This window comes from Callospermophilus lateralis, chromosome X, assembly GCF_048772815.1.
Source record: "Callospermophilus lateralis isolate mCalLat2 chromosome X, mCalLat2.hap1, whole genome shotgun sequence".
NCBI lineage: Eukaryota > Metazoa > Chordata > Mammalia > Rodentia > Sciuridae > Callospermophilus > Callospermophilus lateralis.
Window position 1 is genome coordinate 63,985,775 of NC_135325.1, and position 144,179 is coordinate 64,129,953.

The window sequence follows — 144,179 nt, forward strand, 5'->3', positions numbered from 1 at the left end:
TATTCATAAATATCAGTAAATTCCAAGATAAGAATTGGCTCTCATTGAATTTTTTAAAAAAACATCCAAAATGGAAACTTAATAACCACAACAGCCATTTAGCTTTCATTAGTCTTTTAGGTATAGATAGTAATTTAACCATAAAACACAGTTCCACACTGACAATTCACAAATATTTGGCACTATGAGCTTAGGGCAAAACTGGAATTTTCCCTTCTATGGGTCTTGGTAATATCTTCTGGGATCCCAGAAAGGAAGATCTGCAAAGAACAGTCTGCAATGTGTTGGCATCTTGTAGTTACTAATAGAACAACAGGGTACTATGCCCATTTTAGGTGAATATTCACAGAATAGTATCCAGGAAATTCAGAGAACTAGGATTTACAACCAAAGTAATATAACACTTTTTGGATGTTATCCTTGGCTGATGGCTCTGTACATGCCTCACATGGAAATGAGGTAAATTTTGTGGCAAAGCTGAGTGACTAGATAAAAAAAAATTCTCAGTGGCTTACCTTGACCTCCTGTTTCATAAAATGTAAGAACTGAAAAAATATTATGAAGATGGTGACAAACTTGAAATATTTGTGCAATATTTCATTTAACATGGTTACACAAATTTGCAAGACTACAAATCTTATCAATGTTTACCATTGGCAGCAATGAAGAATTCCCATTGAGATTAATCTTTTACATTTTGTTTCTATATAATTAATGATTTATTTGACTTTATGTTAGTGAATTAACTTTCTGTATTTTTCTCCCATCCCTGAAAATATTTGGATCAGATAATAGAAGAATACCAACAATTTACAATTACATACTAGAAATCATTTCAATTTTCTATCATTATCTCAAGTCAAATTCTCATAAGGGTTGAAAAATAAATCCCAGGACTCAGCCAGGTTGAATAATATTTTAAAGTTTTGTTTTTAATTTTCAATCCACTTTCCTGAGTAAAAGTGTATATGGATGATAGGAAAAGGAGAGAGGAAGAAAGATGTAATGGCTACAAAAACAAGACCAATCCAGCTATAACAACTTTATAAGTAATGTTGAAATGGTTTAATTTTTGTGTCTCTGGTTAAAACTATTACTAAGATTCTTTTATAAAGCCAAGCAAAAGTCTTTCAGAAATCAGACATAATAAATTTTATAGCTAAGTTGTTTAAAATTAAATTTTTCCCAGAGTTCCAGTTTGGAAGAAAATCTCAAATGATGCTTTAAAATTTCACATGCAGCTTTTTGCATTGTAGCCATTATATCTTGTTCATCTTTCACAGAATGTTTCAACAATGCATTTTTCCAACAGAAGATTATTGGGGCAACAGAATACAGTTATCTTGAAATGCACACCTGTTAAGCAGCCAAAAGACTGCATCATATATTCCCCTCCCCCTCAAATCACAAACTGTCTGAGGCATTTTTCTCTGATAAAGAAGACACACTGAATGAGGTATCATCAGGCTCCGGTGAAGCATGATTGAAATCCATCTCTTCTAATTCAGGAGGTAAATCTGACAGCAGTGCCTGAGTCAGAAAAATCAATTTTTTGGATTAGTATGTGGATAGATTTTTTTTCAATTTAATGTTAATAGTTGTAGCCCTTTCATTTTGATTTATTCTCATGGTCTTAAAGAAAAAAGCAATTATGTTTCAGGATCTTATATAATTAACTTACCTAAAAGAAAAAAAAATATATTCATACACCAATAAGAGGAAACATAATACTAGATGTTGAGAGTGTGGGTTATGTAGATTAGAATCCTGTCTAAAGGAGAAAATCAGGAGGGAAATGAGCAACTGTTCTGAACAAAGTTCTTTGAAGTGTTTGCGTTAAGTGATTTTCATACTGTTTTTGAGTGTTCACTGATCACTGCTAAAGGGTTTTGAAATTGTATTCTTTATTAAAATACCCATGCCTGGTTTCACTATACTTAGAGAAAACCACATTTTGTTCTTCATTGGGAGAATGAATTTAGTGGTTAGGAAAGAAGTTCAACTAGTCTACTTTAGATTAAACTTTAACAACTTGAGAAGACACTGATTTTTTTCTCTTTCCTTATACTATGCCCATATCTACAGATGGCCAAGCACCCACTAGGGCCAGTTGAACCATTAAATCTAACTGTTGTAATGATGTATCTAGAGGCTGCTCATTTCTCTGCTGGAATAATTAGAATAAACTGAGCTTGATGAACTAAGCTTTGCCATGGTCTCATTATTTCATCTGGAGTTGCAGAACATGCATCTAAACTAGAGAAATAAATAATTTATCCAATTTTATGTGCTGATGGTGCGGATGTCCACTTGACTATAAGAAATTGGTACTAAATGATTGATTTGCTGCTCCCAGTGCTAAAAATAATATAGCATATCTGGAAATTTTTAGACAGCATTACTTGTAGTGTGGGCTGTAGGCACAACAGTAAACAAGGACCAAGGGAATAGGAACAAATGAAAGCTTGCCACTATCCAATTAAGGAACAGAAAGACAGGGCATGTTGGAGAACATATAACATCCACTGTTGAAATGAGACAGTTTTCTTCTATTTTCTTTATTAAAAAAAGTGACAGTTATAGATCTTATACCTGTTGCTGTGTAGCACAAAGGCAAGAGTACATTCTTCATTTTTTCAGAATGTACAAGGAAAGACTACCTCCTATCTGGGATAAAAAGGTGTTTCTTATTTTATATCATTAAGTTGTTCATGAAATTCTTGCTGAAATGGAGAATATTTACACAGCAAAGGTACCTAAATTATTACATGAATTCTAAGATTCTGGGGTCCAGTACCCAGAAACAGAACTATTTTTCTAGAACAGTGGGATACCATTAATCCTGTCCAGGTGCAATGGAACATTTACTTGAACTGGCTAATCAGACTATGAATAATATATCACTGGATTTAACTCACCACCATAGTAAAGAGGGAAAAGTTTTCAAATTAACACTCACTGACCATGTGCATAGAGTCCTGGAAAGTCAAGTAGATGAGAAGACATGATAATATTCTAAATTCTAGTAAGGAGTCCTACACATCAGAGAAACACTGTTTTTCATTTCTTTGCCACTGTATTGCATGAAGTTGACTGACTAAATTGAGTGTAGTAAGAAATAGTAAAACTTTAATATCTGAGGCAGTATACAGTATTATTAATAAGACCACTTCAGCATTCTTCTTTCGATACTTTAATAGACTGCAGCATTGCCACACTGAACAAATGCTCAGAATATGCCAATTGTTGGAACTGCTTTTTTTTCATGGAGCCTAACATAAACACAACTTTCTTTATTAAAGTTTCTTCATCAATGACAGCTGTCTTCAGGATCTGACCAAGTGTCATTCTTCCAAGAGATTATTAAAGCTTTTCCCAAATACACTATCAGTCTCTGTAACAGTTACTGTAGAACTTAAGGTATGAATGCCAAGTTCTATAATGTTATCATTATTATCTTCTTTGTAAAGTGGAGAATTAGAATTCAAGAAAGGCAACTGATCAGGTTAGGATCTCATAGGGAATTATTAGGGGTAAAAAGAACTTATGGCTTAGAACAATGCTGGCAACATTATTTTGATTTAAAAAATGGCCATTGATGTTAAAATACCTATTGATAATCTTACATTTCAATCAGAGTGTAACATATAGGCTTAAACCCTGAAATTCTTTACCATGTCAAATTGTTTTATGGACCACTTACCTCAATCAACTTCCCAAATAAAACTAATGGGAAAACAATGACGATTTTTTTAAAATAAGAAACCAATGACACAATAGTTATCTTTTATTAGGTAGACTAAAATTATTTCTGTAAATGAATCCATAAATATTTCAAAATATAAAAATCAATAATTTAAGAGATCACCTAGACTATTTTTATGCACTACCAGTAGTGTCTTCTATATTTGAGACCATATTTTTAGGTTCATTATACCCCATATCAATTATGAAAGTCATGAAAATCAGTAGTTTATATTTTGGGTGCTGATTATATAGGGTATAACATTTAGCAAAATAGTTATATCACTTTGTCTTTCTTTCAGCCATTTTTTTATCCATATGTTTGTTCATTGGCCTTTTATCAAAGGAAAAGTAAAAGAGAAGGAGAAAAATAGAACACTGATTAGTTTATTTTATTATTTGCTTGTGGTCTTGGGGAAAGAACCTAAATAGGAATGAGATTATAATTAGAATAAAATGTAGTCTATATGTAATTCCCAGATGTCAGGAGACAGAAATAACTATAGCAGGTAAGTACTAGTTAACTGGACATGAAACTGAATTAAAAATATTCTATGAGATTTTGAGATCAATACCATGCTTCACATTATTGCATTGGTTGGACCTAATTTTTTATAGTTATTTAAAATCTAGAGCACTCTTGGGACCATGTTCAAACTACCTTTCTTGTTCACTTATAAACTGTATTTTAGATTCCTAAAAAACAAACACATTTTAATATGTAATGAAATAGGCATATGTCACATGATAAAGCAACATGCTTAAATAAAGTTGGCAAAGGTAACTGAAGGCTACCATGTTGATGTTGGTGTATGTATAGGGCTAAAGGAATAAAATTCATGATACTGAACATATAATGTGCATGCTATTTTGAGCTTCATGAATACTCTTCTAGTTTTAATTTTGTGCTTCAACACATCAGTTAATAATATAAAGATTTTTTTCTTTGAAGAAAAGTGGAATTATGGGATGTTAAAACGCAAATCTTTTCTCATGGAGATGTTGGGATAGGGTATGTATGTGAAGTCTTGCTTGGGTATAGGAGGTGAATGTATTTATATTTCTGACATTACTCACTGAATAAAAATTTCTGGAACTGCTTCCTAAACAATGGTTACCTGACTCTCACAATATTGGTAGGACTTATCAGAAATCTGACATATCAGACAGGAATAGCATGGAACTATATAAATTTGACAAATTTGGTATCCTTTAATATTAAATGGCACATTTAAAATACATCTATAGTTATTTTAAGATGAATTAATGATTATATAGATTTCATATAAAAATATGAGACAGGAAATGTAACTTGGAAGGTATTTATAAACAAAAATCCATAGCAAAAAACAAGGGACATTTCATCTCACAGTAGGGGACGGAAAGAGTTTACTTAATTGAGAAAATTAAGTTACGCAGTCCGTTAAAGAATTTCACAAAATAATTTCATAATTTCTTAGTGTTGAGCAATAGATCACATAACAGAAGATATTAAAACATTTGTGAATTCTGCAGAGGGCTTTCAGGCAACAAAGTTCCAGAAGTGAGGTAAATAAATGTCTCACTTTTTCATTCATAAAATTTCCCTAATATGTGCCTCTCTAATTAGGGTAGCCCTGTTTCTACAAACATTTTGAGGAATTTCCTTAAAATCAATTTAAAAATCAGTTTTCCCTACTTAAAGTGTGATCTGGAATTAATAAAATATGGAATCAATTATTTAAGTTTCCCACTATAGTGGCACAAAAATCTGAACTCCTTTTCTCAAGAAAACTGAAAAATGTCGTAAAGTAACAACCATTCTCCTCCATGTCAAACAGGAATATAAAGTTAAAAAAAAAGATATGAAGAACCCAGTTGTGACATGCTATTTTACAACATGATGCATTTTAGCTTACTAGTCTCTTTGGGACCTACCTGTTGTTGTTCCTTATCTTCAGATTTCATAGCTAATATCAAGCTTCGAACAAAAGTCTGAAGTTTAAAGTATTTTTGCTTTTGAATCTCTAACTCATTTTCAATGAATCTGACTTCTTCATTCTGAGGGAGAAAACATCAAACAATAAAATTACCCTATGTTGGGCTGGGGTTGTGGCTCAGTGGTAGAATACTTGTCTAGCATGTGCAAGGCCCGGGGTTCGATCCTCAGCACCACATGAAAATAAGTAAATAAAATAAAGGCATGGTGTCCAACTACAACTAAAAAATATTTTTAAAATTACCTTATGTTAACATTAGAATGTACATGTTTGAAGCACAATAAAATTCCAAAAGCAACCAGATCAGAGGGACAACAAAGAAAATAAACCAAAACATAAATAAATATAAAGCACAATAGGAATTATCCTGTAACCCAAAGGCTTCCCTTTAAGCAAATCACCAACAAAAAACACCATAAGGTTAAAAACCCATTCAAATAAATTCCAATAAGAGAAGCTGATATAAGACACTTCTTATATCAAACAGTTAGCATTTGAATTAGAATTAAGAATATAAGAGTCCAATTAGCCCTAAGAGCAACACCAGGTACAGCAATGCTGAATATATCATTCAGAAAGCCAAATACTGAAAACTAAAAAGATTGATTTATACTGAAGGGGAACTGTTATTACTAAATCTGTAAGTAGTTTGCTTAGCTCCCCACCATGAGGAGTCTGCTAAACCACGGAGAGTAGGAACATACCTCAACATTGTAAAAGCTATCTATGCTAAGCCCAATGCCAACATCATTCTAAATGGAGAAAAATTGAAAGCATTCCCTCTAAAAACTGGACTGAGACAGGGATGCCATTGTTAACTGCTTGTATTTAATATAGTTCTTGAAACACTATCCAGAGCAATCAGACAGAAGAAAGAAATTAAAGAGATACAAATAGGAAATGAAGAACTCAAACTGTCACTATTTGCCAATCACATCATTCTACATTTAGAAGATGTAAAGAATCACACCAGAAAACTCCTAGAACTAATAAATGAATTCAGCAAAGTAGCAGGATATAAAATCAACACCCATAAATCAAATGCATTTCTATACACCAGTGATGAATTCACTGAAAGAGAAAGTAGGAAGACTACCCCATTCACAATAGCCCCCACAAAAATAAAATACTTCGAAATCAATCTAACAAAAGAGGTGAAAGACCTCTACAAGGAAAACTACAGAACACTAAATTTTAAAAAAATTAAGAAGACTTTAGAAGATGGAAAAATATCCCATGTTCTTGGATAAGAAGAATTAATATTGTCAAAATGGCCATACTACCAAAAGCACTATACAGATTTAATGCATTTCCCATGAAAATCCCAATGACATTCTTCATAGTACTAGAAAAAGCAATCATGAAATTCATCTGGAAAAATAACAGACCCAGAATAGTCAAAGCAATCCTTAGCAAGAAGAGTGAAGCAGAAGGCATCACAATACCAGACCTTAAACTATACTACAAAGTGGCATGTTATTGGCACTAAAATAGACATGTAGACAGAAAATAAGCCACAGAGAAAAACCCACATAAATACAGTTATTTCATATTAGACAAAAGTGCCAAATGCCTACATTGGAGAAAAGATAGCCTCTCTAACAAATGGTGCTGGGAAAACTAGAAATCCATGTGTAGCAAAATGATATTTAACTCCTATCTCTCACCTTGAACAAAACTCAACTCAAAGTGGATCAATGACTTAGGAATTAAACCAGAGACCCTGCACCTAATAGAAGAAAAAGTAGGTCTCAATCTTCATTATGTTGGATTAGGCCCTGACTTTCTTAATACGACTCCTATAGAGCAAGAAATAAAATTACAAATCAATAAATGGGATGGATTCCAACTAAAATTCTCCTTCTCAGCAAAGGAAACAGTCAATAAGGTGAAGAGAGAACCTATAGAATTGGAGAAAATCTTTACCACAGTTACCTCATGTAAGAGCACTAATCCCCAGGATATATAAAGAAGTCAAAAAACATAACACCCCCCAAAATAAATAAATAACCTAATCAATAAATGGGCTAAACAACTGAACAGACACTTCCAAGAAGAAGAAATACAATAATTCAACAAATATATAAAAACTGATCAACATTACTAGCAATTAGAGAAATGAAAATCAAAACTACTCCAAGTTTCCATCTCACTCCAGTCAGAATGGCAATTATCAAGAATATAAGCAAAAATAAGTGTTGGTGAGAATGTGGGGGAAAAGATACATTCATACATTGCTGGTGGGACTAAAAACTGGTTCAACCAATAGAGAAAGCAGTCTGGAGATTTCTTACAAAACTTACAATGGAAACACCATTTGACCTATTCCACTCCCAGTCTATACCCAAAGGACTGAAAATCAGCATACTACAGTGATGCAGCCATATCAATGTTTATAACAACTCAATTCACAATAGTTAAACTATGGAACCAACCTAGGTGCCCTTCAACAGACGAATGGATAAAGAAACTATAGCATATATATACACAACGGAATATTACTCAGTCTTAAAGAATAATTAAATTATAATATATGCCACTAAATCAATGAAGCTGGAGAATATCATGCTAAATGAAATAAGCCAATCCCAAAAAAACCAAAGGAGGAATATACTTTCTCTGATATGCAGGTACTGATTCATAATTGAGGGTGGGGGCTATGGAAGAATGGAGGAAGTATGGATAGGGCAGAGGGGAGTGAGGGAAGGGGTATTGGGGTGGGAAGGATATTGGAATGAATAGGAAATTATTACCCTATGTACATGCGTGATTGAACAGCTGGTGTGATTCTGCATTGTGTATACCCAGAGGAATGAGAAGTTGTGTTCCATTTGTGTACAATATATCAAAACGCATTCTGCATGTATTAGAACACATTCATTTAAAAAATAAAATAAAAAGGAAGAAAAAGAAAATATCTCTTAATCTACCACTGTGAATCATTGATATGGGGATCAGTTTCTCTTCAGTATTTTTTAAAATTTACATCAGAAAAGATACTAGTCTAGGATTTAGGGGTATTCTAGTGCTAGGTCTACTGATAACTGTAAACATGATAGGCCAATTAACCACTCTGTCAGTTTACTCATCAGTAAAATACATATTATATTAATAATCCCAAACTTAACATTATAGTATTGAGGATTTTAAGACTCAAATAAGTTAATGGCCATGAAAGCCTTCTGAATGAATTTACTATCTAATTTACAGTAATTATGAAAATATATTTATAGCATAAGGGTACACACATGCATCAATCAAACAGTACAGAAATAAACCCACACACACATGGTTGATTGATTTTCAATAAAAGTACTGAGGTGATTTAATGGACAAAGAAAACGTAGCCTTTTAACAAATAGTGGTTGAAAATGTAAATCCACATGAAAAAAAGTTATCAACCCTTACCTCATCTCATAAAAAATATTTAATAAGAAATTGATATATACCTAAATGTGAAACCTAAAAATGTAGGACTACAGGAAAATTGGAGAAAAACTGTGACCTTTGGTAAGGCAAAAAATTCTGAAAGGACATAAATAGCATGAAACTTAAAAGACTTCATAATAATTTACTCATCAAAAAACACAGTAAAGGAAATAAAACACAATTCTTATATTGGGAGAAAATATTTGCAATTCACATATCTGAAAAAGTACTCGTATCCAGCATGCATAAAGAACTCTTAAATCCCAATTATAAACTGGGTTTAAATCCCAATTATAGGCCAGGTAGATCCTGTAATTCCAGCAACTCCAGAGGCTGAGGCAGGAGGATCAAAAGTTTGAGGACAGTCTTGGTAACTTAGTGAGATCCTAACTCAATCTAATAAATATAAAGGGCCAGGGATTAGCTCAGTGGTAGAATGCTCCTAAGTTAATTCCCCAGTATTGCAAAACAAAACAAAAACCATTTATAGAACCAGCAACAAACTAAAAAGCAGGCAATGCATTTGGATATATCAGTAAAGAAGATATATGAAAAATTATTCGGCATGAAAATATATTTAATATAATTTTCCATTATGGCAATTCCAATTAAAACCACAATGAAGTACTACTGCTAACATACTACAATGGCTCAAGTTAAGAGAATTAATAATATCAAGTATTGGTGAGAATGTAGAACAATTAAAATTTTCATACATTGCTGGTGAGAGTATAAAGTGGTACATCCATTTGAATTTTTTTCAGTTTGATATAAATTCGATATATTAATTTTCATCCAATAATTGTAATCTTAGTTAATCAGGAGAAATGAAAACACATGTCCCAAAATACTTATACACAAACATTTATAGCATCTTTTTTTCATAATATTCCTTAAGTGAAAACAGTCCAACCTTCATTAGCAAGTGAATAAACAATTTGAGGCAGTATTTATACAACTGTTTGCACTTGTCAAAATTCATTTAATTGTATACTTAAAGAACTGATTTTTTTCTATGTGGAACTTATATCAGTAAACCTGGTTAAAAATACAAGGAGTTTGGTGGCATATACTAGTTAGCATGGAGGCTAAAGCAAGAAAATAGGGAAACTTTGTCTCTTACAAGAAAAAATAAGAGTTCTGGCGTGTAGCTCAGTGGGAGAGAACATTCTTGACCCCCAGGGTTCAATCTCCAGCAAAAGAAAAACAAAATCAAAACAAGACAAAGTAGCAACAACAAAACAAGAAACCCATAATAAATTCTGAACAAAAACACCCTTTCTTCCTCCTGTCTAAAGATTTGTACACTTTGACTATCATTCATCTCCTCATTTCCTCACCTCTCAGTCTCTGAAAACCACCATTCTATTCTCTGCTTCTTTGAATTCAATTGTTTTATATTGCACATATAAGAAAGAACATGAAGTATGTCTTTCTGTACATGGGCTTACTAATTGAAATTAATAATCGTCTCTAATTTCATCCATGTTTTGCAAATGACAAAATTTCTTTGTTTATTTTTAACCTGAATAGTGTATGTGGTGAGGTGAATATAGTAAATGATGATGTATTATACATTTCAAAATCACTAAGAGAACAAATTTCAGATGTACTTACAACAAAAATTGTATTTCAGGTGATGGATAATTTAAGTAGTTTTATATATGCATATATAATTATTCTATATTTGATTCATAAATCATATTAACATTTTTGTACCTCACGAATATGTAATCAAAGAGTATAGCAGGATCTTTGACCTTGTTCAAATAGCTGCATAAAACACATTAAAATTAGCTAATTCTGGGCTGGGGTTGTGGCTCAGTGGTAGAGTGTTTGCCTAGCATGTGCAAGGCCCTGGGTTCGATCCTTGGCACCACATAAAAATAAATAATTAAAATAAAGGTATTGAGTCCAACTATAACAAAAAATTTTTAAAAAATTAGAAAAAGTAGCTAATTCTATGGTTATTTTGTTGTTTCAATTGAGAGGATGCTGTGGTATTAATCACATTCAATCTGTGAACGTGTTTATTGTACTATTTATTTTATCAGCTTAGTTTAGAATTTATTTTATTTGATAAAACTGCTTCCTTTTCAAATTATTTAATATCAAGTAAAACATGTGCACAAGCTAAATTCCTATCCAGAGGCACTCTACAACAATCTAAGCTATAAGTAAGCATTCTAATAAAATTCAACATGCTCCTGCCACAATACATTTTACTAATTCTTAACCTTTGTTTTTATTAGGGCATTGTCAGAGCAGCAGTATTAGTAAAGTGCTGACCAGGAGGACTTTTTGAATACAGGAGATAGCTATCATCATTATAGTAGTGTCTCCATTGAATACACAGTCCTGCTGGGCTGCATCATGGTCCATCAGAAACATTTTGAAAATATTTATTCCAATTTGCCAAAGTCACAAAGAATTTTTTGATATGCAGATCTCTAACTTTTCATGCAAATGTTTCTCCTACTCAGTATTTATCAAATATTTCAAAGCATAAACATTTAATACAGTTTTATATTATAGACATTTTCTTCACGGAGCTGTATTTTGCAAGCCTATTAAACACTTCCTAGATTACAATCTGTGATTTATGTGTACTTCAGAGGTTTTCCTTAGGAAATGGAGTGCTTGTGAGTGGAACTTGTAAGATAACACTGAATTTCACAAAACAAAATGTAGCTTATTTTTCTTGTTAAAGTCCTCCATTCATTCCTAGTAAGTTTTGTTGATACTTCTTCAAAATACTTAGGGAGCACCCAAGATTCCATGAAGATCAAAACTTAAGTGCTAGTTTATGATACAGCTAACTACTCATGCCTCACTTACTGTGCCCATCAGCTTGTCTCATAAACATTTTGGTTTAGTTAGAACTCTTAGCAATATGGATTTTTAGTGATGTATCTCAATCAGAAACTCCACTACACCCCAACTGAGTATTGATGGGTTTATAGTAATGATTATCAAATGCACCATAGGGAATATTCTTTCAACATGGTACAATAAATCCCAGGAATAAAAGATGGTTTCCATATGGGAAGAAGATTTTTAATGATACAGCTCCTGATCATATTTGATTTTATATAAATTAGCACTTGAATAATAGTATTGATATTATTTCACAATATAAATTTACTCATTCCTTCACTCACTCAGTAATTAGTTATTGAACATCTAAGTGCCAGGCTATACAATTAGATAACAAAAAATGAGTAAAATAAGGATTTGTCTTCAAAAAACGATGAATATACTTAAGAAATAAACAAAGTGATTTTCATCCTCAAATAATATTAGTAGGCATATGCAAATGGAAGATGGTACAACAGTTTTCTCTGAAGTGTTTACTTTCCCAAACTGGGAAGTGTGAAATCTGCAATTACAACTGATACATGAGGTTTTATATAATTACTTTAGAATTTAGCTAACAATTCATAGGTGAGGTGAATGGAAATATTTACAAATAATTATTATAAAATGATATTTTTACATAGGTGTGTATCTTTGAGAATTAAAGAAAAAAGTTGGTGTGACATTGTGATGTGTTATAAAGGATACCTTTAATGTTATAGGACTTCTTGTTCCCACAGCATCTACCAAAATGGAAATCACTGGATTACTATATGTCCTTTAGAGTTCAGTAAAAATGTTCATTGATATTTCTGGACTGGACACTCTGCTCTGCCTTCCTGATCTTCAGCTCCAAACCTTCTCAAGTGGGCTGTCATCCCAGAGGGGAGAGGTCTTGGAAAGAATCCTCTGAGTCTTGAGCCCGACCCTATCTGACCTGTTTGAGAGTGCTAAGTGGAGCAAACTTAACAGCTGTGCAATCCAGGCTTCTCGTCTGTAGTTTCCATAGCCTGTGCCAAGTGGTGGCCTGCAGAGTAATTTTAATCCTTAACTTGGAATTTAGAAATATTATATGACCAAGTAGGATAGCATAGCATGATCTCTTATACTTCAGAATCAACAACTTTATGATCCTGTTAGCTGGAATACAGTTTAAATACAGGATTGTATTGTGCTCTTTGACCAAGTGGCAAATAAATTTCAAAAGACAATTTCCTTCTGTGTTTACAATGTTCAATATTTTAAAACCTGACATGTTATGAACATTTGGAAAACAGAATCTGTTAAGTGACATAAATTTCAATTATAGGAAAACTGAAAAGATTTTTGAGAAAATAACAGCTGTTGTCTCTTCTGATTAAATGCTATTTTTTGATAACATCTTAAGATTACTAGTCTCTGATTTGAACACTTGACAATATTAAAAAAAAAAAGAACTTTTGTTTTTGGAAAGAAGTACTATGTAGCCAGATTTTCAGAAGATTCCAAAGTTATCTAGTAAGATAGGATACTGACTAACAAAGGGATACCATTTATATATCTATGCAGAAAACATATTGACATACAGATTGATAGCTTATGTCAAAATTTAATAAAAACATAATTATGTATTGCACGTTGTCAAAGGAAGACTTTCAGTTTAGTAACAAGTGACATTAAGAAAAGGTCATCTCTATTCATATTCATTCTGTATTTGCTTTGGGAATTGTTTTTAAACTTCTCTTAGAACAGGTATATTATCATATTTTTAAAGATGGTCTTCAGAAGAAGTTGCAATTCAAGATATGGTTATCAGGGATCACTAGAAAAAAATCTCTACCTCTGATTTGTTTTTTAAGATGGAGTGTCACCTAGGCTGGTCTCCAACCCATGCACTCAAGTGATCCTCCCACCTAGTCTCTCCCCTGATTAGCTGGTACTACAAGTATATACCACCATACTCCACCACTAGTTAAAAAATGAACATTTGCTTTAAAAAGGCATTTCCATGAATTTCACATTAACTACCTTGTTGTACATCAATATTTACACTTTGTCATCAAACTCTATAATAAAATAATACCCACTTAAACCAGCCACCAGTTATTAATATATCGAGCACTCTGATTGATATTCAAGGTGCCTGAGATAATCAATGCAGAGCCCCAGAATGCTTAATCTTTAAAATGGGAGTAATATAGGTACTGTAAAAGTCTGCCTCATTTAATACCTTCTCCTAATAAACTCAGAATTTGAAAAATTAATTTTACCTTATAATCCAAGAGAGAATTCACTTGTTCTACTTCAGAATTACTTATCATGTCACTTTCTTCATCATCAATAATTTCTATTTTCTGTAATACAAGTAGAGAAGTTTCTATAAATATTTATTAGACGATTTTCACTATATTCAACAATGTATAGAACACACATAATCAAGGTTAGGTTTAGCAAATGAGTTAACTAGTCTAGGTTATCTGGAATAAATTAACTGCCTCCTCAGTGTTATTCAGTGATTTTGTGCCCCTTCTTTTTACCTTTAATTGATGACTGCTTAGAATATAGAAAACTACTTTAATACTATTTAAAATAGAAAATTACTTTTCACAATATCCCTTAAAAAAACAAAACAACAACAAAACAGGCATTCAATTCTGCTTAAATAGCGCCCTCCAGCGACAGGGAACTCACTTCCTGTAAGGATAGTCTATTTTAATGGTAAACATACTATCAATAGGAAGCACTTTCTTTTTTATCTCCTCAGGCCTCTTTGTTACCTCTAATGTAAAATATCAACATATGGTGTATTCCAAAGGCAAATACAATTTTAAAAAATCACAAATTTACTTCACTCTTTAGCTAGACAATTGAAAGCAGATGTTTATGATGTAATGATTAAAATTGCATGGTGATTTTTTTTTTCTTCATTAGACACTATGGAAAAGAGTGAGTAGGTGAAAAAGGCAAACAGAGAGACAAAAATGCCCTTAGCTTTGAAATGAAGAAACAACATAGTTTGTGCAGCATCTTGCACACAGTAGGTCCTAATTAAATAACTGTCCAAAGAATGAACAAAATTGCTCAGTCCTGATGAAAAGAATTGCCAATAATCTATAAACATGAGGGTAATGCAAATTATCTAATCACATATAAGTTTTTTTTTAAAAAGCAAAAACCAAAAGGCAATATCAGCTCTAAATTTTTCTTTTGCATGTAAAAAAACATAGTTAAAAATTAAAAGCAGCCTGAAACATTTAAACTCTTTAAAAAAGGGAAAAGCTCAGCAAGACCTAGTCACTAGACAAGTCTTTTAAGAACAAGCACATTAACAGCAGCATGTTGTAGACAGAATTTGAAATTAGGCTTCCTACCCAGCAATATATATGGTGATTAAAAGTCGCAAACAAACGTGGAATGATCATATTTGAAATATTGCCTACGAGGATATGATACCATTACAGGGTTTCTGACCTGCAGGCTTCTGAATCAGAAGGACAGCTGCAATGAAATTGCTTTCTACCGCTGCCTGGAGATGAATCTAATGTTTTGTTTTCTATTATAATCACTATAAACTTGGGACTTAATCATGTTGGCTCTCCCTAGACCTCAGAAATGATACTTTTTTTGATGTTTTTCATATTCTCTAACTATTTGGATTGGTTCTGGGAAAAAAAAGAGCTAAGCAATCCAGGAAGGAAGGCACCAAAGGCCACTGTATAGATTTGTGCATATAAATAGGTCTTATATGTCTGTGTGATTTCTCATCCATGAATAATTGGGGGCACTCCAAAGTTACAGGCAGAGGAGATCAACCTTTGAAAGTTTGGAGCTTTGTCTCTGAAAATCAATTGTTCTTGAAAAATTAGGTGCCTAAGTGACTGTGAGTCATTCCACGCAATGACTTCATTCATTATCTTCAAATGTCTGCTGCAAGGGAGATTCAAGGCAGGCTAAAAATGAGCATTTTTTTTCAGGAGTAAGAGGTTTCAATTTGTAAATACACATATATAGCTTATATACTATGATTCAAATCTATATCAGAAGGAGATTATTAGTTGGTGCAATTTAGGAATATTAACAAAATCTAAAATTCTAGAAAACTAATATTTTTGTTACCTAATGAAAACATGACTTTGCCTCAAAAATCAAAGCTTTTTTTTTTTTTTAGGAGTGTAACCTGTTGAATTTAGTGTTAGAAGTGTCAAACATAGACTTCAGCCAGGACTTAATAAAATGCAATCCTAAGCTACATTCTACATGTGATTAACAATATTAAATATTGTAGATATTTAACAAACAAGAGCAAAACTGCATGTTGTATGTGCTTAATTTTTATTAAACAGATATGGCAGGATCATAGGGACAAACAAATAATGTTGGTAATGAAAGTCAGGGTTAATTTTGATATCACAGTAATTTTGGAACAAAAAAAAATCCATTATCGGGGCATACTTTTAATGACTGCAATCAAGCACAAAATACTGATTCAAAAGGGAAAAAAATACACAATGACTTTTCCCATTCCCCTCTATGCATGATTTTGCTTAACATTGTCTTAATTTCTATATTATTTGATGGAGTCAAGTATAAACAAATGCTTCTAAAACAGCTGCTGAGGGAACCTTATTATATGTTTACATTTTCACAAAACCCAGATTAATCCACACACAGCCTGACTCTGCCTGCTGTTGAACTGTAATATTTTTGTTCCTCCTTTACTATGATGTTTAAGGTGAGTAACAGAGTTCAATTTAAGTAGAAAAAAGAAACAACTCTAAATATAGTATAGATAGGTATGGTCTACACAGAGTGTCAGAGTCAGAAATCCTGGGTCTGGGACACAAGTACCAGAACTGACAAAGGCTTCCTTCATGATCTCAGGCTAAACTCCATTTTAATTCTGCTTTCTGTCAAATGAGAAGAAATCTGCTACTTGCTAAGTATGTTAGAGAAAAATAACTTTTCATACCTAAAGTATCATATTTATAAGTATTGTTTTTTATTTGAAATCCCCTAAATAAAACACATTGAGGCATTTTAAATTTTATTTAGTAAGCATTCAAAGATATCATTCAAGCATATATAAGTTCATTAAAAAAAGCTGTTTTGCTTTGTGAAGTAGAGAAAGACATTATTCTGACAAAGCTGATTCTGTCACCAACTGGAAATATGTCTTGAAATCCATCACGTAATGAGGAAAGAATTTCAAAGTGTACATACCACATTATCTGCGGATACTGCATGGTGGTCCTCCTCTTTCTGAGCCCTTGACTCATTTGGAACAATATCACTGGGCTCTTCTATAGGGGAAAAAAGGATAATTTCATTTTTCATCCCTCAAAACTTAATATTGAGTGTGTTTTTTCTCAAGACCACTTAAATAATGTCTCTATTGTAAAAAGATACAGATGGCAAATTCACTTCACAAATGCTTAAATGGGCAATTCTACTTCTAACAATGTTTCCTAAGGAAATAAGTGTGGATGGGTACAAATACAAAGATAGTCTCTACAGTGCTAAGAGAAAATACTGGCCAAAATATCTCCTAATCCCCATTTCCAGAGCGGTTATCACTGAGAGGTAGAATTTCTTCTGTTTTTATTGTATTTACCAAATGTTTCTACAGTGAAGATATACTCCTTTTCTTATTAAATTAAATATTTTACAATAGTGAAAGAAAGAATTTAGGAAAGAAAGTAATGTAATTTGGGGGGAAAAACCCAACTTACTAAAACACTCTTCATGCTAAATTATGGAAAGTGGCTAATTCAAGGCACTGGGTGTCTGCATACATTATTGCCCCTGTTTTATCTTTTAACCATTAGAAAAATAGGATAACAATGCCCCCCCCTCCTTCTTGGCCATGTCATTGAGATTATTTGGATATTATATTAACAGATTTTCCCAGTTCTTTGGCAGTTGAGATTTTATTTCACATTATAAAGAATAACAAAAATATCAGCCCTCTCAAATTTTTTCTGAGCCCATTCCTTCCCATGTAAACATATGTAAGAGTGTCTTATATGAGCATAGGGATGATTAATAGGAAATCATGTAGAATCCAGGAACTCAGGAGAATTCTATGAGAGAATTCAAGTTGAAGAAATCCAGAAAAACTTTAGTAAGAGTTTTAATATGAAGTCTACTATATATTTGATTTAATCTTTTTTCTGTCTCTTACTAGGTCTATTTTAAAAATAAATTTTAGGGGCTTGGATGTAGCTCAGTGGTAGAGTGCTTGCCTAGCATATGTGAGGCACTGGGTTTAATTCTCAGCATTGAATTTAAATAAATAAAATAAAGGTCCATTGACAACTAAAAATATTTAAAAAAATCTTATTGTATATACTTCTGGAATACAAAATGATATTATAATGCACATGTATATAGTAAAATGGTTAGTTTACTGAAACAAATTAATATATCTATCATTTAATATAGTGAAACCCTCCCGGGCAATAGCAGCTATAAACATTTAGCAAAACCCCTGAATACAATCCACTATCATTAGTGATAGTCCTCATGTTTTACATTAGATCTTTCCACTCATTCATCATACATACTTGCTGCTTCACATCCTTTAACTGAAGTCGTCCCATTCCCCATCTCTATTCTAATACTAATTTTTATTTTCTACTTCTATATATTTGATCTTCTTTTTTCCCTAAAATTTGCTACAATGTGGTTGGACTTAAAAGATGTTATTCTAAGATAAATTAGACAGGAAAAAATTGCATGATCCCATTTATATGTGGAATCTAAAAATGTCAATTTAAATTTAAAAAATAGAATGGTTCCTAGACAAAGGGACCGTAAACCTATTCATTATTTAGACATTTCAAATCATAGACCTTTAAAGTACTACTAAATTGGCAACTAAATGAAATGAAGGGAGGAAAATTTTTCATCAGCTTTAGCTGCAGAGTTGGTGGTCTCAGAAGAGGGGTTATATTGCTCATCAACAAGATCATTATTGGTACTATTCCTTATAGGTTTGCCATATATTCCTGTTCTCATTTACTTGTAACTTTGTGCACAGTTTTGCTCTACTGGCAACATATTTATGCATGGTTTGATTATTTTAGAAGACTTAAATAAAAATTATTTTGAGGATTTCTAAATAAAAACGTGAAGTGATGCACTGAATAAGAAAGGTTTTCTTTTACATTGTGAAAGTTTGGAAAATAAACATTGTTAGTAAGTCTGATTATTAAGAAAAGCAGCTCTGCTAACTGGAAAATAAATAAGCAGAATTGTTAATGAGTTACAACTCTAGAGGGCACTCTATGATGTGGCTACATACTCACACTAGGGAATTGTATGCCAAATTATTTTTCATGTGCACAACCACATAATAGATACAGCAGAAAAAAGGCTTTGCTGCAAAAATTAATATTATAGATGCTAATTGTTCCCAAACTTTAATCACTTTTCTCCTCAGAATAGTACAAAACATTCAAAATTTCTTAACCATCAATATATGTTTTAGAAAATAGAGAACTTGAAATTAGGGAGCTCATTCATCCAAGCATTCCTTTTGCTGAAGTTCACAGTTTGTGGAGGGATGAACTAGGAGGATTTAAAAAATTTTAGTCCCAACCATATCTCCCTTTTCTTCATCCCTGCACAGGGATAGTGAAAGGAAGTCAAAGAGGGGAAAGTAGGAGATAGAATATGGATATTAGAGGTAAGCCAGAAGCTCTGTGTTAGGAACATATCAGCACCTCAGAGATAAAGGAATGGATTTGAAACTGTGAAAAGATTAGCAACATAGCAGCATTTTTTGACTCCAGCAAAACCTTCCTTTAACTGCAATTAAAAAGTCTTATGTTTGTTATGCAGATGTTTTAGAAATTTTTATAGCATTTTTATTGATTTTAACATGTAATTTGTAAGCACATATTTAAAGATATCTTTCTCTTTTTATAAATACTATTGAATCACTAGATTTGTTATAAGGAATTTGAATTTCAGTTGCTAGATTTTTGAAATGGTATGATCTGTTACTCTAATCATTCTGTACGTATATGTCTAAGAGTAAATTAATGAAATTCTCAAAGTAGACATAACATCTAACTGCATTCTCATAAACTGTAACAGAATATGGTTAGCATATTTAAAGATTTGATATTAGTTTAAACCAGATGATACAATTAACTTAATCATCGCAAAATGATCACAGTCAAACCAATCAGATTAGTATTCTCCATCAGCAAAATGAGGAAGAGAATAGAAGTAGTAGTAAACTGCACAAAAAGGGGCTCTTTTCTGTATTTTAAAATGGTTTTCTGTTGCAATTTCTGATGAGAATGAAAAGGTTATCATGCAGCTGTGAAAAATAAGCCGCCGAGAGAAATTCTAGGCAATCGCACTTCTCGTCAAGTGTTTTTTGATTCATACATTAAATTCTCTCTCTCCTCTTTCTCATTAGGTCTTGATTACTATGCCAGCTGTCTAGAGAACATGCTATTATATGACAAAGAATGCCAGTGTAGGAGCAATGGTTTATTAAAAGTGGACCATTACAGAGGGCTTTAAAATTAACTTTCACTTTTTTTCCATTAACTGCCTTTTTTTCTAAAATTCCCTTATAGGTGGGGGAGTGGCAGTTAAGGAATAAAAATTCACTTAGGGGCTTCTGAACTTTATCAGAATATTTCCTCACAGCCTTTCCCACCCACTCTCAGAAAGACACGAATCCCTGTTTCCCCACTCGCCTTCAACTAGCTGCCAGACATTATGTTCTAAAGAGCCTGTCATGAATCACTGGGAATTTCCAAGTATCTCCAGGACTGAGAGAAGACAAAATTGTGTTTAATGAGCCCACTATATTAGAAATAAAGGGATTAGAAGTGATGGCATGCTTCTTTTTTTTAAAAATTTGGTGCTTTTTAAATCTGCTTCACAATTTCCTTGTATATTAAATTCTGTTACTATCTTCACCAATATCAGTAACAATGGGGAAAAAGAGTGGGAAAGAGAGATAAAGAGGGAAAGAGAGAAACTTGAATATTCACATTCATAAATTGATAACATTTTAAACACCTGGTCTTGAAGTACATAGCCCTCTCAACAGTGACAGCTTTTCTTTCCCTTTTATTACTTAACCTACTGCAATGTTTAACTTCTGCCAATGCATGTATTAATTGCTTTTTCTAAGAATCCCTTAAAAACAGATTCAATGGCCTCTCCATTCTACTCAACGTCTGTGAGATCACTGAGATAATAATGACCACTCTTCTTTCTGAAATCTTCCTTTTTTCCTTTGTCTCCTGTTTCTGAATGATCTTTTAATGGCTTCTTTTATCTTCTCTAGTCCCCAAATCTGAATTTTTCTCAACATACAGTCCTTGTCCATTGTCCTTTATTTTTTTCTTACTCAATAAATCTTCTATTTTTATGTCTAGGAGTTTTTGGCTTTGGTGTGGGTGATTCAAATATTTCACATTATCTTAACCTTGCTTCTGAGTTCCAGACCATAGTATCTAAGAGCTTGCTGGACAGCTCTATAAAACTCAATAAATGCAAACCAGAATTAATATTTTTATAATAGCTTATCCATTTTATGCAATGCCAATAAAGTATTGAATGGGTTTTGAAGATGAAATTAGGAAAAGATAAAAACTAAACAATTCTAAATTTTATTCAGAAGAATCAAAGTACCGCAAGAGCTAAGAATAAGAATCCTACCAGATTTTGAGACATTTTATAAAGCCACGTTGTAAATAGTCAGATTCACATAACATAAGAGGAACTTCAGAATTTCACCTAGTGTGTATATTTGTATGGGTTCATGCATATGTATGTATGTATTTATGTATGTATGCATATAAATGTATGCATCTTTGACACAAAGCTACACTTAAGCACACTGGAAAAAAGATACATATTATTTAACAAATAGTGCAGAGATAACTATTTACATCTTTGAAAATATAAAATTAGGCATTTTCCTAACACACATTAAGGCAAAATAAATTATAAGTGAAATAAATATGAATATTTAAAAAATAATACTATAAAATATCAGAAGCAAATATAGAGGTATATTTGCATAGTTGTATCACAAAAAAATGACATCCACGTCAGGAATCATAAAGAAAATATTGGTAAATCTGACAATATTAAATTACAACAAAAATTCTGACATCAGAAAAACATCATAAACAAAATTAAAAGGCAAATGATGAACTGGAAAATGTCAATGTACGAGTGTCAGTATCCTGAATAGGACTCAATGAAACAAAACAAACAAAATGGGCAAATACATTATTCTCCTTGTTTCTCAATCACAGATGCAAAATTATTATAGATTGTATTATTCCATTTATTTAAAATATGCAGAAAACGCACATTTATGTAGTCATAAACCAGATTAGTAGTTCCCTAAAGCTGAGGATGGAAGGGGATATTGACTGAAAATGAGTTTTTTTTGAGTGATGAAAATGATCTAAGATTAGATTTTAGTTATAGTAATGGTTTTAAATTTAATAAAATAATTGAATTGTACACTTAAAATGGATGAATTTTATGAAATTTAAATTAAACATTAATAAAAGTGTTAATAAAAGTAGCATTAGTATTATTTCCATGGTTGAAGTCAAATGAAATACATTTCTCATGAACAAATGATTCCATGGTATTATTTGCAGTTTCATTTAAGGAAATATTGAGAGGTTTTTAAAGACAATCCAATCTAATTTCCTTCTGCAAGTGAGTAAACTAAAGCCCAGTGGTTTAAATGATTTGCCTGAAGTCACATAATCAGATAATGGAAAAGATAGGACTTGCAAGCACCCAGTTTGCTACACTCCAAGCCTGTTGTTCATTATGTTGTACCATACTCCCTTGCATTACAGTGTATTTTAGTGCTCTAATCTAAATTGACCAGAACTCCAATAAAATAAAGATAATCATTTATTTAATTATAACATATGAATTATTGAAATAAATAGCATTTTAATGTGTAGGAGATCATTTTGTGGTAGATGACTGCTACTTGTGTGAGTTGATGTGGGAGACTATTTAATGGAAACATTAAAAATGAATCTCTTTCTTTACAAATTCTTGGTCAAGTGTTTTGAAAACTCTACATTTGAGGTGCAGTGAGCCAAAAAGCAAGAAAAATGCATCAGATTTATAAAGGCTATTATTAGGAGGTGTAGCAAGCACATAAAGTACCTTGAGAGCTTCCTTCGGACAAACAGATGGATACTTCATCATTTCTGTCATTATCCTCTCCTACTTCATGCCCAGCTTCCTCTCCTTGTGTGAGTGCAGACAAAGAAACAGATTCGGGCTGCTCAGAGAAATCAGCAGGGCCTCCTCTTGGAGGTGGAACTTCAATCCCCATTAAACGGTATTTCCTTCGTCGATTCCCAATCCAAGTCTTTATAAAAAAAATATAAGAGGGAGTTTTATAAATGTAGAAAACTTAGCAGTCTGGCCATTAAAAATGAATGGATACTACATAAAATTTGAATAAAAAGAATAAACAGGTACAGAATAATGAATTTATGTCAATAAGCTAAAATAAAAATAATTTTGTTTTATTTCAAAAGAGATTATTAGCACAAGCAGGATATTTATCTAAATATTCAGATTTTAGAACAATATACAATCTAGTAGAGATCACTTTGTTTCTGTTTTTACCTTATTTCTGAGGAAATCAATTCACCAAATCTCTCAAAAGTGAATTGCCTCTGTTTTTTTCCAAAACAAATAAATAAATAAGGCTATTACTTTAGTTCTATATTCCTATAGTTCAAATGTCATTTCCAGTTTTGTTTCTTCTAGGTAAAAATGTGCTCTTTATTGCTCTCTATTCTCAAAATTTAATTTTATTGTATTCAGAATCAAATTTTCAAACATGTTGAAATAATTTTAGAATCACAAAAAAATTTCAAAAATAGGTCTTGTGTGATTTTTCACTCCATTTCCTCCAAATTATACTTTACAATATTATAGCACAATATCAAAAGCAGAAAATTCATACTGTACACTACATACATATAGTTCTATGTTTTTTTATTATACCATAACTTTATCCCTTCCCACTATCCTTGACTTTTGGCAACCACTAATCTATTGTCTACTTCTGTATCTGTTTCAAGAATATTATATAAGTGGAATCATACAGCAGTAAATCTTTTAAAATCAGCCTTTTTTTCTCATTCAGCATTCCCTGGAGAGTCATTTAAGTTGTATCAGTAGTCCATTTTGTTTTACTGCCAAGTGGTATTCCAGGGTATGTATGTACCAAAGTTTGTTTAATCTTTCAGCTGTTGAAGGACACATGTTGTTTTCAGTTTTTGGCTATTATATATAAAGCTATTATGCACACTCATGAATAGGTTTTTGTGCAGACATAAGTTGCAATTTTTTAAGGGCAAATGAATAAGAATACAATTTTGGGATTATATGTTAGATTATATAAGAAACTGCTAAATTGTTTTCTAGTGGAGCAATGCCATTTTACATTACTATTGGCAATGTATGAGATATCCAACTTTTCAGCTTTCTTGCCCATATATACTGTTGTCAACAATTTTTAAAAAATTGGATGTTCCCAATCATGTGTGTAATGAAGGTTCATCAAGTTTATCCTTCCTTCCTTCCTTCCTTCCTTCCTTCCTTCCTACCTTCCTTCCTTCCTTCCTTTCCTGAGGATTGAACCTAGGGTCTTATGCATGTTAAGCAGGCACTCTACCACTGAGATTCATTGAGTTCTTAATTTGGTTTTTCTAATTGGTAGTGATGTTGAACATCTTTCCATGTGCTTATTTGCCATCTGTATATCCTCTTCAGTGAAATTTCTCTTCATTTTCTAATTGAAGTTTTTGACTGAACACACAAGAGAGTGTAATTTTAGAGTCCTTCATATAGTCTATATATGAGTTCTTGGTCAGATATGTGGTTGACAAATATTTTATCCCAATCTTTAGCTTATTTATTTCCTCCTAGTCTTCCACAACAGAAAATTAAAAACTGCTTTAAAATAAAAACAACAGGAAAAATTGATAAGTATCTAGCAAGACTGGCAAGGAAAGAAAAATAAAATAAAACGTTAATATCAGGAATGAACCAAAGAATGTCACTATAGACTTTGCAGACACGAAAGGAATAACAGAATAATAAAAAGCAACTTTACCCACACAAATATTATGGTTTAGATGAGATGAAATAATCCATTGAAAAGCACAAACAGACGCAACATAAAATAGTTAAAATTATAATGCTATTTTCAAAAAACAAATTCTGAAGTATAAACTTAACAAAACGTGTACAAGATTTATGTACTAAAAATTACAAAACACTGATGAAATAAGAATGGTTCTAAATATATAGAGAAATATTATGTGCTAACAGATTAGAAGACTCAGTGTTCTAAAGATGTAAATTCCTCCTAAAATGATATGCAGGATTAGCAAAATTCCTATAAAAATCCAGGCAAGAATTTTTGTGGATATATTTAACAGATAATTGTAAAATTCTTATGGAAGGGACATGAGTTAGTATAGATAAAACAATATTTAAAAAATACAGTGGAAGGAATCCAGACACTCAATTTTAAGACATTAGGTCAATGGACCAAAATACCCAAGTCAGAAATAGCCCCACACAAGCATGCAGAGCTCAGCTTATTTTTGACAAAGGTACAGAAACCATTTGATGGGGTATGGTAGTCTTTTCAAGAAATGATGCTGGGGATGCTAGGGTTGTGGCTCAGTGGTAGACCATTTGCCTAGCATGTGTGAGGCACTGGGTTTGATCCTCAACACCACGTAAAAATAATAAATAACATAAAGGTATTGCATCCATCTACAACTATAAAAAAATTTTAAAAAAAGAAATGATACTGAAACAATTGGATATCCAGAGGAAAATGAAATGGACCTCAACTTAAACCCCACACCTTATCAAAACATGAACTCATAATGATTATAGATTTAAATTTCAGTCCTAAATTGGATTATGATACTTCTTCCTTGTATTTCAACCAGAATTTCTTCTGTATAACAGGGACTACAGAAATACAAAGCCACCTTAGAAATATAAATACAAAGCATGCAAAAGAAAATAAAAATACTTATGGGTATTAGTTTTTTCTAATTTTACTAACTTCCCCCTTGGAAGAAATATTAGTTAAAAATTTTTGATCCATTTCAATTTCCCATTATATTATCTCACTGAAAATGGAATGCTAGACTTCAGAAAAAGTAAAGGCCTGCAACTTCTTACTAAAATACCTTCAAATTGTCAGGTGGTCTCTCTGTTTTCCATCTGTGAATTCTGATGTATAAAAATTATAATGCAAAAGTTTTTTCTTTTACAATAGTCCTGGACCCTGTTGCTGCGGTGATAGTATAAACAATTGGAGGAAGACACCAGTTTCCTCAAAATACTTCTTGTTTCATTTGGGTCATAAAATATATTGGACAAAATAAAGGAACACAAGGACCAAGTTCTTCTTTATCTTCAACTTTTTTGCAACATTTTTGGGAGAGTTGAGTGATTGTGAAATGTACAAAGATAAAGATAAGATACGTAATATGAATATTGAAAGTATATGGGAACTTATTGCATAAGAAGGCTAAAATATTTCCTATTTGATACTCCTCAAACTAAAAGGCAATGGGAAATGACTCTATATAAATACATTTCCAGTGGGTTTATTACATTTTTATAGAATCATTGAAGATGGAAGTGATCTTAGAAGTTGCTATGGTTGGAATATTCATATCCTCCTCTCAAAATTACAATATTGAACTCCAAATCATCAAGGTAATAGTGTTAGGAGATAGGGCCTTTGAAAGTTTAACAAATCATAAGAGTAAACTCTCACAAAATGGCATTAGTGCATTTTCTAATGAAACCCCAGAGAGCACCCTCACCCCTTCCATCATTTGAAGTTACAGCAAAAACACCACTATCTGTATAGACCTGTACTGGACACAAAATATGCTAGCACATTGACCTTGGATTTCTCTACCTTTATAAGTGTGAGAAAAATAAATTCTGTTGCTTATAAGCCACTCAGTCTCTAGTATTTTGTTGTATCCACTTGTGGTGGTTAATTTTATAGGCTAACTTAATTGAGCTAAGGGATGCCAGATAGCTAGTAAAACAATATTTCATGTGTTTCATGAGGATGAGCTGTAAGACATTAATATTGGAATAGGTAGACTGAGAAGTTAACTCTTTGATAAGAGGGAGGGCATCAGCCCAATCTCTGAGAGCCTTAAGTTTCCATATTACCTTTGCATAAAACCTCCAGGAATATGGAACATAACACTGTGCAAGTTTACTAAGTTCAGTTTTTGCACAGTTTTGTTTAAAGTTTCTCATTCTTAAACTGATTCAATATTTATTTTCTTTTTTCTTGTTGGCAATGTTTCCATTTCTTTCCTCCAGATTTTCTTCAGCTCAAACTCCCTATACATTCCAGCTATTCTAGAGTATATTTTCTTTGTTTCAAATTAAACACTCTTAATTTTGAAATACACAGTTTTAAAATAATTTTGTATGATACATTAACAAGTTATTTTGTCACTATGGGCCTCAAGCTCCTTATGTGCAAAATCAGGGAACTGGTTTCCAAATCTTGTACTTTCCTGATTATAAATGTAGCTCTGAGGTGGTAATACATCTGTAGATTAACACTATATATTTTCTACCAGAATTTCTATGTATTAACATCAAAAATATAATGGTTATTAAAATGAGTACCATCAGATCCTATACATTTCCAAGTACATTTCTGTTAAACAATATGAACCTATATTTCAAACTTTTAGTGTAAATATATGTTACTATATATTTGGTAATCTGTGCATGATATATAGAGTATATCTTTCTGTTAGAAATTCATTCACTAGGGCTGGGGATGTGGCTCAAGTGGTAGCACACTTGCCTGGCATGTGCGGGGTGCTGGGTTTGATCCTCAGCACCCATAAAAATAAAAAATAAAGATGTGTCCACCGAAAACTAAAAAATAAATATTAAAAAATTCTCTCTCTCTTTTTTTTCTCTCTCTCTCTTAAAAAAAGAAATTCATTCACTAATTCCACAAATAGTACAAAACAACTATTATGTACCAAGCACTGTTATGGTGCTGGAGATATGGTGGTGAACATAATCCATATTCTGATGGATATTGAACTTACAAACTACAAGTGAGTATAATGAACAAATACATAAATATAAATATAAATATAAATTACAACTCTTGAACAAGTGTTACAAAGACAAAGAACCAACTAAAATATTAAAAGACAATGACATAGTGTAGCAAAGTCTTTTTCAAAGTTACCTGATCATAAAAATTATGATTGAAGGACGTTTCTCAAAAAACCAAAGATAGAACTTCTGCATGACCCAACCATACAACTCCTAGATGTATGTATAAATAAAGCAAGTAAAATCAGCATACAAAATAGATACCAGCACAACCACGTTTATTGTTAGCACTATTCACAGTAGTCAAGATATGGAATCTAGATAGGTGCTTCTCAAATGATGAGTGGATAAACAAAATATGGTATTTAGACACAATGGAGTATATTCAACTATAAAGAAGAATGAAGCTTCTTTACCGTAAAGGAAACTATCAATAATGTGGAGAGAGAGCCTGCAGAGGGTGAGAAAATCTTTATCACATACACATCAGATAGAGCACTAAACTCCAGGATATATTAAGAACTCAAAAAGCTAAGCACCAAAAAAACCCAAATAACCCAGTCAATAAATGGGCCAAGGACCTGAACAGACACTTCTCAGGAGATGATACACAATCAATCAACAAATATATGAAAAAATGTTCATCATCACTAGCAATTAGAGAAATGCAAATCAAAACCACTCTAAGATTTCATCTCACTCCAGTCAGAATGGCAGCTATTATAAAGACAAACAACAATAAGTGTTGGCAAGGATGTGGGGGAAAAGGTACACTTATACACTGCTGGTGGGGCTGCAAATTTGTGCAGCCAATGTGGAAAGCAGTATGGAGATTCCTTGGAAAATTGGGAGTGGAAACACCATTTGACCCAGCTATCCCTCTCCTTGGTCTATACCCAAAGGACTTAAAAACAGCATACTACAGGAACACAACCACATCAAAGTTTATAGCAGCACAATCCACAATAGCTAAACTGTGGAACCAACCTAGATTCCCTTCAATATATGAATGAATTTTAAAAAATGTAGCATATATACACAATGGAATATTACCCAGCAATAGAAGAGAATAAAATCATGGCATTTGCAGGTAAATGGGTGGCATTGGAGAAGATAATGCTAAGTGAAGTTAGCCAATCCCAAAGAACCAAATGATGAATGTTTACTTTGATATAAGGAGTCTGATTCATAGTGGAGTAGGGAGGGGGAGCATTGGAGGAATAGACAAACTCTAGATAAGGCATAGGGGTGGGAGGGAAAGGGAGGGAGCAGGAATTAAAAATGATAGTGGAATGTGATGAACATTATTATCCAAAATACATGTATGACGACACGAATTGGTGTGAATATACTTTGTATACAACAAGAGATACGAAAAATTGTGCTCTATATGTGTAATAAGAATTGTAATGCATTCTGCTGTCATATATAAATAAAAAATAATAAAAAGAATGGTAATTATCATGAATACAAGCAACAATACATGTTGGTGAGGTTGTGGGGAAAAAGGTACACTCATACATTGCTGGTGGGACTGAAAATTGGTGCAACCAATATGGAAAGCAGTATGGAGCTTCCTCAGAAAATTTGGAATGGAACCACCATTTGACCTAGTTATCCCACTCTTGGTTTATACCCAAAGGGTTTAAAATGGACATACTACAGTGACATAACCACATCAATGTTTATAGCAGCTCAATTCACAATAACTAAACTGTGAAACCAAGCTAGGTGCCCTTCAACAGATGTATAAAGAAACTGAGGTATATATACACAACAAAATATTACTCAGCCTTAAAGAAGAATGAAATTATGGCATTTGCCAGTAAATGAATGGAACTAGAGAATATAATGCTAAGTGAAGGAAGCCAATCCCAAATAACCAAAGGCTGAATGTTTTCTCTGATAGGTGAATGCTAATTCACAATAAGAGCTAGGGAAGAATAGAGGTACTTTGGATTACAAATAAGGGATTGAAGGGAGGAGGTTTGGGAGTAAGATTGGCAGTAGAATGAATCAGACATTATTATATGATTACATGACCTGTGTAACTCTACATCATGTACAACTAGAAGAATGGTAAGTTATACTCCATTTATATATGATGCGTCTAAATATACTCTACTGTCATGTGTAAGCAATTAGAACAAATAAAAAATCATCAAATAAATAAAAGATGTCAGAGTAAAAAAGCAGTAAATCCTATAATTTTCAGGAAAATGGATGAAACTATAGTTCAACTTGTTAAACAAAATAATTCATACACAGAAGAAAAAGTACCATATATTTTCTATGGGATGTGGAAGCTTTAAAAACAGATGATCTGAAACCAGGCATAGTGGCACACACCTGTTAATCCCAGTGACTCTGGAAGAAGAGGCAGGAGAATCATGAGTTCAAAGCCTACTTTGGAAACCTGGCAATCCCCCAAGCAACTTAGTGAGACTATATCTCAAAATTTAAAAAAATAAAAAGAAATGGGCTGGGGATGTTGCTCAGTTTTTAAGTGCCCTTGAGTTCAATTCCTGGTACCAGAAAAAAGAGTGATCTGAATGTACAAGATAGACTGTTTTGTACTGCTAGAAACTGGGAACGGGGGTGGGGAGAGGAGAGAGAGGGAAGAACAAAAGATGGTAGAAAGGAGTGTAGACATGATCAATACATGTTATATGCATGTGCGCAAATTTCACAATGAGACTCATTGATTTGTATAATTAATAAAAAGGATACTATTAGGGAAAGGGAAACACAGATTCTCAGGTCCTTCCTTGCAATTTTTGATTCTACAGGCATAGAATTGAGTAATCAATATTTTAAATAAGTATCCATGATAATTTTTATGAAGAGGCATAAACTACTAAGTTATAAACAGAAATGATGTTAGACTGGGTGTAAAGAGAACTGGCCTCTAGTGACTGGCTGCCTGAGTTATCTTGGGCAAGTTGTTCTCTAATCTGGCCTCATTTCATGCAAATATATTAAAGATATTGAATTCAATCCCAAGGTGCTCACCAACTTTGAACCAGTGTTTATGTAGATAAGAAAGTTTTTACATAATAATTGAAAAGTACTGTTCTACGAAATCAACTTCTAATTTAACCATGCTCCTTTGAATATAAATATAATTTTAAACAAAAAGTACATGTTTTCCATGAAGTTTGTCAATTTAATTGTATTTCAAACATTTAAACATTTACTTCAAACATGTTGTTCATACAAATATCTGACCACACAAAATTACTTTGTCACATACATCTACTATAATCTTAACACAGATGAAAGGGCAATTTCAATAACACAGGAGAGGAAGATAACTTTAATGAGGAAATTACTGTGCTTCATATGTTATCCACATATAATATTTCAAAACAGCCCTATGATATATTTTCTTCATTTCCTGATAACTGAAGTACAGAGATATTTAAAAAAAAATGATGATGGGAAACTACAAGTTCTTTGGGAAAGCTGCATTTTTCACATGACACTTAGAAGAGGTCTGGCATATAATGGGTATTCAGTTTACCTGAATAAATGGATAAGTCAATACATAATGGGCACTAACCTGGGAATGACATTTCAAGTTAAAGAAACACTAATATTCAACAAAGTCAAAGGAAAAGTGTACAAAATCTTCTTAGAAGTACAATAGCCCTCATTTTTCCACAATTTTATTTTCTTAAGCTCCAGTCATCTGTGGTCAATTGCAGTCTGAATATATTAATATATGTCTTTACACTTTCAAGAGAGTACATTCATGTGATTTTTATTATAGTACATTGTTATAATTATTCTATTTTATTATATTACTATTGCTAATCTCTTATTCTGCATAATTTGCTTATTTTTCATTATTATAATTATTAAAACATATTCATTGCACAAATTAATGGATTACACTGTTAACATTTCTACAGATGAATGTATTATGCCTGCTCTATTCTCCTGCCTTTCCCTACCTCTCATTCTCACCCTTACCCATGATCTCTTTCCAGACCCTAATAGTCTCACTTATACTTTCAGGTTAAAAAAAGATTTTTCCCCTTTAGCTTATACATATAAAGGAAAAACTTATTTGTCTTTCCGTGTCAGGTTTATTTTGCTTAATATCATGAACTCCAGTTCCATCGATTTTCCTGCATATGGCAAGATTTTATTTTTGTTTTAGCTGAATAATACTCCTTTGTGTGTATAAACCATATTTTCTCAATTCATTCATCTACTGAAAATCACCTAGGCTAATTCCTATCTTGACTAATTTTGAATACTGGTGATATAAACCTTTGTATGGAAACATATGTTTTGTATGCTAAATTTATTTCTTTTGAATAAATACCCAAGGGTGGTGTAGATGATCCTATGGTAGTTCTTTTTCTTTTTTCTTTCTTTTTTTTTTTGGTGGTGGTGTTTGCTTTTTTCGTGAGGAACCCCTATACAGTGTTCCAAAGTGGCTGTATTAATTAATTTATATTTCTACAAAAAGTGCACTAAGGATTCCTGTTTCTTCACAACATCACCAGCATATATTATTTTTTTATTTTTTATAGTATTTATTATAACTGGGGTAACATACAATCTTAATATATTTTTCATTTGCATTTCCTTGATGGTTAAGGTAGTAAGCATTTCTTTATATATTTATTATTCATTTGTACTTCACTTTGTGAAGTATCTGGTCAGAACATTGGACTATTAACTAATCAGTTCATTTGTTTTTCATTGCTAAGTTTTTTTAGTTCTTAACATATCCAGGATATTGATCCTCTGTCAAAGGATTATCCGGAAAAGATTTTCTCCCATTATTTATGTTGTCTTTCACTCCATTGATTGCTCCCTTCGCTGTACAGGGACTTTTTAATTATATGTAATTCCATTTGTCAATTTTTGATTTGATTCCTGGGCTATTGTAGTTCTATGCAGGAAATCATTACCTGTGCCAAAATTTTAATGTGATTTTTCCATGTTTTCTTGTAACCATTTCAAAGTTTCTCATCCTATATTAACCTCTTTTGTACATTTTGATTTGATTTTTGAATAGGGTGACAGGACTCTAGTTTCAATCTTATACATGAGAGTATCCAGTTTTCCCAGTACTGTTTGTCAAAGAGGCTGTCCTTTCTCCAGCATGTTTTTGGCTTCTTTGTTGAGAATCAATCAATTGGCTGAATATGTGTGAACTTATTTATGGGTCTTCTGTTCCATTGTTCTATGGGTCTGTTTGTATGCCAATACCATTATGGTTTTTTTGTTTTGTTTGTTTTGTTATCACTATGGCTTTGTATTATGTTTTTAAACCAGGAATTGCCATACCTTCAGCATTTCTGTTTTCTCAGGGTTGTTTTTGCTATTCAGGATATTTAGTGTTTCCAAATGAATTTTAGGATGTTTTCTAGTGTTAGGAAGAATGTCAATGCTAATTTTCACATGGATTGCATCAAATCTGTAGTTGTCTTTGTGAGATAGTCATTTTTAACACTAATTCTCCCAGTCCATGAACATGGGGGGGTATTTCTACCTTCTTCTGTTTTCTTACAGTTCTTTCTTCAGAGTTTTGTAATTTTCATTGCAGAAGTTTTTCAATTTCTTACATTTATTCCTAGTTATCATATTGGTAGTTATTATGAATATGACTACTTTCATAATTTCTCCCTTAGCAAGTTTATTATTGATATATAAGAAAAGTTACTGTATTTTGTATCTTGTTAGTTTGCTGAATTTGTCTGTTCTAAAATCTTGTGGTGGGCCGGGGGTGATGGCACATAGCTGTAACTGCAGTAACTTGGGAGGCTAAGGCAGGAAGATTGCAAGTTCAAGGCCAGGTTGGGCAATGTAATGAGAATGTGTTTCAAAGTAATAAAATAAAATAAAATAAAATGTGTGAGGATGTGGCTCAGTGGTAGAGAGCACCTCTGTGTTCAATCCCCAGTACCACCAAAATTAAATAAATAAATATTTGGTGAAATATTTAGGATTTTCTGTGTATAGAACTGTGCAGCAATTTGAGCTCCTCCTTTCCTATTTGTATGTTTTTATTTCTTTCTCTTGCCTGAGTGCTCTGGCTGGAAGTTGAATTGAATAAGAATGATGAGAATGAACACCTCTTCATTTTCCTAATATTAGAGGAAATGCTTTCAGTTTTTTCCCCATTTAGGATGATATGCTATGCATTTGTAGTTGTATGATTTCTGCAGTTTCTCTTGCCAGTGATCTCTATTTTCATTCTAAGATAAGATGCAAGAAATTTATTTATTGAATTTGTGAAAATTTGCTTTGTGTTCTAATATATATTTTATTTTGGAACATTCTATATACTAATAAAAAGAATGTGTATTCTCCAGTTGTGGGAAGGGGTATTCTACACATGTCAGTTAAGTCTTACTTGTCTCTACTATAATTTAACTCCACGTTTCTTTGTTGATTTTTTTTTCCTGCATGATCTGTCTATTGTTTAGAGTGGGGTATTAGAATGACACACTATTACTGAATTGAGGCTTATTTCACACTTTATTTCTACTAGTATTTGTTTTATGAAGTTGTGTTATTTAACATTTACTGCATATATATTTATAATAGTAACAATAACTATAGCTTCCTGGTATATTGTTCCTTTGATCAATATATTGTGATATTTTCTGTCTCTTGGATGTGAGTATAGCTATTGAAGCTAGATTTCATATTCCATTTGCTTAGAATAACTTTTTTTCCATCCTTTCACTTTCAATATGTGTATGGTTTTACAGGTGAGGTAAGTTTCTTGTATAGAAAACACTGCTACAATTTATGTTTTAATACATTCAGCCAATCTGCATTTTTTAGTTGGAGAATGAAGACTACTACTTACAGTCATAGATAGTACTGAAAGATTTGTGCTTTTTCCTATCACTTTATTGATTTTCTTTTGGTTGTTTAGAGTATTCTATGTTATTCCTATTTTATTCAACCTAAAAAATTGACGGTTTAATGTATTGATAGAGTTGATTCTTCTTATCTCATTTGTATGACTCATCCTCTAGTGGGTTTTATTCTTTTACATGCAAACATGATTGTGTTTGTCTCTCTTCCTCTTCTGCACATAGATTTTCCTTAAGCATTTTTTGTAATGATGGTCTAGTGGTCATGAACTCCTTTGGTTTTTGTATATCCTGGATTATCTTTTATTCCTCATTGATTCTGAATATTTATCTTGTTGGAAAACACAATCTTCTTTGCCAGTTATTTTCTTTTAGCACTTGAGATACTATGTTCCATATCCTCCTGGCCTTTAGAGTTACTGCTGAGAAATCTGTCATTACCATACTGGGTTTGCCTTTAAATATAATTTGGCAATGCTCTCTTAGCAGTCTTTAATATTCTTTCTTTGTCCAGTACTTTTGGCAATCTAACTGTAGTATGTCATGAACTTGTTCTTTTCTGGTCATGTCTATTTTTGGTTCCTAATATATCCTACACCTGCACATTAAAGTCTTTCCCAAGATTTGAAAAGTTTTCTGCTCTTATTTTACTATGTTCTCTATGTCCACAGTGTGTAGCCTCTACTCCAGTATACTGATTATTTAGACTTTTAATCTTTTGATGGTGTCCCAGACATCTTGTATCTTCTTTTCATTCTTTCTTAATTTTTATTGCTGTCTGAATGCAATATTTTAGTGGAGATGTCTTCAATATCCAAAATTCTTTCTTCTGATTGATTTAAACTGTTTGAGACTTTTAGTTGTTTTTTTTTTTTAATCTGACTAATTGTCTTTCATTTCCAAGATTTCTGTTTGGTTCTTTTTTCAAAAATACCAATATTAATTGCTCTTTACCGTGCTACATTGTCTTCTTTATTTTCTTCAACTGTTTACTTGTATTCTCTTGGATTTCATTGAGATTTTTGATCACAATTGAGTTCTTCGTCTAACATTTCATCTATTTTTATATCTTTGAAGTATATTACTACAAATTTATGTACTTTAGGAGGTGACATACAGCAGTCTCCAACCATAAGAAGAGCTTCAAGCCCGTAAGCTTAACTAGAGCAACCAGCATCAGAATCACTTTCAAGTAACAGAGTTACTAACAACAGTGCCTGTGGAAATCTGCAACTCCTAATAGGGTCTACTATTTCCAAAGTAGAAGTAACCACAATGGCACATCTCAAATATTCTGCTACCTATACAATAAACTGCCTGAAACAGCAGAATGTACCATTCTTACAAATCTTACAGAGACAATGGGTCTCTTCAACACTGATAGAGTATTCTCTGTGCTCAAACTCACAAATTACAAACAAAGAAGCTACAGAAAAAAAATTACAGTATGGAGTCAAGTTGGAAATAAAATCAACATTAGATAAAAAATTGACACCCCAATTCACAATGGCAGAAGAAAGCTGCATATAAAAAGGGCACAATATTTAAAAAGGAGAGATAGTCATCCCAACAAATCTACAAATCTCAACATAGAAACATAAGAAATATGAAAAATAAGGAAGCATGTCACCTCCTAAAATTCATAATGTTCAGTTTTTTATATTCTTTCTTCTTCTGGATTTAATCTGTTGTTGAGGCTTTCAGCTGAATTGTTTTTTAGTCTGACTAATGCCTTTCATTTTCACAGTGAGGACTGAGGGCTAGACTCTCAACTCCTACTCATGGGACTTCCTTCAGATTTATCATCTCTCCATGATCTGACAAGGTGTGGATGCCACTAATGTAGAGGACAGACATAGATGTGATGCCATTAACTATTGTGTTTTTCCTCTCTGATTCTACTGTGGGGCATCTGCCCAGGAGCTGAATGTCATCCTCCCCCTATCAATGACCATCTGGATATATGTTTAGATCAATGATATTATGTCCACTCTTTTCTATAAACAAAAACTTCTGCCAGGGTTTGTTTGGGACTGGATTGTGATCGGAACTGGGCTGAATTCCTCCTAGTCGAACTCGGAGTACAGCTCATAGGCATAACACTCACACAATATGTGCAAGGCCCCGGTATGATAACTAGTACTGTGAGACACCAAGAAAAAAGAGAAACAAGAAATATAAATTAAATAATAAATGCAGATAAATAAAAAGTTAAGGAACAAAGAAGGAATACATAACATTATTAAAAATAATAATAAAAGATAGAATGGATGGAGAGAAAAAAAAAACAAATAAAAATTCTACCTAGCCAAATTGCATGGAAATGCTTCTCTCCAGGTCTTCTAATACGAGATGGTAGGGATGAGAAGCAGTAATATGTTGTGACTACCGTTTGTTTTAATTCTTCTCAGCTCTTGCCAGAGATATTGGTGTGGTATGCAGTTGCTCCTTTTGTTTCTTGCTGAATAAATTAAAGCGAAATATGTTGACCATTTCTATCTGCAGGTTTTCAGCTTTGCACCTAGGGTTATGGCAAATGTTAGAGCCACAATGAGCCCTTCTCACCTACTAAGTTTTGGAAGAAGGTGAATCATGTGGAGTGTGTATTTGCTCTGGAGGTTTTTTGTCTATGCACTTAGAGGTTGTGGTAAATGTCAAAGCCATGAAAGATCCTCAGAATGCTTCTGAGGCTGGAAGGAGCAACTGAACCATTGGGTTCTGTGATTGGCTACTCTTGATTTTGGTGCCTTCAGTTCTGCCCCACCACATGCAAAACCACACATGGATATATATATATATATATATATATATATATATATATATATATATATATATATATATATATATATACTGTGCCTTCCACTCCTGTCTCTTGTCACAGCCTGCATTCCCTGCAACATAAATCTCTCAGCAGGTCTGTGTCAGAGACTTTCTCTCAAGCATGGCTACTCCTGCTCAGTCAATGCAGTAGAGTGTCCACAGGGGCACTGGGATGTGATTTTGCTGAGTTATCTTATCCCCAAAGCAGTTTGGTCTCTGAAAATACAATTCTTTTCAAGATGGCTGCTGAATATAGTACTTTAAGAGTTTGCTGAAAGATGCAGTGAAATTATTCTCTAAAGTTAGCTTGTTGTGAAGACTCCAGGTCACCTTTGTATTCAAGCTTTGGCATGCAAGATGCAGCATTCTACCTGAAACTGTTTTTCTCCCAACAGAAGTGCCAGGTACCAGGTGCTAGCCTGTTTCTCTTCTCTTGCTTCACTGTTTTCCATAATCTATGGAATTCACCAAGTTTTATTTTATGTGCTGTCAATTTCTAGTGCTCACACAAACAGTTACACACCTGTTAACTTTGTTTCTATTCTGTGGAGAAGCGAACTAGTACTGAGTGTCTTTATTCTGCCATCTTTGAGCCCTTTCTGTGTCTAATTTTGAAATCACCTTAATGATAGACATACATGTATGGAAAAACATAGTGTATAGAAGATCTGGCATTAATTGCAGTTTCAGGAATCCACTGGAGATCTTGGAACATACTGCCCATTAATAAGCACAGGGAACAACTATATAAAAAGGAAAAATAAATCTAAAATTTCCAAATTATATTGTGAGTAATGGTTAACAGCCTGTGGCAAAGATTTTCTTATCAATAACTATCATAATGTCATCAATAACTAGAAGGTATATTAGATTTTAGAACATCTAAGTAATTTCCTGAAATCTAGAGAATATATTTTATGGCAAACACATTCTTCTTTAGTGTAATTTACCAGATATTATAAAGAAACCCTCTTAAAACACATTACCTCTTCACCTTTTCTCCCTGACATGAACATCCTGACATGTTCAAAAATCACAAGAAATAGTAGATAATATACAACCAAAATAGTATCATTTCTTCCTCCTTTTTCTTCTAATTAGGACTTGCTTCAGGGATACAGTATTCTGCACATAGTAATGGTTCAGTGAGGGCTCTCATGTCAATGGCTTTGGTTATTGATAGAATACTTGTCAGGAATTCTCTGGATATTTTATCTTTTCACTGTATGCTTTAAAAAAGCTCTGTCCTTTTCTCCTGTCTCTTGCAATATGGGGATCTCAAGAAGGCTCTATGGCAGAAAATGGCACAGATTCCTTACTAGTATCAGTGACATATTCATAGAAAATTTTAAAAAAATAAAAAAACTCAGTAGACAGATAGTTTGAGCATAGTTACTGAAGGTAGATCAAAAGGATAAATATATAAAAATGGGAATCACAGAATAAAAGTTGTATTCCAGATGCAGAGAGTAACCAATCCAGACTGGAAAACATCAGAAGACTACAGGAAATATAGCTTCAGGATTTGTTTCACTACCAAATGTTTATGAATGAATTGAAAGGAGGTATATACAACTGGGAGAGTGTTTGAGGATATACTAGTATTAAGCACACAGAAATCTAAACAAGCAAACATAATATAAAAAACAAAAACTAACTAAATTATGAACTTCAGGGTAATAAAATAATGTTATGCAGAAAGGGAAAAAACTGATATTGTACAACCCAATTGAATGATGTAACACATTTATATAGTCATTATGTTAATATTGAGTATCAAATTGATGAAAATTAAGGGAGGATAATGGGAGAGGAATTATGTATGTAAATAAAATGGTCAATGAAAGAATTCTAAAAAAAAGAATATTTTAAAAAAATCCTTTCATTTCAAAAAATGAATAGACAAAGTCTAATGTTGAAAAATCAAGAAGTAGCAATATAAATAGATATGGAAAAGATACTTGGCTATTCCCCATACTTATTCTCACCTTTTTCCAGAATAATAGCAGGTTTAGCTGGGCATATTAATGTCACAGTAAAATAATATTCATGCTTACCCTGTAGTTTGGGATGACCATGTGAATAATCTTTAGCCAGTTGGGTATAAGTTCAAATATCATATGGCAGTTTTACCCTTTAAAAGGTAGTTTTTTTTTAACACCCTTTGACACTTTTTCTTACCCTTCTCTGTTGTACTGCTTAGATTATATATGCCATCATTTTGGACTTTGAAGAGGATACATTATAGAAGATGAAGGCACCATGGTTTCAGGATTTCATAGAACAGGACTACTATGCTAGCTACTGGACTTCCACATGGAATTATTTGTCTTAGTCCCTCCCTTTTACTTTGAGTTTTTGTAACTTACAGCTAAATGTAAATTTAATTAATATAGCACATCATGTATAGATGGAAGTAAATACAAATGAATCATCTAACAGAGTGGAAAGTGTTTGATTCTGGCTATTGAAAAACGGTAGGAGTGGAGAAGTGAGGAATGTTCATTTTTTGACAAATTCTATAGAATGACTTAAGCTATATGCATGTATAACTTTGATTTAAAGAAATAAAAAAATAAATATGACAATGAGGACATATATTCTACACTTTCCTCTTTTTAGCTTTTACCTAGGATTCTCATCCAATGATCCCACCCCAATTCTTCTTCTGTCATTTGTATTCTTATGTCATCCTTGCTAGACTTTAAGCTCCTTAAAATTAGTGTCTAATGCATTTCTCCCTCCTTGTTAGTATAACTAACATATAGCATCATACTAAGTAAATACAGAATTGAAATTGATTTCCCATCTGAATTCTAACAAGAAAGAGCAAGGCTCTAAACAGGATATTATCTATTTTTAAAATAGCATTCATTTTGAGAAATCTGTATTCCACCATTTCTCCCTATGTTGTTTGTTTTTTCATATGTATGTGAGGAAATACTTTATTTCTTCTAGAATAAGTTTATGTTTTGTCACTTGTTCTTTAATAGTACTATTCTGTGGATCTCTTGGGATGATTCTTTGGTGTTTGCTGAAGCCAGTTCTTGCTAACAAGACTCAAGACTCACTTGTTAGCATCTCTTCACAACTTTGCATTGAAAGACACATCAGCTATGGTGGAAATATTTTTTTTTTTTGAGGGGAGGTAGGGGGTACCAGGAATTGAACTCAGAGGCACTGAGCCACTGAGCCATATCCCCAGCCCTATTTTGTATTTTATTTAGAGACAGGGTCTCACTGAGTTGCCTAGTGCCTCGCAGTTGCTGAGGGTGGCTTTGCACTCACAATCCTCCTGCCTCAGTTTCCTAGCCTCTTGGGATTACAGGCATGCACCACCATGCTTGGCCATGATGAAAATATTTTTTAGTTTTATTAAATAGTGGGGATTGAACCCAAAGCCTTGCACATGTAAGTGCTTTATCACTGGACTGCATTCCTAGCCTTTGTAACAATAATTATTTGAGACAAGGTCTAAGTTGCCCAGGTTGACCTTGAATTTTCAATCTTCATGCCCATGCCTAAGCCTCCAAAATAGTTTAGATTACAGGTGTGCACCCCTGGTCTAGGGTGGGAAATTTTATACCACAGAAATTAATAAATAATAATGTCACAATGTCATTTTCCTTAAACAGCTGATTGTTAAATACCAGCACCGCCACTACCTAAAACCCCCTATTAAGGTTTTCATAATTAATCAGCATATTTTTAAATCTATCATTCATTACAGGAATATGTGAGATTTATTTCTGATTACCTCATATAATTTAATAGCATTACTGAAATACATTTAACATCATATAATTCATTTATTTAATGTATACAGTTAAAACATTTTCAGTGGATTCACAGATATGTGCAATAATCTCAATTCTCTACTTTCAAATTAATCAGATTAATTCAGGACAAAAAGAAACCCCTATTCATTAGCAGCCATTACCCTGTCCTCCTTAACCTCGGGTGTGGACATCCACTATTGTACCTTCTATCTCTATAATTTGCTTATTTTTTTCTGCACATTCCATATAAATTGAATCATATAATATGTAAAATAATATGTGACTAGCTTATTTGCTTTTGAATGATACTTTCAAGGCCTATCCATTCTGCAGGCTATGTCCACTTTTCATTTCTTTATATGGCTATATAATATTGTATTATATGCATATACTACATTTTGTTTTTCCATTCATTGGTAGACATTTGGATTGTCTCCAAATTTTGGATATTGTGAATACTACTGTTATGAATATATGTGTATAAGTTTTTGAGTGGATATATGTTTCTTTTAAATTGAGTATTTATATAGAAATACAATTGTTGAGAACTAAGATACCTCTATGTTAAATTTTTGAAGACAGTTTTCCAAAGTAGCTAAAAGATTTTACATCATGCCAAGCAGTGTATAAGGGTTCCAGTTTCTCTAAATCTTGACCAAAACTTGTTATTGTCTGTCTTCTTTATTATAGTATAATGGTATGTGTTGAATGGTTATCTCATTAGGGACTAATGTTAAACATTTTTTCTTATCTTTATTGGCCATTTGCATACTTCCTTGGAGAAATGTTTTCACAGATCCTTTGTTTATCTTTAACTGCCGTATTTTCCATTTCATAACTGAATTATAAGATTTATTTACATATTTGGATATGTTTAATATTAAATACATGATTTTAAGAATCTATCATTCTGTGGGTTATCCTTTCATTTTATTGATGGCATTGTTTTTAGCACTTTGTGTAGAGTTTTAAAGCTTTCATTTATACCACTCTTCAACTATAGCATGACAATTATTGAAAATGCCTTACCCGAACTATTTCACAATCAACATTTAATTCAGTTGCAACAGCTTCAATCTTCTCTCTGCAAACAGAGCCCAGGCTGGTCATACCATTGTCCCAGTACTTCTTCAGGGTGGCTAAGTCTCGATCACTGAACTGAGTACGGTCCTGCAGCTAAACAATACATTTTTTATTAAAAAATTAGAATAAACAAAGAAAGCAGTGTTATAGAAAGGGTCATCAAAATGAGCTATATTGTTACTTTAAATGTAAAATAGTAGGTAAATTCATTTCATAATTCTCTGTTTCCTTATTCTGAAAATGAGTATTTTCATTTATTTTATTTCCAAAATATAATCTGATGTGCTAGGATGAAGAGTTAGATTTTTTAAAAATATTTATTTTTAGCTGTAGTTGGAAACAATATCTTTATTTTATTTATTTATTTTTATGTGGTGCTGAATATCGAACCCAGGGCCTCATATATGCTAGGTGGATGCTCTACCATTGAGCCACAATCCTAGCCAAGAGTTGGATTTTTATCAGAAATTTTTAAAATGTTGGTTTTGAGTAATTACAATTACACAAATAATACTTATTCATTGTCAAAAATGTAGATAAATAAGAATTTAAGTCACCCCAAATTTGTAAATAATACTTGCTAACATTTAATATATATTTCTTCATTTCTTGTATAAAATACATTCACAAATACTACAGACAGATAAAAACCAAAGATATGATTACACCAGTGACTTTTGATAAATTAATCTAGATTTGCCATACAAACCTTCTAGTTATATTGTAATTAATTTTAAAGGTAAGTAATTGAAATTTAAGAGGATAATATAGCTCTAAGAAAGCAAACGTATTTATGGCTTCAAAATTGTTCACAATAAACCTAACCTTTTTGTTCTCAAAATTTTTTATTGTATAAACTAAGGGCTTTACATTGTTTTAATTCAATGAATCCTAGAGGCAACCATAGGAAGTAAATTAGAAACATGACAGGATAATGACCTCCATTTTGCTGATAAGGTTTCAGGAAATAAAGGTCAAAGGACTCATTCACTAAGGGCATACAGAGTCCATGACAGACTTAGAAACATAAATAGCTCTGATTTTTTTCCTACAGACTTTATCCCTATGAATTCTCCAATTATCTCAATGGGTGGTGGAAAAATCCAAAAATGGACTTTAATTGAAACTATGTGTATCTGTGTATTTGTCTGTGTATCTGTATATTTGTGGTGAGAGAAAAGAGAAAGTGTGTGTGTGTGTGTGTGTGTGTGTGTGTGTGTGAGAGAGAGAGAGAGAGAGTGAGAGAGAGAGAGAGAGAGAGAGAGAGAGAGAGAGAGATTGACTGTAAATGTGAGTTTAATACAAATGTTGAAAACCATGGCACGAGGTGTGAGTTTCTGTTGCTGCCTTCTGTCTAAGAAGATACTGTCTGGTCCAAAAGAGAGGCAAGATATCACACACTTCCTAGACATAGATGGCTTTTAACATTTCCTTTCTCAATGAAATCTAAAATGGAATCCTTCCTAAATCATATTTGGGTAACAGTGGAAAATGATATATAAAACAATAACTCATGACTTTAAAAACTACAATAGTTAAAAATGATGTAATACTAAACAATTGGGAACAAGTATGTTTTAAATTAATTTTAGCCACAAGGAGGAAAAGTAATATATGAATTCTCAGCTTAGTAGCAAGAGTGATGTATCTATTAATATATTTGATCATTAGGTATATCTTTTCTCCTTACTTGAAAAAAAAACCCTGAGTAACATGTATTATATTTCCAAATACTAAATTACAAGCTCCCAATAAATGAATCAAAGCATGTCATCCCAGCTTTTTGTCTTCAAGAGGAATAGCCCTAAATTGTTTTATTTATTTTTTAACAGCCTGACGATCATATTAAGAGCTCATCCTACATCAACTGCACAATATTGTGTAGCTTAAATTCTCAAAACTTAGAAAAACATAAACAATATAAAATTCTAGGAAGTTCCAAATAATTCATCAAAACAGCCAACATAAATATTCCCATAATTTTCCATTGCACCAAAATCTCCACTGCAGGTTCAGCTGCATTACTGTCAGAATGGAAGGAATAATGAACAGAACACTGAACACACTCAGCCAATTAATTTGTAATTCATTTAGAGGACATGCAAAGCTGATTCATCCCTTAAATTGAACTAAATAAAACCTGATTTGATTTGCTAGAAATGTGCTGGGGTCTTAGCATTAGCAATGCTAAAGGCGACCTTTTATGACAATGCCTATTAAGTAGAAGCTTATTGGGGAAGAGTGTTTATTTTTAAAGCTCCCTAAGAGCATATTTTAACTAAGAAAATAAATAAGGTAATAAAAATCAATTAGAATTAAAACTGAGTACCCATTTAGAAAAGGGGAAAAATGGACATTTAAAGGAGAAAGTGATGTTTTCTCTATGTAAGACCAAAGTTAAAGTCAGTTTTATCTTTCTGTTGGAATCTCAAGCACCTTTATTTTATTAGCATCCTGAAGACTTAGCTGTGGTTCAGGTAAAGACAGTCAATTATTTTGTATATTTTGAGAAAAGAGTAGAATTCTAATAACCCAGGAAATCTAGGTGAAAGCTGAGGCTTGGCACAAGTAACCAGATAATTTTGGTGGCTTTGCTCACCTCATATTGACATATAACAGAAATCTTCTGGCCTTTTCACAAACCTCAATGATACTTCTGGGAATTAATTAGGTCCTTTGCTTTTCTTTTAAAAATAACATTAAGTGACAAAAGTCTGATACAGGGTGCAGAGTTTTCTAAGTATATATCTTAGCTAAATGTGGAACTGAGCTATATATTTGTACCTAGATGAAGTTCTTTTGAATGACAACAAATAATTTGATGGGTCTTGCATTGAATCTGTATATTGCTTTTGGTAGTAGGGCCACTTTGGCAATATTAATTCTCCCTATCTAAGAACATGGGAGGTTGTGCCATATTCTAAGATTTTCTTTAATTTCTTCTTCAGTGTTCTTAATTTTCATTGTAGAGATATTTCACCTCCTTGATGAGATTAATCCCCATGTATCTTCTTTGATGTTATTGTGAATGGGATGATTTTCCTGATTTTTTTATTAGCAGAATCACTGTTGAAATACAGGAAAGATACTGAATTATGAACATTAATATTATATCAAGCTACTTTACGGAATTCATTTATCACTCTAGAAGACTGCTGGTGGATTTTTTTTGTGTCTTCTAGATACAGGAACATGTCATCAGGAAACACATAATTTGACTTCTTTTCCTATTTGTATCCTCTTAATTTTCTTCTCTTGCTTGATTGCTCTGGATAGAGTTTCGAGAAATATAATGAACAGAAGTGATGAGAGTGGACATCCTTGACTTAATTTCTGGTTTTAGAGGAAAGGCTTTCAGTTTTTCTCCATTTGATATGATATATAGTCTTTATAATGTTGAGGTAAGTTTTCTAATTCAAGTAATACTTCATTCAGCTTCCTTCATTAGTTTTTATTCATTCACTACCATTCCCTATCCAGAACCTCAGTTTTGATGATAGTTCATGCTGTTGAGATGTCAAACTTATCTTGTAAAATTTTATTCATCTCTCCACTAGATTATAAACTCCTTAATCAGCAAGGATCATGTGTTTTACATGTATTTATTTATTTACTTATTTATTTTCCAGTGCTGGAAATCAATCCTAGGGCCTTGGACAAGCTATATAGTGAGCTACACTATAGTTAACCCTTGTAACAAAACAGAGTCAGATAATCAGGAAGTTATGAAATGTGCTATAATCTTGCTCCCTTCCTTACTTGTAAACCCACAATCTTGACACCAAAAACAGCCACCATTAGTAATTTCTTCAGTAGCATTTCAGGATAAAAATGCACACATATAAAAACCACAACACATGGATTGATATTACAATTTTTTCCACTCAATAGTGTGCCATGAAAACTTTCTATATCAATGTAGATAGATATACCTTAATTTGTGTGTGTGTGTGTGTTTATGTGGTAAAAACATTTAACATGAGACCAAACTTCTCAATAAAAATTTAAGTGTACAATATACTACTAATTATTATAGGCACAGTTTTGTCTGGGATGTCTCTAGCACTTATTCATTCTATGAAATTTAAACTTCATATACAATGAATATATGCTAACTATTTCCCTCTCCCTGCTGCTGCTGCTGCTAGAAACCGCTTTTCCAGTCTCTGCTTCTATATAATTGACTATTTAAAAAGATAATTTATGTAAGTTAAATAATGCAGTTTTTGAAATCAATAAATAAACAGAAAAAGTAAAGGTATTGTGTCCATCTACAACTAAAAATAAAAAATAAAAATAATGCAGTATTCATCATTTTATGACTGGCTTAATTTCACTGAGTGTAATGTCCTCCAGGTTCACCAAGGTTGTCACTAATGACAGGATTTACATTTTTTGATAATGAATATATATATATATATATATATATATATATATATATATATATTCACCCCCATGCCATATTTTCTTTATTCATTCTTCTTTCAGTGGACATTTAAGTTGTTTCATATTTTGGTTACCAGGAATGATGCTGCAATGATTAAGGGAGGGTAGATGACTCATAGAGATCCTACTTTCAAAACTTTTGCATATATACATAGAACTGGAATTTCTGGATCATGTGGTAGTTGTTTTTTATTTTGTGTACATCTCACAAAGTAAAAGTAAAGGGTAGTTTTTGTTTGTTTTAGCTAAAATGTTGTACTATATCCTATATATACTATACAATATAGTTATTTATTACTGGGCATTTTGTTATTTTATGTTACTTGTATTAAAAAATAATGCTGAGACAGATATCCATGAACATATATCTTATTTTATATTTTCAATAATTATGATGTGTAATTTCTACTAGTGTGTTTTGATGACTAACTTTTCATCGTATTAGTGAGGAAGGGAGTACTGTCTTAGAGTTCTATGAGGCTGGCCATAGGCCACAAGCTTTGGTACAATAACAGTGGGAGTTTCAATATCACACTCTCACCAACAGATAGACCAGTCAGGTGAAAATTAATATATAAACTTATATCCCAACACAGGTCATAGATCAACTGAATTATATTACTTACATATTCTTACTGCTGTAGAATACTGTATGCTACATGGGACCACATGAGGTTGCACTTGGAAATGGCATGAACAAGCAGGGGTTGAGGGAGGCAGGTTTTGTGTGTCATCTTTGATTCCCACAGGAAGATGTGATTGGATTGTTTAAATCATTTTGTGGTATAGCAGGGTACTGAGTCCTGTTACTCAGAGATGAGCAGACATTGCACTTAATGCCCATGATAAAGAGGGTTATTTGAATACTGTACATTAACTGCAGTAACACAATGAGGAGGGGCTTGTAAGATATTAAGAACAAAAAATTTTAAAATCTACAAAAGAAAATTGCCAAGACACAACTAAAGGTAATCCATTAGATTAATAGTGGACTTCTCAGAAGAAACACTCTAGTCCGGGAGGATATGAAAAGATACATTGCAAGTCCTGAAAGAAAATAACTTCAACCAAGATTACTACATATAGAAAGATTATATTTCAGAATCAAATGAAAAATATATAGCTTCCAAGATAAGCAAAAATTGAATAAATTCATGATTACCAGACTAGTCTTACTAAACATGTTTAAGAGAGTCCAGCATTCTGAAATGGAAGAAAGAGAACTACCACCATGATAGCATGTGAAAGTATAAATCCCATTAGATCCAGAGATATAAAAATGAGAAATGTAAAAAGATCAAGCAGTAATGGTATAGTAAACCATCAAAAGATGAAGTTGAGTAAGTTGAATATTCAAATAATAAGAAGAAATTCAACAAAATGATATGCATAATTCATAACTATCATTAATAACTCTGAGTACAAATGGTCTTAATTCTCCAATTAAAAGACACAGACTGGCTACATGTACTAAAAAATCAGAGCCAGCAATTATACTGCCTGCAAGAAACTCAAATCATTGGTAAGGATACACACAGACTGAGAGTGAAAGGATAGAAAACAATATTTCAAGTAAAAAGAATCTGAAACCAAGCAGGAATAGCTATTCATATAACAAAATAGACACCAGTATGAAAACAATAAGAAGAAACCAGGAAAGTCACTATATAATGATCAAAGGATCACTTACTCAAGAATATATAACAATTGTAAATTTATATGTACCTACTATTGGAGCTCCCAATCTAATAAAACAAATACTATTACACTTAAAGAGAGATACAGGCTTTCGTACATAACAGTGGGGGATTTCAATACAACACTCTCACCAACAGATAGACCAGTCAGGTGAAAATTAACAAAGAAAAAACAAAGTTAAATTACATTGCAGATCAGATGGACTTAACAGACATTTACATCCTGTTTCATCCAACAGCTGTAGAACAAATATTCTTTTCATCAGAATAGACTATGCATATATACTAGTGAACAAAATAAGTTTTAATGGATTTTAAAATTTTAAATCATATCCTATATCTTTCCTGATCACAATGGAATAAAACTAGAAATCAACAACATGAAGAACTTTAGAAATTATACAAACACTTGAATATTGAACAACACACTTGCATGCATAATGGTAATTGAGGAAATTATAAAGGAAATTAAAAATTACTTGAAACAAATAAAAATGGAAAGTAACATACAAAATCTGCTGTATAAAACAAAAGCAGTACTAAGAGGAAAATTAATATCAGTGAGAGCCTACATTAAAAAATAGATCTTGGGCTGCGATTGTGGCTCAGCGGTAGAGCACTTGCCTAGCATGTGTGAAGGCCTGGGTTCGATCTTTAGCACCACATAAAAATAAAATAAAGATACTGTGCCCACCTACAACTAAAATAATATTAAATATTAAAAATAGATCTTAAATACATACCTAATGATGCATCCCAAGATCTCAGAAAAGTGAAAATGTATTGCTGGGAGCCATCAGCCAAGTAGGTATGACAATTTCCTTGCCAGCGTACCCCCATGTTTCTTTAGTGGAAGGACTCATGGAAATAGGACATTTTGCAGGACATTGCATGTAAGGTGACCTTGCTCAAGGACCAGGGCAGGATCCGTGTTTAGGGTGTTCCCCCTTTAGAATAGGGCGGTTTAGCATAATAGGAGATTAGGGTGTTCCCCCTTTAGAATAGGGCGTATCCTGCTGTTGAGTTCTTAGGGTCAGACAGTATATTTGGGAGACAGAAGCCCAGGAGTAGTGAATTTGGGCAGAGTGTGGATTTGGGCAGAGAACGTGGATTCCCCCAGAACGTGTTTGTAGACAGCCGGTGTGAGTTCGGGAATAAAGAATTGCTGTTTGAATCTACAAGCTGTGTGGAGACTCGTGATTTGTGCCCAGCCAGAGACTGCGGCAATGTATCATACTCAAAACTACTAGAAGAAAAGAAACAATAAAGATTAAAGCAGGGCTGTGGCTATAGCTCAGTGGTGGAGCACTTGCCTAGCATGTGTGAAGCACTGGGTTAGATCCCCAGCACCAAATATAAATAAATAAATAAATAAATAAATAAATAAATAAATACTGTCCATCTAAAACTATATTTTTTTAAAAAATAAGATTAAAGCTTAACTAAAGGAAACCGACATAAAATGATAATACAAAGGATAAAAGAAACAGTTTTTCTTTAAAAAGATTTTTTAAAAATTGATAAACCTTTAGGTAAACTAAGAGAGAGAGAGAGAGAGAGAGAGAGAGAATTAGATCTCAAAAGGAAACATTATGGGGCTGTGGTTGTGGCTCAGTGGTAGAGTGCTCACCTAGCATGTGCAAGGCCCTGGGTTTGATCCTCAGAACCACATAAAAAATAAAATAAATATATTTAAAAAAATGAAACATTACAATTAACACCACAGAAACTTAAAGGATCATTAGTGATTATTTTGAAAAACAATGCTAACACACTAGGAAATTCAGAAGAAATGTGCCAATTTATGGGCACATATGACCTATGAAAATTGAACCAAAAAGACACAAAAAACTAGAATTGACTGTTAAGAAAATAAGATATTGAAATAGCAATAAAAAGACTTACAAGTAAAGATCAAGGATGAGATGGTTCTAGTACTGAAATTCACCAAACTTCTAAAGCAAACAATGCTTTTCAAATTATTCCACAAAATAGAAAGGGAAGGAACCCATCCAAAACACTCTATGGGGACATCATTACACAGTTACCCAAATCGTACAAGGACACACACACACACACACAAGAAAACTATAAACTGATGAACAGATGTGAAAATCCTAAATAACATATGAGCAAATAAAATTCAACAGTATATTGGAAAGATCATACCACAATTTCATTCCAGAGATGCAAGATGCTTCTCCACACACAGTCAATAAACAAAATACATCAAATATAATGAATAAGTGACAAAATCACTTGATCACCTTCATAGATGCAAAAAATCATTTGACAAATTCGACATATCTTCATAATAAAATCCCTGAACAAACAAGTATAGAAGATGGAGAGGTGTCTCATGTTTATGAATCAGAAGAATTAATATTGTTAAAATATTCATGTTCCCCAAATTGATCTATATATTCGATGAAATTTCTGTCAAAATAACCAATAACATTTTTTGCATAACTACAAAAAATACCAAAATTCATATAGAAAAGTGAAAGAACCAGAATAGCCAAAGCAATCCTGAGCAAAACAAATAAGGATGGAGGTATCAGAATTCCTGATTTTAAGACATGCTACAGAGCCTTACCAATGAAAGCAGCATATTGGCATAAGAATAGATACATAAGCCAATGGAACAAAATAGAGAATCTATAAATAAACCATACATCTACAGTCAACTGTTTCTCAACAAACATGCAAAAAAAAACACTGGAGAAAAGACAGTTTCTTTAACAAAGGGTCTGGGAAAATTGGATATGCATGCCCATGCAGAAGATGGGAAACTTGAACACTATTTCTCACTCTGTATAAAAATCAACTCAAATGGATTAAAAACCTTAATGTAAGTCCTCAATCTCTGAAATGACTAGAGGAAAACATAGGTGAAACCCTTCAAGATAATGATAAAGGCAATAATTTTCTGGATTAAATTCCAAAAGCCAAGGTAACAAAAGCAAGTATTGACAAATGAGAGTACATCAAATTAAAAAGCTTTGGCACAGCAAAGGAAACAAACAACAGAATGAGGAGACAACCTACAGAATGGATGAATATATTACTACTCACATGATGGAGGATTAATATCCACAATTCACAGAGCACTCAAGTAGCTTCATGTCATAAAAACAAATAATCCAATGAAAAATGGGCAAATGATCTGAAGAGACATTTCTCAAAAGAAGGAATACAATAAATACATGAACATATGCTCAATATCATTAGCCACCATGAAAATGCAAATCAAAACTACAATGAGTTAACATTTCACTTCAATATTAATGGGTGCTATGAAAAAGTTAAAAATAACAAATGCTGTCAAGGATGAATAGAAAAGAGAACCCTTATTCATCATTGGTATTAATATAAAAATTGTACCACTTCGGAAGGCAATATGAAAGAACATCAAAAAATAAAACTACCATTCATCCATTTAAGGGCATCTGGGTTGGTTCCACAGTCTAGCTATTGTGAATTGTGCTGCTGTGAACATCGATGTGGCAGTATCCCTATAGTGCGCTCTTTTAAGGTCTTCAGGGAATAGTCCGAGAAGGGCAATAGCTGGGTCAAATGGTGGTTCCATTCCCAGTTTTCCCAGGAATCTCCATACCGCTTTCTAAATTGGCCGCACCAATTTGCAGTCCCACCAGCAATGTACAAGAGTACCCTTTTCCCCACATCCTCTCCAGCACTTGTTGTTGTTTGACTTCATAATGGCTGCCAATCTTACTGGAGTGAGATGGTATCTTAGGGTGGTTTTGATTTGCATTTCTCTGACTGCTAGAGATGGTGAGCATTTTTTCATGTGCTTGTTGATTGATTGTATGTCCCTTCAATGGATGAATGGATTAAAAAAATGTGGCATCTATACACCATGGAGTATTATGCAGCACTAAAAATGACAAAATCATGGAATTTGCAGGGAAATGGATGGCACTAGAGTAGATTATGCTTAGTGAAGCTAGCCAATCCCTAAAAAACAAATACCAAATGTCTTCTTTGATATAATGAGAGCAACTAAGAATAGAGCAGGGAGGAAAAGCAGGAAGAAAAGATTAACATTAAACAGAGACATGAGGTGGGAGGGAAAGGGAGAGAAAAGGGGAATTGCATGGAAATGGAGGGAGACCCTCATTGTTTTACAAAATTACATATAAGAGGTTGTGAGGGGAATGGGAAAATAAACAAGGAGAGAAATGAATTACAGTAGATGGGGTAGAGAGAGAAGATGGGAGGGGAGGGGAGGGGAGATAGTAGAGGATAGGAATGGTAGTAGAATACAACAGTTACTAGTATGGCATTATGTAAAAATGTGGATGTGTAACCGATGTGATTCTGCAATCTGTATTTGGGGTAAAAATGGGAGTTCATAACTCACTTGAAGCTAATGTATGAAATATGATATGTCAAGAGCTTTGTAAGGTTTTGAACAACCAATAAAAAAAGAAAAAAAAATAGAATCATGTCATCAGTAAAAAATAAAAAATAAAAAAATAAAACTACCATATCATTCAGCTATACTACTCCTAAGTATAATTCCAAAGGACATAAAATCAGAATGAAAAAAAATATATCAGCATTCTCATGTTTATTGTGATCCTATTCACAATAGCTAATATGTGGAATCAAACTAGGTTCCCATCAACAGATAAATGGATATAGAAAATATGATATATATACACAATGGTGTATTATTCATCCATAAAGAAGAATGAAATCCTATCTTCTGAAACAAAATGGACAGAAATGTAAGACATCATGTTGGGTGAAATGAACGTGACATAGAAAGACAAGTATTATGTTCTCATATGTGGGCAACTAAAAATTGTGGCTCTGAATGTAGAAGAGAGTATACTAGGGAATGGAAAGGTTGATGGGGAGTTGGGAAAGTGAAAAAGGGATAGATAGACACGATCAATAAACAATGAATGCAGATGCAGAAATATAACAATAAATAAAATTAATGTGTACCCAAAGTACAAGAATAATAGTCAAAAAATAATAGTTTTCTTTCTTTTTTATTTTTAAAGTTTCTATGCCCCAGTAAAAACAACTATACAAAACAAATGTTATCTTTTTTTTATAAACAATGATATTTTAAAATCAGGTCGAGTACATTTTTCTTTTAGCAATGTATTCACAATTTATATTATGCATATGACTTTTCAAAACATTATGCTAGAGATATATCATCCCTCTCTATTTATACCAACCCTGTTTCCAGTGAAAATATATTCTTATCTATAAGACACTGAATATCAAGACCTCATAAAAAATCCTCTTTCATGGATTTTTCTGGGAGAAAAACCTAATCTGACTAAATTTTTTTCATATATATATATATATATATATGTACACACACATATATATATATAGTGTAATATATAGTACATTATATTGTGTACATTAATATATAGAGTATTATATATATATATATACACACACACACACACCATGAATCAGTGGTTCTTTTAAAATTGTTGTTATAATTATACACAATATTGGATCCATTGTGATATGATCATACATGCACAGTTCATAATTTCGTCCATTTCCTTCCCTTGTATCTCCCTTTTTCTCCTCCCTTTTACCCCTTCCTCCACTCCACTGATCTCTCTTCTATTTTCACGAATTCCTTTTTTTGGTATTTTCTAATTTCCACATAAAAGATAAAACCTATGACCTTTGTAATTTATGAGTATGCCCAATTTCACTTAGCATGATTTCTCTAATTCCATCCATTTCCCTGCAAATGAAATTTATATTATTCTTGATGGTATAATAAAACTCTATTGTAAAAGCTATCTATTTTCTCCATTTTAAATAGAGAAAAAATTGTAAGCATTCCCTCTAAAAACTGGAACATGAAAGGGATGCCCTCTTTCACCACTTCTATTCAACATAGTCCTTGAAACTCTAGCTAGAGTAAATAGCAAAAGAAATTAAAGGGATACAAATAGGAAAAGAAGAACTCAAACTATTACTATTTGACAATGACATGATTCTGTATTTAGAGGATCCAAAAATTCCACCAGAAAACTTCTAGAATTAATAAATGAATTCAACAAAGTAGCAGGATATAAAATCAACACCCATAAATCACATGAACTTCTACATATCAGTGATGAAACCTCTGAAAGAGAAAATAGGAAAACTACCCGATTCACAGTAACCCCGCCTCCCCCCACAAAAAAAATAAAATACTTGAAAGTCAATGTAACAAAAGAGGTGAAAGACCTCTACTATGAAAATTACAGAACACTAAAGGAAGACATTGAAGAAGACCTTAGAAGATGGAAAGATATCCTATGTTCTTGGATAGCACTATACAGATTTAATGCAATTACAATGAAAATACCAATAACATTTCTCATAGAAATAGAAAAAGCAATCATGAAATTCATTTGAAAAAATAAGAGACCCAGAAAAGCCAAAGAAATCCTTAGCAACAAGAGTCAAGCAGGAGGTATCACAATACCAGACCTATACTACAGAGCTACAATAACAAAAACAGCATGGCATTGGCACCAAAATAGACAAGTAGACCAATGGTACAAAATAGAAGACACAGAGACAAACCCACATAAATGCAGTTATCTCATACTACATAAGGGCACCAAAACATTCTTTAGAGAAAAGATAGCCTCTTCAACAAATGGTTCTGGAAAAACAGGAAATCCATATGCAACAAAATGAAACTAAACCCCTATCTCTCACCATACTCAAAACTCAACTCAAAGTAGATCAAGGACTTAGGAATTAAACCAGAGACCCTGGGCTTAATAGAAGAAAAAATAGGCCCAAATCTTTACCATGTTGGATTAGGTCCTGACTTTCTTAACAAGACTCCTAAAGTGCAAGAAATAAAACCAAGAATCAATAAATGGGATGGATTCAAACTAAAATGCTCTTTTTCAGCAAAGGAAACAATCAATAATGTGAAGATAGAGCCTACAGAATTGGAGAAAATCTTTGCTACAGGTGCCTCAGATAGAGCACTAATCTCCAGGATATATAAAGAACTTAAAAAACTTAACACCAAAAAAAAAAAAAAAACAAGAAAGAAAAAGAACCCAATCAATAAATGGCCTAAGGAACTGAACAGACATTTCTCAGAAGAATATAGTATACAATTTATCAACAAACGTGAAAAAATGATCAACATCTCTAGCAATTATAGAATTGCAAATCAAAACTACCCCAAGTTTTCATCTCACTCCAGTCACAATAGCAGTTATCAAGAACATAAGCAACAATAAGCATTAGCGAGCATTGTTGGTGGAACTGAAAATTGGTGCTACCACTGTGGAAAAGCAGTCTGGAGATTCCTTAGAAAACTTGGAACGGAAGCACCATTTGACTCAGTTATCCTACTCAGCATACTACAGTGATGCAGCCACTTCAATGTTTATAGCAGTTCAGTTCACAAAGGCTAAACTGTGGAACCAATCTAGACGCCCTTCAATAGACTAATGGATAAAGAAGCTGTGGTATATATACACAATGGAAAATTACTCAGCATTAAAGGAGAATACAACTATGACATTTACAGGTAAATGAATGCAATTGAAAAATATCGTGCTAAGTGAAATAATACAATCTCAAAAAAAAAGAGGCCGAATATTTTCTCTGATATGTGGATGCTGATCCATAATGGGGTGGGAAAGGCAAGGGAAGAATGGAGAAACTTTGAACTGGGCAGACAGTAGTGAGGGGAGTGGGGAGAATAGGAGTAAGAAAGATGGACATCATTACCCTAGGTACATGTGTGATTGCATAAATGATGCGACTTTATATTTTGTATAACCAGAGAAATGAAAGTTGTGCTCCATTTATGTAAAATGAATTAAAATTCGTTCTGCTGTCATGTATAACTAATTAGAACAAATAAAAATAAAAAATCCATAAACACAATGTATATACACACACATTTTATTTATCTATTCAGATATGTCACAGTTTTGTTTATCCATTCATCTGCCAATGGACACTTAGGTTATTTCCACAACTTGGCTATTGTGAATTGTGCTGCTATAAATATGGACATACATATATCACTATAGTACACTTATTTTAGTTCTTTTGGGTAAATACCAAGCAATGACATAGGTGGGTCATATGGTGATTCTATTCCTAGTCTTTTGAGGAACCCCCATATTGATTATCTTAGTGGTTGTACTAATTTACAACTCCATCAACAGTTTATTAATGTTCCTTTATTCTGCATCCTCAATTGCATTTACTATATTTGAATTCTTAATGATTATCATTCTAGATGAAGGGAGATGTAATCTCAGTGTAATTTTGATTTGCTTTTCCCTGATTACTAAAGACATTGCACATTTTTTCATATATTTGTTGGTTATCTGTATTTCTTTTGAGGAATTTCTGTTAAGTTCATTTGTCTATTGATTGGGTTTTTCTTTGGTATTAATTTTTTGAATTCTTTATACATTCTGGATATTAATCCTCTGTCAGAAGAGTATCCAATAACATTTTATTTCCATTCTGTAAGCTCTCTCTTCATGTTCTTGTTTACTTTGTTGCACAGAAGGTTCTTAATTTTTTTTAACAGGTGACTGAATCCAGGGACATTTACCCACTGAACCACATCCCCAGCACATTTTTAGATTTTTTTAGACATGGTCTCACGAAGTTACTTCCAGCTTGAAGAAGTACAGATCTTGGTACTCATCTGCCTCTACAAACGTGTGAGCCAATTTTCTGTCTCCATTAATCCTGCTGGTTCTGTTTTTGTAGAGAACTATTACTAACCCAAATTGTTTAATAATCCTAAGGCCCCTTGTAATTTATTCTTGGAATTTCCCTCAGTTTACAACATTGTTTACTCTGGGTACGGTGTGTCTGAATTTTTAGTCTCTGGAGTATAGATGCTCCTTGACTTACTATGAGGTTACACACCAATAAACAAAACATAAATTAAAAATACTAGTGAAGTAAAAATAAATTTAATACACCTAACCTACTACATAGCTTAGCAACATGGTACACTGTAGAGTATTTGTTGTTTACCCTCACAATTGCATGGGGGACTGTGTACTGTAGTTTGCTGCTGTTGCCCAGCATGATGAAAGTGTATTCTGCCACATACTGCTATTCTGTGAGAATATAAAAGTCAAATTCACAAGTACATTTTATATTTAATGTGTATTTATTTTGTAAATAAAAAGCATAAAAATATAGTATATTGAACCACCATAACTTTGAAACCGTCTGTAGTGTCATGCAAATCCCTGGCCCAACTTCCTTCCAAAGGCACCATATGTGAGAACTAGCAGTCCTTTTTATCCCTTCAGTGCTCAAGATTGAATGCAGGGCCTTGTACATGTTAGGCAAGAGCTCTAACACTGAATTACAACTCTGGTCCCTACCTGTTATTTTTCATTTAACTTTTCTTAAAAGACAAACAGTGATCTCTAGAGCTTCTACTGGCATAGTTCAGCTAACATTTTATTTGTCTGACAAGCAGTTTCAGTCACAGTTTTCTGCCAGGGGAGTGTAATACAAATAGAAAACTTCTTTCCACTGACAAGCAGAAGTGAAGCAAACCCCCCCTATTATCAGAGCTAAGCTTAAACACATTGAATTCAGTTAAGTACACTATTTAAGGAACTCCCTAGAGAAATGGACACATCTTTTTGGATAGAATTGAATAATATTTTTCTCTCTGAACTTAGCAGGTGGTAGCCTCAATAAAAATAGAGGAATTACTGGTTATCTTCTGTGTACAAGAGCAAACTTGTAAATGTGAAGTCTATCATTTAACATACATATAAAACTTCTATTCTCCAACAACAAAAATTAAAAGCCAGAAACAGCATACATTCTTTAATTTTTTCTCCTCAGTGCAAAATAGTGAAAATCCAGAAAGTCCCAATTTAGATTAGAATCTTCCTAATTTTAGGCAAGTTCATTAATCTCTGAGGCTTAGTTTCTTTATTTTAAAATGGATATTGTCTCTCACATAAGATTGCTAAAATGATTAAACGAGAAAACTGATGCAAAATCAATCAGGCTCATAATCACGGGAATAAATAAACATTAGTGTCCTCTGACACCTACCTCCTCCAACACACCCACCTGTATCCAAAACAAGAAAAACAGTACAATGTGCTATTAGGGGGAGGCTAATTTACAAGGAGAATCACAGATACTTGAGGGAATATCCTACTCTTCTTGAAAGAGGAATTGTAGTTGGCCATGTTTGGAATTTTGCCAGCTTCTCTATTAAGGGCATTTCATCCTGCCTACTTTTCTGAATCTTTTAGAAATTATACATTGCACATTCACACTAGGTTTGTGATTTACATTTTTACTATTTACATTTGAGACATAGCCCCTGTGGAGCACATATGTCACTTGAATTATAGCTAGCTGTGGAAAGTGTCTGAATTCCTGTCTTGTCAATATCATTTCACCATTTATAAGAACACAGAAATAGCTTTCATTAGCTCTTTTAGAGACCCCTCAGTTATGGCATCTCAGGTTCATAATTGGTACTGCTTGCTTCTATGTGTTCTTTGAAGAACCTTGTTTGTTGAGTAACTTAAATATAGGGGTCTGTTACCCTGCAACACAGTTCTTGAGCTTAAGGGGAATCTGTGACTAGCTCCTGCAATGTGCCACCTAGGGGCTGGGGATATGGCTCAAGCATTAACACGCTCTCCTGGCATACGTGGGGCGCTGGGTTCCATCCTCAGCACCACATAAAGATAAAATAAAGATGTTGTGTCCACCGGAAACTGAAAAATAAATATTAAAAAAATTCTCTCTCACTTTAAAAAAAGAGATTAGTTAAAGTAAATAAAAATAGGAGACTCACACCAAAATGTAATTATTGGTGCAATAGAATAAGCATGTGCATGGCTTGGAGTGTATAGATACAGCAATACAACAACTGTTGGGACATAAAATAGAAGGGAGGTCATAAACTTATAGGAAAAAAGAGATAAAATGTTGTAAGTTATCTCTCATATGTGGAAGCTAGAGAGTAAAAAAAAGTTATTCTTATGAAAATAGAAGGGAGATATAGTGGGTAGAGGAAGGAGATCTGGGAGAGGGAGGAGGGAGAAAACAGGAGATGTAATGGGGATTAAATTACTCAAATTTATGTTATGTCATGTAAAAAATGTTACAATGAAACACACTAATCTGTATAATTAATATACACCAAAATTTTTTTAAAAGGAGGTAATCAGTAACAATTTAAGTAGTTGAGCACTAAGTAAAATTTATGTGACTTAACATGGTTCTCACAATCTTTAATCCAACAGCAGAAAGTGTTACATTTTAAAATATTAAGTACATTTTTGGAATCATGAATAGTCATCAAATTATGCATATTCATGTAAAATATGAAATTTTAAAATATATTTAATGAAAACAACTTTTTGCATAACCTTAAATGTGGAAAGAAATTGGTAGCAAAACTTCCAATACATAGGATCTTTTCTCACCCAGTCAATGAACACTGCTATGTGTATACAAAGTATGTGGTTCATAAGTATTTAACAGTACTGTTAACAAACTTGTGTTTGCCTCCGCTAAAACCTGCATGTAACCAAGTATTCTTTAATAAAAATATGAACCACAATAGTCATTGGCCTATTAAATTCTTCTTTCCTTTAATCTCATTGCATTGTAAGGTCCTTTTGTGTTTTCACGTTTTAATCTTACTAAAGTACAGCAAAGATCTAAAAATAAGCTTAGCTCTTGTAAAATGTAACCAAACTCAAAAATTTTATCCCTGTGTTATTATCAGTGAATATGAAAACTTTTACAATGAATATAAAAAATATGATCTTAAAGATTTGAAATTTATTTGATAGCAGGTGTAAAACAAGCAATTTTTTAAAATATATTTTTTAGTTGTAGATGGACAGAGCACCTTTATTTTATTTATTTATTTTTATGTGGTGCTGAGGATCAATCCCAGTGCCTCCCATGTGCTAGGCAAGCACTGTACCACTGAGCTACAGCCCCAGCCCAATATAAGCAGTTTTTGGAATAAAATATTTATGTGGAAGGAAATTATCCTGCTATCACTGCCTCTACCATAAAAATATCAGGTGGAAGAGAAAAAACATAATTACTTTGACCATATGTTTAAAATATTCATAGCTTTAAATTGACAGTGTTAAGATAACTCATGTCATTTAATTGCCCAAACTGTAGCCTATTTTGCTTGCATTAAAAATATGTATGCCATTTATCTATGGTTTCTTGTCTCACCCAGTGATTTCTTTCTCTTGCACTTGCCTTTTCCATTGTGTTGCCACCTGCTATGAGGTCCTCACCAGAACTAAGCTAATGTTGGTACCATACACTTGTACTCCAGAATTGAATACAAGCATCATAAGGGACTGCTGTGAATAATTATATTCTGTCATTTAAGGAGCCTTGAAGAAACGGATAAATTTTGAGAAACACACAACATACCAACATTAGATTAAGAAATCAATGACAGGTAAAGATGAAATCAAATCTATAATCAACACCTCTTAACAAAACAACAAGAAAACAACCAATCCCCCATGACTACCATAAGGCTTCAATGGTGAATTCTACCAAACACTTACTTCAAAAAGAATTAATTTCAATAATCAAGCTCTTATAAAACATTGAGTAGAAAGTCACATTTCTAACTCATTCTTTGAGGCCAAGCTAGATACAAACATCCTGACATCAAGCTAGATAAAAAAAAAAAAATCACAAGAAAACTGCAGAAACAACTCTATGAATATAGACATAAAATTCCTCAAACATAAAAATGGAATTCAGTAGCATAGTAAAGGATTATACCGTATAATTAAATGGGATTTATCCAAGAAATATCAGGGTGGTTCATCACAAAAAAACTTCAATCATATAACAAACCACATTAATGGGATTTAAGGGGGAGGGAATCTCACGTGACCATGTCAACTGGTGCTCGAAAAGCATGCAACAATATTCTACACACTTTGCTAAAATTACTCCAGAGTTCGCAACAGAAGGAACTTAAACTTCATTAAAGGAATTTATGAAAAATCCTCTGCTAATAGTATACTCAATGATGAAAAATTGAAAAATATTTCAAGATCAAGAACAAGACCATGGTCCCCTGTTTTCATCACTTCTATTCAACATTGTACTAAGAGTAAAAACCAGTATAATTAGGAAGAAAAAGGAAAAAAAAATAAAAAGAACTAAAAAAGCCTCCAAATTGGGAAAAATATTTATTGGTGGGTGACATGATCCTATGTAGAGGTAATTGCAAAGAATACACAAAAGAACCTCTTAGACTTAATGAACACATTTAGCCTATTTGAAAAATAGATGATCAATGCACTAAATTTATTATATATGCTAGCAATGAACAAGCAAAAGAGGAAATTAAGAAAATGATTTTATTTATAATAGCATCAAAAGGATAAATATTTGTTCCCAGGATGTAGGCTCCCTATTTACCTCTCTTATTGTTTCTTTTGCTGAGAAAAAAACTTTTTAGTTTGAGTAAGTCCCATTTGTTGATTCTAGTTATTAACTCTTGTGCTATGGGTGTCCTATTGAGGAATTTGGAGCCCGACCCCACAGTATGTAGATCATAGCCAACTTTTTCTTCTATCAGACGCCATGTCTCTGATTTGATATCTAGCTCCTTGATCCACTTTGAGTTAACTTTTGTGCATGGCGAGAGAAGGGGATTCAGTTTCATTTTGTTGCATATGGATTTCCAGTTTTCCCAACACCATTTGTTGAAGATGCTATCCTTCCTTCATTGCATGCTTTTAGCCCCTTTATCAAATATAAGATAGTTGTAACTTTGTGGATTAGTCTCTGTGTCCTCTATTCTGTAGCATTGGTCCACCCGCCTGTTTTGGTACCAGTACCATGCTGTTTTTGTTACTATTGCTCTGTAGTATGGTTTGAAGTCTGGTATAGATATACCGCCTGATTCACACTTCCTGCTTAGCATTGTTTTTGCTATTCTGGGTCTTTTATTTTTCCATATGAATTTCATGATTGCTTTCTCTATTTCTACAAGAAATGCCGTTGGGATTTTGGTTGCCATTGCATTAAACCTATAGAGAACTTTTGGTAATATTGCCATTTTGATGATGTTAGTTCTACCTATCCATGAACAGGGTATATTTTTCCATCTTCTAAGATCTTCTTCTATTTCTCTCTTTAGGGTTCTGTAGTTTTCATTGTATAAGTCACCTCTTTTGTTAGGTTGATTCCCTAGTATTTTATTTTTTTTGAGGATATTGTGAATGGAGTGGTTGTCCTCATTTCCATTTCAGAGGATTTGTCGCTGATATACAGGAATGCCTTTGATTTATGCATGTTGATTTTATATCCTGCCACTTTGCTGAATTCATTTATTAGCTCTAGTAGTTTCTTTGTAGACCCTTTTGGGTCTGCTAGGTATAGAATCATGTCATCTGCAAATAGTGATAATTTAAGTTCTTCTTTTCCTATTTTTATGCCTTTAATTTCTTTTGTCTGTCTAATTGCTCTGGCCAGTGTTTCGAGAACTATGTTGAACAGAAGTGGTGAGAGAGGGCATCCCTGTCTCGTTCCAGATTTTAGAGGGAATGCCTTCAGTTTTTCTCCATTCAGAATGATGCTAGCCTGAGGCTTAGCATAGATTGCTTTTACAATATTGAGGTATGTTCCTGTTATCCCTAGTTTTTCTAGAGTTTTGAACATAAAGGGATGCTGTACTTTGTCGAATGCTTTTTCCGCATCTATCAAGATGATCATATGGTTCTTATTTTTAAGCCTATTGATGTGGTGAATAACATTTATTGATTTCTGTATATTGAACCAACCTTGCATCCTAGGGATAAATCCTACCTGATCATGGTGCACAATTTTTTTGATATGTTTTTGTATCCGGTTCGCCAGAAGTTTATTGAGGATTTTTGCATCTAGGTTCATTAGAGATATTGGTCTGTAGTTTTCTTTCTTTGAAGTGTCTTTGTCTGGTTTAGGAATCAGGGTGATATTGGCCTCATAGAATGAATTTGGAAGTTCTCCCTCTTTTTCTATTTCCTGAAATAGCTTGAAAAATATTGGTATTAGTTCCTCTTTAAAGGTTTTGTAAAACTCTGCTGTATACCCATCCGGTCCTGGGCTTTTCTTAGTTGGTAGTCTTTTGATGGTTTCTTCTATTTCCTCAATTGATATTGGTCTGTTTAGGTTGTCAATATCCTCCTGACTCAATCTGGGCAGATCATATGACTTAAGAAATTTATCGATGCCTTCACTATCTTCTATTTTATTGGAGTATAAGGATTCAAAATAATTTCTGATAATCTTCTGTATTTCTAAAGTGTCTGTTGTGATATTGCCTTTTTCATCCCATATGCTAGTAATTTGAATTCTCTCTCTTCTTCTCTTCGTTAGCGTGGCTAAGGGTCTGTCGATTTTATTTATTTTTTCAAAGAACCAACTTTTAGTTTTGTCAATTGTTTCAATTGTTTCTTTTGTTTCGATTTCATTAATTTCAGCTCTGATTTTAATTATTTCTTGCCTTCTACTTCTTTTGCTGTTGTTTTGCTCTTCTTTTTCTAGGATTTTGAGATGAAGTATTAGATAATTTATTTGTTGGTTTTTTCTTTTTTTAAGGAATGAAATCCAAGCAATAAATTTTCCTCTTAGAACTGCTTTCAATGTGTCCCATGAATTCAGATATGTTGTGTCTGTGTTTTCATTTATCTCTAAGAATTTTTTAATTTCCTCCTTGATGTCTTCTATAACCCATTGATCATTCAGTAACCTATTGTTCATTCTCCAAGTGATGCATGATTTTTCCTTACTTCTTTTATCGTTGATTTTCAATTTCATTCCATTATGATCAGATAAGATGCATGGTCACACTTCAGACAGAGCCCTAATATCCAGAATATACAAAGAACTAAAAAAATTAGATAAGATAACAAATAACCCAATCAACAAATGGGCCAAGGACCTGAACAGACATTTCTCAGAGGAGGACATACAATCAATCAACAAGTACATGAAAAAATGCTCACCATCTCTAGCAGTCAGAGAAATGCAAATCAAAACCACCCTAAGATACCATCTCACTCCAGTAAGATTGGCAGCCATTAGGAAGTCAAACAACAACAAGTGCTGGCGAGGATGTGGGAAAAAGGGTTCACTTGTACATTGCTGGTGGGACTGCAAATTGGTGCGGCCAATTTGGAAAGCAATATGGAGATTTCTTGGAAAGCTCGGAATGGAACCACCATTTGACCCAGCTATTCCCCTACTCGGTCTATTCCCTAAAGACCTAAAAAGAGCACACTATAGGGACACTGCTACATCCATGTTCATAGCAGCACAATTCACAATAGCAAGACTGTGGAACCAACCTAGATGCCCTTCAATAGATGAATGGATAAAAAAATGTGGCATTTATACACAATGGAGTATTACTCTGCATTAAAAAATGACAAAATCATAGAATTTGGAGGGAAATGGATGGCATTAGAGCAGATTATGCTAAGTGAAGCTAGCCAATCCCTTAAAAACAAATGCCAAATGTCTTCTTTGATATAAGGAGAGTAACTAAGAACAGAGTAGGGACAAAGAGCATGAGAAGAAGATTAACATTAAACAGGGATGAGAGGTGGGAGGGAAAGGGAGAGAGAAGGGAAATTGCATGTAAATGGAAGGAGACCCTCAGGGATATACAAAATTACATTCAAGAGGAAGTGAGGGGAAATGGGGAAAAATATAAGGGGGAGAAATGAATTACAGTAGAGGGGGTAGAGAGAGAAGAGGGGAGGGGAGGGGGGGAGGGGGGATAGTAGAGGATAGGAAAGGCAGCAGAATACAACAGACACTAGTATGGCAATATGTAAATCAATGGATGTGCAACTGATGTGATTCTGCAATCTGTATACGGGGTAAAAATGGGAGTTCATATCCCACTTGAATCAAAGTGTGAAATGTGATATATCAAGAACTATGTAATGTTTTGAACAACCAACAATAAAAATTAATTAAGAAAAAAAAGAAATACCTAATACATGTACATATAAAAAAATACAACACAACTTAAAAAAAGGATAAATATATAAGAATAAATTTAACCAAAGAGGTTCAAGACAAAAAATATTTTTTAATGTGTTCTAATTAGTCATACATGAAGTAAAAATGCATTTTGACACATTATACACAAATAGAGCACAGCTTTTCCTTCCTCTGGCTGTATATGGTGCAGTCACATGGGGATTGTAATCATACATGTATTTAGGGTAATAATATCCATTTCATTGCACTGTCCATTCCATTCCCACATGCCCTCCCTTTCCTTCACTCCCCTCTGCACAAACCAAAGTTCCTTCATTTTTCCCTATCTCCCCATTATTCATCAGCATTTGTTTATCAGAGAAAACATTCATCCTTTAGTTTTTAATTCTTTTTAAAAAATGCACTGTTAATAGTAAATAAAGACCTGAATAAGACATCCCATATTCATAGATTGGAAGACTTGATATTATTAAGATGTCAATCTTTTCCCAAAGCAATATACAGATTCAATGAAATTCTTCTCAATATCTCAACTATAATTTTTGCAGAAGTTGAAGAGCAGGACACAAAATATATACAGTATTGTAGTCATCTATGAATTGTCAAAATAAAATTAAAGGAGAAAAATAATATTGAAGAACTCATAATTCTATTTAAAAATTCACTGGAAAGGTGAAGTATTCAACACAGTGCAGTATTGACACAAAGTTAAATAGATCAATTAAACAGAATTAAGAGTCCAATAATAAATCAGACCTCTGCAGTCAATTGAGTTTTGACAATTATGTAAGTCCAACCATTGGGAAATCCTGGAACAATTACATAAAGACAAGCAAAAGAATGAAGCAGGACTCCTACCTCACATCATACACAATAAATAAACTCTGAATAAACTATGGTTGACAAAAATAAATTGAATATTTGGCAATTGCTAATATAAGAAATGTTGAATATTCCCAACACACACACACACACACACAAAAAAAAAACTGATATGTGTCTAAAGTGACAGATATGCCAATTACTATGATCTGAATTTTACACATTGTGAACATGCTTATACATTGTGTATATGTATTGAAATGCCACATGTTATCCCATCAGTATGAACAATTACAAAAACAGGTATTATATATTGGATATTTACTAAAAGATTAGATTGGAGTTGCACTTATTATAAAAAGGAAACAATGAACTAGGCACAAAAAATGATAAAAAGAAAACAAGCATTGGTAAATATGTATGAAGATGGATATGCTAATTTTCTTGGGTATAGTAATCATTTCACTATGATTGTTTATAAAAATCACAACACAACTTTATATATACTTCATTTAAGTAAAGATAAATAAACTGAAAAATTAGCCTGTTCCAAAAATGTGTTATACGACAATATTCCTATAATTAACAACATTGTATTGTGTTTAATTTTTAAGACAATGTATTTTGTGTTAAATGTTCTTACCACAACTATAAAAATTTTTGAGATATTATACATATTCCTACTTATCATATTGCCTTTAAAATCCAATGTGCATTTTATAAATGTCATTTTGAAAGTTAAGTTTTCTTCACACATACTGTAATTATATTTAAATTTTATAAGTTTTATCCAGGTTTTACAATATCTAAATTGAGTAGTTTTTTAAAGCTTCATTGACATATCATTAACATACAATAAAATCCAGCCCAGGACTGGGGTTGTGGCTCAGTGGTAAAGTGCCTGCCTAACATGTGAAGGCACTGGGTTTGATTCCCAGCACCACATAAAGAAATTAAAAATAATAATAATAAAATAAAATAAAGGTATTGTGTTCATCTAAAACTAAAAATATTTTTAAAAAATCAGTCCATTATTTTTCAGTCAAAACAGATTGTAAACATTCTGTTCTTCTTTGTATTTTAGTTCTAGTAATCTATTATCAAGTTCACTGATTCTGTTCTCTTTCATTTCCACTCTAATATTGAACCATCTAGGAAGTTTTCAATTTTAGTTCCATTTTTCAGTTCTATAATACTTTGACAACTTCTACTGCTTTACTGAGGTTTTCTATTTTTTTTCAATGGCTTCAAGATAATTTATAATTTTTTAATTGGTTGTTCAAAACATTACAAAGCTCATGATATATCATCTTTCATACATTTGACTCAATTGGGTTATGAACTCCCATTTTTACCCCAAATATAAATTGCAGAATCACATCGGTTACACACTTACGTTTTTACATAATGCCATATTAGTGACTGTTGTATTCTGCTACATTTCCTATCCCCTACTATCCCCCCACCCCTCCCCTCCCATCTTCCCTCTCTACCTCATCTGCTGTTGTTCAATTCTCTCCCTTGTCCCCCCCCTTTCCCCTCACAACCTCTTATATATGATTTTGTATAACATTGAGGGTCTCCTACCATTTCCATATGCTTTCCCTTCTCTCTCCCTTTTTCTCCCCCCACTCGTCTTTGTTTAATGTTAATCTTTTCCTCATGTTCTTCCTCCCTGTTCTGTTCTTAGTTGCTCTCTTTATATCAAAGAAGACATTTGGCATTTGTTTTTTAAGGATTGGCTAGCTTCGCTTAGCATAATCTGCTCTAATGCCATCCATTTCCCTGCAAATTCTATGATTTTGTCATTTTTTAGTGCTGCGTAATACTCCATTGTGTATAGATGCCACATTTTTTTTTATCCATTCATCTATTGAAGGGCATCTAGGTTGGTTCCACAGTCTAGCTATTGTGAATTGTGCCCCTATGATCATTGATGTGGCAGTATCCCTATAGTACGCTCTTTTAAGATCCTCAGGGAATAGTCCGAGAAGGGCGATAGCTGGGTCAAATGGTGGATCCATTCCCAGCTTTCCGAGGAATCTCCATACTGCTTTCCAAATTGGCCTCACCAATTTGCAGTCCCACCAGCAGTGTACAAGTGTACCCTTTTCCCCACATCCTCGACAACACTTGTTGTTGTTTGACTTCCTAATGGCTGCCAATCTTACTGGAGTGAGATGGTATCTTAGGGTGGTTTTGATTTGCATTTCTCTGACTGCTAGAGATGGTGAGCATTTTTTCATATACTTATTGATTGATTGTATGTCCTCCTCTGTGAAGTGTCTGTTCAGGTCCTTGGCCCATTTGTTGATTGGGTTATTTGTTATCTTATTGTTTAATTTTTTGAGTTCTTTGTATATTCTGGATATTACGGCTCTATCTGAAGTGTGAGGGGTAAAAATTTGTTCCCAGGATGTAGGCTCTCTATTTACCTCTCTTATTGTTTCTCTTGCTGAGAAAAAACTTTTTAGTTTAAGTAAGTCCCATTTGTTTATTCTTGTTATTAACTCTTGGGCTATGGGCGTCCTGTTAAGGAATTTGGAGCCCGACCCCACAATATGTAGATCGTAGCCAACTTTTTCTTCTATCAGTGTCTCTGATTTGATATCTAGCTCCTTGATCCATTTCGAGTTAACTTTTGTGCATGACGAGAGAAAGGGATTCAGTTTCATTTTGTTGCAAATGGATTTCCAATTTTCCCAGCACCATTTGTTGAAGATGCTATCCTTCCTCCATTGCATGCTTTAAGCCCCTTTATCAAATATAAGAAAGTTGTACTTTTGTGGATTGGTTTCTGTGTCCTCTATTCTGTACCATTGGTTCACCTGCCTGTTTTGGTACCAGTACCACGCTGTTTTTGTTACTAGGTTCAATATACGGAAATCAATAAATGTAATCCACCACATCAATAGACTTAAAGACAAGAACCATATGATCATCTCGATAGATGCAGAAAAAGCATTCGACAAAGTACAGCATCCCTTTATGTTCAAAACATTAGAAAAACTAGGGATAACAGGAACTTACCTCAACATTGTAAAAGCTATATATGCTAAGCCTCAGGCTAGCATCATCCTAAATGGGGAAAAACTGAAGGCATTCCCTCTAAAATCTGGAACAAGACAGGGATGCCCTCTATCACCACTTCTATTCAATTTAGTTCTTGAAATACTAGCCAGAGCAATTAGACAGACAAAAGAAATTAAAGGCATAAAAATAGGAAAAGAAGAACTTAAATTATCGCTATTTGCGGATGACATGATAATATATTTAACAGACCCAAAAGGGTCTACAAAGAAACTGCTAGAGTTAATAAATGAATTCAGCAAAGTGGCAGGATATAAAATCAACACGCATAAATCAAAGGCATTCCTGTATATCAGCAACAAAACTTCTGAAATGGAAATGAGGAAAACCACTCCATTCACAATATCCTCAAAGAAAATAAGATACTTGGGAATCAACCTAAGAGGTGAAAGATTTATACAATGAAAACTACAGAACCCTAAAGAGAGAGATAGAAGAAGATCTTAGAAGATGGAAAAATGTACCCTGTTCATGGATAGGCAGAACTAACATATCAAAATGGCAATATTACCCAAAGTTCTCTACAGGTTTAATGCGATGCCAATCAAAATCCCAACGGCATTTCTTGTAGAAAAAGATAAAGCAATCATGAAATTCATATGGAAAAACAAAAGACCCAGAATAGCAAAAGCAATTCTAAGCAGGAAGTGTGAATCTGGAGGTATAGCGATACCAGAGTTAAAACTGTACTACAAAGCGATAGTAACAAAAACAGCGTGGTACTGATAATTTATAATTTTATGAGGAAGCATTTTTAAAATTGATGTTCTAAACTATATGTCAGGTAATTCCATAATATGACTTATTTTAGTGTTTTTTCAGTTGATTGTCATTTATCATTCAAGCTGTGATTTTCCTGGTTCTTTTTATGATGGGTGATTTTCAACTGTTTCCTTAACATTGGTCGGTAATTTAGGAGACTTTCAGTCTTATTTAATTTTTTTTACTTAAGCAAGCAGTCACTAAGTTAGGTTTAGCACAAAGGTCATGGGCTAATTTTATGGATTATGATTCCAGTTATAAAATTTTCAGAACCTCTGTGGTTTTATTTTTATATAGAGTTTTTACTGATTTATCTATGTCACCAGGGTTTTTACTGATCCTTTCTAGTGCCACTTAAGTGGACAGGAAGACCTTATCCAACCCAAGTACTTGTGAGGAAATTCCTCCTGTTAGTGCCAATCAACAGATCATTGTCTTTAGGTGGGAAGAATGGATTCACCATTCTTCAGGGATGAATAGAGCACTTCTAGGAATGTATGTTTGTTTTAGCTTGACCCCTCTTTCTAGTCTAATTTTCTAGGTGAAGGGAAGAATTATGTAGCTTAGTAGGACAAAGAGGCTCTGCAGACCTGTCTGCTCTTTGTTGCAATATCTTCCTTTTCATTGCTGCCTAGTATTTCCAAGAGAGGGAGGAGAGGTTCAAGCCTTGGGAAGGAAAGCACTTTTCTTGGCTGTTTAATATCAGTGGGGACTTTGAATTTATCTCCCTTGCCAATGTTACCAGTCTCTCATGTGGACACATGTTCCACATGGGGGAATAATGAGACTATCCATTTTTTTTTTTCTGTTGCCTGTTTACGGGTAATGAGTTGCTTAGTTTGGATAGCCATCTACTATTAAATGTATGAAGGAGGGCAAAACACCTTATGGTTTCAATTCCTGGAGTTCCTAACCAGTCATCTTCTTCTTTCCACCTTTCATAATTCTCCATGGGTCGTCTCTTGCATTATTTCCCAGGGCATATTAATGGGTCCTATGCAGATCATCTGAATTAAGTTCTTTGGTAAAACACCATTTTAATAAATTTATATTAACTTTAAAAAAATCATAAGTTTCAGCAAAAAAGCCAGAGGAAAAAATAAAAACCTTATTTGTAAGATACTTGTAAATACTGAATTGCATTAAAATAGTAAATAATTTAATACCAATCAATATATTTTATATCAATAATAATTCAATTGAATTATAAAATTAACCAGGCTAATTAAATGTAAGCAAAATATAATATTTTATGAATTACTTTGAACATTTTAAAGCAGGAAAAAACTTACCCACTGATTATTCAAAAACACTACCCACTGATTTCAGAGTGTTGATTACTATATTTAAGATTTTCTTTGCAGTATATATAAATATTCTGAAATCAAAATGTGTTCATTGAGGTTAAATAAAGGTTAATTTTTGCCAGCTTTACAAAAATTATGACATTTTTCTCAATGGTATTCCTATTAACAGGAGATAAAAAACATTTGTTGCTTTAAATAAAAGATTACTTACTGCTCTTTTTCTAGAACACCCTGTAATCCAAGGCACAGTAAGGTTTCCTGAAATCTGTGAAAACAACAAATCAAATCTCAATATAGTATACATTGACACTACATATAATGTTGATCAGAATGAAAAAAATATATAGATAATTTCAAGATACATTTGCATTCAGAGCATATGCAAATGTGCATTTTTTTGATCCCTAAGTATTTAAATGGATTAATTTGTGGAAAAAATTTAGAAGTGGTGTAAAGTTTTCCTGCAATTTCAAGAAGGTTTCTAGGACACTGTGTGTGTGTGTGGGGGGGGGCACGGGGGTGGGGGTGGGGCTCTAGAATTGCTGGTGCCATGTTGGGTGTTTGGAAATCTATTGAAGATATAATTAAAATGAAAAGCAATGCCCTATGAAATAAGTGAAAAATTTTCAAGAACATTTTAAATAGGCATCATCATCAAGCAACAGATGACTTCATAATGAAAGGTGTATACTATAAACCATTTTGAACATATTACCTGTGTTTACTTTCCAAAATCAGCAATAATATAATCATTACTAGATGTACCTTATTAAATCTTAGGCCTATAATTGGAATGGATGAAACATTTTTCTCCAAACTGTGATTTCATTAGTCTATTCACGATGTCCTCCCCACTTTGTTATTAAATGATGAAATTTAAGTGTTAATAAAAAATTGACTTTGTGTAAACAATGTATGACTGCAAAAATCAGAAAATGTGAACCTGAAACCTCTCTAGAAAAAAAAAATCATGTTCCGTAAAATATGTTCTTTTTTAAGTACATTCCAGTGTTTAGCATTGGTAGTGAAATTTTGCAATGTTGCAAACCTCAAGCACATATTTCTTGCACTGCATACAAGTGCTATTGATCAAATACTGTCTAATAATCCCATAAATGTTGAAACATTTTACCTTTAAAAATAGAAAAAATTATTATAGTAGCCAAAGATATAATAATGTCAATAATCTCTACTCTACGTATCACACCTGAAATTGAAACAATGCTTCTATAAAATCCTAGCTAATAGTATGATTATTCTTATTAAAGTAAAGTATACTAAGACAAATGACTATAAATAAATTTTCTCAGTACAGATATGCAAGGGAATAGATGAGAATGAATTCTGGGGAGTGTTTACAAAGACTAAGGTGGTCCTGGAACTTTGGTTAATGATAACTAGGACTTAATCACATTTTTTTTTCATGGGATACACAAGGATTAAATAATACTCCATATTCGTTGCTTGCCCTATTTCCCCTACCATACACTTGTTTCTCTCTGAGATACTGACAAGTCAAAACAGCCTTGATAGGAAGTGGTGTTGGTAATGTGTATTCAATCAAACATTTAATGTTTTGGTAAGTTGTTTACAGTGATGGTTTATATAGTAATGTATCTCCTGAGAATGCATAATGATCAAATAGTTCATGTAAGAGTTAAGAAATAACCTCAATTATTCTAACTTCAGGTAAATTTTCAAAGTTGCTGGCCACCATACCTGCCACTTTATTTTGAGCTACAAAGATACTAATATGCAAGGCATAGGCTAAAATAATTCATAACTCCAGATACTTTAAAGGATATGTAAAAACATATAAAATACCATGGCAGTAAAGTTACAACTAAATGGTACAGGATACGGACCAATTATTAATGAGTTATTTTTTCAATATTTTACTGAAGGTGATAAAAAGATTTCTTCTGAAAAAATCTTTAAAATGTATACATTCTTAATTTTCCATCAATATATAATTGGGTTTGCAAAATCAATTGATTGTTAGCTTCAATGAGAAAGGTAAATCATACACCCACAAATTGCTGCTGGGACTAAAGATTGGTGCAACCACTCTGGAAAACAATATGGAGATTCTTCAAAAAACTAGAAATGGAACCAGCATTTGACATGGTTATACCACTCTTAGGTATTTAAAATCAGCATACTGCAATGATGCAGCCACAACAATGTTTATAGCAGATCAATTCAAAATAGCTAAATTATATAACCAACCTAGGTGTCTCTCAGCAGATGAATGGATAAAGAAAATGTGGTATATATACACATTTGAATATTACTCAGTATTAAAAAATGAATGACTTTATGATATTTTTTTGCTAATGGACAGATCTGGAGACTATCATGCCATGAAGTAAGTTAATCTCCCCAAAATATAAAAGTCAAATGTTTTCTCTGATATACGGAAGGTAACCCACAAAAAGGGGGTGAGGATGAGAGGAATATACATCTGCAAGACTGGGATCCTAAATAGAATAAGACATACTTCAATTTGTATAATATGTTAAAATGTACTCTTCTGTAATGTATAACTAAAAAGAACAAAAAAAGAAAGGTAAATCAGCTAAAATAATCACATAATATCCAATTGTTTTGGAGTATCATTGCATACATTCCCATCCACAATTCACAACTGGCTGCATAGACTTTCTAGAGAAAATATGTTAAACCAAATGAATTGGAAAAAAAAAGACAGAGCCCCCAAACAGTGATTACTGAACAGTTGCATGATACTCAGTTATTTATTCAACTCACTTTTCCTGTTCTAATAGTCTTTAGTTCTTTACATTTCTAGTAAAACTCAGGAATGGATAATCAGTGTAGCTGAAATTTAACTTGTTTTGATTCATAGTACAGATAAATGTTTCCCTAAATTTGGGGGAGTTTTATTTGGTGCAATATTGATATCAGGATTCTCACTCACTGAAAGCTATAAAATGTAATACTTAACTGAGAAGGGCCATAACTTCATGATTAAGTGATATGTTAGTTCTAAACATAGTTTCAAGATCCTGTTTTGGACAACTATAAAATGAATCTACAAGGAGACAAGGCTTATTTAACAAATATTTTAGTATTTACATGGCCAAACGAATGCTGCAAGTTTCCAAGTAGAAAATTTAGGATGTAAGAAATTCATCACAATTATGTTGCCATTGTTGAAAGGATTTTGGGAACTTCTGGATTTGTCACTTCATGCCTCATGCAAAGATTATCTCATTTCTTCACATTACTTTTATTTTAACTGAAACTATAGAGCCCAAATTGAGCATTCATATTATTCACTAACCATGGCTCAGAATGAATTCTATTTTCCAAAATCAAATTTTCCCTGAACACTTGATGATTTGTCACCACTGAAAGAATTTAAAATAATCCCTCAGGCTCTTAAAGCAATTGTAAAAGAACTTAAGAAACTTTATGACTAATTGAACATTATTAAAATTAGTGTATATAACTTTCCAAAATAAATATTTTGAATTCCATTCAAATGTCTATCAAGCATATCTTCTATATGAAGTGCTATTTTGTGTGCTACAGGAAATAAAAGGTAATTTCCTGGAGGGCAAGAATTATACTTTGAGAGAAAGAGTGAAGACAGGTACACAAAGGACTCTAATATAAAGGAAACTATGGAAATACAGTCCTGTTGGAATGCTTGATATCCCAGCTACTTGGAGGCCAAGGTGGGAGGATCATGAATCTTTATATAATGATGTTTCTGCAAATATCCCAAATACACAATTTTTAAAAGTTTATTTGTTTAAAAATTTGTTTATTGCTAGTATCTGAACATACTGTTATGTGAACTAGGAAAATTAGAATTATATTAATTAGTGTTTTATTAAATATAATTTGATTAAAACAATCAGGCAATAACTGGGTCTTTCAGAAAGTTCAGCTGTAACAGATTCATAAATCAATGTTTTAACTTTCCATGGGTTGTTTTGGTATTAGTTGAGCATGAGAACCTATCAATCATTCTGCTTAATTGGCAGGGTTCCCTATGTGGTTTTTCAATTATGAGGTTTACAGCACAGAGAACACTACTGGGTATATATATATGATAAGGACTCAATAAATATTTGCTGATGACTGACTGAATTAATTTGGGTCTTCATTATTCACTAGCTCTGACTTTCTGAAATGCAACAAAAGGCCAAGAGTGGCAATATTCAAGACTGTTGCATGGGGTAAGATGTTGTAGGGAGGTGAGTAATAATTCTGGTTGAGAACAATGTGTTCTGGAAAAAGTAGGGTGTCCTGGCATACGTAAAAAACTTCTCCCCTCTTCTCTCCATCAAGTCTCTGGCAAAGATTTGAGAAATTAGATTAACTTTACAGATTACTTTTAATACTACTACTTTGGGGCAAGCAATTAACACTTTTAAGTACATAAAATTTTATCTATTAAATGATAGGGAAATGATGTTTAAAAGGTTTAGTAGCTTGAAAAGTTCCTGCAACTGACATCCAAAGTGGGATTTTTTTTTCTATATTTTCTTGGTTAAATTTTATAGATACAGAGAGATTAAGATAAAGGAAACTATAATTTTAAGATCTTTTAATAAAATTACAATAGTACTTAACCATAACAATACAAACCTGATTTCTGGAATATTGGCAGTTTAATATAATGCAAGGATATAAGTGAAATAAAATAAATTAGTATGTGGATGATTATCTTGTGATTCAAAGGCCCTGAGGGATATACAATTACAAATTTGAATCTGAGATTATAACTTCTAGAATATTTCAACATATTATCTAATTTTACTCATAAAAAGACATTTGAGAAAACTACAAAAGTTACTTGCTATTTTCCAAAAATGAATTCTCAACTATTAGTTTTTAATTATAATTATACTTTTATAACTGAAATGAAATAGTTTATTACATGTGTAGTCAGAGATCAGATCTCCAAACAACAGCAAAGATTTACTGTTTTTATCAAGCTGAACTGGACTCATGTTCTTACCAGGAATCATGGCTCCCTATCTACTTTACATACAATTTTATATTGAACCAAAAGATGGGCTTTTAATAGAAACACCCTGGTTATTTGTTGCACTAACTCTATATCCACAGATGCATGCACTCTGCAATTTAAAAAACAAGAAGTCAGGAAGATTAAGTACTAAGAAGCTCTACACCCCCTGTTAGAAACATTAAATAAACAACTAATGGCTGCCTAAAATAACTTTGTAGCAACAATGAAAATCATATAAAAAATAGAGCAACCAAGCAAATATCCAATTAAGAAAATACCACATTCAAAATTTTGTGAAATTCCATGACATTTTTATTAGCCCTTCTCACATCTACTTCATGGTGTAGTTTAACATAGTATTGAGGAAACAGTGTCTTAATTCCCAGTCTCCTCTGTGAACAAGAATCAGACTGAATTTGATTTAATTCTCAAAGTTCTAACCTTCTGGGGAGCTATCTGAGTAATTGGTCTCTTTATTTCCTTATCTGTAGTTCAGACAGATAAAAGTGAAGTAACTCAAATATCAAGCTAGGGGAAGTTGTAAGAAGCTATTGGCAAGACTTATGAAAACAATAAGGAGTTAGCTGTCCACAGAAACTTGAAGAAAAAGACTACTGATTGAGGAATATAATAAAAATCTAGGGGCTCTAGGAGAAGTAGGATTGAGACCCTTAGGCAAATTAAGATCATTAAAAGCAACTATGCATACAGAAGAACTGGTAAATACCGTGTACACAGGCTCAGGAAAGATATAAAGAAAAGTTCCAAGAGACTATAAAATGTCACGCCAGGCTGATAAGTGAATGTCTCCAACAGCATGCATCCAGAATGCAAAGAAGGATGTACATTTATTCCAAATAACCAATTTTAAAAATTAATAAATTCATATTCATAAAGAATATAAAGAAACAGGAATTTATTGCTTTTTCAATGAAAATAAATAAATCTCAAAAAAGTGTCCCTGAAGAAATGCATGCATTGGATTTAGACAAAAAAGACTTTAAGACAATTATTTTACATTTTATGCAAGACTCATGGTAAACAAAAAGAAAAAAAAAATCTCTAGTAAATACACAAGAGATGAACAAAAAGGAACCAAGAATAAGACTACAAAAATCATCAAATCACACAGGAAGATGGTAAGAAGAATGAACAAAAGAATTTTAAAAAAATCAGAAAATAGTAAGAAAGTATAATATTAAGTCTTTACCAATCAATATTATTTTAAGTATAAATTGATTGAATTCTCCTAAGGAGTGAGAGAGACTGAATGGACTGGGGGGAAAAAAACAAGATCCAACAATAGATGGCATACAAGCGACGCACATTAACTTTAGGAGCACTAAAATTGAAGGGATTTAGGAGCACTGAAATTGAAGGGATGAGGAAAGTTATTCCTGCTTGCTTGGGTTTCCATTTCTCTTCTTATAAACCACAGATGTCATCAAGGAGGCTCTATTCTAAAGACTACATCTAATCCTAATTATCTCCCTTTATGGCCCCACTCCAAATACCATTAACATATGAATCAGGATATTAAGTGTTAAACTGTAACAAAAAGAGTTGCTACACTTACATTAGGGGAAAAAAGGAGTCTTTCCATAAAAATCTGTCACAAGAGATAAAGAAATTCACTATCTAATGACATAGTGGTCAACTGAACAAGAAGATACAACATGCAGGCATGGCAGTGCACTTTTTTAGTCACTGGGAAGATTGAGGCAGAATAATCACAAGTTTGAGGCCAGCCTAGGCAAGTTAACAAAATCTTTTTTTCAAAATAAAAAAAAAATGTCTGATGATGTAGCTCTGTTATACAGGACTTGGCTAGCACCGGTGAGGACCTGCTTTCAATGGCCAGAACTGAAAACAAAATATATAACAATTACAAATATATCTTTTCCAAATATTGCAATGCTTAAAAACCTAAAGCAAATATTAAAATTACTGAAGGAATAAATAAATAGTAAGGCACAATTATTAGAAGACTTTGATAACTCACTTTAAAAATGGAAAGCTCAAGACAGAAAATCAGTAAGAGCAGACTTGAGTATTGTTTTAGCTCTAGTATATTTCATATATTAGTTCATATAAAACTAATACATTTAAGAAAATAAAAATTATGTCAAGTATCTATTCCAGCTACACTGGTATGATACTCAAATCCAATAGCAAGGAAATTTGGAAATATAAAATTCAAAACTATATGGAATACAAAATAGCACAGTCATGAACACCCAATGGGTCCAAGAGGAAATTGAAGGAAGAAATTTAAAAGAAAAAAGTCTTGAAACAAACAAAAATGGAACACAACATAGGAAAAAATTACAGGATATAGCAAAAGTAGTTCTGATATGGTTTGAAGGTGTCCCCAACAAGGTTGTGTCAACACTTAATAGCCTGATTCATATGTTAATGGTATTTGGATGTGGGGCCATGGGGAGATAATTAGGATTAGATGTAGTCTTTAGAGTGGAGCCTCCAGGATGACATTCCTGGTTTATAAGAGGAGAAATAGAAACCTAAGCATGTAGGCTTGCTCTGCATCACCATGTGATATGCAACGATGATGATGTCCTAAAAAGACCTTTACCAGATAACATGTGGTTGACTATGACATGGTCTTGGACTTCCCAGGCTCCTCAATTGTGAACCAAAAAAACTTCCATTCTTTATAAATTATCTGGTTTCCAGTATTTTGTTACAACAACAGAAAATGAACTACAAGTTCTGAGAGGGAAATTAACAGCAAATAATAATGCCTATATTTTAAAAAGATCTCAAGTAAACAATCAAACTTTACACCAACCTCAAGGAGAAAAGCAAGCTAAGCCTAAAGTTGGCAGATGGAAATAGTGATGATGAGAAAAGAAATAAGACAATTGAAAACATAAAATGAAACTAAGTTTTTTTAAAGATAGAATAGTCAAGTCTTTAAATTGATAAAATAAAAAATGAAGGGCAAATAAAATCATCTATGTAATGAGACGCTGCTACTGATAAAACAGAAATATAGAAGAACATAAGAGCATATCTTATAAATAATTATATGACAACAAATTTGATGAGCTAGAAAAAACAGGATACATTCCTAGTCACATACAACCTACTAAGACTGAAACATGAAAAAAGGAAAATTTGAACAGACCAATAATGAGTAAAGAGTCTGAAGCAGTAATTAAAAATCTCCCAATTAAAATGCAATAAACTAAATATTCAATGTGGAAAATAAAAATTGGACTGCTGCTTTTATATTTGAAAACAAAACAAATAGAAGTTGCTAGAATATTCATCATCATAATTGAATTGTTATGCTATTATTAAACAAAATAGGAAAAATAAATTAGGAAAACAATTCAATTGAATATAGTTTCAGAAAGTATAACACACTTAGGAATAAATTTAAGAACTCCAAGTTTCGTCTATTGAAAAGTTGATAAAATTTTTTAAAGAAATTAAAAATCTAGAAAGCAGAAAGACATACAGATTTATAGAAGACATAATATCATTATTAAAATTGATACATGTTTCAACATAAATGAACCTCAAAAATATTATACTAATTGAAAGAAACCAGTGACAAGAGTGCACTTGGTGTATGATTCCCTTTGTATTAAATATACAGAACAAATACACAGAGACAAAACGTAGATTAGTGGTTACTTGGCATTGGGATGGTGGATATGGTGTGCTAATGGGTATGAAGTTCATTTTTGAAGTGATGGAATGTTCTAAAATTAGACTCTGGTACTGCTTGAAATCTGTAAACATTAAAAATGACTGAATTATATACATTTAATGTGTAAATTCTATATTATGTGAATTGCATCTTAATAAAATTGTTTAAAAATGGTCCCTGCTGACTCTACCTACTCAACACAGATTATCATTACTTTTTTAAAAACTTGAATAATTTCCAAAGAATTATTTTGACCATATTATTCAATCTTAATGGTCCTCATTTTCCTCACGTAAAAATATAATTTGTGTTAGTATAGGATGCTATGTTCAAAGTTTCTACAGCTACTAAATTTTCATATTTATTTTAAAAAGCATCAAAGCATTCAAGTTCTGAAGAAATTGAGACATAACTACTAAAACACTTTTACTGTACTAATGGGTATATAGTACATTTGTAAAGTGCTTTTTAAAATAAGACAAAAGTGTTCTACTTATATTGTCTCTTAAGACCTTACCAGGGATGGGAATGCAGCTACTTATCAAACTAAAGTAATAGTGAAAATCAATCCCATATTTGTACCACCTGTCTTCTAGGATGCTTCAATATCTTCAGATAGATGGTTATTAATAAATTTTATTCATAGCATGACTCATGAGAAACAGGTGGTCTGACATAGAGGTAACATAAAAAGTGAATGGCACTTTGGAGATTAATATGATTGCATTCTGGCTCCATCAGTGAGGTTAGCCTGGAGAGCTTCTGAAATGGAACAGATCCATGGTATCATGGTTGTCACCTCCTACCAGTTTGTTTAATACCTTAATACCACTGAAATCCTTAAGATGCTATTCCCAAGGGTCCTCACAACTGAGCTGATTTCAACTTGTTAGTATACTCTACAATTTCCTTCAATTGTATTCTTTCTCTTAGATAGCTTCGGACCAAACTATTCTCCAGAAATAGAATCTTGGCTTGAAGATTATCGGTTTATCAAAGGGCAGAGATATTTCTGTTATATAGTCCCAGCATCAGAATATCAAGAGAACTGCTTGTTTGCTTATAGCTTCACAGCTAGATAATTTGCCAAGATGAGCATAGGATTTATTTTGTCCTGGTGCAAGTGTTGGTAACGCACCTTCATCAGAACATGGAAGGATAATCTTTTTTTTTAATTAATTTTTTATTTATGTCACAGCGGAATGCATTACAATTCTTATTACACATTTAGAGCACAATTTTCCATCTCTAGTTGCATACAAAGTATATTCACACCAATTCATGTCTTCATACATGTACTTTGAATAATAATGTCCATCACATTCCACCATCATATGTAACTCCATGCCCCCTACCCTACCCTCCCACACCTCTGCCCTATCTAGAGTTTGTCTATTGCTCCCATGCTCCCTCTCCCTACCCCACTAGGAGTCCTTATAGCAGAGAAAACATTTAGCATTTGGTTTTTTGGGATTGGCTAACTTCACTTAGCATTATCTTCTCTAACTCCATCCATTTACCTGTGAATGCCATGATTTTATTCTCTTATTGCTGAATAATATTACATTGTGTACATATGCCACATTTTTCCCCATTCATCTACTGAAGAGCATCTAGGTTGATTACACAGTTTAGCTATTGTGAATTGTGCTGCTATAAACATGGATGTGGCTGTGTCCCTGTAGTATGCTGTTTTTAAGTCCTTTGGGTACAGATGGAGGAGAGTGATAGCTGTGTCAAATGGTGGTTCCATTCTCAATTTTCCAAGGAAAAAATATCCATACTGCTTTCCATATTGGCTGCACCAATTTGCAGTCCCATCAGCAGTGTATGAGTGTACCTTTTTCCCCCACATTCTTGGAAGGATAATCTTCACATACTCCACTTCATCTGGCTGCCTTGGTTTCCCCAAATCTCAACTAAGTGAAAGGTAGGGCAAAGTGATCTACCAAGTGTTCTCTGCAAACACCCCACCATACTCTCTCATATAAAGTTGGCTTGAGGAGGTCTACAATAACATAAATAAGAATATTGCCTTTTAATAGCTATGATGAGGGTGGTATCTAAACTCCAAGTGTTCTCTCAGCAAGTACTAAATGCTATTTCCTACTCAATTACCCTGTGATAATTGTGGGCTTTGCAATATTTTATTTGAAGTGGAATGTAAAGACTATTAGAGTTAAATTAACTTTCAAATTGTGAATTCATATGCATAAGGAAGTTTTTTGTGTCAGGGAATATACAAAGAGCCTTACACAGATTGTATCATTTCATGTTACAAGTTTTCTGTGAAGTAGTCATTATGAAACCCCTTGACCAATGACAAAACTATAATATAGAGAGCTTCAGTTATTTGCATGAGGTCATACTTATAAAAAGTGGCAGAGCCTGTGTATGAATCCAGGTTTGTTCAGGCTCTAAGTACATGCTCTAAATAGTTATTCCAGAGTGTCTTTCTTTTAAGGAGATTATTATTCAAAAAGCAATCTCTAAGTGTTTTGCACTTACACTATTCTTTCATAAAAAATTTGATTCCCTAAAAGTTCTGTCAGAAAACAATACAAACTATAAAAATCTAAAACCAGAGATTAAATTATTTGTAAAGGAGTTGTAAGTCTATGAAAAAATTAAACATTAAACTCTGCTTTCTCAGGCCTTCCAGTAATTCAAATAGATTTGAAATAATTATACTGTATGGCAAAGAAGAAACAATAAAATATGAATAATACACTTCTGAATTGTACTCCTGATTCTTCATTTCCTAGCTGTGTATTCCTTAGAAAGAAGTTGAAATATGGGAAAAATGCCTATCTGTCCAGATAACTGTGAAGATTAAACCAGATGGGGTATATGAAGTGATAGTGGTGTCTGAAACTTGGTAGGCCCTTAACAAATGGTAAATATTATTTCCTTACTATTATTACAAACAACAGTAAGTGGACAAAGAAATAAAAAAGAGTAGATTAATGAAAGGGAGGATTTTAATTGGGGAGGATATTAATGGTATGATTTAATGTTACTTTAAGTATGCTTTAATAAAGAGCAAGCAGAACAAAGAGTTCTCAGTAAGAAATTCTCAATAAAAAAGACTAGTAATCATGATAATCAAATCCCACTTTTGTTAAGGCCAGGTGCCTAAAAGTTGCTTCCTATAATATTATTGCTTTTCATTGAGGTATGATGATATAAGATGGAGGGAATTAAGACAGTTCTTTAAATTACTTGACAATAGCCTGGAAGCCCCTTAAATCTTGATAAACCTTAAGTATTGTGGTAGAAGAGGTAGGAAGGTCTAGTCAATAGCAAGGAAAATGACAAACATCTATGACCTATTATTCAAATCCTTGAAAGCATATTTTTTTCAGAGAGAAGATCTGTGACTTTAAGAGATTTTCTGATGTAGATTTATACTTTACTGCTAAAAAGATTATCTGAACCCTACTGAAACAATTTTACATGTGAAACTGTTAAGAAGTAACATGTATTTCATCTACAGGTCAGAAATGGCTTTAATTCTTACTCTTGCAATATGCTATTTCCCTATAAACATTCTATAAATCTCTGATTGATGTTCTATTCAACATTTTAATAAAGTGTTTGCTTTTAAAAAAAATGGTTGTCTGAGATACCTCAGGCTTTGACTTTGTCATTAGCACCTAGGTAAAAAAATGACTTGCCTGACTATGTACCCAAGGAAGGCACCAGTCATTGAATGTCATCTCCCCAAATTGCAAGTAAAAATCATTACAACAATAATCTATATTCAAGAGGATAAGCCTAGCCAATTTAATCCTATTTTAGATATGGAAAATGCCATGCTTCCCATAAGCTACCAGTTTCTGACCAAAATCATTTTAAATATCAGGGGAAGGCTGCCATGTTATAAAATTGGCTACATTTAATCTTTTTAAAAAAGCTCATCATGTCTAAACATGACAAAGAAAGCACTAGATTCTTTAAGGAGCTGACCCCAAACCACTACTTTGAAGCAAAAATCTCACATTACTTCAAAACATAAGTTAAATGACCCAGGTCCCAAGTCTAACTATAAAACTCAGTTTTTAAGCCAAACATAGCTTTTAGTAACCTCTATAAAATAAGTTTACACATTACCTGGTAATTGTTTTGGTTTTGTGATAATCTCAATTGATTTGATGATGCAAAATGTGGAGAAAAATTACTCCGTGATGGATTTGTATTATTGTACATTGTACTAGATGCTGTATGTAATGAGGTCCGTGGTGTCAAATGGTAGTCTCTGTTTTGATACAGTACATTGTCTGACAAATCTCTGATATTCACCATTTGTGAATTTGGCATATTTCTTCCTGTTCCAGACAAAGTTGCACTTTGGTTCTCAGCTCGAAGGAAACTGCCACTTTCATAAAATCTTGAGTAGTTTGGTATCTGTGCTCCCATCGAAGCCAACTCTTCCTCTCTGGAATATTCATCCTCAGCATCTCCAGTCTCCATTGCAATAGACAAACAAGTTCCTTCTGCTGAGTTAGATTTCTGTGTGGCCTTTTCTCCCAGAATTTTCTGGGGATAGTCACTGACTGCCAGTGAAAACACTTCACGGATTTCCAGGTTTTGTGTTCTACAGTAAGGGTCTCTAATAGTTGGCTTTTGTCCACATAAGTTATGTGATGCCAGACCTGTATGTTCAGGCTTATATGACCTTTGAGTCCCAGCTGGTTCAATTTTGCAAGGTCGGTGGCACACAGATGGCTTTTGAGGTACTGTCATTTCAGAAGTTTGCACAGAAGAGCTTCCACAGTTTTTCTTTGTATGATTGTATACTGAGTTGCCAGCATTTAGCACACTTGTCTGTCTTGACAAAATAATTGTTTTTTCACCCAGGAGCAGGGAGGCATTTTTACAGTGTGCAACTTGTCTTTGAACAGGAATATGCAACTGAAACTCAGTATCATTTTTACTGGCTGTTTTTTGAATAGGAATTTTATGTGCTTCTGTAATTTGTGTATTTGTATGTTTGGTTGTCCCTTGCCTACTTGATGAACTGGCCGGACTGTATATACCAGTTACAATGACATCATTATTGGCAGATGTCCAAGAAGACTGTTGGCTTGAGGGTCGAGCTATATTAACCACATTTCTGACTGTAATGTCTGGAGCTGCCAAAGCGGTACCAGAAACAGTTCCTGTTGTTCCTCCTGATTCAGAATTCTTACTACTCATTTTTCGTCGCTTATTACCAACCCACGTCTGAAAGGATAAAAAATGGTATTATGAAAAAGTTTAAGAATAAGAAAAAATAATTTCTGAGTGATAAATATTATTCTTATTTATCATAAGATCAAGACCTATGCAAAGGTTAATAAAAAGCTAACAATAAATGAGAAAATAGCTAAACAGAGCTGATTAAGGACTTGCTGGATAAATATCTAGGAACTTTGAAAACAGACTATATTATTTTTCCTCTCCTCCACAAAACCTATCCAATTAATATATATCAAGAATTCTAAAAATGCTTATACCTTTTGACCTAATAAAAACATTTCTAGGACTCTATTATAAAATGTAATAACAGATGTAGGCAAAATTTATATGTAAACATATAAATATATGTTCATCATATATTTACATATAATAGTAAAATATTGGGAGCATACTATAATGTCAATAGAAAATGCTTTTATTTAAACATATATACATTTGCAATCATCAAGCTTAACAATTTATGTTGCACATATACATAACTTTCTAATGTATACTGATATCTATTTATAATATTTTTAGAAACATTCATTATTATAAGCCATATTGCAATAAAACTTATTTAAAATGTATCTTTTTTTCTTTTGGTTCATTAGAATGTAATTCTCGGATATTTGCTAAGATCTGCTATTTTCCATTGCCCTAAAAATATGACTGTTCTGGTTTCCTCACACCCTCACTAAAGGTTTTCATTTTTTTTTTTAAGTCTTCACTAGTTTTGGAGTTAATAAAAGGTAAATAATTGCTGATTTGAATTGAGTTTCTATGGTTACTATATTACTTTGATAGAATTGCTCATTCATTTCCTTTACCTACTTTTATATTGGGGTGTTTGTCATTTTGAAGTGATTTGTAAGAACAATTTTCTGCTAAAGATAGTAACACTTTGTCACACATTGCAATTGTATTTGCTTGTCACTAATTTATGATAGTGATTTTCTTCTTTACACTTTTCTCTACTTACCAAGTTTTATACAATGAATATGTATTACTTCCATAAACAGAAAAAAGTTATTAATAAAAATAATGCCAGTGGTTGGCACTTAAGATTTGATTATAAAATGCATACTTTTATATAAGTAATTTATTATAATTACCTAGTATTATTGCATTGAGTCATGGTTCTTCTTAAAATATGCAATAAGAAACATTAAATTCTTTAATGTGATTATCAGACTCTGTAATTATTTCATAATGCATACCATATGATAAACTACCAAAACACATTAATCTCCTAAGAATTAAACAAAATAAATGAATAAATGAAAAAAATAAATGTACTAGTCTTGCAGAAACGTGGTGTAGATATATCTGGGTAACTTTCCTATGATGTGCTCCAGAAAACCTCACAAATTATTGAATTTTCAAAGTTTATTTATATAATTTATGATTATATACATAGCATTAATGACACTGCAACGCTATAAATAAAAGCTAATATGTATTGATTCCCTTATGTGTTTTATTTATATATATATATATATATATATGTATATATATACATATATATACACATATATGTGTATTCATATATATGCACACACATACATACATATATATCTATATAGTATATACACATATATAAATATATGTATATGAAGAACCTGAAGTTCAGAAAAATAAGTACTTGTGGAAGGACATCCTGCCAATAAGTACTAGAGAAAAGATTTGGTCAACCTCTACTTAACCTCAAAATATAATCCTCTTCCACTATCCCATGTGTAATGAGTAGAAACTACTAAAAGTTATCTCTGTTGTCTAATTTACTTTTATAATTATTTTTTCCACAAAGAAAATGTTCTATAAAACACAATGATACTTTTTCTTTAACATAAGGTAGTGGAAATTTTAAACTCACTCTGATTTCCTTTCATAAAACAGTAGAAGCAAGAATTAGAAGTCAAAGGTCATATAAGTATAAATGTCACAGAATGTAATTCTCGGAAAACAAGTGAGAAAAACAAAAAGATTTCAAAGTATATACTATAGAGAAATATATAAGGAAAAATACCTTTGGAAGATAAAATTCCCAGAAGGGTTAATTTTAAAAATATCCTAAATCAGCTTCAAGACATGGCTTTTCAATTTAAGAAAAATGTGTGGGAAACATGACAGATTTGTACATAATTTTAACAAAAGTGGGCTGGGGATGTGGCTCAAGCGGCAGCGCGCTCACCTGGCATGCGTGCAGCCCGGGTTCGATTCTCAGCACCACATACAAACAAAGATGTGTGTCCACCGAAAACTAATAAATAAGTAAATATTAAAAATATTCTCTCTCTCTCTCTCTCTCTCTCTCTCTCTCTCTCTCTCTAAAAAAAATTTTAACAAAAGTATACGAGCATTATATTGAAACATTTCAATGGGAGAGCACAGTGAACAGATAACATTTGGATTCAAGTACTCTTATATCTTGAGGGCAGCTCTGGCCATCTTTTAAAAAATCCATAACATACTATATTCTCAACACACATTAGCTAACTTAGGAAGTTCCAGAATGATCTTAATGCATTGCAAATTTATGGCTTCTATAATTTTGTAAGTTTACACATATAGATGTATATTATATACAGTTACTTATGTGTTTTAGTAAATATTTACATTATGTGCCAATAAAGAAAATAAAAAAGAATAATACCATGTACATATGAAACACAGCTATCTATCAACATAGATATCAATCTCACTTTCCAGAACACAGACAATACAAGATGTAACAAGACCCATGCAATTCACTGATAGAAGAACCCCTAACCTTAGAATCCCCTTTCTCTGAATTTATATGCAATTTGAAAAAACATGGTATCCTATTTTACAGAAAACTAGAAACAACAAAATAGAAAGGGCATTGGTGGTAGAAGTGGTCAATGGTAGGCACCCTGATATCACTAAATTAGAAATGTTCACTATACATTACTCAGGAGAAAATAAAAAGGAATACAAAATCAATATAAGAAATCAATAAATAGAAGTTTGAGCTTCTTTAATAAGGGTGAAAATAATCCCACATACATGAACAAGTTTTGAGCATTATTATTTTATTGCACAGTATAATAATTGATTTCTATAATGAAAATTATGAGTCAAAAAGTAAATGTTCAATTACTTTTCATATTTTTTACTGAAGAAAAGCACAAAACTATACACTTAAATAGTCCCACATAAAATTGTTGACAATAAGGAAAATTCATTGCCTGAGAGTTCCCAAAAATTTATTAAAGTTCACCAAAAGTTATAAGATCCAAAATTGACTAATACTTATTAGATGTAGGTAATTCCTATTGCAAATGCCTCGTTGTGAGAATGAAAAAAAAACATGTTACATATATCAATAAAAGGAGAATTTTCAGTGAGGAACTAACAAAGCAACACTACATAGGAAAAAATAAAATTTTAGTCACAATATTTGGTGTTCATAAAATTATCTTAGTTCTCAGAAATTCACATCTCTAAATCTCTTTTCCTTTTCCTATGCCTCATTCTTTGTTACCTTTTTTCTTTTCCCCATTATATTTATTTTTTGCTTGTATGTTTTCACCTTTTATTTTTATTTTGGAATTAAATTCTTAATACAGTGGAACTTGAGTTCTTTTGAAAGATAAAAATACTCTATTAAAATAATGAAGACAGATGTCTTCCAAGTTAGTACATATAGACCAGGCAAAATATGGAAGGAGGAATTTACTAACAAATGGTGAATTTACTAACAAATCCCTTTTCATCTGAGTGGAAAAGTTAACAAAATTGTGTTTGGATTTAGATTGGGAAGTCTGAGTTTATTTACTATTCTTATTCTCCTGGAATGGAATTAATAAATCTGTTTACAGAATTCCTTCTACCTTATATAATATTATACTTGTAATCCTACATTTGGAGTATAAATATCTGTATCTCCACAATCAGTATTCAAGGACAATCAAGTAAATCATGAGGGGAATATTGTAATAACAAATTGGAAATACAAAAGATAGCCCACAATGCAGCTGCCTGGGAAAGCTTTTCACTGTAATGTAATGCAAGATAAAGGGGGAAAAAAAGAAAATTACTATAGGAAAAAAACAGAGTTTGTACTTATAAAATGAGATCTCATCAATATGAAATATTTCCACATTACTTGTTAAAGGAACTAAACATTTTCCTCTGAAGTTTAGTACAGGTAATTTTAAGCAGTGCATTTAGAGCAATAAATAGATTTATAGTTCTTACACAAATCTGAGAATGATGGATTTTTTCCCTTAGAATTGGTGGCATAATTCCCTATTTGAAGGTGAGGATATCCTTCAGTCTTTAAGAAATATTTTCCAAAGAATTCTAAGTATCAAAAGATTTTTATCTCTAGGGTCTTTGAAGGTAATGGAACAGCAAAATAAACTTAAAAACAGAAGTCCTTTCTCTTCCCCAAATTACCCTATGTATGCCAAAGAAGAGAAAGTTGCTAATGGTTGAATCACTAAGGTTTCAAGACAAGAGGATTTGTAGCATGTTTAAACAAACATGAAAGGACCTATGCATTCAATCAAATCCGTGACTAGTTCTGTTAGATTTATCTCTTGCTTCCTCTCTATCACATTCTCATTGCTTTTCATGAATGTGTAACAGCTCTGATTTTTTTACAGCTGAACAACTATGGTTGTGATAATTTCCTCCATTGGGATTTCTGTCCCTCACTTGCTAACCATCAAAGTGTGTTCATTTTATTTAGAATGAAAAAGAATAGGTTTTCCTGAAAAGACAAAAATACTAAAGTCATAAATGCCTGAAGAAAAATTCAAACACAAAAACAACAAAAATAGGTACACAGAATTCCCTTGGAAAATGTTTTTTTCACTATCATTTGGGTGTTATGTCTAGATTAATTTGAGGATTAAAGGAAGCATAAGATCAATAAGCAATCTTAAATATATTTATTAGTTTAAAAACTGAAATATTTAAAAGGTATGTATATACTACAAATTTATTAAAGTTATTATTGTTATACCAGGGAAATGAAGTTGTTTATAAAGTTAGTGACTTCATGCCCTGAATTGTTTTCTCATATTAAACAAATGTCACTTGAAATAAACAGCTATAAATTTGAGTGTAAGACCTCAATACTTACCCTGACTACACTGAAGTCCAGCTTAGTTTCCTGTGCACACTGTAATATGAGCTGAAAGCAATTTTTACTTTGATTTGTCATTCCATTTTCATAATAACGCTGTAAAATCCTTTGTTGTTCTACAGTAAATACAGAACGTAGATTCATCTAAAAATAAAAGAAGATACTCTGAAAATTGGAATAAAAATTTGGTATGTGTAACATTTGTACACTTCTCTCTTTTTTTTTTTTTTTGATACAATTTCAGTGCTTCCAAGCTGCAAATTTGTTTAAATGAATCAATTGCCAGTAATGGGCAGTAATTTGTGTGCTGAAGGGGGACAGCTTCTCACTAAAATATATATATATATATATATATATATATATATATATATATATATATATATATATATATTATCTCTCTCTCTCTCTCTCTCTCTCTCACACACACACACACACACACACACACACACACTGGATTTGTTCATAAAAAGCACAAGCTTTAAAGACAAAAAAAAAAGAAAAGAAAAGAAAAGAAAAAAAGGAAAGCCCTTATCTGGCTAGTGTGCATAGGGGAAAAAAGGTTCTTTCACTGAAATAAATATTTATGGATAGTAAAGCCAGAGATGGTGGTAGACATATGTGGTCAATTATCAACAGGGACACTCACTGTTCTTTGTCAAGGGAGGCATCTGGCATATGTCTTAGAATCAGAAGCTGTGCTCTGGAACAAAAGGTTGCTTTTGCTTTTATTTTCCCCTCTTTTTGGGATAAAATGGTTCTTTTTATATATTATAACGAAAGCTCTTCTTAAAGCTTAAAAATAAATTGCAAAGTTTAGTAACTGTGAAAGTTTGGTCACTTTAGGCAACACTAACCAAAATAATTATTTTATAACTCTAATATGCAAATAAAAACCAAAATTCATACACATTTTAGTAAAAATAAACCATATAACAGTAATATTTAAATAACTGATACTCCTGAAACTAGACAAGTAAAAAAAAAAGGAGAAATAAAAGAAAATAGAAAACTTTATTTGTTCTTTTAGTAGAGAAGTATTTAATATCAATGGCAAAGAACTGTGAATCTTATAAATAAAAAGCAAGTCAAACTTTATTTTTTAATTAATTATGGCACTTCCTTTCTATAAAGAACACTTGCAATTTGATTAAAAGAATTTACCTCCTTGGGAAAAGCAATCATACTGAAATTGGTATTCCTAAAAAATTGGTAGAAAGAAATCTTTGCTCAAGGAAAGTGCTTTTTTTTTTTAATTAGGAAAACAGCAACAATACAAACATGATAAGATCAACCAAACAGTTTTTTTTTTCCTAGTATATTACATAAGGATACAACAAAACACCCTGACATGGAAATAAAAATTACTTCCCTTCTTCTCAATACTTTGAACAGTGAAGCCATCTAATAAGGAAATTATAGATTCATACAGCAATACATTGCAATTTACACCCCTGACTTTTTTTTCTTTCTCCAACAGATACTTCCCTAACAAAAGTTAAAAGATCTGATTAGAGAAAAATTTTATGTAATAGAAGGCACAGGAATGAGTTGAGGGTTTCTCTCTGAAACATTCGGAAACAGCAAGGCCTCCACTAATTTTCTGAAGACACAGAATAGTTACATTACTCCAAAAATTTCCCTTGTGTGGCCTCTTTGTAATAGATCTCTCCAGCCATCCCAGCTCTTAGCAACCAATGATCTATTCCTACAATTTTGACTTTTTGATAATACCATATGAATGTGACCTCATAGTATATAGTCATCTGAGCATAAATTCTTTCACTCAGCATAGTGACCTGAGATTATCTGTGTTGTTTGGTGTTATCAGCAGTTTGCTCCCTTTCATTGTATTTTTAAAAATATTTATTTCTTAGATTTAGGTGTGTATTTCATTATATAATGTGCCTGAATCCATTAAACCAAGAAAGGACATCTGGGCACTTTCAAGTACTTGGAAACTATGGATAAATCTGTTAGGAATATTTGCATAAAGTTTCATGTGTATAGGTAAGTAGTCATTTTCTTGAGTAAATACCTAGGAGTGGCATCACTGAGTCATATGCTAACTACATGTTTTAATTTATAAGATGATGAACTGTTTTTATTTTTATTTTTTAAAAATATTTTTAGTTATATATTGACACAATACCTTTATTTTATTTTCTGGATATAAAATTTTTATCAGAAATATAATAAGAAAATATTTCTTCCTTCTATGGTTTGTATTTTATTTACAATGTATTTCACAGAGTGTTTACTTTTTATAAAGCACATTTACTTTTATTTTCTTTTTATAGACTGTGCTTTTTTAATGGATTTTGTTCAAATTTGACTATTTTCCAACAGTTTCATTCCCATATGAAATATGGAATCATTTTGTCAATGCCTGCAAAAAATTCTGCTAGGATTATATTAGAGATTGTATTTACTGCATTGAATATAGATCGGGTTAGGAAGAATGGGCATTTTAACAATCTTAGTTCTTCTGATTCCTTAACATATCTAATTGTTTAGATTGTTGAGTTTTCACCAGATATTTATAGTTTTCAACACAGAGATTGATCCAACACATTCTGTTATATTTAGGGTCCTATGTATTTTTTTTGTTTGTTTGTTTGTTTGCAGGGTGCTCTTTTAAATGGTATTTTTAAAAGATCACCAATTGTTCATTCCTAGTTTATCAACATATAATTCATTTGGATATATTGAATTAATGTTCTGAAACTTTCCAAACTCACATATTGGTTCCAGAAGCTTTTGGTTTGGTTCTTTGGTATTTTCTACAGAATCAGGATATACACAAATAAAGATAGTCTTATTTCTTCTTTTCTCGTATCCATGCATTTTTTCCCCCTGTATGGTGCTTCACAGCACTAGCGAGGATCTACAGCTTCTTGTCTTAATAAGAGTGATCATTCTTGCCTTGTTCTTGATTTTTAGAGGGAGGGATTAATTTTTTCACTATTAAGTGTGATGTGAGCTATAGGTTTTTCAGAGTTGCCCTTTACCAGGTTAAGTTCCCTTTTATTTTTACTAAACCAAAAGTTTTTATTATTACTAGAGTTATCATTACCATGAGTGGATGGTAAATTTTGTTAAATTATTTTCCTTAATCTGTAGTGATTATTGTATAATTTCTGTTCTTTAATATTTTGATGTGATAATATATGCTAATTGATATTCAAATAGTGAAGCAACCTTTCATTCCTTCTCCTATTCCTGGAATAAACTTTACTTAGTGTTAATGAATTTTATTTTTATACATCACTTGAGTTGATTTGTAAATAGTTTGTTCAGGATTTTTTGATGTGTGGTACTGGGGATTAAATCCAGGGACATTTTATCAGTGAGCTACATACCCAACTCCTTTTTAAAATAAATAAATAAATATATATATATATATATATTTAGTTGTAGTTGGACGCAATACCTTTGTTTTATTTTATTTATATTTATGTGGTACTGAGGATTGAACCCAGGCCCTCACATGTGTTAGGCAAGCGTTCTACCACTGAGCCACAACCCCAGCCCCCCCCCCAAGTCCTTTTTAAAAATTTTATTGGGACAGGGTCTAAGTAGGCAAGGCTGCCCTCAAATACATAATCCTACTGCCATAGCCTTCTGAATTGTTATGATTAGAGGTGTGTGCCACCTTGCCCAACTTCTTCACAATTTTTAAAACTATATTTGTGAGGGATATTTTCCTATCATTTTCTTTTCGTGTACTGTATTTGGTACTAGAGTAATGAGTAGATTTCCTAATTATATATCCTAGAGAATATAATATAGAATTGCTACTTTTTTTTTCTTCAAATCTTTGTTATAAATCCCCAATGAAGTCATCTGAACATAAAGTTTTCTTTGCTGGAAAGTTTTAAATTACAAATCACTTCTGTATTATTCAAATTATTTCATATTGAGTGAGTTTTAATAGTTTGAATCTTTCAAGGAATTGACCCATTTCATATAAATTGCTGAATTTAAAGCTGTGAAATCGCTTATTAAACTTACTTATTATTTTTAAATGTCTGCAGGTTCTGTGATGATGTACCTGTTTCCTTCTTGATATTTTTAATTTGTTTCTTCTTATTTGTCAGCTTAGCAAGAAGTTTATGACCTACATTGATCTTCTGAAACAATTAGCTTTTAGCATCAATGATTTTTTTATATTTTTTGTCTGTTGTCATTTTTATTGATTTCTACACTTATGTTTAATTCCCTTCACTCTGCTTTGTTTAGATTGAATTTACTCTTCTTTTTCTATTTTCTTAAGATGGAAGCTTATATTGCTGATCTGAGCCCTTTCTTCTTTTTCAAATACAAGCAATAACTCATACAACTTTATTTCTAAGTACTGTTTTGACTGTCTTCTACAAATTTTGATAGAGTGTATTTTAATTGTCTTCCAGTTCAAAATATATTCTAACGCCCCTTGCTTGTTTCTTAATGAAAACTTTTAGGGATTTTCTAAGTATTTTTTCTGTTACTGATTTTTAGTTTAGTTTGGCTGTGATTAGAGCATGTACTTTGTATGATTAAAATATTTTAAATTATTAAAAGTTCATTTCATTATATAGCCCAGAACGTGTGTATGTGTAATTTTTTCTTTTTCTTTCTTTCATTCTTTTTTTTTTTTGTGAATGTTCAGAAAGGAATGTGTACTCTGCTGCTGTTGGGTGCACAGTTCAAAAACGTCAATTATGTCTTCTTGAATTAGGGTTGTTCAGATTACCTATATCCTTATTGATTTTCTGACTATATGTTCTATTAATTATTGAAAGAGGAATGGTTGTCTAACTGTAGATTTGCCTATTTCTATTTTCATTTCTATCAGTTTTTGCCAATATATTTTGAAGACCGATTGTTAGGCACATACACATTTAGAATTGTTATATCTTTTTGGTTATTTAACCATTTTTCTGTAATCATTAATAATACCCCCTCTTTATTCATAGTACTATTCCTTGTTTTCCATTTGACTATCAGATTTTATGTGTGTGTGTGTGTGTGTGTGTGTATACACACACAAATGCTCCAAGTTTGTTCTGATTGTTTCAATTATAATATTTTCAATGCTCTTAATTTCAACCTATGTCTTTCTTTATATTGCATACAATTGATTTAAAAAAAATCCAGCATGATGATGTCATTGTGTTTAGACAAGATATATTTAATATATATTAATATATTTATATTTAATATATTTAATATATTTAAATATATTTAATATATTTAATGTAATTACTGATATATTTGGATTTGTATACCATTTTATTAGTTGTCTTCTGCTTGACCGTCTGACATTTTTTTCTATCCTACCTTTTCCAACATTTTTCGAATTCTTTTTCAAATATTAATTTTAGTATTGTTATACTTCACTAACCTATATAGCTATTTTTTCATGTTATTTATTTATTTTTATTGGTTCTTTTTAGTTATACATGACAGTAGCATCATTTTGATATTAATTATACAAGCATGGAAAATATCTTATCCTAGTTAGGACTCCATTTTTGCATTTTTAAAGTGGTTGCTTTAGGGATTATATTACCCATACCTAATTTTTCCATTTTATGCAGTTAATATTTTATAACCTCAACTACAACCAGAATGGTCCTTTTATACTCTCCCCTTTATGTTATAGTTGTCATATGCATTACATTTTTAGGTACACTGTAAACCCCAATAGACAATTTTATTTTTTACTTTCAACAATTATATTTTTTTAGGGAACTTAAAAAATAATTTACTCAGACATTTACCATTTATTTTGCTCTTCTTTCATTCCTAATGTTTCATGTTCTCTTCTGGTATCAATTCCAAAGAACTTATTTTAACATTTTATAGATCTGTTGATGAAAGGTATTTTTTTTTTGTCATTCTTGTTGTTGCTGTTGTTTTTTTGTTTGTTTGTTTGTTTTTGTTTTTATTTTGCATGGTAAAATCTTTATGTTATCATCATTCTTGACATTTTCACTGGTTATAGGGTTTGGGGTTGACAACTCTTATTTCAGCAACTAAAAAATGTTTTCTACTATCTTTGGGCTCCATGATTTCTCATGAGCAATCTGAAATCATTCAGATGATTTTTTCTACAAATATTGTTTATCAGCCAGGAACAGTGGCACATGCCAGTAATGCCAGTGGCTTGGGAGGCCGAAACAGGAGGATCTCAAGTTCAAAGCCAGACTTAGCAAGGGTGAGGTGATAAGCAACTCAGTGAGACCCTGTCTCTAAATACAAAACATAGGGCTGGGGATGTGACTCAGTGGTCAAGAACCCCTGAATTCAATCCATAGTATCAAATTATATATATATATATATATATATATATATATATAATAAAATCATCTCTTGCTGTTTTCAACATATTTTTATCTTGGAGTTTCAGCAGTTTGACTCTGATGTACCTTAGCATTATTTGCTTTGAGTTTATATTGTTTCAAGCACTTTGATCTTCTTAAATCTGTCAATTTATTTTTCACCAAATTTGGAGATCTTCCATCCATTATTTGCCTAAAATATTTTTCCGCACAATGTTTATACCAATTTCCTCTGTTCTTCTGGAATATCAGTTATATGAATATTAGATTTTTATATTATCCCACAGGTCCTGAGGATCTGTTCATACTGTGCCATCCTTTTTCCCCTATTTCTCAAATTGGATCATTTATTTATCATAAAATCCACTGATTCATCTCACTGTCATCATCATTATGTTATTGAGAGCATACAGAAACTTCTTAAAATTTCAAATACTGGAATTTTTCAGCTCTGTAGTTTCCATGTGGTGCTATATTCTAGCTTGAATTACTTTGATAAGAACTTCTAACACTTTACCCTTTTCTAGGGTATTTATTTTCATCTTAGACAGCATAGTTATAACAGCTGCTTTAACATTTATAATTTGAACATCTGGGTCATCATATTAATGTTGGCACCTATTATTGAGTAAATTTAGATTGTATCTTGGTTCCTTTGAATATTATTTGTTAGAATCTCTGGACAAAGTTGGGGAAGTGCAATTTGGGGAAATACAGTTCACAGATAATCAATTTTGTCAGTTTTAGACTGTAATTTCCTTCTGCCTTCTGTGGACACGTCAGTTCAATTTTCAAATCTTTTGCTATGTTGCTTTGGGTCTATCCTCACACTAGTACCATATGAGTGTTTTTTTTTTTTTTTTCAATGTTAGTTCCATTTCCAAAGCCTTTGACATCCTGCTTTTGCTGTCTCACTCATGAGCAACTCAAGAGTAAGCCTGAGCTTTCTACCAGCTTATAGCCACTATTAAAAGATTCCCTTCTCCAGTTCTCTCCTTTCTGGGATTGTTCACATATTGTCCCCATGCAAGGATCACTTTTCTGGTCTTCTTGTTGATCCATTATCCACGAATTACAGCTCTGAAACTAGAGTCATTCTTGAGGAACAGTAGAAAAAAGAGGAAGGAAGACTTGGAGGAACAGAGAGAAAGACACAGAGAGAGACTGACTTAGAATTTCCTTTCATATTATTGAGACAGCAGGCTACTATTTCAGTTTCAGCCAGAAATGTACCACTATAAATTCCCATGGTTGGGATCATATGTTGCTTCAAAGCCTCAAGAGGGAGGATGGAACAAAACAGGGAAACTCATCCAATTATCACTGTTTTTCTAAATTCTGATGCCCTTCTACAATATGCCTGCTTTTATTTACATTTCAGATTCCACAGTCCGTTAATTTTTAAAATATTGGCCAGAGATTTTAGCTATGATCAGCAGAAAAAAGTTAGAAGTAAAATCTTAGAAGTAAAAGTCTAGCAATTAAAAAATTTAAATCACACTAAATTGTAAGGAATTTTATTCCAAGTCAAATTTAACCAATACTTATTTGACTTTTTCTAAAGACTAACATTCTGGGACTGAAATTGCTGGTTGGGAATCTAAGAAACAAAACACCCCACTGAACCATTTTTATTCCTCAGAAGTATTTTATAAATAAAAATATGAATAACTACAGTATTGAATGAATTAAACCTTTGAAATTTTTGCAATAAATGAAAGATATTAGAAAAAGAATTCCAGGAGTTTTCTTTTGGCTTTTAAATTTTCTTGATCAGGACAATGCGTGCATTATATGTAATCATGTATGTTCTGTTGTCTTTAAAATTTGGAGTGAAAATAATTGCAGTTTCTCAGGTCACCCCCATATTTTTATCTCTAATACATCTTTGGAGATTACTCATTCTGGGAAGCTAAAGTATATACCCCTACAATGATAAAATTTTATTTTTCATAACTATTACATAAAACTATTTTTCATATAATGATATTAGAGGGAAATACTTTTGAACTTCGGTATGCACTTGCTTGATATTTTAAGTAGAAAGTATGAAAAACTGTTAAACTGTCTTTTATAAGACCAGGAAATCATTATAAACATGATTTATTAAATGATATTCTAATAATCATGTAAGGATATATGTCCCTTTATTAAAAGGCTTTTGATTCTTACATATTCTTTTTTAACATTTGTCTCTCATTCTCCTTGTTATCTGCTATCATTTGTTATGCCTTCAGTAGCTTGCCTTTAGTGATTCCTTATTCCAGCTCACTCTTCTAATTTGCTGGGGTTTGTTGATTTTCATTGATCTATTTCATCTAATTTGCTTAAACATCAGAGATTTTTAGGAAAGGCCTGAGAAGCTCACCAGTGACTCTATCATTGGGGCCCCACCTTTAAGATTTTGAGTATTATTCCCTGATTTTGCTGGAAGCATTCCATACAAACAAGGGATTAATATTGTGTTTCTTTATGCCAGTGAAAGTTTATTGTAGTTTAATGAGTATTTTATTTTGCATGCTACTCTGAGTAATAATGGAATAGAAATTTCAAATAAAATCAGTCCCTTTATGCATGTGGATATGCAGTTGAGGTAAATTATATCTTATGACACTAATTATTTAATAATTTGAACAACCATAACCTCTTTTGCTTAATATTGAATTATTAAGGTAAATAAAAACATTGTATGAAGTATTAATTTATTCTCAACAATAGAGAAAAATGAATAAGGATGAAGCTGTAGAGTCTTAAGACTGTTGGACAGAAGGAACTTGCATATTATACACTTTGGGCATTCCATCACTTTTAGTATACCAATGACAGAGAAAGGAAGCCAGACATCCAAGTTCACCACTGTTGATCTTACAGAGGAAGAATTTTATTCTCAACTGTCTATATAATTAAGGATAATCTGCTTTGATTTATCTTAACCTGTTATGCAAAACTTAAGGTATGGCAGAAAGAGAAGTTCCTTAACTTATCTCATATACTATAAACTCCTTGAGGTCGGGAAGCAAATTTTCTTGTGTTTTATTCTCCAGCCTCTACAACAAGGCCTGGACAAAGTAAGAGTTCAAATGAACTTCAAAGTGTCATCTCCACTTGTGTTTCCTTAGAGTTTAAACAGAGTGTATATCACTAATTCAAAAATCTGAAATTCTCCACAATCTAAAACTGTTTGAATATCAATATGATACTCAAGTGGAAAATTCCATACCTGACCTCATGTAATGGATTAAAGTCAAAACACAGGTTCATTAAAATTGTAGGCTGGGTGTGGTGGCACAGGCAAGTAATCCAGTGATTTGGAAGTTTGAGGCAGGAAGATCACAAGATCAAAGCCTGTCTCAGCAACTTAGCAAGGTCCTATGCAACTTAGCAAGATCCTGACTCAAAATAATAAAAAGGGCTATGGATCTGACTCATGCAATTGAACACCATGGGTTCGACTCCTGGTAGAAAAAAAAAAGTAGAAAATTACATTCAGGCTTTGTGTATAAGGTGTATATGAAACATAAATAAATTTCCATTTTAGACTTGGGTCTCATCACCAAGAGAGCTCATTATGTATATACAGATATTTCAAATTTAAAAAAAATCAGAAATCCAAAAGACTTCTGATAAGCATTTCAGATAAAGAATATTCAACCTGCATTTCTCTCTTAAATGTTTTGTGAAATTCAACAGTGAAGTAGTTTGGCTCTTTAAAAGGAAAAAAAAATTCAAAATTCAATTCCTTTAATTAGACACAAAATATTCAGTTATATTCATTCTAAAGCAGTTTTTGGTAATTTCCATTCTTTTAAGAAACTGGTCAATTTTTTACATTGTTGAATTTAGAGGCACAATAATGCCGCAGTCTGGCTGGGCACAAAATTCCGAGCCACCACAAAGCCTTGTAGATTTAAAAAGCAACTCTTTATTCCAGAACTCTCACCGACACTCTCCCCACACTACTTGGGAATACACTCCCTCCAGCGGGCTCTGCGTACCAATTCTCTCAGAACCCCACGAGAACTCAACGGGAACTCTAAAGAAACGGGCGCCTGAGGCAGCAGGATATGCCCTAATCCTGGAGCAGCCCTATTCCCAGCGGGATCCACCCTAATCCTGGAGCCACCCTAATCCCTGAGCAGGGTCACCTTTCAAACCAAAATACAATGTGTCATTCCTACTTGGCTATGGCTCTCAGCACAATAATAGTAGTTTGAAATTATACACATAGTTCTATGTGCCATTTTCTTTTCTCTATGCAGTGTTTGTATTACAGTGTCCCTCAAAATCTAGCCATCCTGTCCTCCCTGAACTGGCTTCTCAACTCAGATTCCTAGGCAGTTTGAGCTCCTTTTCCCTGACCTATACCTTTTTGAAGTTCCTGAGGCAGTCAGTTGAGACACTCATACTATTTAAACATTGGTTTCCCATCTCTCAGAAATAAGTCCTGTACCACCTATGAACAAAGGTCTGAAATCTATTGTTTCCTATTTTGGTTTTTTTAAATATTTGAGATGAAAGATGAAATCTTATTTCCTAATACTTCATGATGGCTGTAAAAATAAGTTAAGGTGGCCTTTTAGAATGGTGGGGTGGGAACACATCAGGAGTTGTATATATTTGTATCTATTAAGCTTTATTACTTGTTAGTCTTGTAATTATAGCAGAGATAATTGACCTCTTGAACCTCAATTCATTCATCTGGAAAATGGGGCTAGAAAACTCCTACTTTTCTTTTCCTGATGTGTTATATTCATCAAAATACTTGCTAAAGTATAAGATACTATAAAAGGCTATTTGTGTTAATAGTTAACATTTATATAACCAACTGGTCCTTCCTACTGGGAACAATTATTTTCACAAACACCAATCCCCTCTGCATCATTTTTATATAAACTTCATAGTATTCTGCTATGGTAGCAAAAGGAAAAACAACCCCGTGACTCCATCTATGTGATGAGAATTTGATCTTTTAAAATGTTTAAGAATGCAAAAGTTAAGCACAACATCAATGGGAACAGTGTTCTCAGATATAAATGCTTCTGCAGAATTGTTTAATGTAAACTTAATATTGAAAATAAAAGATGACATATTAAACTAGGTAAAATTTATTAAAATAAATCTAATAAATGATGTTTTTATTTAAGAAAAACTTGATTAAATATACAATTACAAACTAATATTCAAACTTAATGAAATTTAAACATGTATAAAATAATTGCTATTGTAAATCTATGCTCAGAAGCTGACACTTTATCACTTAAGTTTAATGATCCTTGTCTTTACAAAAAGCTGTTCTATTCATCTACTTTAAAAGTAACTTGCCAGAATTTGGAGATATTGCAAAAATGAATTCCAGTATCTTCAAAGCATAAATTCTAGTGTGGATATCCTGTCTATTCAAATACCATGGAAGGATATTCATTATGTGTTTAGTGGGCTATAATTTACTGACAAGCATTGCACACATTTCTGATCCTTCTTTCCAAAGGTACAATTGGCCTCTATCACTTACATAGAATTATGATATGAGATACAAAAAACAAACCAGTAAATGACTTTCTCATGGCAAAAGAAAGTCTACACTGACTTAAATTTTAAAACCTTTGAAGATTCTATCAATTAATATTTATGTTCACCAGCTACATGAAAGCTTTACATATATTCACAGTGCCATGAACACAAGCTATAAGGCAATTTTATGTCCAGGTCTTCCACATACACACACCACATAAGCACACAACCATACATATATATTTACAGGAATACACATGATTTTATTGGTTCATCCCTAATGTGTAAATTCTAAAGAGAGTTATGTTTGTATGAAAGGAAAACTACATTAGCAAGAAAAAAATCCTAGATTTTAGAATGCTTCATTAATAATGATTTATTATCTTTTAATAACACTTGCTTTTATCACATATTAATGTTAAGATTAAAATAGCTATAAACTATAAATACCTTATGGTATACATAATATCAAAATTAATATCATTCAAAAGAAAAAAGATCAATTTCAAACAGATAATCAGTGATTCAAGCATAAACAGGACTTCAGCTGAATGACTGATTTTGCCATATCTTTAGTTCTGTTCTCATACAGAATGTATATGGCAGTTAATGACCAATGATTTATAGGATTTCTTGATAAACTACATATTACCTTGATTCATACATACTTGTTGATTAAATTGTATTGCCTTTTACATGTCTAACGCTAAAAAAATGTGCAAGTAAATCACTTTTACCTTTCAATAGTGAAGTGTTCACACTGCTACAAGCATCAACCACTAACTAATATTTCAGAATCTTGTAACTTACAGTCTAAATTAATGACTTTAAAATGTAGAATTCATTTTAATTTATTATTCAGGGAGGATTTATAAAATTTACCATAACCACACATTGGGACAGTGATTATAAATAAATTATTGATTATATCAAAATAATATATGTTCTTTTGATTTCACTCTATTCAGAATTTATTCTCATTAGCTCTCTCTCAACTTTTTTTCATTATCCACATAATTTCATCCACCCTCTCCTCCCACCATACTCCCAGAAAGAATTTTCATTTGTAGTTAAAATATATTTAAAAAGTTTAAAACCTATTTCTTCACTTAAACTAGACATTCTTTTAGTGATTCTTAAGTCAGATTTGCATAGTCTATATTAAGAGCTAAGGAGAATTTCATCTAGAAGCAAAGAGATGAATTCTCCAATTTTCTTATACCTCCTATTTCCAATTTTATAACAGTCTATATAAACCTAGGAGAAAAAAAAAATATTAAGAACACATCCTGCCCTTTAGGGGTTAGAGGAAGAGTCCCTCAAAGCACACCATCTAGTGGTGAGTAGGCAAATTATATAAACACAGATATGTAGTATAAACACAATATAAAAACAGACATATGTATTTAATTAATCAAATAGTGGAAGCATAAATTTGTCCTCACAAAGAAAACCATAGTTGGTAATGTAAATTAGTACAGCCATTATAAGCAAACAGTATGATGTTTCCTCAAAAAGTTAAAATTAGAACTAAAATATGAACCAGCAAACCCACTACGGGGTATATACTCCAAAGAAATGAAGTCAGTAGGTTGCAGAGATACCTGCACTTCCATGTACATTGCCACTTTACACTACTAAAGTTATGGTGGAATCAATATAAGTGTCCCTTAGTGGATAAATAGATAAAGGAAATGTAATATATACTCACTGCAATATTTAGCTTTTTTTTAAAAAAAAGGTAATCTGGTCATTTTCAAAAACATGTATGAAACTGGTGGACATTACACTGAGTAAAATATGCAAGGCAAAGGAAGATAAATACAGCATCATCTCATTAATATGTGGAATCTAAAAAATCTGAACTCTAGGAAACAGAGTAGAATGGTAGTTAACAGAGGCTGGGATTGGGTAGATACAAATCAAAAAGGATACAAAGTTTCAGTTATACAGGTGAAAAAAGTTTATGAGATCTATTTTACAACATGGTGACTATAGATAACAGCAATGTATTTCATAATTGAAAAATGCTAAGATAATACATTTTAAACGTTTTCACCACAAAATGCTAAGTATGTGAAGCAGTATATATGTTAATAGCTTAATTTAGTCATTCAACAATGTATACATATATCAAAACATCTCATATTGTATATAATAGACTATAATTTTGTAAACAAAATAAAAAATATGTTTAATTAAATAAAAACTGTTTATTTACTTAACAGCATCATATAGTACAACCCAAAATCTGATAACCACGGGCAAAGTCCTTTCTTTATTCTTCCTTTGAAAAATGGAAACAAAAATAAAATCTTTCCAGATCAACAAAATCTATCTTTGGGTCTCTGAGGCACTCTGCCTGAAGAGACTCAATTCTTATTCCATCAGATATCTTTCAGATGTTATGACCATAGTTTTGTCTTTGAACTTGGTAAAAATACTCTGGGTGTGAATGTGTTTCTGCTCATTTTGCTGTTTTCATTTTAAGACTGCTAGTGAACTACAAATTCAAATTGAAAATTGTTGTAAAATTTGAAGATCTCTGAAAATACATGCTTGGACTTCTAGGTATTGTTGGACCTCAGTTTGAGATATCCTGCCCTATGTGGTACCTGTGCCATTAAGAAAGAAATAATATATTATTGTCAAATTATAGGCTTATATATGTTTGAAGAATAGGATTAACACTAACCCCTAATAATTTTTTGGCACCGCACTTCTCTTGGCCAGTCATATTTATATCTAGTTATAAGACACAGAGGGAGATATTTTCATACAAATAACGTGCTCCAGGATCTTCCATTATAATTATATTCATTGGTGGTTATCAGATCAGGTCTGAATGTGTGGAATATATTTTGCAAAGTCTGATAATGGTCATACTCAGCAACGTTACTTTACCACTAATATTTAATTCAGGTAACCTAATATCCATTTTTAAAAAGATAATTAAAGCTACATAGGAACTACACTTTACCTGAAAATTGTGAAGACACACTTTGCACTACTGAGAAATCAGAACAAAGCATCTTCCAAAACAACCTTTTTCTCTCCAAATCACTTCTCTAAAAAGCTGCTGATATAAAAATGTATCACCACATGTATTTAACAATTTATTCATTTATTTATTATGTGTATACAGTATTCATGACAACTTTAATGTACCATATTTTGAACATAAACATTAAACCAATTTCAAAGAGGTCAAGAGAACCAAAAGAACAAAGGGGTTTGTCTTTACTTCTATTTAAAGCAGAAGGTTTGAAAGTGGGCAATGAACAGCTGGGATGGTTGTAATTAAGCAAAATACAACAGACACCAGAATGGCAATATGTAAATCAATGGTTGTGCAACTGATGTGATTCTGCAATCTGTATACGGGGTAAAAATGGGAGTTCATATCCCACTTGAATCAAAGTGTGAAATATGATATATCAAGAACTATGTAATGTTTTGAACAACCTACAATAAAAATTAATTTAAAAAAAAAGAGTGTTTTGATTTTGAGGACTTCAACTGCACTTACTAATTTTTATCAGAACTTGTTTTATTAAAAGTATCTAATGTTTATCAAACTTTTTAATGTCTAAATCAATCTGTCCACCTAGAATATTATACAACACAAGTTTACTAAATAAGGGCTTTTGAATATGATAATATTTTATATTGCATAGGACAATCCTGACTGTTTGGTAGGGCTACCAAACTAGCAAAATGCCAAAACTGGGAGGCTTTAACAACAGAAATGTATTGTCTTGCAGTTCTGAGGCTAGGAGTCTAAAATCAACATATTGGTAAGGTTTGTTCTTTTCAGGACTGTGAAGGAAAGATCTATTTCAGGCTCACTCCTTGATTTTTAGATGGCAGTCTAAATTTTCATATGGTGTTCTCCCAGTACACGTAACTGTACCCAAATGCACCCATTTTATAAGGACACTAGCCATATTAGTTTAGGAGCCACTCTAGTACAGTATGGCCTAATCTTAGTTTAACTAATTATATCTACAATGGCTTTATTTAAAAATAAGGTTTGATTCTGCAGTGCTCTAGGTTAGGGGTAGGACTTCAATATATGAATAGGGTGGGTGAACACAATGCAACCCACGGCATTAATTAACCACTTCAATAACAAGACTGGATGCTAACTTCCTTTATAAGCCAAAAAGGGTTTTAATTCCTGTATTAGCAGAATAATATCTCCCAAGGGATGTTTATGTCATAATTTCTAGAATCTGTGAATATTTAAGATACATGTAAAAACTGAATTAAGATTACAGTTGGGAGGGGCTTGGGCTGTGGCTCAGTGGTGGAGTGCCTTCCTTGAACATGTGAGGCACTAGGTTCAATCCTCAGTACAACATAAAAAATAAATAAATAAAGATATTGTGTTCATCTACAACTAAAAAAAAAAAGTATTTTTTAAAAAAAGATTACAGTTGGGATTAAAAGGGCTAATCAGGTAACCATAGATTATCTGAGTATGCTCAGCACAATCACAATTTTCCTTAAATGCAGAAGATAGAGGCAGAAGAGTTAGTGTGAGTGATAAAATATGAGACACTCTATAATCCATTGCTAGTTTTGAGGAGGAAGGAAGCCATGAGCCAAGGAAAGTGGGTAGATTCTAGAATTTGGGAAAGGCAAGGAAATAGATTCTTCCCTAAATTCTCAAGAAATGAATGCCTTGCTGACACACCGAATTAACCTGTTGAGCATCTTTAATATTTCTGACCAGCAAAATCATAAAATAATATTTTTTATATTGGAGGTCAAATCTAGGGGTGCCTTAATATAGAGCTATATCCTCTAAACCTTTTATTTTGTATTTTGAGATAGGGCTTTAGCTGGCCAAGGCTGGCCTTGAACTGGGGTTCTTCATGTCTCAGCATTCTGAGTTGCTGGAATTATAGGCATGCATTATGACACCCAGCTATAAAATAATAAAATTATGTTGTTTTAATTTACTAATTTTGTGGAAATATATAACAGGGGTAAGCATAATATAAACAGTTCCCCTTAAAGATATTCGTGATAGTGTCCCCAATCTGTCTCTATTCTTCCATGATACTCTTAAACAAGTCTAGTAATTAGGATAATTATTATTTCAATAATAAGGTTATTGCTGTCATTAAAACAAATGGACTCACCCAGAATCTTAACAATTTTGTCTACAACACAGGTATAGTTATTATCTCAGTGAGACAATGTTAACTCCAGAACAGAGCAGAGCTGATCCATACAGTCAGATAATATACAATGAAGAATAAATATGTTGATTACATATTTCTTTACACTTGTGAATACAGGCAAGAGGAAATTCAGTTTTTTTCTATGACCTACAGCTCTTAAAAATATAGGTTGTTAAAGAAATTGGATTTCATTTTATATCAGTGTTTTTCAGATTTTAATGGGCTTATGAATTACCTGGAGATCACAATAAAATGCAGATTCTGATTTGGCTGACTGGAGTAGGGTCAGGGATTTTTCAATTTCTAAGCACTTCTGAGATGATGCCTTTGTTGCCACTCCAGGGAGCACACTTTGAATAGCAACAATTTAATACATAAAGTAGAACCAAACACAAACAGAAAATTAAATTTGCTTCATATCACAATTAATACTGATTTAAAAAAAAATCTGTCTCTTCATAATGTATTTACTAGGGTTGGGAAATGGAGCCTCAAAATGACTTTCTACATAATTAACCATTTATTGATGATAGGAGTAATCTTAGAAATTCTAAATAAAAAAACTTGAATGGTTACTTTAATAACATACATATTCAAAAATAATTTCATGTGGGTATACTGTTGTCTTAGAATATTAGAGATGAGTCAAGGATGAGAAAGCTAATATCTAACATAATGCTTCCCACTAGTACAGAATATATTTCTTCTACCACATTTCACAATGCCCCAGGTCTCCTCCAATTGTTGCTGTTGAGGAAATTTCAACACAATAAATTGTTGGTCTATGAAAGGGCAAAGCTATTTGGGAAATGGGTCTCAGATAATTACTTTCTCAAATGGCACAGTTATTCCATCCATAAAACATACAACAGGTAGATCAACCTAACCAAATAAGAAAGTATTAAAGCAATAAATTAGTGTAGTAGGAAACATATAATCTTATAATCTATAGTTTCATAAAATTCAATGAAGAGATGGTTTTACTATTGGTTTGTTAGAAAATAGGGAAGAATATGGGTCTTTGTGCCTTATGCCATTGAAGCCATTGAAGGTTAACACAATGACCCCTTTTCCCCTAAAGCTCAGCAATATACACCTATATGTATATAAATTATATATTTATTTCTTCACTCTTGAGAGGAAAAAGATGTTAGGGAACAAACACACATGCACACACACACTCATACACACACACATACACTACACACTTGTTTTTAAGTTATGGTAGATCCCATTCCAACTCCATGACCTATTAACTAGTAGGCTAGCAGTCAAGTGTAGTCTCTAGAATGACACTTGCCTTTAAATCCTGGCTCTGCCTCTTAAAAGTTATATGATCTTGCATATGCAGCATACACAAATGCTTTTATACATGGGAAAATGTGTATGGGAGTCATGTAAGTCGCATGTTTGCATGGCTATTTTAAGAATGTTAAAAGAAATTGTCCCCCAATTCTATTGGAAGAGAGGCTAAGGAGCTGTCTTCCTGAATTTTTGCCACTCTGACAAATACCAGATTTAATGATTCTAAGGATTAACCTAATTAGACATGAGTATAGATGCAAACCAACAGGAGACCAACAAGGAACTTATTGTTGAAAATGTATTTACAGATGGCAGATGTAAAATATAGTGTTTCATTGAGTGACATGGTACAATCTCACATACTCAGTTGCAGTGTGCCTAGATCTCTGACTTAATACAAACAATTTGGCTACCAGCTGGCACAAGGTTGACTCTATTTGACAGATGGGTTTCAACTTATTCTTTAAGTTTTTGCAGACTAGAAAGTTTTCAGGGTGTCAGTGATAGTTTATGAATATGCTGTGCTCTTTGGCTCCTTGTTGTTCATGTGGCCCTGGGGATTTAACCCAGGATCTCACCTTGCCAGACAAGCAATCTACCACTGAATCACCTTCATTTCCCCAGATCTTCCAACTCCTTTCTTATACAGACTACTTTTTAAAGAATCATCACCTTTTATTTCCAAATGAGTATACCTAAATATAGTGTATTCAATGCAAGCATATGAGACCACTAATTTCAATTTAAGCTGGCTCCACCATAAAAACAAAATCAACAATTCAGATGTCCTGTATTCCATTGGGAATTATGCTGTATAAAAATATAATACCCTCCATACAGTACAATCTTAAAAGCAGAATAAATTGTTTTATAAAATGAATAATTTATACAAAATTGAAGAATGTTTTATATCAACACTGAATTTATTTTAATGAAATATTTAAAATAGATATAAATACACACCCTTGGCTAAGCTTAGAATTCTCTGGCTTTGTAGAAGTGTTAATGTGTTCATGGAAAACATAAACACACAATCACATCACACATTGAGCTGTGATTCTGGAGACATGTATTCTAGCTAAATATCCAACAAAATTCATTATATTACCTTGCTGAAGCATAGTTTTTCATGAGTCAAATAGACTCATGTGTAAGTCCTCAATGTGACATTTAGTAGCTTTATAGTATTGGGTAAGTCAATTGCTTTGAGTATCTGTCACATTTGTAAAATGGAAAATAATACTAGAAATTATCTCATAGGCAAGATGTGGGGTTTTGAATTGATAATGTGTATAAAGTTGATGGCACAATGTCTGGCACTAATGCTGGCAAGGTACTTCACTTCTCTGGGTTTTTGACTCCTCAGTGTGTAAAATGAGGAGACCGGCTTATTATTAGAGAATTTCAAATTTCAACTCAAACTCTACAACTTAAATAAAAAACTCCAATACCTTCCTGTCATTCAGATAGGAATTATAAAAAAAATCTTAAAACACAAAAAAATATAATCCCAATTTTATCTTTTTTTAAGCTCTCTAAAATGAACAGTATATTTTTAAGCATTGTTTTCTATCCAGAGTTTAATCAATTTTGTCTATTGGTCTACATGTAAAAGTCTAGGAATATCCTACTAATTACCATACTGCCTACAAGTTAAAACAGCTTAAATGGAACATATATAGTCAAGTAGAAAGGATTTCCCATAATAATAAACAATATTCATAATTCATTTATAAAATTTATGACAGTTATTTTCAAGGGTTGCTTTGTATTCATATTCCTAAACCACAAACTTTGATGTAATTTTGGGATGTTCCCTCAGAGTGAAGCAGTAGCTCAAGTAAAATCTATGAAAACCTGCATGCTAAATGATGATTACAATATCACTCAAGTAAAACTTGAATTCTATGGAACAATGCAGACTGATGCTCAAGAGTTAGGAAAGTGACAACCAAACTATTATATAATACTAACATATCAATTATCAGCTGTGAATCAAGGAATAAACAAATAAAAATTATCAAGGGGTCATTAATGTGAAATAGCATTTGAAGTTATAATGCAATAAAAAGTGAGTAAATAGTATATTTGAAGAAACATGTAGCAATGTCATCACATAGAAGAATTGAAAAATGGAATATTTGTAAATGTAGCACTTATAAAACTGAAAAAAATAGAGACAAAGTCACTTTTGGGCTAATATTCCTTTGGTCTTTTATGAGGACATGACACATTTGGAGGCCACTCACTAAATAGAGATTTTCCATAATGCCATTTGCCTGATTTACATTCAGGTTTATTTAGGCACTGGAAAATTACTCACCTGATCAAAGATGGATAAGTTTTCACATGAATAGAGTTCTCTCTATAACAATATTACTTCACTTCCCAGGAAATTTGTGTCATATAAAAAAAAGAACTTAGATGGCTATAGCTATTTTTATTAGCCAGCCAGAAACTGTGGACAGATGATAAAGAAGTAGATCTCTCTTTCTCTCTCTCTTTCTCTCTCTCTCTCTCTCTCTCTCTCTCTCTCTCACACACACACACACACACACACACACACACACACACACACACACCAGAACATAAAATGACAATAGAAAACTGGCTATAAGAAAGTGACAAATATAAGAATTTATGTGACAACTCTAAGAGAGATAATCTTAACACCTCAAAACAATCAATCTATAAGCATAGTTTGAATTAGACTTGAAAGGCATTTATGAAGATGTATACCTTGAGTTTCCAAAGTGCGTAAGATTTGAATTATGTAGAAGAGATCCTAGGTGAAGGGGATGATAGTTGTATAAGGAGTAACATTATGTAGGTAGATTGTTCAGGGGCCATTAAGAACAGTTGTGCTCTGAAGAATAAAGTAAAATAAGGTTCCCATGGTTCACTGATTCTATATTATGAAGTTCTTTGAAATCCAAGTGGAATTTGTCTTAGGACAATAGAAAAGAGAGATCCAACAATACTTTGATTAGAGAAAATAGTAATGAAATGTGTTCACAGATCATTAATCTGGTGGAATTACTAAGGATTTTGGACAGAGGTGAAGGCTGAGTAGAAAGCTCCTTTAGTGACTGGAGGGTTAAGGAGAGTTTAGATTGTAGGGAAGGGAAAGGATGATGTGAGGGTGCATTCAAAGGAAATTTTGCCCATATTTGATAATGTCTTAACTGTGAGAAATGGAGAAAAATCCAGATCCTTGATTAGGAATCTATGATCAGATTGTAGAGGTGAATCATTAACCATGTTCTACAATTTTCCCACCAAGGTCAGACAAGCAGGTTGTTCTTCATAATAGCTGAGTAAAGTACCTCTCCAAATGAAGGGGTGTTGAACAAAGTCCCTCAAAACAGGATGTGACTTCTGTGGACACTAAAAAAAGGACAGCACCAAACTTGAAAGAGAGACTAAATATTTGTAAGAGAATGCCAAGAAAGAAAGACAAAAAGGAAATTTTCTTTGAGTCTCCACAATAGACTTCACTCTGAGTCTCTCCAGAGTTTAACCTTCAAATCAATGAATGTCACCACAAATCAGAGGTCCTTAAAGATTAAAAGTTATATTTATTTGAATAATTAATGCATTTTATTTTTCCCCAAATAATTTTTCTTCTTTTTAAAATATTTTTTTTAGTTGTAGATGAACAGAATATCTTTATTTAATTTTTTTATTTGTATGTGGTGCTGAGGATCAAATCCAGTGCCTCACACAGGCTAGGCAAGTGCTCTACCACTGAGCCACAACCTCTGCCCTCCAAATCATTTTTCAACTAAGAATTTTCTATTTTACAAATTCTTCTTCAAGTTCTTTCTGTCATTTCAATTTTAACATCTGGAGATTAAAATTTTGCCTTCTCAAATTTACTAAATCCATTTATTGGGCCCAATTCTGGAGCTGGGTATACTCAGTATGCCAGATTAAAAGTAAAGGGCAGCTCCCTCCACATCAGCAGGCGATTTAAAACATCCCAAGGCCAACTCCCTAATCTTTCCCACATTCAGCCCAGAAAGGGCTCAGCCCCACCCCCTCCAGCGAAACGGAAAAGCGCCTGCGCAAACTCAAAACCTATTCTCCTCACAGTGAAACACACCCCCCCACCAAGGTTCTGATGCGCAGGCGCAGCGCCCTCCCTGCAGCTGAGTGGGGCTGAGTAATCTACTGTCCAGTGAAATCTAGAAGTGGTAGAATTCAACCCCCTCCTTTCTTTGAGGCAGAGATGCCACTTCCTCCTCCTACCCGGCCAGAAGTGCATCCCAAACATAGCCCTCACTCGGAGCAAGGTACTGCGCTCTCTGGCAAAGACCACTGTATCCCTAGCCTCCGCTCGATTTTAACCTCAAACTGCCGCCAGTCTTTGATGTTAGGGTAGAGGCAGTTAGCTCTCCAAAAGCCGCACCAATTTGTTGACTGCCTCTTCAGGCCACTGAACCTACGGGCACCCCACGGGGCACAGTATCATCACGGTGCCTTGCCCGCCCTCTTTCGCCCTTCACACTCACCCAGGTAGGGTGCTTACCTCGGGGCGTGGTACGGTCACGGAAGGGGTCAAAGGATCCCAGATCTGGCCAGTGCTGAGGCAGGCGGATTCAGCGAGATTTTTCCTGGGTCTCCACTGCCGCCTCAGACAATGAAATCAGCGTGTCCGATCATCAATTCTCATCATGATCGTGACGTCACAAAAGACAGCGGCCAATGGGAACCCGAGATCAGCTCCGGACAGTCCCTGGCCTCAGCCCAGAACCCAAGAGTGGGGAGGGGGAACAGAGATGGCTGCCTGCTGTGGGGCTGCCTCTTCCCTACATAGATCAGCTAGACCTGTGGCCAGGCCTCTCTGTACCTCTTTCTCTCTGAATAGCTGTGAACATCCCTGTGACTCTTGTAGTTACATGACAGACATTTGAGCAGGTGCTGCCTGATCTTTCAACTTGAGATTTGTTTTCAGTGAAATTGTCCTACACTACCAAAATCAAGTGATACCAGAAAGAAATGCAGTCAGCATTCAACTGACAGGTAATTCCCTTCCGTTTTATTAAATGCAAGATCATGTCCATCTAGTTTTTGGAACTTTTTAGTAAGGATGAGTGTAGTGTTATATGTAATTGGCTCACTGCATTTACTGAAACAAGAAATTATGGGTTTCCTTCACCTAACCTCAATCCCTATTCTGTCAGAAGTTACCTGGGTGATTTCCATTACAGGGAAAAATTCAAGCCATATGTTGCATCAGTCAACACTGCACAACACTGCACAAATTTGTTGGATGCCATGAGAGATGGTGAATTCATTTGTTCTCTGCAATTATAGAAGTTGTAATATCATTTGGAAGATAATACTATCTTTAAGTAAATATTAACAACAATGTAATACATTACATGATCATATGCTCAGTCATGAATTACAGAAAAGGGCTAGATTATTTTTTGTCTGGAGACATCAGTAAGGTGGGAAAGTTGGGGCACATTCTGTAGTTGGAATTTGACTACTCAATTGGAGACAATGGAAGCCCATGTTCAAAGGGCAAGAATAGGCAAAGGTACAGAAGTACAAATATATATGTGAGTAGGGCCATGATGAAGCCAGTTTGACAAAAGATGAGACTATTGGGAGACAGGATAGGCTGATAATAAAAGCCTTTGGAAATAAGAAGATAACTTTGATTTGATTAGAAGCCACCAATACCCCTAGGATAAGAGACCACAATCCTCTACATTCAAGGATCTACAAAGCAGCTTAAGTGATTTTATTCTAATAAAAATCAATTCATGCTCAGCTCCATTGTCCAATGGCTTCCATTCTCATTCTATGCTTGCAAATTTCTCACCATGTTCTCAAGGTCCTAAATGATCTGTCCTTAACATCTCTTTGACCTCACCCCCTGCCATTCTGCCACTAACTCACTTATCAATTATACCAGCCTTCTTTCCATTTCTCAAGAAAGTCATGCTGATGCCCACATCAAAGAACTTGTACTATATTGTGCCCTCTGATATTTATATGACTTACTCTTTCACTTGATTCAAACCTGTGGTCAAACCTCTGTGAAGAGATGTTTCCTACTTAAAGGAAATTTCTGGACACAAAGTAGACAAATTGGTATTTCTTGAATGAATGAGTGAAAGCAATTTTTTTCTAGTCATTAATGTACATTTTGGGTAAGATTAGGATAGACTGGAATGAGAGAAAGCAGACAGTTGTAGAAGTAATCCAGCTTCTAGATCAGTCTCTTAAGAGTAGGAATGAATACAAATAATAGAATCTAAATCATTTCAAAGAAGAAATGATAAGGATGAGTGTGAATAATTAGGAGATGACCTACTAATGATTAATTGACACATTTATAAAGTATTATTGTGTGCTTGGAACTGAGGTAATATGAGAAAAAAGAAGAGCACATCTCCTATCCTTGAATATTTCATAGTTTAACTGGAAGAGAAGACATATGTAAAGCCAGATAACAAAAAAAAATTAATTAAATTCATTCAGCTATTTTTCATCTTTTATGTTTGCAATCTATATCCAACTCATCAGTATATTTGAAGGCTGTACCTTCAAAATATATCCCAGATCTGAGCATCCCTTACTTCTTCCTCATTGTCTACTAGGCGAACATCCCATCCCCTTTAGTTTGAATTACTGTGAAAGCCTAATACATGGTTTCCTATCCTTCTTTATTATCCTTCTTCAATACTTTTTTTTAACACAAGTCAAAATATTCTTTATAACTTTTGAATCATGTCAAAACACCCCCTGGCTTAAAGCTCTCCAAATAATTCCCACTAGATTTACAAAACTCATTTGCAAAAATATAGGATTGGCAATTCTATACTTTTTGTTGGAAAAGGTTCACTTAAAAATTAAAAATTCAACATGAGCTCATAGAACATAGTTGTTGACCAAAATAATTCATAATAAACTACAATAATGAAAAGTTAGTATATTAGCTAAGAGTATTTAACAGTTCTAATGATCTCTGCTCTAGTCATACCACACTTGCTTTATTCTGTTGATTATCTTTATTTTAAAGACATAATCCACCCATGGCTATGACTTCAGAAACCAGGAATAATGAGGCATTCAAAAAATATGATATGAGGTGAAACTCCAGGAACCGAGAAAACACAGGTTAAAGAGGAGAAAACCTGGACAAGATAAAACTGTCTTCAAATATTTGAAAAATTGCTGGGGTAAAGATAGATGTGATTTATTGAGTGGCTTTCCAGAGGACAGAACAAAGGCCAAAATAGATAACTGACGGAGACAAGTGTCAACTTAAAACAGAAGTGTTCAAAAATGATAGGTACTATTTTCTAGAGTCAAAAGGCCTAAGTCACTGGGGGTGTTCAAGCATAATGACTATAAATAAATCAGGAATGCAGAAGACTTACTTATAGTTAGTGACTACTAAAGTTCAACATGGAATTTACTAATTTTCAGTTAATATTAGGTGGAAATTCATCAGGAAAATGCCTTCAAGGCAGAAGTGGACTTAGCCTTTCAGGTTTTGGATTGATGGAGCTGAATGGAAGGATAGTTCTAGGTTTCGTCACCAGTAATAGAAGACAATGAATTTATTGATCTCTTATTCTTCAGTAGATCAGATATAAATAAAACATTTTAACAGTGAATTTTGTGTCAGCATAGGACTTCATACACGAAAGAAAAACATTTATTTTTCCTGATTATTTTTTCTGTTAATAAGCAATTCATTTTCAAGTTCATTTTAATCAAGCTAATTGTGTATTGATATATTCAAGACCTGCATATTTACCTTGACCAACTTCTGGAAGCTTGTAGAATCCTATTGTTTGGGAAAAGAAGTTTCCTATTTGTAAGTTTTAATTGCCTTTCTTTAAATTTGGAATTGGTGCTCAATCAGATGGGGCATTATAAATACTTTTGATAAAGCGACAAAGCCTTGCATCTTTTTTCCAGAAACATACAAACACAAACATAATGATATTTTTATGGCACCAGAGGATCATACATAAACTTGTTGGAGTAGGTAGTTTCTAGGTAAATAAATATCCAGTTAAATGATTTGAGACTATGTATAAAGTAAAATATTTTATCATAAGAGTGTTAATAGTAGAGATAAATTGTTTGGAAAGGGTTTCATTATTTATTTAGCAATATGAAGTATAAGCTGTCCCAGAATGCCTCAAATCAGTACTGTCTTTAATCAACTCAAGGATATCAACCAAGAACTCATAATTTGATCTGAAGGCTTCTTTATCCCTAAAGGAACTAGAATATCTGAGGAATTAAGGAGTCCAGTAAGGTCCTCAGTTCAAATTAAGGGTAATGCCTTGAGAATACCATTGACTAAAAAAGCAAAATGTATTTGAAAAAGTGCCAAAATATGTTGCTTACATGGTTACAAAAGAAGGCAGAAGAAAACTAATTATGTTAGACCAATATTTGGGGTTAAATGAGTGTTGAGAAAGAAAGGGAAAATTAACTCTTAAAAGTTCACAATAATTTATCAAGCTTTTGAAAACTTACTATGAACTAAAAATTTAAAGATTTTAAATAGCTATCTTGGAAAAAAATTAGATGAGAGAAAATACTGCCTCATTTTTATATGATTTTGCCATCATTTTATGGATAAGGAAAATAAAATACAAGGAAGTAAAAAGTGAATTATCTTAGTACAATTGATCAACAATTTACTAAATGATATATTTGCTCAACCAGAGTTTATAATAATTTGAAAATGACTATTAACAATCATGTTATTTTTCAATCCTAGTGAGTGGATAAATGTTGAAGATCTATGGTTTGACAAGGAAAGGCCTGTAGCTATGTCAATGTGGAAACAATGATCTGAAACTATGGAACAAAGTAGTCTCATATATAGAAATCAATATATAGAACAAGACAATAAAGTCCAAATTATAGATAGTTGGGGGAAAATACATCAAGTGATACATGTAGCAAAATTCACAACAGCTAAGATTTGGGGCCTAGAGATGTTTAGACTGTATTACAGAAATCAATGATTGAGTTAAAGAAAATAAACATCAGAAAGCAGGCAAACTATTGGGAAAGCTGCATTAGGATCTAAAATCTTAGGCAAAAATTCAGGCAGATGCATATGTAAAGAACAAACCAAAAAAAAAAAAGGAAATTAGAGATGAAACAGGATAAAATCAGGCCAGGGAAATATGATTTATCAATTAAATAAGTGTGTGGTCAATGGGTAAAACAAATCAAGCAATAGTGATGTCATAGAAGCTTAAAGCACAGAAAATGCATAGGTAAATTCTCAGACATTAATACCATGGTGGATCTTGATCAGCGAAGCATCTCTTTAGCTTTGTGCTTGAACTTTAATAATCCTAGTATGGCTAGACAGGGCTCTGGAGGTGGAAGCAAATAATTGGGAATACCTGGCTGGAATGACCTGCATATGGACAGAAAAGTAGCATCTTCTGGGATCATATCCCAACAACAAACTCAGAAGTATGAAGTTCTTTAAATATAATATAAAGGTTCATAAGATGACATATTTCTTTCAAAGTTAAATGACAATCAATGTTTTGTTAAGGTAAATTTCTAAATGACACATAGAAAAAATATTTGACAATAAAGTTTTCATGAACCATTTTCAGAATTTTATAATACTGCTTGCATTACACAGACTATGAAAATGTTGTATCAGTATTTATATATGTGTCTTATAAATGTTTATATTAATTCTTCTTATTTTTCCTTCAATAAAAATTCCCAGTCAGCTTCAGAATACTAACTAATGATATGTTATCTGGGTACATATCCCTTTACTGAGTATGATAATTAAGTTCCATTTAATCATCACAAATTTATTTGGTGTGACAATGTGTAGGAAAGAAAATACAATGGGTTGGTGGGAGCCATCAGGCAATATGACCCATTTTTTCCCACTAGTATGATGCCCAAGAGTCATCTATATGTTCTAAAAATATAAATCTATAGGGTTAGAGATTTATTGGTTACTATTTAAATATGAAGTACATATGAAATAAATGAGTCTGTGGAAGTAGTGAAAACATTTCAGTGTATTAGTGCCTTACAAATTGAGTTTTTTTTTAAAAAAAAACAAATAGAATAATTTAGTTAGCAATTATACAGAGTCCCATGTCTCTTTTGGAATATTGCTATTAAATAGCTAAGCTATTTGGTAATGATTTACCTTACTTAAGCTATACCTTTAACTTTATAAACAAGAATCAAAAGCATCCTTAAATAATGTGAAGTCAGAGCTATCAGATGTGTCTTTTAGGGAAGTTGATTTGAGGTGGTTAACGATAGAGAATGTTGGTCAAGAGAGTTTTAAATACAAGCCGAGTCTGGCAGGGACTGCATCATATGGCTTAGAGTTCTGACTAAAAGTTTAAAGCAAGATTTGAAACTCAGTGATCTAAGTGAAACGCAGTGATCAGATACGGAGGAAGTTATCTGCCTAGGTGGTAGAAGGTGGATACTGAAACAATGTGTGAAAAAGTATGAAGCTGAAAGTAATGCTTGGCCAAAATGGGTAAGTTTGCAATAGATCATGGGAACTTCCTTTTTGAGCTTCATGAATTTCATCTGTTTGTAGATTAGTTCCTTCTGACAGAAATTTCTTATAGTGAGGCTACTCTCGATGTTCTGCACTCACCTGGAAGTAGAAGTCACCTGGAAGGAGACAATGACCAATACCCTCAAATTGAAAAGTCAATCTCTATCTGGTGAAAGGTCAACATTGATATTCCAAAGCTGTGGGAAAAACATTCAGTATAACTTAAAATTATAGGGCTGCTATGGACCACAAATATTCAAGTAGTCAATTCTCTTTCCAAAGTTATTCCTAAGCAATATCCTCTGTTGTAATTTTAATTTATGTATGTCATGAGAAATAAACTAGGAAGACTCAGCATATGTGGATAATTTAATGCAGCAATCAAATAAAACAGGTCTTTTTTCACTCAGATCTAATCTACATTTATTAAGCTTCCAAAATTATAAACACTGTACTGGATATAGTTATATATGTCATCTTATTTAACTTTCTAAATCCATAGAGGAGGGAGTTAACTTCGTTTTACAGATGAAAATATTGGATATGGATAATTTTAATGACAATAAAGCAAAAATTTGTAAAGAAAATTTATATAAATGCCTTTAACATGAGTTTTGTTAAAATGGGTTTTTTTCATAGCTAGTACTTGCAAAAGGCAAGACTTACTTTTTCCCTATTTAGGTATACTGTTACTTTTTAATATGTAGCCTAATAATCCTAATGATTGCCATTTTATTAAATGATAGCTTCACACTACATACTAAAATAAATTATTTACAAATATTCACTCATTTAAGCTCTCTAACAAATTTATGAGGGATTACTATCTCCAGTTTTTGAAGAGGAACCAAATTTTAGAAAGCCTCAAAAATTTTTTATGTAAAAGAAATAGTATTCAATGGTAATTATGCCTAAATTCGAAGTCCTATTATTCCTAAACACTCTGTTATATTTGCTTCTGTGCTCAGGCAATAGTCACATTCTTTTTGAAACAAGACTCTAGTGGAGAAAGTTGATTATGCACTGAGTAAAATATGGCACTAATAAATTATTTCCAGTTTAGAAGGGATGATATTGGCATTGTGATTATGTAAAAAAATGTCCACTCTTACACAGATACAAACTGAAATATGTAGAGGTAAAAATATATGAAGTCCAGGTTTGCTTTCAAATAGTCAATGAAAGAAAATATTTAAGTCAATGTGGCAAAATATTGACAATTTTTGAATTTGAGTTATGGATATATAGGGACTTCATTCTTCTCTCTTTAATTTTTATATATTTAAATATTCAATAATTAATGTTAAAGGTAATCATGAGTTGAGTACCTAGCAAGCCCTAAATGGACCTATTCTTCTTTAGTTTCACATTGATGTCCAAGGTGGGACATTCTTATATTCATATTCACACCACACCTTCTATCGAAAGCATCACACAGCAGAACCAACTTTTGATAACCCCTACTTCCTGTCAGGAATGGACTACTTTATGTTTTGCATGCTAAAATGCCTTGAAAGTAACTCTTGAGTATAGGAAAGTCTAATATGCTCATTATACCTTGACCAACTATCAAAAATAAAGGATACACTTCCTTCCGAAACAGTCCTATTTTTGGCACATACAACTTATCACTATATGATGTGAAATCATATAATCTTTACTTGTTTACTGTATATCCTGTCCCCACTATATGGTAAGCTTCATGAGGTAAAGTATCTTGTCTGTCTCATTTACAGCTGCATTCCAAGAAGTTGAACCATTGTCTGGTACAATGTAAGCACTCAATAAATATTTGTTGGATGAGTGAAAAAATGAATAAAGGACTAGCTGCAATTATTTTAGGGTTTCAGGCATTATACATGGAAAAAGTTAAATATTCATTTATATACTCAAAAAGGTAATGGTAGGTTGAAAGATCAGGAAAAGGTGGCCTGCATCCAGTGGCCTTGGAATGGTGGTACAGATGAATCCAGATGTCAGGGGCCCCAAGCTGCATTAAATAATTCACTATCACCTCCAACCTGAGGAATGCTTACGATAATGTAAGGGTCAAGGATAAAGGCATTGAGTCAGATCATTATAAGCTTTAGAATTTCAAAGCATATAGAGTTTCCAGAATTACTTGAGGTCACTAAAAATTTAGTAAGAAAGTTCCAGATACCTTGCTCCTCAGGAAATTGGAATCTTTACCCAGTGTTCGTTGTTGTACATTTGTTACCTGGGCCTGGGTTGGGAACTGACATCTTCCTGCAGTGTTCATCTTTCCCTAGAAAAATGAGAGAAAAATAAACAATTTCTTACATCATTAATACATGCTATGAAAAAATTTAACAGTAGCAGATTTGCCCTTTTATTAGATGAGGAGTAGAGGGAAAGACCTGGTAGGCATTAAGATTATAAAAGGAATGGAAGATAAATGGAGGTGGATGTTAAATAGAAAGAGTAGAAGGAAACACAAATTTTATTCATTTTTCAGTTTGGACATGTATATTTGTGGTCTTAAGTGATTGTACTCTTAAATGCCTCCTGAAAATAATACACTTTTAAGGTATGATAAATGTCAGATTTTCAGAAAGAATTAAACATTACATTAAATGAAGACCTTAAGAAGGTTAAGACATTATCAGATGGTGAATAGATAGAGCATGTTATTTATTTTATAAAGCTTGAATGAACATAGTAGCAGGACACATGAAATTGCTTATACACATGGAAAAATTCTAGATCTTATGCAAGTAGGATTAAGTGTACTTATCATTAAGTAACTACAAATTTAGAGAGTGACTGAATTGTTAAAGTATGGATATTATTCCATTTTAGTGCCTACCTTCTATGTACAAAGACATTTTTATCTGAATTACATCACCATCTGAATTATAGCATATATTAGATGATGATATTACCAAAGATTTCTAAAAGGTAATACCATTACTTGACAAAAGAAGAAAGGTGAGAATACTTTTGGCATTCCAAATGTAACAAGGGATTTATAGAAATATGAACTTTTTATCCTGAGGTAATGACTGAAGGTAAATTCCAGATTCAAGAAAGCAGAGCAAAAGAAGGAACTACTAGGGGGAAATGTAAACTCCTATCAAGCATGACATTTTTGAGATACTATAAATGACCCAGAGGCCATGAAATTGGATGTTTCTTAATAGTAATCAAATGTAACATAATGTAGATTTTCCATACTATAATACAGAACTAATTTGGGTAATACATGCTCCTTAGAGGAATTAAATGCTTAAAATTCTTCATCCACTACCACACTACCACCCACTCACCCTCTGTATTATACTCTACAGGAAAAGAAATAATGATTAAGACAAAATGGTGAACTCAAAAGACATACAATTAGACATAAACATAGTTTCAGGGAGAAACTTTTATAAATTTAAGTTAAGGAAATATAAAAAAGTACTAACTAAACTGGTACACTGTCTTACTTCCCAAGTGGTTGATGTAGTAAGATAGGAGTAAGAAACATTGGACTAGGATAATATCCATGGATAGATTTTAAAAATTCTGCTGGGTCTGGGGGTTTATACCATGGGCACAGTACTTGCCACCATGTGAAAGTCTCTGAGTTCAATCCCCATCACCTTACAAAACTCTGCTCTATGAAAATAACTCAGGTAAAAGGAAGCACCAGGCTTCTCTTAGCTGAGGTACTGGGCTGAAGGAGAAGAGTAGAGTTGAGACTGACTCCACACAGTTTGGTCTGGCTCATTGGAACATTTTTTTCTACAAGTATAACGGGCGATTCATTAAATATAAGCTGGGTAGACTTCCATTTTGGACATTATGAGAATGTTCTCTCTACATTACACCTACAAATGATGGAAAAGTTGCAACATTTTTTAAATGCATGGTTATTTTCTAAGAAATTAAGAGAAATACTGCGAATTTGGTAATAAAATGTTAAGTTATTCCAATAAGCCTATTGTATGGGAAAAAACAAAATATTGGATCAAACCATGTATTTTAAAAATCTTTAGAAGCAATGAATAAATGAAAGAAATCTCATAATTATCAGGAAAAAATGAAGGGAGAGTGAAAACCCAAACATGCAATGAGAGCGCAGAAGCTGCTTTAGCCCTGAAAGTATTTGGGAATCTCAAAAAACCATAAATTCTATAAGTCAGGTTATCAAAGTTTAGATGACTCAGGGTAAGGGTAAACTGTGATGGAGTTGGCTGACCATGGATTAAGGGTTCAGAGGTTCTGTCCATGGTTGGTTGACTCCATCACTCTGGGCCCAAGGTCAGACAGAATATCGTGGCAAAAGGACATGGAAGAGTAAAGTATCTCAGAATATGACAATCAGGAAGTAAAGAGAAAGCTCCATTCATCAGGGAAAAAATATTAACTCCAAAGACACATGCCTAGTGACCTATCTCCTCTAGTCACACTCTACCTCCCTTCAGTTACCATCAAGTTAATCTGTATCAGTATATTAATCCACTGATTAGGTAAAAATATTCATAGTCTAATTATTTCTTTCTGAATGTTCTTACATTTTCTCACACATGAGCTTTTGGTTACACTCTATATCTAAACACACCACAAAGATGATGGAATGGTACAATCCTTGTTCTGGGAAATAATATTCAATCTGGAATTCTATATCTATTGATAATTTCTTTGAACTAGTGTTGAAAATGAAATTGTTTTCAAACGAAAATAAATTGAAAGACACAACCTTCAAAAAGAAAAGTTTTAAGAAATATTGTGAAAGTGTAAAAGTGATGAAAGAAAATACGATAGTAAATATGTGGATGACTCTAAATGAATATTTGCTAGATGAAGGAATATTCATGTCATCTTGTGAGATTCAATTTTTAGGAATTTATTTCTTAGAGCTCTTTAAGGTTCACAGAAAATAAATGAAAATAAAAATAATTAAGAGTAGTATACAAACAAGTAGAAGTAGCTATTACCATATCTCACAAAGAAGATTTCAAGCAAAAAAATTTATTAGAATAGATAAAGAAGACCACTACATCCTGGTAAAGATAACAATCCAACAAGAAGACATAATGATAGTGAATATATATGCCCCAAATGTTAGTACGCCTAATTACATTTTTAAAATCTACTTGATATTAAATCCTGGATAGACCCCAATATGATAATACTCGTGATTTCAACACATCATTATAACCAATAGACAGTTTATCTAAACATATAATCAATAAAGATATTTTGAACTTAATAATATAACAAATCAAATGCACTTAATTAACTACTAAAGAATATTTCACACCAAAATAGCTGAATATACCTTCTTTTTTTAAAACATGGTGTCATTTTTAAAATACCTTTATTTTGTTTATTTATTTATTCACTTTTATGTGGTGCTGGGGGTTGAACCCAGTGCTTCACAAGTGCTAGGCAAGTGCCCTACAACTGAGCCACAACCCCAACCCTGAATATACCTTCTTATCAGCAGCTCATGGAATAACTTCCAAAATAGACTATACTCTAGGTCACAATGAAATGCTTAGCAAATATGGCAAAATTGATATAATGCCATGGATCCTATCAGATCATAATGGGATGAAACTAGAAATCAACAGCAAGACAAAAAAAAATCCAGAAACCACAGAACCACATGGAGATTGAACAGCGTTCGTAAGTGAAGAATAGATCATAGAAGAAATTAGGTAAGAAATTTTTAATAATCTTATAAACAAATGGGAACAGAGATACAACATATCAATATTTTGAGGACAGTATGAAAGCAGTTCTAAAAGAATAATTTATAGCAGATTGCCTATATTGAAAATATATATCTTATATAAATGAACGTTATACCACAAGCCTTTACAAATGAAATAAAAAAACTTTCTCTCAAATCAGGAACAGACAGGAAACAATTAAGATCAGAGCCAAGAATTAATGAAATGGAGAAAACAATATGCAAGATCAATGCAACAAAATGTTGGTTCTTTGAGAATTCTATTGATAAACACATAAACAAACTAAACCAAAGAAAAATAAGACCCAAAGAAATAAAATTAGAATTAAAAAAGTAGATATCACCTCAGTCAGTTATTAGATCCAGATGATAGTTATAAACTATTTTGAAAATTTATACTCCTATAAACTGATAAATACAGAAGACTTAGACAAATTTCTAGACATATATGATCTGCCCATATTGAACCAGAAAGACATAGAAAATCTAAGCAAACCAATATCTAATAATGGAATTGGAACAATAAAAAGCCTTCCAAGAAAGAAAATCCCAGAACCAAATATATTCTTACCTGAATTCTGCCAGATCTTTAAAGTAGAACTAACTCCAGTCTTTCTTAAATTATTTCATATAATTGAAAACAAGGAAAAACTCCAAAATATAGTCTATGACACAAGTATAATAATGTTACAAAAATCATCCTAAGTCCATATCTGGAAAAAAGCAACAACAGAACATTATCCCTTAGGAGCATAGTTGCAAAATTCCATCATAAAATATTAGCAAAGTACATTCAAAACCCCATCAAGAAAATAATATACCATGATCAAGTGTGTGTCATCCCAGGGATGGATGATTGCTTCAACATATACAAACAAATAAATGTAATTAACCACTTAAGCAGAATTAAGGACAAAAATCATATAATTATCTCAATAGATGCAGAAAATGTCTTTGATAGAATCCAACATCCATTCATGTTAAAAATACTGGGCAAAACCAGGGATAGAAAAAACCAGTCTCAACGTTATGATGCTATAGATGACAAACCCTAATCCAACATCCTGAGTAGACACAAACTGTAAGCATTTCCTCTAAAATCAGAAACATGAAAATGATGTCCACTCTCATTACTTCTATTTAATATAGTTCTTGAAACTCTAGCCAGAGCAATCAGGCAAGAGAAAGAAACTAACAAGATACAAATAGGAAAAGAAGATGTCAAATATCTCTGTTGGCAGATGACATGATCCTATATTTAGAAGAAGACTCAAAACCACTCCACAGATATTTATAGAGCTGATTAATGGGTTCTTCAAAGTAGCAGGATACGAAATGAGCACTCAAAAATTAATAGATTTCATATACTCCAACAGTGAGTCTGCTGAGAAAGAAATCAGTAAAACCATTCCATTTACAATCACATCAAAAATAAAATATTGGAAATTAACTTAACAAAAAAGGTTAAATATCTATACAATGCAAATTATAGAAGAAGAAAATTATTTGAAGAAGACCATAGAAGATGAGAAGATCTCACAGGAAATTTAATTAGCAGAAATAATATTGTCAAAATGGCCATACTAGCAAATACATATACAGATCCAATAGTTATCATAAAAATAACAATTACATTATTCATAGAATTAAAAGTCCTGAAATTCCTTTGTAATAAAAAGAGACCAAAATGACCAGTACGATCCTAAGCGAGAAGAGTGATGCACAAAGCCTCACAACACCCAATCTCAAATTATACTAGAGAGCTATAGTAATAAAAGCAGCATGATATTGGCATCAAAATATACATGAAGTCCAATGGAATAGAATAAAAGAAACAAATTCACACACTTAAACCCTTCTTATACTTGACAAAAATGCCAAAAATATATGTTGGATAAAGATAAGACCTTTTTTTTTTAACAAATGATGCTGGGAAAACTGGTATCCATATGTAGAAGTATGAAACTTGATTCCCATTGCTCATCCTACACAAATGCTACATACAAGTGGATCAAAGACTTAAGCATTAGACCAGATACTTTATAACTTCTAGAAGAAAATGTAGGGTCAACTCTTTATTATATTGGTGCAGGGACTGACTTCCTTTACAAGACCACTAAAGATCAACAAATAAAACAAGAATTAATAGGTGGGGCAGCATTAAGTTAAAAAGCTTGCACACATGAAAGAAAATGATTAAGAATGTGAAGAGAAAGGCTACAGAATGGGAGAAAATCTTTGACAGCTGCTCCTCTAAGAGGAGCTCCTGTAATATCCATAATAATATCAAATCTAAAAAAAACCTAACATCTAACAAACAAACAATGCAATAATAAAGGACAAAAGAACTAAGCAGATATTTGTCAAAAGGTGAAACATAAATCCCCAAGAAATATATGAGAAAATACTCAACATCCCTAGCAATCAGAGAAATGCAAAATCAAAAGTATATTAATATTTCTTCTCACTCTAATCAGAATGGCAACTATCAGAAAACAAATAAAAACAATTGCTGGTGAGGCTGTGTGTATAAAAACATACTGATACATTGTTGGTGTGACTGCAAATTAGTACAGGCAGACTGGAAAGCCCCATGGAAATTCCTCAAAAAGGAAATATTACCATCATATATCACAGCTTTCCCACTCCTTGCCATTTATCCAGAAGAACTAAAATCAGCATACTATAGTGATACATCCACTTCATAGCAGCAAAATTCACAATAAACAAATTAGGGAATCAGCCATGATAAATATCAGTAGATGAGTGGCTTAAGAAAATGTGTTCTATATACACAATGGAGTTTTACTCAGCCATAAAAAGTAATGATATTATGGCATTTTTCTGAAAATGGTGGAACTTGAGAACATGATGCTAACTGAAATAAGCCAGAATCAGAAAATCAAGGGTCAAATTTAGGGAGCTATAGAAGGGCTTAGGTAGTAATGGAAAGTTGGTCAGTGAGGTGTTTGGGGGCAGGGCAAGAACAAAGGAGCATGGAGAGGGTCTTATGATGAGGTCAGCTTCCAGTTTGGTGAAAGCACTTGTGGACACAAGTCGGGGAGCCAATTACACAGACACTTCTGTACTTGTGCTCCTAAGCAGGGGATACAATGGAAAAAATAAAGCAGATGTATTGACAGAGGAGGCACCAGTCAATAATTATGAGGAGCATGTAGACAGGAGAGGAGAAGACAAAATTCCAGGAACCATAAAAAAGGGCAAAATTCCCCTGCAGGATTCTCAGATATGGGGCCCATTCTTTTCAGAGATATCTATCTCTGTTTCTCTAGCCCTTTTCTATAAATCTGCTTCTAGCTTGCTATTTCCGTATCCTGTTCTTCAATTCTTTGCTGAATGGAGACAACAAACTTGGCACCCTTTGATGGTAACAAAATATTTTCTTTCATGTGTACAAGCTAGAAAAATTAAGGCAAAGAAGGCAGGTGGGTGGGGAGGGCATAGTATATTATATCTACATAGTGAAAATCAGTGGAAAAGGGAAAGAAGATGAAAGGGAGAGAGGAGGGACAGAAAAGGGAAAAATGCAGAAACAATTTTACAAAATTTATATATATATACACACACACACACACACACACATATATATTGCACCAATAAAAAGTAAATAATAAATGAGCAAAAGGGAGATCAATACAGTAGAGGAGGGAGAATAGGGAAAGGGGAACTGGGAATGAGGACTGCAATGGAGTAAAACAAATACTATTAATGTATGATTTTATCAAAATGAACCCAACTTCTGTTCATAACTACAATGCTGTAATACACATATGCAAAATTTTCTTTAAATTTGGACTATGATTTTTTAAAATATAGATATTATAATTAATTATGGAAACACTAAAGGTGAATAAAATGCATGATTTCCAAATATCATAAGGAAACATTAAAATTTTAAATGATTTAAATGTAAACAAGCATAAGAAAAAGAAAAGGGGGACTGGAGTCGTAGCTTAGTGATAAAGCACTTACCTAGCACATGTGAGGCACTGGGTTCAGTCCTTAATATAAAATTTAAAAAGTAAATAAATAGATAAAATAAAGGTATTGTGTCCATAAATAAAGAAAAGGAACTGTTTTAATACATGGTATTTTTTGCTTACAGGTGATTAATGATTACATTAAGTGTAAAGGAATTAAAGCTCCAGTTTGAAGGAAAAAAGTACAGGATTATAGTGCCAAAATTGAACAAGATTTTAAAATTATCATCTAAAATCTAAGGCTAAGGAATGTTTGGAAGTAAATGAGTACAAAAAATTAACTTCATGAAAACAATTTTAAATAGTAGTTTGACAATTCAGAAATTCAGATAGAACCACAAAAGATCCCCCCCACAAAAAAAACCCGAAGCAATAATTGAGCAAGAGGAATAAGATAGAGGCACCAACAGATGAATTGAAAATATGCTACAAAGCTATGGTGATCAAAAAAGTATGGTGCTGGCATTAAATATTGGGGAATGATAATGAAAAATTATATCATTATTTTGTGTACATGTACAAATATGTAACAACAAATCCCAATTTTAAGTAGAACCATAATGTAGCAATAAAAATTTAAAAAATAGATGATTTTTCAAAACAAACATGAAGACCAATGGAATAAAATAGAAGACTCATGGAAAAATCCATATAGATATAGTCATCTGACCCTCCATAAACGTGCCAAAAACATACATTGGAGAAAAGATAGCTTTTGTAACAAATGGTGCTAGGAAAATTGAATATCCACATGTAGAAAAATGAAATGATCCCAGTCTCTCACTCCGTTTAAAAGTCAACTCAAAGTGGACCAAAGACAGGAATCAGACCAGAATCTCAGAATCTGCTCAAAGAAAATGTAGGCACAACACTCCCACATAATCATACAGCCCACAAATTCCTTAACATGATTCCTAAAGTCAACAAATAAAACCAAGAATCAACAAGTGCAACAGCATCCACCTAAAAAGCTTATGCACATCAAAGGAAACAATTCTGTCTGCGGAGAAAGCCTACAGAAAAGAAGAAGATTTTTGTCACCAGATCCTCAAACAGGGGATTATTGTACAGAATAAAGAAAGAACTAAAAAATTTAGCACCCCTCAAACAACCCTAATTATGGGTATAAGAACTAAACAGAGATGTCTCAAAAGAAAAATTACAAATGACCAACAAATACATGAAAAAAAATGTTCAACATCCCTAGAAATCAAGGAAATACAAATAAAAACTACATTGAGATTTCATCTCACTCCAATCAGAATGGCAATTATTAAGAATAAGAAAAATAACAAATACTGGTGAGAATAAGGTGGAAAAGGTACACTCATAAATTGCTAGTTGCACTATGTTATGGTTTATATGTGTGGTAACCCCAAAAGCTCATCTGTGAGACAATACAAGAAAGTTTAGAGGTAAAATTATTGGGTTATGAGAGCCTTAACCCAATCAGTGAATTAATCCCCTGACAGGGATTAACTGGGTGATAACTACAGGCAATTAGTGTGTGGCTGGAGGAAGTGAGTCCCTGGGGGCTTGCCTTTGGGGCATATTATTTTATCCTTCCTAAGAGGAGCTCTCACTCTTCTTCCTGGTGTGAGGTCTTTGCCACTTTGCTCCACTACCCTCTTTGGCCATTATGTTCAGTCTCACCTCAAGACCCAAGGAATGGAGTTGGCTGTCTATGGATTGGGATCTCTGAACCTGTGAGACCCAAAATAAACTTTATCTCCTCTTATTGTTCTTGTCAGGTCTTTTGGTCTCAGCATTGAAAAAGACTAAAACAGAAATTAGTACTGAGAAGTGGTGGTTGCTGTGACTCACCTCATCATGCGATTCAGAGGCTTTTGGGGCCTTTTGGAATTTGGAAGGAATTGTGGAAATTTTAGTGATGCAAGCTAGAGAAATCTTTAGACTGTTGTAAGCAGTGCTTCCTAGGTGATTCTGGTAGGAGCTCAGAAAACCAGAATGCTGATAAGATTGTGCACAGTAAATACAGAGTTTGTGAGGTTTCAAAAGAGGAGGACTTTATTGAAAATTGGACTAGAGGCTATTTGTGTTACATTTTGGCTAAGAAGTTGTCTGAATTTTGCCTGTGTCCTGAGATTTTCTGTGGGGCTGATTTTAAAAGTGATGGGCATGTCAATCTGTCAGAGGAAATTTCTAAGCAACATAGCATTCAGGCAGTAGCATTGGTATTGCTGGAGTCTTATAGCCAAGTTTATTGAGATATCCAAGGCAGAAAACAGAGCAGAAAGATTTGAAAACTTTCACTTAAAAGCTGGGAATAAAACTGTGGCTAAGGAAGTTGCTATTGTTAAAATCACTGCTGCCACTAAAGAAATGCTAAAGACTTTGCCCAGAGGCAATGAAAAAGATGGATTGAGGACATCTCAGGAATTGGCAAAACCACAAGTATCTCAGGCTCAAAGGAATAAAAGTAAAAATTTTCTTTGAGAATAGACCAGGGAGACAACTTTCTTGCATAGAGCCTAGGAATTTGTTCACCAGGCTCAGACACCCAGGTACTCAGAGGCTATAACAGTCACAGACTCTAGAGACTTGGTTACTGTTGGAGATGGAAGCAGACCTTGGTGTCAACCATGTGGTGCTGGTTCTGAGGAATGCAGAATTCTGGAGTTAGGGGATTATGAAAGCTTCCACCAAGATTTCAATGGAAAGTAATATTGCCAAGAACACAATGGGGAAAGGACTGTATCTTCAATAAGTGAGCTGGGGGAAACTAGGTAACAACCTAGAGAAGGATAAAATTGACCTTTATTTCACAGAATATACAAAAATTAACCCAATATCAGTTATGTGCCACTGAAACAGTGAAACTACTAGAAGGACACATGAGGGGAAAGCTTCATTAAATTGGTCTGGGCAATGATTTGGTGGGATATGTCCTTAAACAGACAGGCAACAAAAGCAAAAATAGACAAAAACAGCCAAATTTAAAAGTTTCTATACAGTCAAGGAAACAATAATCAGGTAAAAATTCAACCTACAGAATGGGAGAAAATCTTTTCAAATTACACATCTGAAAAGGGATTGATATCCAGAATACATAACAAATTCAAAAATTCAAACAAGTTAATAGCAAAACAAACAAACAAAAAAAATGGAAAAGTGATTCAAAAAAATGGACAAGTAGAAGACATCCCAACAGGCAATAGTTATATGAAAAAAGTTCAACCTCACTAATGCCAATCAAAACCACAGTAAGATATCATTTCACCTCAGACAGAATGACTATCAACAAAGAAGCAAACAAAAAAATGCTGGTGAGAATGATAAATAAAATAAAACCTTTATTGTCTTGGTGAGAATGTAAATTAGCACAATCACTATGAAAAAAGTTTTGAATGTATTCAAAAAATAATTTACAATAGCCAATATATGGAATCAACCTAAGTTGTTTGGCAATAGATTAACTGATAGACATGATGGATGTACACAATCAAATAGCATTTTACCTTAGAAAGAAGGAAATTCTACCATTTGTGAAACCTAGATGTACCTGAGGAACATTATGTGAAGTGAAATAAGTCAAGAACAAAGGGACAAATACTGCATAATCTCATTTATATAGAGATGTATGGAATAGAATGGTAACTATCAGTGGTTGAGAGATATGTTGGAAAGACATTGATCAAAGGATTTAAAATTTCAGTTAGATTGGAGAAACAAGTTCAAGAGGCTTATTACATAAAATAGTCACTATAGTTAATGTGTGTTATTTCCACCAAAATTGCTAAGAAGGTAGAATTTAAATGTTCTCACCCCAAAGAAAGTACATGGGGTAATGTTTGTGTAAATCAGCTTAATTGAACCATTCTAGAATGTTTAAATATTTCCAACCAATATTTTATATAAGATAAATATATTCAATTTTATTTGCTATTTAAAATAAATAAATGCCAAATAACTAAATGTTAAACTAAATAACATTCTACTGTGTATTTATTTATTATTTGTGTTATTAGCATTTCAAATTATTTTATTCTTTAAAAATAGTACAACTATATAAAAAAACTTGATTTAGAAAACATTATTGTAGGTCATGCAAGTCATTTCATGACAATGAAGTTTTAATTTACCATGTTAATATAAAAAATGAATTTGCTTATATTTAATAGCATAGCTTTAAGATGTATAAAGCCAACATTGACAAAAATACATGAATAAATAGAAAAAAATGCAATTTATCCATAAGACTAATATAAATAAATCAGTAAATATATAGATTTGAATAAAATAATAAAGTCCATCCAATATTCCCAACCAAAAATAAATCTGAACCCATCAACTCATACCTACAAATTTCTTTTAAAAAGTACAAGAAGTGTACTTTGAAGTTTTTTTCTGGGTAATAAAAAATCTTTATCTTTTTTTTTATTGGTTGTTCAAATCATTACAAGAATCTGTATCTTAAAGTGGAATGAAAGCATGATAGAATATAAAATGATTAGCTTTGCTTAAGAGGCTGGCTATTGGCTAGTATGAAAACTGAAATCAGGGACTGGAAATGTGGTGTTTCATGCCATTAATTTTCAAAACCTTTGGAAAAATACTTGCCTATTATGACTTGGGAAGCAAAAGATTTGTCCACAAAATTCAAAGAATTGATATTATATATGAAATGTTCTCTGGAAATAATTATTCAGATAGAGAGTTTGGGGAGATAGAAAGAATGAATTGGAGGAGACAGCCAATATCTGGAGTTAAAATAAAAGAATTGTCACTACATTAGAAATTTAAGAAAATAATATTATGCCAGTAATTTTGAAAATTCAGAAGAAATGGAAAAATTCTCTCAAAAATAAAAATGTTCAAAATTTACTCAGATTCAAATATAAAACATGAATAGCACTATGGCCACTAATAAAAATGAATAGGACGGGGGCTGTGGCTCATCAGTAGCGCACTTGCCTGGCATGTGTGAGGCACTGGGTTCGATTCTCAGCACCACATATAAATAAGTAAATAAAGGTCTATAAACAAGTTAAAGAAACATTAAAAATTTTTAAAAAATGAATAAATTGTCCAACTTTTTGTTAAGGTCTGTAAACAAGTCAGATTGGCACCTGTTATTTTGCCAGAGAAATGTTAGAGTCTGTAAACAAGTCTGCATGGCGCCTGGCAAAATGCCCCAAGGGAGGTCAAGCCCAGAGGCCCAGATTCACCCACACTAACTTGCACAGGATCCTGATCCAGGATGCAGTAGCATTCATTGAGGGACACAAACAGGGTCCAGAAGCCCAACACCAATGTGAGGTACAGACAATCTGCATGGGTACTTGAAGAATACAGGGAAGAAACTGTAATATCTCAGATCCACACTGCAAGAAAGGAAGACACATATAAAACATTTAAAAAAAAGCAAAGGAGGAAAGTTCCCTATACAAACCAGGAATCTATAATAAGAAAACCCACAGACAGCAATGTTAATGAAATATCAGAGAAGGAGTTCAGAAGGTTCATAATTAAAATGATCTGTAAATTAAAGAATGACCTAAGTGAGCAAATACAGGCAAAAATTGATCACTCCAACAATAAGATAAGAAAGCAAATACAGGTAGCAAAAGATTACTTCAAGAGAGAAAGAGAGAAAATCTAAAAAAAAAGTCAGAAATCCTTGAAATGAAAGATGCAATAAATCAAATAAAAAACTCAATAGAAAGTATAACCAACAGACTAGATCACTTGGAAGAAAGAACATCAGATGATGAAGACAAAGTATAAAACCTAAAAATAAAACTGATCACACACTGAAGATAGTTAGAAACCATGAACAGAACATCCAAGAATTATGGGACAGCCTCAAAAGACCAGATCTAAGAGTTATTGGGAAAGAAGAAGGCACAGAGTTTCAAACCAAAGGAATGCACAATCTCTTCAATGAGATAATATCAGAAAAATTCCCAAACATGAAGAATGAATTGTAAAACCAAATACAAGAGGCATACAGGACACCAAATGTACAGAATTACAATAGATCTACACCAAGGCATATTATAATGAATCTTAAAAGCTGTAAGAGAGAAGAATCAGATCACATATCAGGGGAGACCAATTTGTATCTCATCAGATTTTTCAACCCAGACCCTCAAAGCCAGGAGATCATGGAACAACATATACCAAGCTCTGAAATAAAATAGATGCCAACCAAGATCTTATATCCAGAAAAACTAAGCTTTAGATTTGATGATGAAGTAAAATCTTTCCATGATAAACAAACAAAAAAAATTTACAACTAGAAAGCCTGCACCACAGAACATCCTCAGCAAAATATTCCAAGAAGAGGAAATGAAAAACAACCATGAAAATCAGCAGAGGGAGGGATTACACTAAAGGAAATTCTATTCAGAGGAGACACCAAGTCATCTTAAATACCAAAAATTAAAAAAAAAAATGGCTAGGAATACAAATCATGTCTCAATAATAACCCTGAATGTTAATGGCCTAAACTCACCAATCAAAAGACATGGACTAGCAGATTCGATACAAATAAAAGACCCAACAATATACTGCCTCCAAGAGACTCATCCCATAGAAAAAGACATCCACAGACTGAAGGTGAAGGGTTGGGAAAAATCATACCACTCACATGGACTGTGGAAGCAAGCATGGGTTTCCATCCTCATATCAAATAAAGCAGACTTCAAACTAAAGTCAATCAAAAAGGATAAAAAAAGGCACAACATACTGCTCAAGGGAACTGTACACCAACAAGACTTAACAATTATAAATATATATGCCCCAAACAATGGAGCATCTATGTTCATCAAACAAACTCTTCTCACGTTCAAGAGTCAAATAGACCACAACACAATAATTTTGGGTGACTTTAAAACACCTCTTTCATCACTAGATAGATCTTCCAAACAAATGCTGTACAAAGAAACTATAGAACTCAATAATACAATCAATAACTTAGACTTAACTGATATATATATCTATCTATATATATATATATAGATATAGATAGATATAGATAGATAGATAGATATATACATATGGATATATATAATATTTCATCCTTCAATGAGATAATACACTTTCTTCTCAGCAGCACATAGATCGTTCTCTAAAATAGACCATAAACTATACCACAAAGCAACTCTTAGCAAATATAAAAAAGTACAGATACTACCCTGCATTCTATCAGACCATAATGGAATGAAATTAGAAATCAATTATAAAATAAGAAAAAGAATCCACTCCAAAACCTGGAGACTAAATAATATGCTGCTAAATGAACAATGGGTTTCAGAAGACATCCAGGAGGATATTAAGACGTTTTTAGAGGTGAATGAGAACACAGATACACTATACTGAAATCTCTGAGACACTATGAAAGCAGTTCTAAGAGCAAAGTTCATTGCATGGAGTTCATTCCTTGAAAGAAGAAAAAGTCAACAAATAAATGACTTAACGTTACATCTCAAAGCCCTAGAAAAAGAAGAACAAATCAACACCAAAATCAGCAGAAGACAGGAAATAATTAAAATCAGAGCTGAAATAAATTAAATTAAAACAAAAGAAATGATTGAAAAAGTTAACAGAACAAAAAGTTGGATCTTTGAAAAAAATAAATAAAATTGACAGACTCTTAGCCATGCTAACAAAGAGAAGGAGAGAGAAAACTGAAACCACTAACATTCATGATGAAAAAGGAAATATCACAACAGGCACTACAGAAATACAGAGGATAATTAGAAATTATTTTGAAATCTTATAATCCAATAAAACAGAAAATATCAAAGGCATCGACAAATTTCTAGAGTCATATAATTTGCTCAAATTGAATCAGGATGATATACACAATTTAAACAGATCAATTTCAAGTGACGAAATAGCAGATACCATCAAAAGTCTACCAACCAACAAAAGCTTAGGACCAGACCAATACACAGCCAAGTTCTACAAGATCTTTAAAGAAGAACTAATACCAATATTCTTCAATTTATTTCAGGAAATAGAAAAAGAGGCAGCACTTCCAAACTCATTCTATTAGGCCAATATCACTCTGATTCCAAAACCAGGCAAAGAAACATAAAAAAAAAGAAAGAAAGAAGGAAAGAAAAAGAAAGAAAGAAAAGAAAGAAAGCTTCAGACCAATATCTGTAATGAACATATATGCAAAAATTCTCAATAAAATTCTGGCAAATCCAATATAAAAATATCCAATAAAATAGAAAATGTTGAAGGCATTGACATCCCACCATGATCAAGTGGGATTCGTCCCAGGGATGCAAGATTGGTTCAACATATAGTAATCAATAAATGTAATTCATCACATCAACAGACTTAAAGATAAGAATCATATGAACATCTCAATAGACACATAAAAAGCATTTCACAAAATACAGCACCCCTTTATGTTCAAAACACTAGAAAAACTAGGGATAACTGGAACATATCATACAGGCTGTCTATGCAAAGCCCCAGGCCAACATCATTCTAAATGGAGGAAAAAATGAAGCCATTCCCTCTAAAAACTGGAACAAGACAGGGATGCCTTCTTTCACCACTTCTATTTAAACTAGTTCTTGAAATGCTGGCCAGAGCAATTATGTGAAAGAAATTAAGGGATACACATAGGAAAAAAAGTACTCAGATTAGCATTATTTGCTGATGACATGATTCTATACCTAGAAGACCCTAAAAGTTCCACCAGAAAATTTCTAGAACTAGTAAATAAATTCAGCAAAGTAGCAGGATATAAAATCAACACCCATAAATCAGAGGCATTTCTGTATATCAGTGACAAATCCTCAGACAGGGAAATGAGTAAAATTACCCGATTTTCAATAGCCTCAAAAAAAAAAAAATACTTGAGAATCAACTTAACGAAAGAGGTGAAAGATCTATATAATGAAAATTACAGAACCCTAAAGAAAGAAACCAAAGAAGATCTTAGAAGATGGAAGGATCCACCTTCCTTTTGGAAAGGCAGAATCGATATTATCAAAATGATCATATTTCCAAAAGCACTATACAGATTTAATGCAATTCTGATCAAAATTCCAAGGACATTCCTTATCAAAATAGAAAAAGCAATCATGAAATTCATCCGGAAAAACAAGAGACCCAGAATAGCTAAAGCAATCCTTAGCAGGAATATTAAAGCAGGTGGCATCACTATATCAGACCTTAAACTATACTACAGAGCAATAGTAACAATAACAGCATGGTATTGGAACCAAAACAGACTGGTAGACCAATGGTACAGAATAGAGGACACAGAGACTAACCCACAAAACTACAATTATCTTATATTAGACAAAGGTGTCAAGAACACTCAATGGAGAAAAGATAACCTCTTCAACAAATGGTGCTGGGGAAACTGGAAATCCATATGCAACAAAATGAAATTAAACCCCTATCTCTCAACATGCACAAAACTCAACTCAAAATGGGTCAAGGACATAGGAATAAAACAAGATACCCTGCATCTAATAGAAGAAAAAATAGGTCCTAATCTCCATCATGTGGGATTAGGCCTCAACTTCCTTTAATAAGACTCCTGTGGTGCAAGAATTAAAATCAAGAATCAGTAAATTGGATGGATTCCAACTAAAAAGTTTCTTCTCAGCAAAAGAAACAATCTGTGAGTTGAATAGAGAGCTTACATCTTGGGAGCAAATCTTTACTCCTCACACATCAGATAGATCACTAATTTCTCGGGTATATAAAGAATTCAAAAAGCTAAACTAAACAACAACAACAAAATAACCCAATCAATAAATGTGCCAAGGACCTGAACAGACACTACTCAGAATATGATATGCAATCAATCAACAAATATATGAAAAAATGTTCATCATCACTATCAATTAGAGAAATGGAAATCAAAACCACTCTAAGATTTCATCTCACTCCAGTCAGAATGGCAACTATTATGAAGACAAACAACAATAAGTGCTGGCGAGGATGTGGGGGAAAAGGTACCCTCATACACTGCTGGTGGGACTGCTAATTAGTTCAGCTAATATGAAAAGCTATATGGATATTTCTTGGAAAATTGGGAATGGAACCACCATTTGACCCAGCTATCCCTCTCCTTGGTCTATACCCAAAGGACTTAAAAAAGCATACTACAGGGACACAGCCACATCAATGTTTATAGCAGGACAATTCATAATAACTAAACTGCGGAACCAACCTAGATTACCTTCAATAGATGAACAGATTTTTTTAAAAATGTAGCATACATACACAATGGAATATTACTCAGCAATAAAAGAGAATAAACTCATGGCCTTTGCAGCCAATCTTGAAAAACCAAATGCCAAATGTTTTTTTTTTTTTTGATATAAGCAGGCTGATTCATAGTGGTATAGGGAGAGGGAGAATGGGAGGAATAGGTGAACTCTAGATAGGGCAGAGAGGTTAGAAAGGAAGGGAGAGGGCAAGGGGTTATTAATGATGGTGGAATGTGATGATCATTATTATCCAAAGTACGAGTATCCAAATTGGTGTGAATATACTTGTATACAAGCAGAGATAAGAAACATTGTGCTATATATGTGTAATAAGAATTGTAATGCATTCCACTGTCACATATAAATAAAAAGCAAAATAAAACCTTTTGGGCTGAAAAAACAAAACAAATAAAATAAAGGCATTCTGTCAATCCAAAAATAAATTCAGCATTAATTTATGACTAAAAACCAAACAAAACTCTAAGTATAATAATAACAAAAGTACACTTTTATATATATATATATAATTTTATTTGTTTGTATGTGATGCTGAGGATCAAATCCAGTGTCTCACACATACTTGCCAAGTGCTCTACCACTGAGCTACAATCCTGGCTGAAAAGAAAATTTTCTTAATCTAAAGGGGTTATCTAGCAAAGAATTCCACAAGATGATACATCTCATTTAAACATTGAGAATGTTATCTTTGATATCAAGATACAGAAGAAAGAATGATTTCTATTATAATTTCTATTGAAAATTTTGCTAGAAATTCTAATCATCACAATAGAAGAAGAGAGTGGAATAAAATGTATAAGGACTGGAAAGGAAGAAAATAAACTCATTAAAAAACAATATGCAGAAAATCAAAATTGAAAAATAATAAGGTGAATAGATGAGATTAGCATATGGCTCTATGTAAAATTTAATGGTTCGGGGCTGAGGTTATAGCTCAACAGTAGAGTGTTCACCTTGCACATGTGAGGCCCTGGGTTTGATCTTAGCACCACATGTGAGTTGAATAGAGAGCTTACATCTTGGGAGCAAATCTTTACTCCCACATAAAACTAAACAAATAAAGGTATTGTGTCCAACTACAACTAAAAATAAATATTAAAAAACTTAGTAGTTCTTTCATATAACAAAATGGTCAAAAATATGACTAATATACTCCATATCTCTAAATGAATAAATCTTTTAAAATAAATGTAAGACACTTTTACTGGGAAAAAAAACTTTTTATACTTTATTTACAGAATTAAGGAATACCAAAGTATTAAAACATGTATCATGTTTAAGAATTGGAAGTGATATTTTGAAGATATTGATATTTCCTGAATTGACCTATAGATGTAATGTAATTACAGTAAAACAAAAACAAACCATTCTTTCAGGAAATTGACAAGCTGATTCTAAAATTTCCATGGAAGTAAAAATGGCCATGACAGCCAAGACATTCTTGAAGAAGCAGAAAGTGGGAGGAATTAATTGCTCTTCTAGTTATGAAAACTTGTTTAAACTTACAGTGACAAAGACAGTGTAGGAAGTGTAATATGACAATGAGATGGACAAATAAAGTGACATAACAGAAAACATATTAGAAATCCTTATATTAATACATGAACATTAGATCTGTGGCAGAGTTGACTGTATGAATTACTAAGGAATTATTTTTTGAATTAGTGGTGCTGACATACGGGATATAAATATGAGGAAAGAAAAAACAAATTCTGCCTCATATCATCCTAAATTACTTGATTAAGAAACAGAAAAGCATTAGCTTTTCAGACAATATAGGATCACTTCATTTCTCAAAGTAGGAAGGTGCTTCTTTTTAAAACATTTTTTTAGTTGTAGATAACACAATACCTTTATTTTGTTTATTATTTTTATGTGGTGCTGAGGATGGAGCCCAGTGCCTTGCACACACTAGGCGAGTGCTGTACTGCTGAGCCACAACCTCCAGCCTTAGGAAGGTGCTTCTTACTACACAAAACTTGTGGGGTACAGTGAAAGGTGTGCTGAGAGGGAAATTTATAGACATAAATGAATGTAGTCCAAAACAAAGGATCTTCATTGAACAGCTTAACTTTATATCCTTAACACCACATAAAACTAAATAAATAAAGCAAAGATATTGTGTCCAACTATAATCAAAAAGAATAAATATTAACTTATTTAACTGGAGTTTAACTTAACTCCAGGAAGAAGTAAATAACAACTTTGAAATGAAAAAACTGACAAGCTTTTTGTTATACTGACACCCATGAAGAAAGAGAGCAAGCCCGACAAAGAAAGAAAGGCAGGGGATAAACACAAATTATTAAATCAGAAATGAAAAAGAAAACTTTACCACTGATTTTACAGGAAAATAAAATATAAATATAAAATAAAATATAATTATAAAATACAAAATAAAAGGGAATGAAATTAATATTTTTCTGTCAAAAAATGAATAGCTTGAATGAAATGTACAAATAAGCTACCAAAATTGACTTAAGAATACAAAATCCAAATAAACCTGGAAACTACTAAGGAAATTGAATAAGTAACCCAAAAATTTCCAAAATAATGCCAGGATGAGATGGCATCGTTGTTGAAATGTCCCAGATATTTAAACAAGAATTAACATCAATCCTTCCCAAAATCTTTTGAAAAATTAAAAGGAAATTTTATATTAAAAATTATTCAATGATGCCAGACAAAGCAAGTTGAAGACATTATAAAAAATCACATAGCAATATTTCTTATGAATGTTGATGAAAAATATCTCAATTCAATACTAGAAAGCTGAATTAAGCATTATATTAAAAGGAGTAGATACCATGACCAAAGAGGATTTATTCTTGAAATGCAAGTATGATCCATAAGAAAGTCAATCAAGGATGGTGGAATGTGATGGACATCATTATCTAAAGTACATGTATGAAGACTCACATTGGGTGTCAACATATTTTATACAGAGAGATATGAAAAATTGTGGTATATGTGTGTAATAAGAATTGTAATGCAAAAAAGAGTACATGCATAAAGGCATGAATTGGCGTGAACATACTTTATATATAAAGGTATGAAAAATTTTGCTCTATATGTGTAATAAGATTTGTAATGCATTCTGCTGTCGTGTATTTAAAAAAATAAAATCAATAAAGTTAATAAATATAAGACACTCTGTTAATAAAATGAAGGAAAAATTGTGGTCCTCTCAATTGTTACAGAAACATATTTGACAAAATATAACACCCTACCTTGATAAAAATATTCAATTCACTTAGAAGGAAACTTTCTCAAGATGATACAGAGTAATTGTACATGAAACACCCACAGCCAGAAACATACTCAGTAGTGAAAGAATGAAAACTTTTATAGTAAGCTCAGAAGCAGGATAAAAAGGCTCACTTTTGCCACTTCTTTTCAACAGAGCATTGTAATTTCTAGCCAGCCAGAGCAATTAGTTAAGGAAAAGAAATAAAACATGCAAATTAGAAAGTAAGATGTAAAGTGTTCTCTATTTGTGGATGACATTATCACATGTGTATAAAAGTCTAAAGATTCCCCCACCCAAATCTTAGATATAATAAATGAATTCACCATAGCTGCAGGATACAGCATCACAATCTATTGTATTTCTATGCACTAACACTGAAAAATTCATTAAAAAATTATGAAAAGAATTCCATTTATAATAGTAATAAAAGGATGACACAATTAGAAATGATTTAAACAAAGAGGTGAAATGCTCTATATTTAAAATGGATAAACAAGATGATAAAATGTCTATCACCTATCTATCTACAAAATAGAATATAATTCAGCCTTAAAAGAAAGGAAAATGTGACAGGTTTTGTAAGGATGCACCTTGAGGATATTTTGCTCAGTGAAAAATATTGTATGATTCCATTTATACAAGACACTTAGAATAGGCAAATTTATATAGAGAAAATATAATAGAGGCTACCAGGCAATGGGGTGGGGGTGTGTAAAATAAGAGGCCATTTTTAATTGTTACAGAATCATTGGCATGAACAAAAATTCTGATAATGAATAATGGTGGTGGTTAAACAACGTGAATGTACTCAAAACCACTGATTTTTTTTTTTACATAAAAATGTAAAAACGGCAAAATGGCAAATGTTATGTTACGTACATTTTAGCACCATAAAATTTAATTCATGATAGTAATGGTTGAGAATCACTGAATATTTACCATGTCATGTAATAAGCAATTTAATAAATTGCCTGTATTTTTCTTCAGAAAATATTATCTCTATATAAAACTTCATAACTCACTCAAAGGATTGTAATCTGAGAACATATATAATGCTTATGATTTAATAATAATTTGAATCCCAAATAAATTCCAAAATTTCTAAAACATGACCAATACTTTTATCACAAGAGTAAACACAAATGTCCAATAAGCATATTTTGACCTCTCCAAGGACTAGTGAACACATATTAAAACAACAGTAAAAT

At 32.7% G+C, this 144,179-nt stretch overlaps 1 protein-coding gene across 1 annotated transcript; it reads right to left on the reverse strand.

The window, feature by feature from the left end:
- Positions 1-1,404: 1,404 nt before the first annotated feature.
- On the reverse strand, positions 1,405-91,042 carry Hdx (highly divergent homeobox). Its single transcript, XM_077107326.1, has 9 exons — positions 90,896-91,042; positions 84,673-85,785; positions 72,087-72,140; positions 42,643-42,789; positions 23,169-23,376; positions 17,208-17,287; positions 14,258-14,341; positions 5,662-5,784; positions 1,405-1,530 (listed from the first exon to the last, which is right to left on the reverse strand). The coding sequence occupies exons 1-9, from the start codon at positions 91,040-91,042 to the stop codon at positions 1,405-1,407; spliced, it is 2,082 nt and encodes a 693-aa protein (XP_076963441.1).
- Positions 91,043-144,179: the final 53,137 nt, after the last annotated feature.

Bases quoted from the DNA above. Each gene is read 5' to 3' on its own strand.
- Hdx (XM_077107326.1), bottom strand. From the start codon at position 91,042: ATGAATCTACGTTCTGTATTTACTGTAGAACAACAAAGGATTTTACAG. The intron at 42,790-72,086 runs GTAAGTAATCTT...TGTATTGTTTAG, and splicing joins GGTGTTCTAGAAAAAGAGCA to CTGCAGGACCGTACTCAGTT. The intron at 1,531-5,661 runs GTAGGTCCCAAA...TTTCTGACTCAG, and splicing joins AAGATAAGGAACAACAACAG to GCACTGCTGTCAGATTTACC.